This window comes from Bos mutus, chromosome 26 (genome assembly GCF_027580195.1).
Source record: "Bos mutus isolate GX-2022 chromosome 26, NWIPB_WYAK_1.1, whole genome shotgun sequence".
Classification (NCBI taxonomy): domain Eukaryota; kingdom Metazoa; phylum Chordata; class Mammalia; order Artiodactyla; family Bovidae; genus Bos; species Bos mutus.
Window position 1 is genome coordinate 50,450,032 of NC_091642.1, and position 144,179 is coordinate 50,594,210.

Sequence of the window (144,179 nt, forward strand, 5' to 3'; positions counted from 1 at the left end):
CCCTCCAACTCCCGCTCCGGAAAGATATAATAGGAGTAAAACCAGGCAGCCTTCGAACACCCTTTAAGAAATCCTATCTTCCTCACCAAATTGGTGCCTCTAAACAACTTATAACAAGTTATAAACAACTTATTCAAAAAATTTTGAAACCAACACTAATTTCAGACTGTAGAAGATAGGAAATAATCTTAATTTTTTTTAAGTGAGCACGTTTTTTAAAATAAACGAGCAGGATGTTTTTTATTTCTCTCTCTCTCCCACTGGACCCTTAGCGCAAGTTCCAAGATGCTCCATAGATGGAGAATTGTGTCGAAATCAGGAGAAAAAAAAAAGAGGGGGTGTGCACACCGGGAGCGAGGGGGAGATTCTGGGATGGGACACCACTGTTGGTTCCTGTGTTTGGCATTTCAAATGAAAACTGGACCTGGCCTTACAAGTACCAGACTAAGCAAGAAATTTGGGAGTGAAATCTTGGATATCCGTCTATGGCAAGTGTTATATCAGCACATACAATGTGCCCTCGTAAATCCACCTGGGAGAGACATAAAACCTGGCCCGGACTCTCTATTCCAAAGGTAGGTCCGCTGGGCTCCAGGACCAAACCCCTCAGGATTGCGCAAACTCAGTTGCTACCTCTCTTAGTCTCTTCCTCCTCCCTCCTCTTGTGGCTGTCAAATTCCGTACTCAACACTTTCTAAAGGTCCGGGACTAAGCTCCGCGCATGCTCAGTATCAGCCCGGGTGCTTAATACACACGTGCTGACGGACAGTCGCGGCGCCTGCGCGGTAGCTGCCTGGAGTCAGTGCCCTTAGGACGGACGCCTGTCGCACCTTGACTCCTGCTGTCCGCGCGAGCCGGTTTGTGCTCACTGTCCTGTGCACACCCTTGCAAGCATCGGCGCCATGAGTATGACTTCCAGCGTACGAGGTGAAGTGGGGCATGGGAGTGGGTGCCGCTGGCGGCCTGCGCACTGGTTGCAGCTTACTCAGCACCTCCTTGGACTGATACAGCTGCCGTGCGTTCCCGCCAGTCCTGTAACCTTGAAATACAGAAGGGCAAAAGCTCCGCGGGCCTGCAGGCTCCCCGGGCCGCATGGGGCAAGGGGGTGAGATCAGGCTACGATCGCGGGGCATGAGTGCCGTGGGAGCCATGCGTGCCGTGGGAGCCATGCAGGTATCTACCCAGGTCTAGACCTCGTTTCCCCTAGCTAGCTAAACCCTAAATCCTAATGATCCCACTACGCTGCTAGCTTTTCTTGTTCTCCCCTGAAACTCCTGTTAGGTCACAGGGCTTGGGGAAAAAGGAAAGGTGAAAACAAAAGCAAAAAAACAAACAAACCAAAAAACCCTTCCCCCTTCTCAAGGTTTAAATCACCGTGGAGCGAAAACGTGGATTTCCTGCAGCTCTCAAGCTATGCATGACTAATCACATCTTAGTTTTGCACATTTTTTTTAAAAGGAAGAAACCCAATCCGAGGTCTTCAGTTTTACCAGTTTGGGTTTTTTTTTTTTTTCAATTACGCCTCTGGCATCTGGCGCTCGGTGGCGGTAGTCCAGGAGAGAGGATTGAAAACAGTTCGTTGAGCCTTCACGTTTCTCAGCCTTGCTTCCCTAGTGCTGGTACCTAGCTTTCTGAAATGTTACTTCACAGAAGGTCCGATTAAAATTAAGGGACTTTCTAGAAGTCAATTAATATGGAGCTTCACTTTATAGCAACTCTTAGTGGTAGTATAATTGTCAGTATAATAATGTATACCCGCTGCGTGATAGAAGTGATCTTTGCCCAGATATAAAACACCACACCTCAAGGTTTGGTTCCCTGTAAAAGTAGTTAGGTAAAGAGATTGTCCAGAAGTTAATTTAAAATAGCCTTATTGATTCATGTAGTGCCAGGTTCTGTAACAGATCCCTGGTAACTTGTGCCCTAATTTTGTAATAGATTCTATAAATTGGAGAATTCACTTGTAGCCAAAAGTTACCTAACTGAATGAGAGTGATAACGCATGACATTTTAAAGTTACTAATGCAGTATATAAGAGCTGGTTATTTGCACAACTTATTTTCAAGTTTTGAAAGTTTTTATTTCACCTAAAAGCATAAGGATTGTTGTGAGGACCAAAGCCTTTGTAAATCACCTCTACTTTCACAAATACTGTGCCTTCTTTCACAAATACTGTGGTGTGGCAAGGGACAGATCCATTTAGATCTCAAATTCTCCTACTCTGTTTTTAAACCAAACCTGTTCATTGCTATAGATTGAAAATCAGCTTAAATTTTTTGATTTGGGGGAGGATGATCATGTCATTTCTCAGTTCAGATCAGATCAGATCAGTCGCTCAGTCGTGTCCGACTCTGCGACCCCATGAATCGCAGCACGCCAGGCCTCCCTGTCCATCACCAACTCCCGGAGTTCACTGAGACTCACATCCATCGAGTCAGTGATGCCATCCAGCCATCTCATCCTCTGTCGTCCCCTTCTCCTGCCCCCAATCCCTCCCAGCATCAGAGTCTTTTCCAATGAGTCAACTCTTTGCATGAGGTGGCCAAAGTACTGGAGTTTCAGCTTTAGCATTTCTCAGTTAAGTAAGTGAATTATATATATGCTTTATAGTTTGTGTATATATTATATTGTTATAAAGGGAATAGGATGGTATTTGGCACTGGACAGAGGAGCCTGGTGGGCTACAGTCCATGGGATCACAAAAGAGTCAGACATGACTTAGCAACTAAACCCACCATAACAACAAAGCACGAAATAAATAAATGTTAAATAAAAAATAAAAGGGTGTGTATATGCATGCAGAATTCTTGTTTATATTCAGGTAAAAAAATAATGGGTGGGAGACTTCCCTGAGGGTCTGGTGTTTAGGACTCGGGACAGATGGAGTAGCAAATCTCTTAGAAAAAAGCTTCATCTAAATTATTTCATCTGATTGATGATTGTCATTTACAGATTTATTGCTACTTCTGTTTCAGGTATTCCTTTGGAAAAGGTGTGTGGATTCATTACATATTCTAATGTATTGTCTATAGATATAAGATAAAGTCAAGCATGTATCTGCTGATACTTTTTAAGTTGACCTATCTTTATACTTAGAAGTGTCTCTTAATAGTAAGCTGCTGGGGTGGCTCAGATGGTAAAGAATCCGCCTGCAATGCAGGAGACCCGTGTTTGATCCCTGGGTCGGGAAGATCCCCTAGAGAAGAAAATGGAAACCCACTCCAATATTCTTGCCTGGAGAATTCCATGGACAGAAGAGCCTGGCAGACTACAGTCCGTGGGGTTGCGAAGAGTCAGACATGACTGAGCAAATGTCACTCACTCACTTCCAATGCAGGGGTCCTGGGATCCGTCCTTGGTCGGAGAACTAAGACCCTGTATGCCACTCGCCTCACCCAAAAATTAAATAAATAAATTACAATAAGAATAATAAAATACATTTTAAAAAATAATGGTTGGGCTAGAAATAAAATGAATGCAGATCAGGTCAGGACATGAATCTGATGGAGGCAATGAGGATGAGTAATTGGAATTGTAATCCAACAATCCCAGTCAGAGACATGGTTTTTGGTACCCACTTTTTTTCTTTACTGATGTATAATTGACATTCTTATACCAAACTTTTTATGTAATGTCTGTGAGTGTGTGTTTGTATGTGTCCATGTCCAATTCTTTGTGACCCCATGGACTATAGCTTGATAGACTTCTCTGTCCATGAAATTTTCCAGGCAAGAATACTGGGGTGGGTTGCCATTTCCTACTCCAGGAGATCTTCCTGACCCAGGGATTGAACCCGAAACTCTTGCATCTCCTGCATTAGCAGGCAGAGTCTTTATCACTGGTGCCACCTGAAAAGCCCCTTTTTATAGGACACCAAATATTTATTGCAGTTTTAGAAACTATAAGAAACATTAAGCAGCTTTCACTGCTACAGAGTCCCCGTTCTCAAATGACTCTTCTTCATACCCAATAGATGACTTCTAGGAAGTTTACTAAACTTCTTGCTCCTCTATATCTCTAAAACTCATTGAATCTGCTCTCATCTTTAATCCCTTTCCTTCTACTTTAAAATAGGTGTTAGGCTATCTGCCTGGTGCTTTGTTATGTAACCCAAACCCTGAGCACTACAATGGAGGTGGTGGTTTAGTTACCAAGTGGTGTTTGACTTTTTGGGACCCCATGGACTGTAGCCCTCCAGACTCCTCTGTCCATGGGATTTTCTAGGCAAGAATACTGGAGTGGTTGCCATTTCCTTCTCCAGGGAATCTTTCCAACCCTGGTCTCCTATGTTGCAGGGGGATTTTTTACCGACTGAACCATCAGGGAAGCCACCACCACTACAATGCACGTAACCAAAACTAATCCTCTGACTGTTATATTGTTGTCTCTTTTATTGAAACTAACTATAATTTTCCATTCCATTTAATCTCAACATATAAAAATACTGCTTGGGTTCAATAGATTTATCGAGTCATTTAAAGGATTTGTTTTTTATCTGAGAAGGAATGTGCAGATCATACTGCAAATAAAGGAGATAGCTCCTATAGGTTATAAGCAATATATAATGAAGCTCCTATAGGTTATAAGCAATAAATAATGAAGGGACTTGGGAGCTATCGATGAAACAAGATTGGCAGAGAATTGATATTTGTTGGAGCTGAGTGAGGGTAAGTGGGAGTTCATTACACTATTTTCTATGTTGATCTGAAGCATTCCATAATGAAGTTTTATTTTTAATCTCAGGAAGTATTTGAATTCCACACTTTGATACTGAAGGATAAGACGAGGCCAAAGAGAAGTCATTTTTATGAGAGCAATGTGATAGTAGGATGGACAGATGGAGTAGCAAATTCAAATTATAAATCTGTTATATCTTTTTATTAAACTAACATTGGACACTGCCTGTACACTGGTCCTGGAAAGAAAAACATTACCAGGCATATCCTACAGATCTGAGAGAGACCCAAGAAAGGCAGAGACTTAAGCACAGCTCCCCTCCCCCTCTCCTGAGGTGGAGGGTACATTCTGATTCCATGGCAGTTGACACTGGTTAGGAGAGAACAGTTTGGGGCCGAAAAGGGGCTAAAGGAAAAGAAGCAGGGTGAGATTTCTGTCTTGGGTTAAAGCAAATGATTCCCACAGTAAAGAAAAGTTAAGAAATGAGTTATAAATGAGGGTATGGGATTTGGGAACAAGTTGATGTTTTCTCTATCTGTAGTTAATACTAAGAAAACCAAAGATTATATACAAAGAATGTAAGCCAAGGGAAGAGTAAGAAAGAGAAGGATTATTTAAAAATGTATTTTTTGTATTTTCTATATTGGCATATGTGATAATTGTGTAGATAGAAAGCATGGTTAAGCAAAGGAAGGATTTGATCTAACTATAGCACTACTTACATTGAGAGAGGCACACAAAAAAGGGAAGTAAGGATAACTAGAAGAGGCAGAAATGAAGCTCAGGATATTTCTGGACCCCAATTTTGAAAGAATGTCTGAAAGGTGCCAACTGAAATATCTTTAGAAATTAGGTCTTGATAAAATCCCTTGTTTACCCTGAGATTGTGTCTGTTGTTCATAGATGTATACACTATCAAGAACTAAATGTTACTTGGGTTTTGCTTATTGCTTTTATCTGTTTACTGTCTTCGGTTTTCAATTCTTTGTCCATTGTAATTGTTGACTTTGGAATCCATCATTATTCTCATCTATCTCCGTATAGTTTCCTTTTCTCTCTTTTCCCTAGAGTTGCCAATGGCATCCATAGCTTTTTGCCAGAAAGACTGATTCAGGCTGCAGTAATGAAATGATAAAACAGCAACATTTTTCTTATTCTGGGAACTTTTACATCTGTCTCTAATGAGGTTAGAGAATTAGAATTTGGGAAGAGGAGGGAGGGATGGAAGTTGTTTTCTTAAGACCTTATCTAACTCTATGATTCTATCAAACTCATTGGAGCAAATGCAAAGCCATTTCCCTAGCACACATATGGTGCCGTGAAATTTATATACTGTCATAAGTGACCCTCCTTGGGTTAGGTTAACAGAGTACATGTTTTGAGACAAATTAATCCTAGCCAATTGTAGTTGTTTTTCAGTCTCAGACATTTATATATTATGTAGGTGCCATTAGAACAAGTATGTTAGCAATACTTCAAATTTCACCTCCAAAGTAAGTAGTAACTAAGATCAACAGCATTTAGGGAGTTATTTTATTTCAGTCTTTTGGCTGTTTCCCACTTTTAAGTTTGCCCTAAGGATTCAGCATTCAGAAGACATAATTGAATATATACCTTCGAAGCTCTATTTTAGCCCATTTTGTGATGGGTAATTAGCTATTCGGAGTGGCTTTCCCTTAGCTAAGACGTGGATTCCCATACCTCCTGACATTTTATTAAGGGAATTCCATGATTGAAAAAATGCATCAGAAAGGAAGATCTTGAATCAAACTAGAAATCAGAGCTAGTGTCAGCCCTGCTTGGAGTTGCCACAGAATGATACTATGAAGCAGGTAAAATTCAAGGCAGGGAACTCTCCGGCAATCCAGAGGTTAGGAGTCCATGCCTTTATTGCCATGGGCCTGGGTTCAATCCCTGGTCAGGGAATTAAGATCCCATAAGATGCACAGTGGAACCAAAAACAAAAAATATATATCCTTTATCACTGAGGGGAAAAAAAAAAACGTTTGTAATAAAGAAATTTTTTAGCAATTTTTGATTAATGAAATATAGCATTCAAGACAAATCTATACAAGGTGTGTAGCTGAAAATATCTTTCAATGAGGCCAAAGGTTTGAAGCTGTCAAATGACTTATTAACTTTTCGCAGTCATGCAGCACATGGGAAGGGCATAAAGTTAATGTTTGTTTTAGGGGATTATAGCAGGGAGGAATAGAAGGGTTACGTTGCCAGAAAAACAAACTAAATTTTTTCGCAGATAAAAATACTGTGGTTGAAAACAGGAGCCAAGGAACATGCTAATTAGAAACACTTGATAAAAACTAAATTATTAAACAAGCTAGAAGAGAAGACTAAGATAAAAGGAACTAAGTGGGAGAATGGTTATTTCCTTCCATTAGAAGTTTTGTAAGAATGAGCTCCAATTTTATATAAGATACAATTAGATTCAGTGATTACTCACATTAGTACAATAAGAAATTTGACTCAGTAGTGCAAGTAAGCCATACAGTTAATTATTCATTTTATGTTTTTATTTGGCTTTGGAATGTGTTTTTTGTACTTATCTCTCTAGGGCTTTATTTGATAGTCTGGGAACTTATTTCAAACACTGAGAAGATCTGACTCAGGAAATGCTGGGACGCAGTCCAGTGTGTTTATCCTGACCCCTGTTCAACTTTTTCCTGCAGTCCACTCCATGCTGGGACTAGACAACTCTCCTCTGAGGCTGAGGCTAACCAGACTATGCAGCACCCTCTTCTCTCCACAATTCTCTGGAACTGGGGTAGTTGTTAAGTGCTTGGATTTCCAAAGGATCCTTGAAAAGCTACTTTAAAAAAGAATAAATAGATGGCCTATTAGTCAAGCAAATAATTGGGCAGGAAAATGTCATTTTTTTTAAATTTTTTTTAACACTGAAAACATTTTGTATTGAGGTTTAGTCTATTAACAATATTGTGATAGTTTCAGGTGAATAGTGAAGGGACTCAGCCATACAAACAGTCATTAAATTTAAAATGAATTTGTAGAGAATTCAGATCATCCACTACTGGATCATGGAAATTTAGAATTTATTAAAGGAGAATCTAACTAATTATATTAATTATATTTTCTATGAAATTAGTATATTCTGGTTTTTATTTTAATGAGACACTTTGAAATTAAAAAACAAAAAAAATTTGCATGACTTGAAGACCAGAATACTGCTGGATATATTCCTTTGAATGTTTAATATTAAGGCTTGGTTTAATTTTGTCCTTTCTTGCTTTTTCTTTGGATAGCATTTCTCTTTGAAGTTATTCCTTTTTAAATGACTATAGGACCTATTTAAATGAACTCTGATGAGTCATTTTGTTAACATAAGCACCTCCTGATAGTAAGAGGGATAAGGGGTTCTTGTTTGTAATCTGAATTTTTATGGCCTTATTTGTAACCTGAATTTTGTTATGTATCAGTTTTTTTTGCTTTTTTTTTAAGCAATGTGCAGGCTCACAGGTTACTTTAAATCTGTTTATGAACACTTTTAAATGATTACTAAGCCTTGTTTTTCCTTCTCCAACCATGAAATAATTTTTAAGTTTCTCTCTTCTATCTTAATTTAGCTAACATCACTCAATAGAAAATATGCAATTGCCTCCATAAGGGCTGGGGAAAGTTTTAACAAGGGACCACTACACCAGTGTGTTTTGATCATTTTATTAACATTAAAAACCTTTGACTGTTGGGATACTTAATACTCAAAACTTGGATTTCCTGAATGTTCTTGTTAGATTATTAGTATGCATTTTGGTTTTGATAATTATTCCTGTTTTCCTTCCCTATTCTAGTTGAATGGATCGCAGCTGTTACCATTGCTGCTGGAACAGCTGCAATTGGTTATCTAGCTTACAAAAGATTTTATGTTAAAGATCATCGCAACAAATCTATGGTAAACCCTCACATCCAGAAAGATAACCCCAAGGTAGTACATGCTTTTGATATGGAGGATTTGGGAGATAAAGCTGTGTACTGCCGTTGTTGGAGGTCCAAAAAGGTAAGAGAAACAAGTCCTTTATGTCAATGTCATTTTTAATGTAACATTTCTTTTTAAACTATTCTGTCAAGCTGGCATCACCATGAATTGTTAAGATATCTGTTCTTTGGGCTTCCCTGGTGTCTCAATCGGTAAAGAATCCACCTGAAATGCAGGAGACCTGGAGTCCTTGGATCGGGATGATCCCTTGGAGAATGAAATGGCAACCCATTCCAGTATTTTTGCCTGGAAAGTCCCATGGACGGAGGAGTCTGGTGGGCTGCAGTCCATAGGGTCTCAAGAATCAGACACAACTTAGCAACTACACCACCAGCACCACCATCCCTTCTTCTTTTCTTTCTCTTTTTAATGGAATCTCTGTTTTCTCTATTTTCTGTGTACCCTTCAGGAATATATTTACTGAAATGTATAACCAACATGCAGTAAAGTTACATCACACCCTTGTTGAGTTAGGTGATTGTAACCATATTCTTTGCCAAAGAAGAAGGAAAAATTCCTTTGCTTATGTTTAGAATTTCCTCCCCAAGTGTGTCTTAGTGTCCACTATCCCAGGAAAAGGAGTATGCAGCCTAAATAAAAAGAGAAACAAAAAATTAAATAAACTAATAAATAAATACAAAGAGAAATAGGTCTTTTTTTTTTTCCTCTCTCTCTCCTCTTGGGATTTCAAGCTCCTGGATTCTAGGATAAGTTTTGGAAATATCTAGAGATTCATCTGAAACTATCACGACATTGTTTGTTAATTAGCTAGTAGCTCTGTTGGTAAAGAATCCTCCTGCAGCGTAGGAGACCTGGATTCAATTCCTGGGTCAGAAAGATCCCCTGGAGAAGGGATAGGCTACCCATTCCAGTATTCTTGAGCTTCTCTTGTGGCTCAGCTGGTAAAGAATCTGCCTACAATACAGGAGACCTGGGTTTAATCCTTAGGTTGGGAAGATCCCCTGGAGAAGGCTACGACCCACTCCAGTGTTCTGGCCTGGAGAATTCCATGGACTATACAGTCCATGGGATCGCAAAGAGTCAGACATGACTGAGTCTTTACTTTATACCTCAATAGAAAATAAGTTTTTTTTTAATAAATAAAAATTAAATGCTAGTTTAAAAAAAAAGAAAGAAATATCAAGAGAAACTATTAGAAAATTGCCCCTGAAGATTTCTTACCTAGTACATATGTACTGACCCTGTATCCTAAGCTTTCTTTAAGCTGCAACTCCTATATTTAAATATCTAACACAAGATTTTTTTGTATCTTTTTTTCTTTTGTGAGAATTGCATTTTATCAAGTTCCATTTGGAAGTATCTCTGGGATACCTGCAGCTTCTAGATAATGATGACAGCTAGTGATCTAAAGATGGTAAAATGTTCTTCTAAGGTCATCTTGAAAAGCTTCATACATTGAATGACTTCAGAATTTCTGGTATATTTAGAGAAATATGATGGCATACTGTGTGTACTGCCACTATTTAGCATTTAAATAAAATAGGTTTGATACTATGAGGCCTAAGAACATAGACAATAAAAACGATGTATCTACTTCTGAAACCATGTTGTATCTACTTCTGAAACCATGTTGTATCAGGGACCTCGTCCCACAGTGGAAAGCCATTATCACAAATTACATATTGCAGATAAGGAAAAAGTCACATACCAGGTACTGGAAAGCATATTCTACTTACCCCTTTCTCTGGCTGCAGTTGATGTTGTATAATCCAGTGGTGACACACCACTTAGATTATGTCATTCTGTTTGAAAACTGCTTGATGAACATAAGGAATATGAACCAAAAATTAATAGTCCCATTACAACAAATTGTTCCTTCACAAGAGCACTGTTCATTTGGAGTGTGGGATTGTTTATACGTACTCTTGAGGTTGCTAGAAAATAATCCTCAATAATATTCTATAGTCTAGATTTGTGTTTTTTTTTTTAATTAACACCTATAATAGGTTTCATTCTCTAGTTGCTCACCAAGATACAAAAAGTAATATCTTTAGAAATTAAGGAATTTCTAAGTCCAGAGTTGTATTGATTCTTTAGTCAGTGATCTAAAATAGTTCATTTAGCTTCTATTACTAGATACATACATGAGAACACTTGAAATAGTGAAACAGCAGGTGTCATAAATATGTACAGTTGGTGCACTATGAGTGCTTTAAATGAAAGAGCTTGTTACACTGTGGGCTCGAATTTTCTGGAAAGACATAGTGATATCCATAGGAATTCAATTGCCCCCTGGGAAGATGAATCAATGAAGACTCTAGTCTGATCCTCGTACCTGCTTCCTCAAAAGAATAAGTCTGAATCAAAAATCTTAAGTACCAAGGAAACAGTTCACCTCAAACTGGGAGTTGAACCTGTGTGCAGGGTCTCGAACCCAGCCAGAACCCTGCTTGGGACTGTAGCCCATGTGGTAGGGACTAGAGCCCAGTATTCCAATGATCTTATATGGAGGCTTAAGTTCTAGTGGAAGTCGACTTGTTTGCCGTCTTGGACCTGTTTGGTTCTAATCAGTTTGTGTCGTGTCCTTAGGCTACATCATTCTTTTAAAGATTGTGCCCTGCGCCTTTCCCTCCTGTTTCACCTTCGAAAGGAGTTTGCCTCCTGACATGGGGGAGCTCCCTGTCAGGGAGTTCAGACATAAAGTTATACTTAAACCAGAGTGCTCACTGTGGGGAATGAAGAAAAACGAACAGATATATGAAACATTTTGAAGGAAGGATTAGCCAGTGAAGGAAGGATTAGCTGTGAATGATTTGTGTGGAAGACTGAGGGAGGAAAACTGAAGCTCACTGAAGTGTCTTGCTTAAGATAGGATCGTAGGGTTAGACCAGATGGTGCGATCAATGGAAATAAGGAATTCAGAATGAATGGCTGATTTTTCAGGACACCAATGATAAGTGCAATTTCAAAGAGTGACATTGAGGTAACATTTGAATAGAAACATACAGCAGTCTGAAGTGTGGGACTAAAGTTGAGACATCAGGGTTGGAGATAGCAATCAGCAGAACTGTGAGCCAAGTGTAGGAATGCAGCAGATCCTTGGTACAGATAAAAATCAAGGAAGGGCTAAGTAAGAAATCTTTGGAGAATTTTCTGTGTCTTCTAAAAAGGAAAAAGAGTCAAAAAAAGGAGATGAAATGGACACCAGAGTTAAATGAAAACTAATAATATCATGGCTTCAGAATGAAAAAGGGAAAAGTTTCAAAGAAGATTTTGTTATGAACATCAGTGTGTGCAAAAGACAAGGAGGTGAATAGACTATTAAACTAAGACTATGGGGTTAAGCAATTAGGCAATTGACCTTTTGGCATCATTTGAACAGAATAATTAGAACAGGAGCTGTGTCCAAGTTGATTATAGTATGAATGTGTAAATATGACACTGCATGGAAAGAGAAACACGATGACTGCTTGAGTGAAGCTAAGTAAAGAGTGTTTGCTTTGGTTGGGTGTTTGGACTGCAAGGAGATCTAACCAGTTGATCCTAAAGGAAATCAACCCTAAAGATTCATTTGAAAGATGGATGCTGAAACTGAAGCTGCAATACTTTGGCCATGTTATACAAAGACACAACTCATTGAAATTAACCCTGATACTGGGAAAGACTGAAGGCAAAAGGAAAAAGGTGTGGCATAGGATGAGATGGTTAGATAGTATCACCAACTCAATGGACATGAACTTGAGCAAACTCCAGGAGGTGGTAAAGGACAGGAGCCTGGCATGCTGCAGTCCATGGGGTCACAAATAGTCGGACATGACTAAGCAACTGAACAACAGCAACAAAGGGTCAATAAAGCAAATATGGGCTTTTACAAACTAAGATCTCAAGTATTTCAGGAAAAATCACAAATGGACACAAGCTAATGGGTTAAATGTTTCCGTTTTCTCAATGTCTTTTTTCTTTTTAAGCTTGTCTTTTATGTCATTATTAATCCTTTTTGCATCTATGATTTGTCTGTTCTGAATTTTCACTGAAGCTTGGGCACTTTTTATTCTCCCATGAGTGGATTCAGAGATCACTTTGAATGCTTTTCAAATTAGTGGATGTGCTTGTTCTCCAGAAATTTTTGAGAACTCCGCACATTCCTAAGGTTCTTTAAGGTTGTCACACAGGTGTCAAGTCATATATTTACATGTCTATGCACAGAAGGCCTATAACTGATAACTTTGATTAGATGGCTATATTGAGTTTTTATTCAGTAGTTTTTCTTCATATAAATGAGTTTTTATAATATTAATAATATGACAAAATTTAAGCTCCTATCCAAAAAAAAAAAGTTTCATGTGATATAAACTAATTCAATTTTAATTCATTCTTTTTTTATCAAAGTATAGTTAATTTACAATATTGTTTAAGTTTCAGTGTATATGTTTGGCTGGGTCCCTTTGCTGTTCACCTGAAACTATCACAACATTGCTTGTTAATCAGCTATACCCCAATACAAAATAAAAAGTTAAAAAAAAATATTGTGTAAGTTTCAGGTGTACAGTGTAGTGATTCAGTTTTGGGGTTTTTTTTCTTTTTTTTTTTGCTGATTATATTCCATTATAGGTTATTACAAGATATTGGATATAATTCTCTGTGCTATATAGTAAATCCATGTTGCTTATCTATTTTTTATGTGTGGTAGTTTGTATCTGTTAATCCCATACTCTTAATTTGTCCATCTCCCCTCTAATTCATTCTTAAGGTACAGTCACTAGTAACCTGTTGTGTGTTTCTAACATTTTGAGCAGTTTTCTCAGACCTAATGAATCAGATCTCTTAGTCATGTTCAGAAATTACATGCTTTTAACATGCTTCATCCCTCCTCTCTTCCCACCCACACCCCGACCCCCTGGTGTGGCCTCTGCTCTTCAGAAACTGGCCTGTTTCATAGTATTTCACAAAAGGGCTATCCCTAAGTAAAGTGAGAGAAAAAGGAGCCAATACAAAGGAAATGATTTTAAAACAACTACAGGGAGAAATCCCATCTGAGACAGTGGTAAGAGACTGGAAGGAAACAAAAGTACAAGCAATGATTTGAGATTCGCCCTTAACAAGAAATAGTCTTTCGAAACAAGGTGAGGGAACCTTGATATCAAAGGAACAGTGTTCAGCAGTCTTACTAGATTCCCACCCACTGAAAGTGAAAGTGAAGTTGCTCAGTCATGTCCGACTCTTTGTGACCCCATGGACTGTAGCCTACAAGGCTCTTCCCTCCATGGGATTCTCCAGGCAAGAGCACTGGAGTGGGGTGCCATTTCCTTCTCCAGGGCATCTTCCCTGACCCAGGGATCGAACCCGGGTCTCCCGCATTCCAGGCAGACGCTTTAACCTCTGAGCCACTAGGGAGCCCCTTACGCACCTCAAGTAGGTTACATCATTTACTGAGTTATGTGGTGACCATTAGGTAGCCAGGAGAAAGTTTGAACAAGGACCGAAGGAGAAAGCAGACTAAGAAATAAGAGGAAAGATCAGCCACTTCATATCAGGAGCTCAACTGAAATTGAAATGTAACTGGAGAATCATTTTCTTTCCTTTACAACTTCAGAATTTGAGTTGGGGTTTTTTGTTAGTGGTGGGTTTGTTTTTGTTTTGAGGGCCTGGGGTGTGATTATGGAAAGTCTCCATCCCATTAATGGTTAGAGGTGTGTTGCACTGACTCCCTTTCCTCACAGACACAATAGTCTAAACATTGGTTACATTGCTTGCCCAATCCATATGAAGACAGTCTTGTAAAGTCTTAATTTTTTCTTATGTATTTTCCTATTATATCTACTATCTTATGCTTAACATTGCTCAAGTTAAGTATATAAGAATGGTATAAAATGTCATATTCTCTCTTGTAGTCTCAAAGATCTCATTGCTTTTATTTTCTTTCTCAACCAAAGCAAGTTCATTCCTCAGAACAATTTATGGTAATGAGCCAGATTGCCCCAGGCAGCCTCCTTGGAAATTATAATCCAAACTCTAATTAAAAATACAAAGTTTAGAGAAGGAAGATTCAATTTTTTTTTTTTTAATTTTTGCAACTAGAGTAGATAATTCAAGGAGTATTTATTTATCTCCATGTTGAATCTCCCTAAAAACAGAAACAGCTTAATTTGGGATGTGGGAATCAACCATTAAGAAGAAACACATTTTGTGTTTTCTTATGAACATCCTGCCAAGTTTGCTAACTTTCCAAGAGGAGAACAAGGATTTCTAGGATTTTTTCCCCTAAACATTTATTCCCATCTCTTCTCCACACCCTGTATTCTCTAGTTGTAAAGCTGTTTGGGATTTGTAATTTTCTAATTGGGTTAACAAATGATAGGATATTTTCTGGACATACAGAGAATGCAGCCAATTTAATTTCTCAAAGTTTTCTCCAGGATTTGTTAATGAACAAACAGTGACATCTTAGAACAAATTTAGAATCATCTGTGAGCTAAATGTTTTCTCCTTATCAATTTTCTGATTCTTTTAAGTATTAATACTACATGAACTGAATTAAATATACCTTTTTTTTTTTTTAATTTCAGCCCTTTGCTTGACATTTTTAACACATTTAAAATTTTAAATGAAAGAGGGCTAATAAAATTCATGTTTTCATTATATTATTATTTAATACAAAACTGCTGTACTTTCTAGATTATGCTCGAAAGTATATATCCACCACATGTTTTCTTTCTCTTGCACAGAAAGGTAAAAAATGAAACAAGACACTTTCTGAAAAACATAAATATTGTCAGATAATTTGCCACTTGAATTTTTGTGCCAATAATTACCATTCTTTAGTTTATACTGTATTTAGAAATATGAGTTAATTTTAATAAATATATTTCATTAATACATATAGCATATTATGAAATTTCTAATCCTTTCTTGAAATAACTCATTTTGGCTCTTTGTTGTTTGTTGGAAAAGAAAAAGTTGAATCTTTTCATCATCTTAAAATAAGAAATCTCTAATAGATAAATACAGAATCCCTAATCTTCACATGAAGTTTGGGAAATTATTCTAATATTAGGTAATATAGGAAGTACTATTAAAAGATGTATTGGCCTCTGAACAGAATGATTTTGAATCCTGAGTTTACATTTTAAAGGAATTCAAAGCTTTATATACTTTTTTAAAAAATGCATAAAAATTAATTAAGAAATAGCCATGATCTACTTATTCACTCCTTTTTTCTGGAGGAGAAACATAAGTGAAAGTCACTCAGTCATGTCTGACTCTGTGACCCCATGGACTATACAGTCCATGGAATTCTCCAGGCCAGAATACTGTAGTGAGTAGCTATTCCCTTCTCCAGGGGATCTTCCCAACTTAGGAATCAAACCCAGGTCTCTTGCATTGCAGGTGGATTCTTTACCAGCTGAGCCACAAGGGAAGCCCTTTGGAGGAGGGGTGGGAAGTATAATTGATTTACAATGTTGTCTTAGTTTACAGCAAAGTGAATCAGTTATACATATACGTATATCCACTCTAGTTTCTTTGCCTGTATAAATTAACCGAGTAGTTAACCTATTTTATATACAGTAGTGTGTATATTTCAATCCTTATTTATGAAAATGGAGGTTTTTTGTTTTTTTTTTTACAATGCAAACCTTTTTTCTCACTGTAAAATCACCTGTGTTTGTATATTAAATATATGTCACTTTGAAATGCTGTTCTTTGCTGTGGAATACATTTCCATTTGATTTTTGTATGGCCTGTTTTGTCATCCATGCAAGAAAACCCTGAAAGCTTGAGTTCATCTTTTTGCTGCAAGGACTTGTTTGTAATATGAATATACTGTGCCACATCTTATTGACAGAAACAATTTAAATTTCATATATATCACATTTGTATTGCTACCCCAGGATAGATTTTACATCTAGAAATTTACAATATGATACCTTGAGTTTTTTTCAAGGTAGTTTTTAACTAATTTACTGCCCCTCAGAATTATATACAGATAGTAAAATTAAAATTGAATTTCTTTAATATCAACTAAATATTATTTTAGTCTTAGACACATTTCATCAAGGTTAAAGATTATATACCATCATTGTCTGGTTTCAGGTACTGAAAATTATACTTCCTTGGTGGAGTAATAAGGTGATCTTACTCTTCAGACCAAGACTCCTAGCATTTTACTCTTCTAAATAGGCCCCTTCAGTGGAAGAATGTACCTTATACCAAACAGGGAAGCTAGATTCTAGAGTGAAGGTATGTTCCAGACAAAAAGAATAAAACAAAGATTCTAGGTATCATCATTTGACATGAAATAAAAGTAAAAGGTAAAATATAGAAGGAAAGAAAATAATTTACTGATAATTGTAAAATCCTGAGAAACACCTAAAAACATTGTTGAGTTCTTATTTTTATCATTTAACAATAAAAAGGATATACTTGCAAAAAACAGGTGATATACAGGCACACACACACAAATATATATTTATATATATGTGATATATATCAAGAATAGTCAGATATGAAAATATATACTTAATACCTGTAAAACATATAAAGCAGAAATGTTCATATCAGAAAAATGCATGAGACCTAAGGATGAAGAACAGAAGAGAAATAGGACTTGGCTGAAAAACTCTCAAGTTTATTTGGAAGAATAAATAGGTAAACGATAAATCGGAAATTTTAACAAAGAAGAAATGTGAAGGAAAACCAGCCCTACCTAATACTGAAGCAATTTTAAACACAGTCATTATCTCGAAGTAGGCTGATGACTGTGATAGTGTGGAACCTATAAATAAGCACTTTATATGTAGACTTAGTTTTGATAAAATTTTAAATAAAGATATAACAATTTGGGAGGCAACCACTTCTAATAATATGGAAGCAACAGGTTCTTAAGTGCTGTTATTAGAACAGCATTTTGCAAATTGCAGTCCACAGAACATGAAGATAATGGACATCAAAGAAGTGTTTGTAAATCCAGTCAGCCTGGGAAATTTGAGGTTAAAATTGTGTGTGTATCTGTGTGTGTTTTTATTGGAGAATAATTGCTTTACAGTATTGTGTTGGTTCTGCCGTACGTCAACATGAATCAGCCACAGGTATACATGTGTCCTTTCCCTCCTGAACCACCCCTCCCAACTCCCACCCCATGTGTGTGTGTTTTTAATAGTAGATCCTCTTTAAAATAATAATATATGTTGTTAACCAGGAGAACTGTATACGTTTTTTGTATATGAAATGAAACCAAATCAGAATATTTTGCAGGACTTCTTAGTTTGCAGAGCTCACTTTGGGAAACACTGTGTTAAATATTTAGTTTTGTCCCCTTTCCTCCCACTGGACACCAAAATGTCTGTTTTATCTAAAATGTGAGATCTTGAAAACAAATGGAAATTTATCACATCTCCAGGAGAAAGAAGTCTCCATGATGGATATTAACAAGGGAAATACTGGCTTATTTGTATGAAAGAGAAATTAAGGATATGAACAAATAAAATAAAAAGGGTTGGGGTGAAAAATTGCTATAAAGTTGATTAGCAAGGATAATGAACAGATTGATTTTGAACAAATTATAAACTTAGACTCTTTCCAGTAGATAGGTTAGGGATACAATTCACTAGAAAGGAAATATGACTAGTACATAAACATAAAGAAGGTTTTTCACATCCATAAGCAGATATCACAAATGGAAATGCAGTTAATGATCTGTGTTTTATCCACAAGTCAATTTCTTCCTCCTCCTTAGTGTGTACACTTTATATATGCTCATTCAGAAAACCATCTCTAAGGTAGCCAAGAAAAATCTACTGAGTTATTATGTTATATATGTGAATTAAGTGTCATGCTACTCTGCCAAACATAATACTGATTTTGCAGTTAGACATTTCACATTCTTTCTCTTCCTAGTTCCCACTATGTGATGGATCTCACACAAAACACAATGAAGAAACTGGAGACAACGTGGGACCTCTGATCATTAAGAAAAAAGACACTTAAATGGACAGTTTTGATGCTGCAAACCAACTTGTCATGATGTTTCCTGATTGCTTAATTAGAATGACTACCACTTCCGTCTAATTCACCTCCCCTGGGTTCTAGATGTGTGGTAAACTATAGCTTTCATATTCACGGCATTTGCCTTACATGTGGAACCATTGTGGTGCACATCTGTTGAAACAAGGAAAAACAAAAAACCAATCTCATGGCCTGTGGGTTATTTTGGTCTCTTAAGGATCTGTTTCTTTACATTTAAAACTGACATTAGAATATAGTTGTATGTCAAAGTTAACGAATTAAATTATTCTCAAAATCATGTATGTGCAGATTGTACTTGTAAGTTTCAAAGAAGAATTAATCACAATTTAATATTACTTAGCCTAGAAAGTAAAATGGGTGTGATTAAGCTACATTAATCTCCTAATGACAATCTAGGAAAAGCCTATTGTGACCTTGGTTTTTTTCTTGATCGTAGTACTGATACTAAGAAAATACAGTTTCTGTGTTTTCAATCAAAATGAACTTTGAATGTTAATTCAATTATAAATGGGCCAGGTCAATAATAAAGAGACAGTAACTTCTTTGTATTCATCTTCCTAGATATTTAATCAATCCATTAAGGAAACCAATAGTCGAAATTTAGATCAAAGTAGTAAGAGATTTTAAGTTGTCATGAAGGATGTCTTAAAATGTTATGTTCCAGAATTCTCATCAAGGAGTGGCAAGCACTTGAACTGGGGACACTGAAGGAATTGGAGCACATAATGCCAAGTCTCTTGAACACTAAATACACATCCTTGGCAGAAATAGTGATAATGAGGGTAGATCAAAGACATGGGAAGATTTTTATTTCCTCATTCTCAATCACCAGGCATACAGTTACAAAAGAAGCTATTTTGGAGAGAAAAATAAGAATTATATGCTCTTTTAAATTATATAATCTTAAAAGCAAAACTTTGAAGACAAGTTTTTGTTTATGTAATATTCTTCAAAGACAGACCAGTAACTTTGCGTTTCATTGCTGATTTAGAAAAGAATATGAAAACTGAAGATAATGACAGGAATAGTTTTTATATATATATATATATATATGAAGACGTAGTTGGAAATTGACAAAGTTAACAGTAGTAATCAGTCATGTAGAATCCGGAATTACCTTGGAAGTAACAGGAGTCAGTGAAACCAAACATCAGTGTTATTATATTAAATATGCTCATTGGTATTTTTTAACATATTACTTTGTATATTACAGTAGATAGAGTTGATCCCAAAATTGTGTGTACCAGTTTTTAAGTAGTGCACATGACTTAGTTGAACTTGTCTTCAAAACACATCTTCACAAAATCTAAAGTTACTGAAACTGAGTGGGACCCTGTGGGGCTTTCTCCCAGGCCTTTCTGTCCCCCATTTCTTGTAGGCAAGACTCCAGCCATTATGACCTTCCACGAGTTGCAAAGGGTAGATTTGAACAGTTGCAAATCAAGAGAACAGCAGCCAAGAAATCACCTGAGGCAAGATTAAAAGAAGCAAAAAAGCTCATCAAGATTCAGTTCAGTTCAGTCGCTCAGTCATCTCCGACTCTGCGATTGCATGGACTGCAGCATGCCAGGCCTCCCTGTCTGTCGCCAGCTCCCAGAGTTTACTCAAACTCATGTCCATCGAGTCGGTAATGCCATCTAACCATCTCATCCTCTGTCGTCCCTTCTCCTACTGCCTTCAATCTTTCCAGCATCAGGGTCTTTTCAAATGAGTCAGCTCTTCGCCAAAGTATTGGAATTTCAGCTTCAGCATCAGTCCTTCCAATGAATATGCAGGACTGATTTCCTTTAGGATGGACTTGTTGGATCTCCTTGCTGTCCAAGGGACTCTCAAGAGTCTTCTCAACACCACAGTTCAAAAGCATCAATTCTTTGGCACTCAGCTTTCTTTATAGTCCAACTCTCACATCCATATGTGACCACTGGAAAAACCATAGCCTTGACTAGATGGACCTTTGTTGGCAAAGTAATGTCTCTGCTTTTTAGTATGCTGTCTAGGTTGGTCATAACTTTTCTTTCAAGGAGTAAGCATCTTTTTATTTCACGGCTGCAGTCACCATCTCCAGTAACTTTGGAGCCCCCCAAAATAAAGTCTGCCTCTGTTTCCACTGTTTCCCCATCTATTTGCTATGAAGTGATGGGACCAGATGCCGTGATCTTAGTTTTCTGAATGCTTAGCTTTAAGCCAATTTTTTCACTCTCCTCTTTCACTTTCATCAGGAGACTCTTTAGTTCTTTACTTTCTATCATAAGGGTGGTGTCATCTTCATATCTGAGGTTATTGATATTTCTCCCAGCAGTCTTGATTCCAGCTTGTGCTTCCTCCAGCCCAGCGTTTCTCATGGTGTACTCTGCATATGAGTTAAATAAGTACAGTGACAATATACAGCCTTGACGTGCTCCTTTTCCTATTGGAAACCAGTCTGTTGTTCCATGTGCAGTTCTAACTGTTGCTTCCTGACCTGCATACAGATTTCTCAAGAGGAAGGTCAGGTGGTCTGGTATTCCCATCTCTTTCAGAATTTTCCACAGTTTATTGTGATCCACACAGTCAAAGGCTTTGGCATAGTCATCAAGATTAGGTTCCTTATTTTATCAGAGACCACCTTTGATCCACTGTTAGAGAAACCCTCATCAAGCTCTCTAGTTGAGACAGTGTTTCAAGGGTGAAGCCAGGTTTGTCTCCCTTTGCCTGGTAAAGCAATAAAAGCCATCCTTTCTACTACATCCAAAACCATCTCTGGGGTTTGATTGGCACCAGTGTACAGAGAGGCAGAGCCTTTGGTGATGGTACTACAAACTCTGATTCTACCTGAAAAATTCTTAGGTTGAATCTTTTCATGCCTCTTCCCCCCTTTTTACAATAAGTATGACTAGGTCAGCAATAGGATCATGCTTTTAAAGGTGAATTGCTTTAAAGAAAAATACGTCTATGAACTCCCAGATTTACTGATGAAAGGACATCCTTTAAACAGACTAAGGTGTATTTTTTTTTTTTTTTTTTTTGGCCATGTCATGTGGGATCTTAGTTCCCTGACAAAGGATTGAGCCCATGCCCCCTCCTGTGGAAGTTGTGAGTCCTAACCACTGGACCACCAGTGAATTCTTCTGTAGTCTTAATTTTGAATTTATAATGATAAATTATGAGTCATGCATTTTTATAGCTAGCAGAAGAAAAAAAACTAGTGCCAATTCTCAAATGGGTGAGTATGTTTATGGTAAAATTAGAAATGGTCACTTTATTGTGAAAGGCAGATCTACTGTAGCATTTAATTAGATAAGTGTAGTTCCAGGGTCATGTAAAATTCTATTGCATGCTTTTAACTAGAATTCCTTTAGGATTTTAAAACCTTTTCATGTTACTAAAGTAGTAAAGTAAGTGTTATGTACACTTACTGTTCTCACTTAAACACTTAAAACTTCTATTTTTTCCTTTGATTAGAGTTCAAGCAAGTGGGACTCCCCCATACCATCACTATCTTTTTTTCTTTATATCATTTATGTTTTATGGATTTCTGCAGTAAGAATCTGCCAGGTTGGGAAGTTTCTAATGTTATGAAGAAATTGTTTTGCAGCTATTTGGAGTGATACACACCTATTCATGCAGATATTTATTAAGCATTTATTATAGACTGTGTAATTGAGAACAAAACACTTTATAGAATTAAAAGCTCACAGTTTAGATTATATCATCTATGACATAGGTTATATTATGATAATTTATGATTTATTTTCCTTGACATTATAACAGGTGCAGTCAGTACACCAATTCTTTCTACCAAGTAGGTGCATTTATTTGATTTTATATTAGTTATCAAAGATTTTAAGATGAACATTGGTAGGACTTCCCTGGTGGTCCAATGGCTAAGACTCCACACTTCCAGTGCAGGGGGCCTGGGTTCAATCCCTGGCCAAGGAACTAGATCCCACATGCCTCACCTAAGAATTCACACACAGCAACTATTAGTAAAAGGTCCCACATGCCACAACTAAAGAACCTCCACGATGCAACTAAAACCTGGCTCAGCCAAATAAATACGTAACTTTTTAAATTTGTTAAGTGACCAAGTGAAGTCGCTCAGTCATGTCTGACTCTTTGCGACCCCATAGACTAGCCTACCGTGCTCCTCCATCCATGGGATTTTCCAGGCAAGAGTACTGGAGTGGATTGCCATTTCCTTCTCCAGAGGACCTTCTGACCCAGGGATCGAACCCAGGTCTTCTGCATTGTAGGCAGACGCTTTACCGTCTGAGCCACAAGGGAAGTCCTAACTAATTGGTTAAGGTTCCTCCTAATTAGCAACATGTTTAATGCTTGGGTGTCTCTCAGGGTATTTTACTCTACTGGCTGTCAGGAGCTGTGCTTTTCCTCCCCAGTTTTAACACCAACTGATGGCAGGCAAAGCTACCTCTTAGCCTTTTAATTAGAACAGTTGGATGAAATGGCATGTTAGGCATTTGTTCCCCAATTCTAGGCCACAACTAAAATTTCAGCATCTCTAAAGGGGCGAAAAAAAAGGTTGATAGACAATCAACTTGAACTCCATTTTTATTACATGATTAATCCCTACTTTTGTGGTATTGAAGTATTGTTTTATGAAATACTATTGTTAGTAGTATTAGTTGGTTTCAATATTCTTGGCAAAGTAAAATGTTGACAGCCTCATATTAGCTCCCACTTTAACTGCTTCATGAAATCTAAAAATCTGGGAACCACTAAACCAAGAGTTTTTCTAAAGTTCTGGGACTTAGTTATTATTTTATAAAGATGTTAAAACAATAGGTTCATTGATCTTGATATTTAGTTTGTATATTTGAAATTTTTCATATATAGCTTAAGACAATGAGTGAACCTTCATGCAAAGTTATTCATGTAATAAAAGTGGATTTTACTTCCACTCAACTTACTATCATGATCAAGTTTAAGAATAATGTCAATCCGGGCTTCCCTACTGGCTCAGTGGTAAAGAATCCACCTGCCCTGGTGGATTTCCTGACTTTTCTTTTTAAAACATTGTAAGCTATTATTCTTTTTAAAAAACAGACTTTATTTTTTAGAGCAGTTTCAGGTTCGCAGCAGAATTGATGAACCTCCACTGACCAGTCATCGTCACTGAAAGTCCATGGTTTCCATTAGGGTTCCCTCTTGGTGTTGAACATTCTGTCGGCTTGGACAAGTTTATGACGACATGTATCCACCATTATGGGATCGTACGAAATGGTTTCATTGTCTAAAAATCCACCTCCTCGTTTCCCTCCCTCCCCTCCCTCCGTCAGTCACTGATCTTTTTGACCTCTGCATAGTTTTGACCTCTCCAAAATGCCATGGTTGGGCTCATACAGTGTGTGAGCCTTTGCAGACTGGCTTCTTTTACTTAGTAACATGTGTTTAAGTTTCCTCTATGCATCTTCTCACGACACGACGGCTCATTTCTTTTTAGTGCTGAATAATATCACATTATCTGGATGCACCACAGTTTACTTAGCCATTCATTTACTTAGCCTGAAGGACATCTGGGTTGCTTCCAAGTTTTGTCAACTATGAATAAAGATGCTGTAAACTTCAAAAAAAAAAAAAAAAAAAGAATCCACCTGCCAATGCAGGAGACATGGGCTTGATCCCTGGTGCAGGAAGATCCTACATGCCTCAGAGCAACTAAGCCCAGGAGCCACAACTACTGAACCTGTGCTCTAGAGCCCAGGAGCTGGGACTATTGAGACCATAAACCAAAACTACTGAAGCCAGCATGCTCTAGAGCCCATGCTCCACAACAAGAGAAGCTACCACAATGAGAAGCCCCTGCTCACCACAACTAGAGGAAAGTGCACACAGCAATGGATACCCAACACAGCCAAAAAATAAAAAAGAATGACATCAATTCATCCTAATCCCGTCACAACCTATGACTTTAAAGGGTTAAACAAAATAACACTGAGATTTGCATAGGATGACTGTTAACTGCACATCTGCATTTTCTGAGAAAAGTATTTTTTATGGACTTAACAGTATTTCATAAACAAAAGAATTGCATGTTGAGCTGAAGTTACCAGTAATCATGCTCAAGGGGAAAGACTAGAAATCAAATTTTAATCAGTAAATGGGTAAATATTATTCAGATTATAAATTAAGGGTATTGGTATGATGTTTGTCCTAAGGTCTCTGAACAACATTAAAGGCAGTTCAACCTCAGACATGGAACTGAACAGTGCCAGGCTGAGAATGTTGTCAGCTAGGCCGTGTAGAAACTGGATGTTCTTCACTTGCAGTAATGCCTGTGTCTTTGAGGATAGTCTATATCTTTCTTGTTCTTCCAACTTGTCCCTTACAGATGAACAGAAGTCAATTTCTGTCAAGATTTGGTTCTTCAAGTGCTATTTCAAAAGTTTTTTTCATTTGTAAGCATGTAGAGTTTTATAGATTCTCAGCTTTATTTTCAATTTTAAATAACTTTGAACATTGCTCACTGCCTCTACATGCTCATTACTATAGGATAAATTGGTTTTCTGCTGGTAATACTGCCTGTCAACATTTTCATTATTGGGTTAGGCAGCAGCTCATCTCACTCCATGTATAAGGTAGACATGAAAGATGATGTCTCTTATGTCTGTATCAACCATTAAACTTAGCTAACTAAATATGTTAAATTTATTTTGAAATCTCCAAACTATGAAAAGCGGAGTTTCACTTATGTATTCCATCTCTGCACAGCACTCTTTTACCATAAACTTTCTTGATACTGACTTCCTCTCCTCATTCTAGACAATAAGATATTATATGTTCCCTTTAATATCATTATGATTTTATACTTTTAGAATTTGTCAGCCTTTATCTTTCCAACTTGCAGCCTGCCTGGAAGTCATCACAGGAACCTTTATCTCTTCTCCTCTGCAACTCTTCGGGCGAAGAGCATTTTGATCATCATAAAGCAATCTCATCCCTTTCTCATTTAATACTATTTCTCAGGACCCACTAGGAAGCTGCTTCTAGCACAAAAGATAAAACAACATTGACTTTTGTTGTTTACTGTTCTGGTTACTGTTGGTTAACGTTTATATCCTGATCCTGAAAACCACCTGCTGTAGACTCTCTTGTAATGGGAATATTATACCATGAATTATATGTCTTAATTTAACAGTGCCATCCAGCATATGCACTTGAGGTGAGTCCCTGATCCTGAAGAACCTTTCAGTTCAGTTGCTCAGTCGTGTCCAACTCTTTGTGGCCCCATGGACTGCAGCACGCCAGGCTTCCCTTGTCCATCACCAACTCCCAGAGTTTACTCAGACTCATGTCCATCGATTCGGTAATGCCATCCAACCATCTCATACTCTGTCGTCCCCTTCTCCTCCTGCCTTCAATCTTTCCTAGCATCACAGTCTTTTCCAATGAGTCAGTTCTTTATATCAGGTGGCCAAAGTATTGGAGTTTCAGTTTTAGCACCAGTCCTTCCAATGAATATTCAGGACTGATTTCCTTTAGGGTTGACTGTTTGGATCTCCTTGCAGTCCAAGGGACTCTCAAGAGTCTTCTCCAACACCACAGTTTAAAAGCATCAATTCTTTGGCGCTCAGCTTTCTGTATGGTCCAAGTACCACATCCATACATGGCTGCTGGAAAAACCATACCTTTGACTAGATGGACCTTTGTCAGCGAAGTAATGTCTCTGCTTTTTAATATGCTGTCTAGGTTAGTCATAGCTTTTCTTCCAAGGAGCAAGTGTCTTTTAACTTCATGGCTGCAGTCACCATCTGTAGTGATTTTGGAGCCCAAGAAAATAAAGTCTGTCACTGTTTCCATTGTTTCCCCATCTATTTGCCATGAAATCATGAGGCCAGATGCCTTGATCTTAGCTTCCTGAATGTTGAGTTTTTTTTGTTTGTTTTTTTTTTTAGACTCATTTTTTTTATTAATTTTTTGGAGGCTAATTACTTTACAATATTGTATTGGTTTTGCCATACACTGACATGAATCTGCCACGGTGTACATGTGTTCCCCATCCTGAACCCCTCTCCCACCTCTCTCCCCATCCCATCCCTCTGGGTCATCCCAGTGCAGCAACCCTGAGCACCCTGTATCATGCATCGAACCTGGACTGGTGATCCATTTCACATATGATAATATACATATTTCAATGCCATTCTCCCAATGAATGTTGAGTTTTAAGCCAACTTTTTCACTCTCCTCTTTCACTTTCATCAAGAGACTCTTTAGTTCTTCTTCACTTTCTGCCATAAGGATGGTATCATCTGCATATCTGAGGTTATTGATATTTCTCCCAGCAATCTTGATTCCAGCTTGTACTTCATCCAGCCAAGCATTTTGCATGATGTACTCTGCAAGTTAAATAAGCAGGATGACAATATACAGCTTTGATGTACTCCTTTCCCTATTTCGAACCAGTCTGTTGTTCTATGTCCAGTTCTAACTATTGCTTCCTGACCTGCGTACAGATTTCTCAGGAGGCAGATCAGGTGGTCTGATACTCCCATCTCTTTCAGAATTTTCCACAGTTTGTTGTGATCCACACAGTCAAAGGCTTTGGCGTAGTCAATAAAACAGAAGAAGTTTTTCTGGAACTCTCTTTTTCTATGATCCAGTGGATGTTGGCAATTTGGTTCCTCTGCCTTTTCTAAATCCAGGTTGAACATCTGGAAGTTCACAGTTCATGTACTGTTTAAGCCTGGCTTGGAGAATTTTGATCATTACTTTACTAGTGTGTGAGATGAGTGCAATTGTGCGGTAGTTTGAGCATTCTTTGGCATTGCCTTTCTTTGGGATTGGAATGAAAACTGACCTTTTCCAGTCCTGTGGCCACTGCTGAGTTTTCCAAATTTGCTGGCATATTGAGTGCAGCACTTTCACAGCATCATCTTTTGGGACTTGAAATAGTTCAACTGGAATTCCATCACCTCCACTAACTTTGTTTGTAGTAATGCTTCTTAAGGACCACTTGACTTTGGACTCCAGGATGTCTGGCTCTAGGTGAGTGATCACACCATCATGGTTATCTGGGTCATGAAGATCTTTTTTGTACATTTCTTCTGTGTATTCTTGCCCCCTCTTCTTAATTTCTTCTGCTTCTGTTAGGTCCATACCACTTCTGTCCTTTATTGTGCCCATCTTTGCATGAAGTGTTCCCTTAGTATCTCTAATTTTCTTGAAGAGATCTCTAGTCTTTCCCATTCTGTTATTTTCCTCTATTTCTTTGCATTGATTGCTGAGGAAGGTTTTCTTATCTCTCCTTGCTATTCTTTGGAACTCTGCATTCAAATGGGTATATCTTTCATTTTCTCCTTTGCATTTAGTTTCTCTTCTCAGCTGTTTGTAAGAACCTTAATATCCCTAGAATTCTAGTGACGTACAAGTTCAGTTTACAGTTCTGTGATTCTCTTGTGCTTTTGGTGTCTGATTTGCCAAGACATTGGTAATGCTGCATGACTCACTTTTTATTTTTCAGCCCTGGGAAAGAAAATGTTTCAAATATTAATCATTACATAAATCTGTCCAGTACCCCCAAACAACTGGGGTACTGGAGTGTACTGAAATTACTACCTAACAAAGTAATTTTGAAGAAGGTTAAGTGGGTATTTATACCAAAATCATCCTAGTTGCTCACTGCCCATCCATGAGCATGCTAGAGGGTCCCTAACAAAGCAAAAAGATAGTGAAGTGAAAGGACTTCCCATGTGGCGCTAGTGGTAAAGAACCCACCTGCCATTGCAGGTAGATGTAAGAGACATGGGTTGGATCCCTGGGTCAGGAAGATCCCCTGGAGAAGGGCACAGCAACCCAGTCCAGTATTCGTGCCTGAAGAATCCCTTGGACAGAGGAGCCTGGTGGGCTACAGTCCATAGGGTCACAAAGAGTCAGACACAACTGAAGTGACTAAGAGTTAGGGACTCTGTGTTTTCCACTGTGTGAATTTGATCAGATCCCTTAACCTAGTTGAGCCCCTGTAAAACAGCAATAATAGGGCTATCTCACAGAGCTGTCATGAAGATGAAATGAATGTGAAGCACTTCACACTGTGCTCAGCCTCAGGTAGGTGTACTCAATTATTATTGTCCTTTATTGAATTTTAGCTGTTTAACAGTGTATCAAAATGCTGTAGGAATCACTACTAATGCATCTGCCATGACCATTTCAATTCAAAGAAACCTTTTCTTAATCAAAAACTATTGTTTGGTTAGAATTATAGTCAACCAACCATATTTAGATTTGAGCGTAAGGAGGCTTGGATTGTTACACGCTTTATTTGATCAGTATCCTGAACAAGAAGCTGGAAAATAACTGAAGCAATAAACACACCACACAAATGTAATGAGATTGGAAATTTAAGCTGAGAGAAGTAATCCAAACATTGCTACATTATTCTCCTTCCCCTTTTGTTCTTTGGTGGTTTAGTTGCTTAGTCGTACTGGACTCTTGCAACTCCATGGACTGTAGCCCACCAGGCTCCTCTTACTAATGGGATTTCCCAGGCAAAGATATTGGAGTGGGTTGCCATTTCCTTCTCCAGGGGATCTTCCTGACCCAAGGATAGAAACCTTGTCTCCTACATTGGCAGGCGGATTCTTTACTGACTGAGCCAACAGGGAAGTCTTTTGTCCTCCATGGACTGTAGCCTACCGGACTCCTCCCTCCATGGGATTCTACAGGCAAGAGTACTGGAGTGGGTTGCCATTTCGTTCTCCAGGGGATCTTCCCGACGCATGGGGTCGAACCCGGGTCTCCCGCATTCCAGGCAGACGCTTTAACCTCTCAGCCACCAGGGAAGCCCCTTTTGTCCTTTAGCCTTTTCTATCACGGATAAAGCAATGGCAAACCCACTCCAGTACTCTTGCCTGGAAAATCCCATGGATGGAGGAGCCTGGTGGGCTGCAGTCCATGGGGTCGCTAAGAGTCGGACACGACTAAACGACTTCACTTTCACTTTCATGCATTGGAGAAGGAAATGGCAACCCACTCCAGTGTTCTTGCCTGGAGAATCCCAGGGACGGGGGAGCCTGGTGGGCTGCCGTCTGTGGGGTCACACAGAGTCGGACACAATTGAAGCGACTTAGCAGCATTATGGAGAAAGCAATGGTAACGCCCTCCAGTACTCTTGCCTGGAAAATCCCATGGACGGAGGAGCCTGGTAGGCTGCAGTCCATGGGGTCGCTAAGAGTCAGACACGACTGAGCGACTTCACTTTCACTTTCATGCATTGGAGAAGGAAATGGCAATCCACTCCAGTGTTCTTGCCTGGAGAATCCCATGGACGGGGGAGCCTGATGGGCTGCCGTCTGTGGGGTCGCACAGAGTAGGACAAGACTGAAGCAACTTAGCAGCAGCAGCAGCAGCTTTTCTATTAATGTCTATTCCAAAGAATGAAAAATCCAAGTGAGAAATGCAAAGTTCTGAAGACTTCCATGTACTTTTTACCATGACCACCAGGGGGAGGCCTAGCCACACATTTCTATGGCAAGGTACTAGGTAGAGTGGAGCTTTCTCATTTTGAAAGTTTCTTATTAACATTTAATCCAGATTAGAACAACTACGAAGAACTAAAGAGCCTCTTGATGAAAGTGAAAGAGGAGAGTGAGAAAGTTGGCTTAAAACTCAACATTCAGAAAACTAAGATCACGGCATCTGGTCCCATCACTTCATGGCAAATAGATGGGGAGACAGTAGAAATAGTGACAGACTTCATTTTGGGGGGCTTCAAACATCACTGCAAATGGTGACTGAAGCCATGAAATTAAAAGACGCTTGCTCCTTGGAAGAAAAGTTATGACCAACCTAGAAAGAAAGCAAAAGTGAAGTCGCTCAGTCATGTCCAACTCTTTACCTCATGGACTGTAGCCTACCAGGCTTTTCTGTCCATGGGATTTTCCAGGCAACAATATGGGAGCGGGTTGCAATTTCCTTCTCCAGGAGATCTTCCCAACCCAGGGACTGAACCTGTGTCTCCCACATTGTAGGTAGACGCTTTACATCTGAGGCACCAGGGAAGTCTGACCAACCTAGACAGCTTATTAAAAACAGAGACGTTACTTTGCCAACAAAGGTCCATCTAGTCAAAGCTATGCTTTTTTCAGTAGTCATGCATGGATGTGAGAGTTGGACTATGAAGAAAGCTGACCACTGAAGAATTGATGCTTCTGAACTGTGGTGTTGGAGAAAACTCTTGAGAGTCCCTTAGACAGCAAGGAGATCCAACCAGTCCATCCTAAAGGAAATCAGTCCTGAATATTCATTGGAAGGACTGATGCTGAGGCTGAAACTCCAACACTTTGTATTGAAACTCCAATACTTTGGCCATCTGAGGTGAAGAACTGACTCACTGGAAAAGACCCTGATGCTGGGAAAGATTAAAGGAGGGAGGAGAAGGGGACAACAGAGAATGAGATGGTTGGATGGCATCACTGACTCAATGAACATGAGTTGGAGTAAACTTTAGGAGTTGGTGATGGACAGGGAAGCCTGGCATTCTGCAGGGGTCGCAAAGAGTCGGACATGACTGAGCGACTGAACTGAACTGAACTGAGAGCTTCAGTACTGTTGACTAATGGGGAGTACCACTGGATTTCAAAGAAGCGATTTCATCCAGTTCAGTTTTTATTAGTGTCCTAAGAAGAGAATGTAAACCCTAAGGGCAGAATCAAACTCCAAATAATAAGCAGATCAAAGCAAGTGGATTTGAGATTGTTCTTTATCAGTAAGCACAGAAAAAAATGCACACTTGCAGGGGAAGAGCTTCATAAAACTCCATGTGTAATATAAAATAATATTTCTAATCTCCTATTGCCTTCAAACACATCTTAAATGATAGGAAACTTTTAAAATACTTCCTAAGTGAAATACAATTCTCTAGGCTTAATCTTCTAATTTCCAAAGAGAAATAAGATAATTTTTCCATCTTAGTCGCTCAGTAGTGCCTGACTCTTTTTGACCCTGTGGACTGTATGTAGCTTGCCAGGTTCCTCTGTCCATGGAATTCTCCAGGCAAGAATACTGGAGTGGGTAGCCATTACCTTCTCCAGGGGATCTTCCTGACCCAGGGATCAAACCTGGGTGTCCTGCATTGCAGGAAGATTCTTTACTATCTGAACCACCAGGAAAGCCCTTTTCTTCTTGGTAAGAAGTATTCAATATACTCATAATTCTCTGGGAAGGTGAAATGAAGAGTCAGTTCTTTCTCTCTGTATATTTATATATGTGGTAAATACTTATACATATTTTTTCCTTGTCTTCTCTGTCTCGTAAATATTTATATTTTGCAGTATAAGCTCCAAGTCAAAACTTCACTTTACAAATACAAATCAAAATAAAAAGTATACAATTGCAAAAGAAATAATCCTGCCTTTGCAGAAGATGTACCAGCAGAACCTCTGTCCATAGCTCTTCAGGCACTCTATCAGATCTAATACCTTGAATCTCTTTGTCACTTCTACTGTATAATTGTAATGATTTGATTTAGGTCATGCCTGAATGGTCTAGTATGGAAAATGGTCTAGTATGGAAAATTCGAAATCCCAAAGAAAGGCAATGCCAAAGAATGTTCAAACTATCTCACAATTGCACTCATCTCACACGCTAATGAAGTAATCCTCAAAATTCTCCAAGCCAGGCTTCAACAGTAAGTGAACTGTGAACTTCCAGATGTTCAAGCTGGTTTTAGAAAAGGCAGAGTAACCAGAGATCAAATTGCCAACATCCATTGGATCATCAAAAAAGCAAGAGAGTTCCAGAAAAACTTCTGCTTTATTGACTATGCCAAAGCCTTTGACTGTGTGGATCACAACAAACTGTGGAAAATTCTGAAAGAGATGAGAATACCAGACCATCTAGCCTACCTCCTGAGAAATCTGTATACAGGTCAAGAAACAACAGTTAGAACTGCACATGGAACAATAGACTGGTTCCAATTAGGGAAAGGAGTACATCAAAGCTGTATATTGTCATCCTGCTTATATAACTTACATGCAGAGTACATCATGCAACATGCTGGGCTGGATGAAGTACAATCTGGAATCACGATTGCTGGGAGAAATATGAATAACCTCAGATATGCAGATGATACCACGCTTATGGCAGAAAGCGAAGAAGAACTAAAGACTCTATTGATGAAAGTGAAAGAGGAGCATGAAAAAGTTGGCTTAAAGCTCAACATTCAGAAAATGAAGATCATGGCATCTGGTCCCATCACTTCGTGGAAAATGGATGGGGAAACAATGGAGACAGTGACAGACTTTATTTTCTTGGGCTCCAAAATCACTACAGATGGTGACTGCAGCCATGAAGTTAAAAAACACTTGCTCCTTGGAAGAAAAGCTATGACTAACCTAGACAGCATATTAAAAAGCAGAGACATTACTTTGCCAACAAAGGTTCATCTAGTCAAAGGTATGGTTTTTCCAGTAGCCATGTATGGATGGGAGAGTTGGACCATAAAGAAAGCAGAGCACCAAAGAATTGATGCTTTTAAACTGTGGTATTGGAGAAGACTCTTGAGAGTCCCTTGGCCTGCAAGGAGATCCAACCCGTCAACCCTAAAGGAAATCAGTCCTGAATAGTCATTGGAAGGACTGATGCTGAAGCTCCAATACTTTGACCACCTGAGGCAAAGAACTGACTTATAGGAAGAGACCCTGATGCTGGGAAAAATTGATGCCAGGAGGAAAAGGGGACAACAGAGGATGAGATCGTTGGATGGCATCACCGACTCGATGGACATGAGTCTGAGCAAGTCCTGGAAGTTGGTGAAGGATAGGGAAGCCTGGTGTGCTGCAAGAGTCAGACACGACTGAGTGACTGAACTGAACCGAACCAGCAGAAAGTCCAGAGAAATTCAGAAAGGATAAAGGAGCCCTTGAGGTTTCAATAGTTGGAAAAGACTTCACAGAAGAGCCAAAAACAAACTTAAAATACATTTAGTAAGGGATAAAAGATGGGTTTCCCTGGTGGCTCCATGGTAAGGATCCACCTGCCAATGTAGGAGACAAGGGTTTGATCCTTGGTTTAGGAAGATCTATGGAGAAGGAAATGGCAACTCTCTCCACTATTCTTGCCTGGTACATCCTATGGATGGAGGAGACTGGGGGGTTACCATCCATGGGGTCACAAAAGAGGTGGACATGACTTAGTGACTGAACAACAACACAGGACTAGAAGACCTGTCATAGTACTCTGTTCAACTGCACTAGCCCACGCACACACAAGAACAAATAGCTCCACTGCCTCAAAAATGTTTGAACAAGGTTAAAGTAATAGAAGAAGAGCTCAATGTGAAATGGAATTTTATTACAATCTTCCTCCTATGCAAATATTATCAAATTTTCTTTATCCCCACTAGTCACTTGGGCAATCATTTTAATCCAAATGATTTAATAAGAAATCATATTCTGGGGCTTCCCTGGTGGTCCACTAACTAAGAATCCACCTGCCAATGCAGGGGACATGGGTTCTAACCCTCTAAGAAGATTCCACATGCCGAGGGGCAGCTAAGCCCATGCATCACAACTACTGAGCCCCTGCTCTGAAGACTGTGAGCCACAACTACTGAAGCCCAAGCACCCTAGAGCCCCACACTCCACAGCAAGATAAGCCACTGAAAACAGAAGCCTGAACACTGCAACTAGAGACAGCCTGATTGCAGCAACAAAGACCCAGCACAGACAAAATACATAATAAAAAATAAATAAATTATATTCTTTAAAAAGTCACATCTTCATTTGTGCTACTCCATTTGCATATACGCCCTCTTTCACTTTTTTTGTGTATGTCGCTTCTGTTCAACGTCCACAAATGCTATTTCCTCTGAGAAGTTAATGACAATTTCCCATTCCTTTTGCACTTCCAAGACACTAATACGGAGATGGTCATTCGAGGAACAAATATGAAATATCTTAACAGATGTTTTGGAGACAAAGATGTACTAAAAAGCAGCCCTTGACCTCAAAACAATTCCAGCCTAGTTTGAGAATTAATAATAATAACTATAATGGCTCAGATGGTAAAGAATCTGCCTGCAATACGGGAGACCCCAGTTCAAACCCTGGATTGGGAAGATCCCCTGGAGAAGGAAATGGCAATCCACTCCAGTATTTTTGCCTGAAGAATTTCATGGACAGAGAAGCCTGGTAGGCTACAGTCCATAGGGTCGCAGAGTCAGACACGACTGAGCGACTAACACTTTCACTTTCACATGAACAAAATAATTACAGCTAAAATAAAAGTATGTGCAAAGTACCGTGGTTTGATCAATTCAAATTCCATTATTAGGGACACGACCGAGCAACTGAACAACAACAACAATAAAAGGGGTTACAGAGAGGTTGAGATCATTTTTCAAAAAAACTGGCATTTGAACTGCTACATGAAGGATAAATGAGATGTTCCCAGTCAGAAAATAACAAGAAATTATAGAATTCAGGGAAAAAACACCATTGAGAAAAAAAGTGAATAGTCATCAAGTTGTGCAGAGTGCTAGTTGTCGTATGAAGTTACAGATTCAACACAGTTGTTTGTGACCAAGGCTGACTATCCTCCAGCACCATCATTAATCATTCCCAATGCATGCTCTAGGAATCAGCAATCCCAGTCTAATTTAGATCTCATACCACTCTGCTTTCTCTTCTTGGAATGCCTCCCCACAATTTTTTTTTTAATAAGAATCAATCAAATCAGAGAGTTAATGCCTCCTCTGGGAACCATCCCTACTCTCTCTCTTAGGATTAGGTGTCCCTTCTTTGCAGCCCACAGAACTCTGCTTATTTTCTGAATCCTAATTATACTTATAAGCTTTTCAATTAAGCTATGGAATATTTTCCCTGCTACCTAACATTTGTTGAACAAAAAAATGAATGAATGGACCCCTGTTAAGTACCAGAAACTCTGGGAGGGGAGGGGAAGGAGAGAGGGATGCAATTAGGACATAATCCTTGCTCTTAAGGCATTTACAGTTCAGATAAGGAGTTTATAGTCACAGGTGGTGTTATCAGTGGCTGAGGATGAAAGGAGAAGAGGGAGAGGGAGAGGGATATTTTCTTTTGTGTGTTCCCAGCACCTACTGAACACAAAGAACTGGTGGACGCACGGCCCAAAGTGCCATAGGCAAGTGTTTGCCCCTTTAAGCTAATATCAAAAAAAATCAGAAGATTTCATAGAATAAGGTATATTTTTGGCTTTATTTGAATAATTTAGTGATATGTAACTACATTCTCAGACCTGAGGAATAGCTTCCTTTCTTAGATATGACATTCACATTTACCAGTTTTTATATTACGTAAACTTATTTCAGTTAAAGAATATGTCACCTCAAAGAAAAGCATAAGGTAAATAACTGTACAGGCAGTATCTGGATACATCCTAAAAAGTGAACATGGTACTCAAATGATGATTCAAGGATGAAATGGTTAGATAGCATGACTAACTCAATAAACATGAGCTTGAGCAAACCCTGGGAGATAGTGATGGACAGGGAAGTCTGGAGTGCTATAGTCCACAAGGTCGCGGAGTCAGACAGACTTAGTGACTGAACAACAGGCTATAGAGAGCAATGCAGGGGCCTCCAGATTCTCTGTCACTGCTACCACACCCCCATCCTCACGTGTAATTTCCAACTATTTTGGTCAAATTGTACATATGAGTCGGGCGTAACTGTCTGTAAGAACTTCATTGTATGTTGGATAGTTTATGAAGTGTCATCTTTGTGATTGTTTTCCAGAATTGAATCTCATGATATTAATATCATAAACCCTACTTCCTTTTGGGCTTCTTTGATAGCTCAGTTGGTAAAGAATCTGCCTGCAATGCAGGAGACCCCAGTTCGATTCCTGGGTCAGGAAGATCCACTCGAGAAGGGAGAGGCTACCCACTCTAAGACTCTTGGGCTTCCCTTGTGGCTCAACTGGTAAAGAATCCACCTACAATGTGGGAGACCTGGGTTCAGTCCCTGGGTTGGGAAAATCCCCTGGAGAAGGGAAAGGGAAATGTTACCCATTCTAGTATTCTGGCCTGGAGAATTCTATGGACTGTACAGTCCACGGCGTCACAAAGAGTCAAACTCGACTGAGCGACTTTCACTTTCACTTCCTTTTATTTGTATTTTCCTAGGATATTTTTGATCTTTTCTTTACAAAGTTTCTGAATAATTTTAACTTAGTACTTTCTCTATGTACAGAATATACATAGAGAAGTGCATAAAGTTCTTTGTTTTATAATTCTTTTATTTAATAGGTGTTTTATGTCTTTTATTTAAATAGGTAGTTCTTAACATATTTCCACCTATGGATACAATAGTTAGATGAGTCTCAGTTCCATAGTTTTTGTAAGGATTTCTTTCCTATTTTTAGTTTTTTTTTTTTACAATAGGTTTTCACTATATACTCTATGCTTGTTCTATATTGGTACATGTTTTTCATCTGACAGTTTGGGGAAGTTCATATTTTTATTTTAGTTGTTACCTTTATTATAAAATAGACTTTCTCCTCTTTTTCTTTAGGTAGAGTCTTACTACTATCTATTAAAAAATTATGACATGAGCACATTTGCGCTTCTTTCTCCCTTTCTTTCCTCTTTGCTGCCTACTGAAATATGCATCTGAGGGAAGTAAGTTATGGGTGGCAGATCAGCAGTTTTTAAGACCTGGAGTAAATTATGCTAAGTATTTTTTGTTTATGTGTTTCAAGAATAGCAAGGAGGCCCCTAGGGCTGCAGCTGAGTGAAGGAAGGAGTGGGAGGTGATGAGGTTAGAGCTTTGTATTTGTCTTTACTCTGAGTAAGATCAAATGCTACTGGAGGTTTTTGAGCAGGAGGCTAACATCTGACTTACATACAACACAGGCTTCTGTATGGAGATAACTTTAGGGACACCAAGCACAGAATTGTGGACACCATTCCAGAGTCTGCTCCAATAACTCAGTTGAGAGAAATGATGGCAGCTTCATCTGGGATAGAATAGTAGTACATTGGTCAGATGCAGGATATAGTTTGAAACTAGAATAGATTGGATTTTACTGATTGAATGTAGCCTGTAAGAAAAAGAGAAAGGATTACTGCAAGGCTTTTGACCTGAGCATTTACAGAGCATTCTCCAGATTGCTGTAGGAGGAAAGCAAAACCTATTATTAAACCCCAAATTAGCAACCTCAGATAGTTAAACCTATTATTAAGCTACAATAATAATTGAAATGGTGTGATAATGGAGCATGAATTTACACCCCCCCCCCAAAAAAAAAAATCTATGAAAAGAATAGAAGCCTCCTAGAAAGGACATTAAGTCAATTAAAGACTTAAAGGAAAAGTGGTATTTCTAATCATCATCAAAAGAATAAACAATTCACAGGACTGTGCTGAAACAACTAAATAGCCAGCTGGGAAGAAAGAATTGTGTGGGATACCTGCTGCTACCTGAGATCTTAAAATAACTGCTAATCCTCTCTCAAAATTAAAGACGATGAGAGATTATAAAGTTCTGGAAGAAAAGACAGAACTGTTGTTGTGTGTGTGTTTGTGTGTGTGTGCTCAGTCATATCTGACCCTTTGAGACCCCATTGATGGAAGCCCGCTTGGCTCCTCTATCCATGGAATTTTTCAGACAAGAATACTGGAGCAGGTGGCTATATCTTCCTCAAGGGGATCGTCCCAACCCAAGGATCAAACCTGCATCTCTGTGTCTCCTGCGTTAGCAGGTGGATTCTTTACCGTTGTGTCATCTGGGAAGCCCCTATATGTGTATCTGTATGGCTGCACTGTGCGACTTGCAGGATTTTAGTTCCCCCACTGGCTCTCAGCAATAAGAGGGCAGAGCCCTAAGCACTGGATGGCCAGGGAATTCCAATGACAGTATTTCTTAACTCCTGAAGTGGGAAAGAACTTTATAACACAAACACAGAAGCTATCATTTTTTACTTCATTTTTAAAAACAAAAAAATTTTTTGCATGACAAATACCCCATAAATAAAATTAAAAAACAAACAAGAAACTGGGAGTGGGGGGGTGGGTAATATTGGAACAGACATATATTACATTATTTGTCAACTTTTTGTATTAAAAAAATTGTTTTTTAATCTCATAGTAAAAATGTTGATAAGAAAATAGAATTCTACAGAGATTCAGGAATTGGAATAACTGTGAACATGGGGGAAGGGGTATGGCACTAAAAACAAGAGAGTATATTCAACATCTGACTAGGAAGCTGTATACACCCCTCATCAAATTTCCTGTGAGGCTCGTATGGGCAGGTCTGTCCCTTCCATGCCTCCATTCTCTGAAAGATAACTTTATTCTGAGAAAAGGTTGTCATGAGTAGACACTGGATTCCAGGCCCTAAACTTAGCAGGAGACTGGGTTGAAAACAGAAGAGTTAAATTGATATCTGTTATTAAATGTGAAAACCTGCAGCTCCTTTTTCTGACGAGTTGCTTATAACTCCTTTACACTTCTCCTTCCACTCTTATTCAGTTTGGGATGCTGTAACATGAATAATCATAAACTGGGTGGCTTACATAGCAATCATTTATTTTCCGCAGTTCTGGAGGCTAAGATCAAGATCAAGGTGCTCAGAAGATCTGGTGACCAACTGGTGAGAACCCACTTCCTGGTTTACAGATGAACATGTCCTTGTTGTATCTACACATGGTAGAGAGCCGAGAGAGGACTAACCCTCTCGTTCTTCTTACAAGGACACTAATACCATTATAGGATCTCCATATCCATGAATGAATTACCTTCCAAAGGACTTACCTCCAAATACATTAGGGTTTCAACATATAAACTTAAAGGTGGGGTGGACACAAACATCTGGTTCATAGCGTCACCCCAACTCAGAATAGTTGAGAGAAAACACTGACAACTGTAATTTAAATAGATAACCTTAAAGTAATCCTCATGGGTCAGCAAACCCTGTTGATACATTCAGAGGCTTCTGAATACATTTAGTGCCTTCTTTTAAATATGAACCAATAGCCAGTGATCACCAGGCCAAACCAATAACAGATAAGTCATTTTGGAGTTAGTAGATGCATGATAAATTCTAGGACAAGTAAATATGATACAGGATGAGAAAAATATATGTGTGTGGCTCTGCTGTGAATAATATTTATCTGATTATAATGATTAAATCATTAACCAATATGGCTAATATTTTAACATCCATATACATATGTATTGTATATCTAACATTATATAACCAATATTATACATAGCTATGTGTTCAGAAATGTGATAAAATTATAAAAGCATACACCAAGATCACCAAAACTTCAAAAGAGGAGCTACCTCTCCAGAAAGAACTAGGGGAATGAAATGTCTTTATCTGTAATATTAAACATCACAGAATATAAAGATTCATTATATCTGAGTAGTAGGAATTGACTGGGGTCTTTTATATAACTGGCATTTCTGTATGCTTAAAATATGTTGTAATTTAAAGAGAGAAGCAGACAAGCTTTTAATCTAGTACCAAAGCCTTAGTCATCACTGGGAAGTTGGGATTTTAAGTAACACATCATGTTTCTACTCACTTTTTTCATTGAGCCAAGTCTCTACTCTCCCCATGGGCTTATGCCCAGAGTTTTCTGGCAGAGAGGAGAGGAGGAGAGAGAGAGGGAGTGAAGTTCTGTAAATAAAAACTGAAAATAGTTTCTTTAAAATTCTAGGAGACACGGTGGTATAGGGCATGGGTGGGCAAGTTTTTTTCCTCACATTTCTTTTATGACTCGTGATATGTACTAAGGCTGTGAAAACAGACATGAACCTTGGTAATGCAACTCAAGGCCAAGAAGGAGACAAACATCCTTTCAGCCTATTGGAGCTATGTTGACAGGAGGCTAATTTTAACAGTGTGAAAGGCTGGCTTTTTTTTTAGGTACTCCATCCAGAAAGTGCCTCTTCCTTGTTGCTTGTCCTACCTTTGTGTGCTCAGTCTCTTCAGTCATGTCTGACTCTTTGCAACCCCATGCACTATAGTCTGCCGGGCTCTGCTGTCCATGGAATTCTCTGGGCAAGAATACTGGAGTGGGTTGCCATGCCCTCCTCTAGGAGATCTTCCTGACCCAGGGATCGAACCCACGTCTTTTATGTCTCCTGCATTGGCAGGCAGGTTCTTTACTACTAGCACCACCTGTCCTACCTTTAGAATCTGAAAATCCCTGGCCCCATCTTATAACCCAAGCAATAAGAACAATTTAAACCCCAGGAATGAGGGAGTAGCAAAGGGATTTAAAAGAACCAAAGCAAGAAAGAGAAGGAAGAAGGTAGAGTATGCCAAGGGAGAGAGGGTTTTGGACAATAAGGAGAGATTAGTCTTGCAGAGTGTTCCTAGAGGTGGGAGCTGAGACCATATCTGAGCACTCTGGACAAGACAGGCAGGGATACATCAGGCTCTCTGGGGGCCGCACACAGAACACTGAGGGCTGGAGGGAACACAATGTCACTAAAGGGCTGTAAGATCCTGGATGTGGATGGTTCCTTTTGGGACGTCTGGAGAAAGTAGAGGAAGCAGGGCTCATTGCATGTGACAAGTCCCCATTGGATGCAGCTCTCCTCTGGGCATTAAAGGTAACAGCAGGATAGCACCAAGTCCAGTGACAATACTGGAATCAGGACATGCAACTTATACATAGTGATGTGTGTGTTAGTCACTCAGTTGTGTCCGACATTTTGCAACCAACCCTATGAACTGTAGCCCACCAGGTTCCTCTGTCCATGGAATTCTTTAGGCCAGAATACTGGATTGGGGAGCCATTCCTTTCTCCAGGGGATCTTCCTGGCCCAGGAATTGAACCCAAGTCTCCTGCATTGCAGGAGACTATCTGAGCCACCAGGGAAGCCCATACGTATTGACAGAGGGTTTCAAATGGAGGACTTTGGGGAACCTTTGGTAGGTGGTAGAGGAATTCTATTCCGTGGAGTTGGATGAGTTCTATGCTGTGTCTGTGCACCAAAGAAACACTCCTTTTTATTTTTTTTAATTTGATACTTTAAAAAAATATATTTAGTTGGCTAAGCTGGGTCTTAGTTGCAGGATGTGGGATCTTTTAGTTGCTACAGGTGAGATCTAGATCCCTGACCAGGAATGGAATCTGAGCTTCCTGCAATTGGAAGCATGATATGTTAGTCCCTGACCACCAGGGAAATCCCTTTCTTTCTTATATATGGTATATCTTTGCTTCTGGAGTTTGTAACTTTGGGAAGATCCTTGTGAAATGTTTATATGGGATAAGCAAACTATGGATGAAGATTTATCATAGAGTAAACTTCCTTTAAAACCTGTGTGGTGATGGTATTGTTGTTTGGAAGGAAAAGTAATGATACTTCAGTACTTCATTCCAGGGCACTGAAAACTAGAAAAGAAAATGGAATAGGGGCATTTGGCCCAATGGCTGAGCTATTAGCCTCACTGATTTCAGGGAAATATAGTTAAGAACCTGAGGGGCTCCTGGGCAGGGACCCTGGCAGGGCTGATGCTCAGGCCAGGAAGCACCAGGATGGGCATTCAAGATGTGAAATTATTGAAGTTCCTCTGAACCAGATGGCAAATGGCTACTGCCCAGAGATGACCCCTAAATGCTGCCCCAGCTTTCATGTATCTTCTCCCAGACTCCTCTTCTACCTACTTCCCTGTAACCCAACAATGAAAGAGCCTCCACAGTCCTGTTCCAACTGTTATAGTCCAAAGGGATGAGTGACCAGAAGAAAGTTTCTACTATCTCTACTTTAGCTTTTGCATCCTTTCTCAAACACTGTTATAGCCTCTCCTATAGGATAAACTTCTCTGTTCCTTTCCCTTTTCTTTTTTTTTTTTTTAAGATTGTAATCCAAAACATTTTATTTTGTTTGTTTTTTAATTTTTGTTTTGTTTTATTTTTTTAATTTTATTTTATTTTTAAACTTTACAATATTGTATTAGTTTTTCCAAATATCGAAATGGATCCGCCACAGGTATACATGTGTTCCCCATCCTGAACCCTCCCCGCTCCTCCCTCCCCATACCATCCCTCTGGGTCATCCCAGTGCACCTTTCCCTTTTCTACTTCCCATATAGTAGTAGCTAGCACTTAATGTTTCTCCGTACACTTACTGCCACCGAGCCTGTCTTCTCAAGATAATGTTGATGAGACTAAGACCCTGGTGAGATTAAGACTTCTTTTTGAGAAATGCCCAGCATATGAGCTTCATCTTGTTTCCTGAAGGCCTTGGATTATTTTCTGTAGCCCTTGAGAGTGATTGAGTTAAAAAAGGAGGGTGGAGTTTCTAAAAAAAAGTTGTTCTCCTCCCAGTCCTTTTCCTTCCTGTCCTCTCATTTCTGCCTTATTTTCCTCCTTTTATTCCTCAGTTTCTCTCCACTAGGCAGAAGCTATAAATGCAGAGACTGCCAAGCCCTATGGTAGAGACCAGGACATTCTGAACACCTGGTTTTTAAAGTGTCCTTTCATCTCCTGTGTCTGTTGGGAGTAGGAATACTGTCACTTCTCTTCTGTCTTCTCTTCTCTTTTTAAACAATATAAGGAATGGTTTCTTTTTTCCTAATTTATTTGACTACTTTCCTCTATAAAATATTTTCTCATTTCTAGGATAGGTGAATTTTGTAAAATGCATTTTGCCCAAAATAGACACTAGGAATACTCTTTAAGTGAATGGTGTGTGTTCCATCAGAGCCTGCTAAAATGGAGTTGTCTCTGTTTAAATCATTATAAAGGTAAAATAAAAGCAAAATTGACATCTCCCATTATTTCAATAGATTAAATGAAATATGCAAAGTCTTTCTCATCACCAGATGAATAAGTACATTTTCTTAGAAGAACTAATCAGGACTTAAAATTTAATATCTAATGGTATTTTTCCCAGATGATATAAGAGTGAAGGACTCCTGTACAATCAGGACCTGTTTTATATTGGACACTAGTTAACGCTTGGAGAAGGCAATGGCACCCCACTCCAGTACTCTTGCCTGGAAAATCCCATGGATGGAGGAATCTGGTGGGCTGCAGTCCATGGGGTCGCTAAGAGTCGGACACAACTGAGCGACTTCACTTTCACTTTTCACTTTCATGCATTGGAGAAGGAAATAGCAACCCACTCCAGTGTTCTTGCCTGGAGAATCCCATGGACAGGGGAGCCTGGTGAGCTGCCGTCTATGGGGTCGCACAGAGTCGGACACGACTGAAGCGACTTAGCAGCAGCAGCAGCAGTTAATGCTACTTGGTGTTGCTAGGGAGAAGTGTTAGCTACTAGTGCTTCTGCTGCTCAACTGAATGCATAATATTTAGAGATGCCCATAGAAGAAGCAGCTTGACTACAGGGAAATTCCTAAAATTTACATCTTCCACCCTGGTTCAATAATTTTATGCCCATTTTACTTTAAGTGAAGCACAGAGAGGTTGAATAATTTGCCTCAGTTCATATGTGTTATGTGGATGGATCAGGATTCAAACCCAAATCTTTCTGTCTCCACAAACCCAATGGCACAGTTCCACTTTTCACTCACTCCTAGATAAAGATGAATGCTAAAGTTATTACATGCTGTATTTAAAGAAGAGAGAGGAGTTCCCCCAGATGGATAAGAATCTGCTTGCCAATGCAGAGGACACAAGTTTGATCCCTGGTCCAGAAAGAAAGACTCTACATACTGCTGAGCAACTAAACCAACGTGCTGCAACTACTGAAATCCATGCACCTAGAGCCTGTGCTCTGCAACAAGAGAAGCCACTGTATGAGAAGCTTGTGAACTACAGCAAAGAGTAGCCCCCACTCATCGCAACTAGAGAAAGCCCACACACAGTAACGAAGACCCAGTGTAACCAAATAAATAAACAGGAGAGAGAACACTCAGACTGACTGGCAGAAAAGTCAGCTTAGTTCATCTCTTTGAAAGAAAGAAAGAGTGAAGAAAGGAGATGCTTTAAAACAAAGGAAGATAATGAAGAAGAAACGGAACAGGAAGAGAAAATGCATCGAGGTATCACTTATCTATAGCAATACTGTCACGCAGCACATAACAGTATTATCAGAAATTTAGCAGCTTAAAACAACACACATTTATTATCTCACAGCTTTTGTGGGTCATGACTCCTTATTTCAGGGCCCCACGAGGCCAAGATCAAAGTGTTGGCCAGTCTTTCATTTCATCTCAGGGTCTGACTGGGCAAGGACCTGTTTTAAACTCAGGTGATTGTTAGCAGAGATCAGTTCTGTGTGGCCAGTTGTTTTGAGATCATCAGTTTCTTACTATCAGCAGATGCCATCTTCAGTTTTGGCTGGTTGCTGGCCAAAGGCCACCCTTAGTTCTTTACCATGTAAGCCTCCCCAACACAGCCTTTGTATCATCAATGCTATTGAGATGGGCATTATTCCTTGTATAGTAAAATTTCAGAAGTGACAGACTGTCACCTTTGCAATGTTCTGTTGGTTAGAAGGAAAATACAGGCCCCACCCACAATAAAATGGAAGGGATTACACAATTGCATCAATACCAGAAGGCAAGCATCAGTGCAGGCCATCTTTAAAGTCTGTCCACCACAAGGAGCAAGGAATTGCAGGTCTCCAAGCTCTAATTTGCCTTTCTATAACCCCAAAAGAAATCTCTGAAACCAACATCTCCTAAAATCACTTCCCCATTCCTTCACCTGCCAAATGAAACCTTCAAAACCTAGATCAAATATTTATTTAATGATGAAGTAAGTGTTTTTTCATGGTACCCCATCCATCTGTTCTATTATTCCCTCCTTTGTTGTTCCATAGTATTTTCTTCAAACCTCTAGTAGAAATAGCACTTAATAATTATTATTATCTGTTTATGGTCTTACATACTTCCAGATTCAAGGATACGAACCTGTTTTAGTCATTGAAATAATAACAGGATGTAAGCAAATGCCTGCTACATTATAGAGCAGCAATAGGTGTTCCCTGATAAATTGTCATATTAAATATCTCAATATAAATTATAAGTCCTACAGAAATTACATAGACAGTAAGTACTATAAGCATTCAAAGGAGAGATAAGTTAAATGTATTTCATGACTATAGATATTACAAGGTGAATAGTACAAGGAAATCAAGTTTAGACTTATTGTAAAGAGAAATGTTAATGATGAAACTATCCCCAGAGCTGTCTGTTCCCAAACTTACTAGAGTTTCTTGTCATTAGAGAGCACTGGTCTGGAAATTCCCATACTTGTTGAATGATGGGACCAAGTGACCCTTTAACATTCTTTCCAAACTTCCAGTCTATGACTTTATAAATTTACTGAACTTCTAGTTCCCACTAGCATCTTATCTGTATTTTCTTCTTGAGGTTGATATATGAGGGGATCTTTTCTGGAGGACTTGGTGAAGGAATTGGAAGTAGAAAGAGCTCAGAGTTTTTCAGCAAAGCAAATCCTGTCTGCATTCAGATAAATGATTGACCCTACATTACATATCCTGTCTGTCGCAGTGGGTAAGGAGTTCAGGGATAAGATCCCATTTACAAAGGAGGTAACCATCTGCCTGGGTTTACACCAACCATTTGGTACAGAGAAGGAAAGAGGCAAGAAGAGGAAGATGAAGCCACCAGATGCTTTGGCTTGTGTCTCAGTGGAAGGAAAACAGTGGTTTTGAGTCTAGGTTGGTACTGAAGCAGCTTTAAACAGAAAAAAACTCAAGAGATAATGGAAGGAAAGAGATTATAATAAACCTATTTTCAACAAACCCTTTCCCCTTACCTTTTCCTATATAATCTCTTTCCTCTCTGCCTCTCAAAAGGCCCAATCCATCTTCACCACTGGTTCCCTTTCTAACGCTTCTCCCTCCTCTCCACTACCAAGCACCCAGACTTTTTCTTAGCTGAGCACCTTGATGGTATCCATTTTCTCAGTGTACTTACTCAAGCCTGACCTCTGTTGCCAGAGTTTCCTGCCTGTCTGAAGACTGGGACAGCCAAGCCCCCTACCTTGCCTGTCCTAGACTTCTCAAGGCTGTGAGAGGGGCCTTAGAAAAAAACATGAAAGGGCTCTTCTTTCAAGATTTCTCTGTACTTTACACCTGTGTGAAAGTGGGTGTTTTGGTGAAGGATTTTTTTTTCTTCTCTTAGTACTTACAATATGTTCCCATTTCTCCCCCTCAGTCTTTTTTTTTTTCTCTTTGCTCATTATTTTAAGTTATGCTTTGCATGTAGCACAGGCTCCAGAAATATGGACTGAAATGAATTGACTGCACTTTCATGGTAGGCTGCTTTAGTGGACCCAGAAGACAGTACAAACATTAATGGATCAATCTTTCTCACCCCCACCTCCACTCCCCTGCCCCGCCCCGCCACCTCCGCCCGCCCCGGCTGACTGTTCTTAGTTTCTGCAAGAGCTTTCCTCTAGATGTGGAGAGGGGGAGCTACTGTTTGTTTTGGTGCTCGGGCTTCTAACTATGGTGGCTTCTCTTGTTTCCCAATACAGGCTTTAGGGTGCGTGGACTTCAGTATTTGTGGCTCCCGTGCTCTAGAGTGCAGGCTCAACAGCTATGGCACACAGGTTTAGTTGCTCTGCGGCATGTGGAATGTACCTGAACCAGGGATCGAACCCATGTCTCCTGCATTGGCAGGTGGATTCTTCATCACTGAGCCACCAGGAAAGCCTGGATCAATCTTTTGTTTCTGTAAGAAAATAATTTGGTTCTAGGTAAGTTAAAAACTATTAATGCCAACCTCTATGAAGGAAATTTTTTCACCATTTTTAAAAATAAAAAATTCAGGACTTCCCTGCTGTCCAGTGGTTAAGAATTCACCTTCCACTGCAGGAGACACAGGTTCAACCCCTGGTTGGGAAACTAAGATTCTACATGTCAAGGGGCCACTAAGCCCACGTGCCACAAGGCAAGATCCCATGTGCTGCAGCTAAGACTGGACATAGCCAAAAATAAATGAATAAATATTAAAGAAAATTAAGGCAGACCTTTATGTGCTGATACTAAATTTTTAAAAAGGTGCAAAAGAATATGCATGTGCTTTATCCATAGCTATCTTTTCTGTGAAAATGTATATTTTGTATGTGTATATTTATGCAGATTCCTCTTTCTTTTATAGTTCTGTATATAAATATTCCCTCCAGGCCCTGCTCCATCTTCTCCCCATGAAACCTTCTCAATTGCGAGAGCTCCTAGTGATGGTTCCTTTTTTTTTTTAATGGCTCCATTTTTTGACTCAGTAAAGTTGTTGGTCAGGCACTTGGCATGTACTATTTATATTATTTTATCTTTTTAGTCTTCAATTATGGGTTCTGATTCCCAGTTAGTCTGTAAACACCAACAACACAAGTCCTCTCATCCAAGTAGACCTGGATTCAAATCCACTGGTTAGAAAGCACGTTACTATGTAACCTTGTTTACTTTGCTGCTGCTGCTGCTGCTAAGTCACTTCAGTTGTGTCCGACTCTGTGCGACCCCATAGACGGCAGCCCACCAGGCTCCCCCGTCCCTGGGATTCTCCAGGCAAGAACATTGGAGTGGGTTGCCACTTCCTTCTCCAATGCATGAAAGTGAAAAGTGGAAGTGAAGTCGCTCAGTCGTGTCCTACCCTCAGCGACTCCATGGACTGCAGCCTTCCAGGCTCCTCCATCCATGGGATTTTCCAGGCAAGAGTACTGGAGTGGGGTGCCATTGCCTTCTCGGGTTTACTTTGCTAAACCTCTCTAAACCTCATCTGTAAATTGAAAACAGTAAGACCTACCCCACTGAGTTGGGATGATTGATTTAAGCACAGGAGAAACTGTCTTAGCATCTCACACATGTAAGTACCAGATGTCCTCTCAGGAAGTGATTAATGTTATCTCCCACCACTCCCATCCCCCCCACCCAACCCCACAGGGCAGTGAAAATACAGAGTCCAAACCACTGGACTGCCAGGAATTTCCCAGCTTAGTTTATCTTTATTTATGATAACATAGGTTTGAAAAAAAAAAAAGAAACCAAATGTAAAAGTAATTTTCAAAGATGATCAATGTAGTGATCAAATAGCTTGCTTACCTGACAGAGCAGATTATTTTATTGTTGTTGCTTTTAAACACGTTCTATTCTACAAGAAAAAATTAGCTTCAGCAATATTGTGTTGTGTATGTGTGCTCAGTCCCTCAGTCATGTCAGACTCTTTGTGGCCCCATGGACAGTAACCTGCCAGGCTCCTCTGCCCATGAAATTTTTCAGGCAAGACTACTGAAGTGGGTTGCAATGTTCTATTCCAGGGGATCTTACCAACCCAGGGATCGAACCCGCCTGAGTTTCTTACATCTCCTGCTTTGGCAAGTGGATTCTTTACAACTAGTGTTACTCAGGAAACCCCAGTAAGATTGTAAAAGGGAATAAGTAATAATAGTGGCCAGAAAAGAAATAGAGATGGAGAAATTTTTGTTTTATTTAGCTTTATATATATAAAAGCATGCTGGTAAAAACTAACATTAAAATATTTCAGTAAAATAAAGGAAAAATAAGCATTGTTTTAAAATTACATTCATGTATTTCTTGAAAGAAAAGAAAAATATGTACATATTTGTCTGTGACGGAAATAATTAACATTACATTTTCAGTTTTGGGGGTGTTGACTTAGAGAAATTTGTCAGTGACTTCATCAAAGCAGACCTTATTCACATCTTCACATTCAATAGATTTGTCGATCTATCTTTAGAGAAAACAACATGTTTTTTTTTGTTTTTTTTTTTAACTCATAAGAGCACTTTTTATTTGAGGCAAAGAAAAGCCTAGCTGAAAGGATTACAGTTCCAAGCAATCAAAACCCCACTGTTAGAGGCACTATTCTGATTTTGTGAATTCAATTTAGAAAAGAGTATTTGGGTTGCATGTTCCCCAGATCCCCAGACTAGAAGGGCAAAGGAAAACTGAAGAGACTTCTACTAATCTACTGATTCTGCTCTTTGGACCCGACACCAAGCTGGCCGAGCCCTCACGGGTTTGTCTAGAAGTCGCTGACCGACCACTGAGGGACACGGGCCAAATTACGCTACACACAAGAAAAGTGGGGTGGGAGACGGCAGGTCACCTGGGCAAGGGCAGGCACCCACAGCTTCAAAACGCCTTCAGAACTCCTCGTGAAAGGGGTAATCCCTGTGGGAGGCACAGCTCACCAAGGCACAGGCCCTCCAGTCCCTGTTGTAGCTGAGCAAGGTGTTCATATCCTCCTTGTCCAGTTCAAAGTCAAAGACCTGGAAGTTCTCAGCAATGCGTTCAGGCGTCACTGACTTGGGGATCACGATCAGGTTCCTCTGTATGGGGAATCGGATCAGCACCTGGGCTGTGGTTTTATAGTGCTTGTCTGCAATCACTTTGATCCTGGGGTCCTCCAGTATGGAAGGGTCCTCGGGCTTGGCCCAGGGCCTGTCGGGAGAGCCGAGGGGACTATAGGCAGTCACCACAATGCCTTTGGAGTTGCAGTACTGGATTAACTTCTGAGTGAGGTATGGGTGGCACTCGATCTGGTTAACCGCCGGCTTGTATTTTAAGCCAGGTTTGTTTAAGATCTTCTCCACTTGGAGATGGTTGAAGTTGGAGACTCCAATAGCTTTCACCAGCCCTTCATCCACCAGCTCTTCCATGGCCGTCCAGGTATCCACGAAATCTTTCTCACTGGGAATCACGTTGCCATCCTCATCCAATGGGAAGAAGTCTTTCCCAGGCTTGAAGCCCATGGGCCAGTGGATGAGGTAGAGGTCCAGGTAGTCCAGCTTCAGGTCGCTGAGCGTCTTCTGGCAGGCACCTTTCACCAGGTCCTTGTCGTGATACGTGCACCACAGCTTGCTGACGATGAAGAGGTTCTCACGCTTCACCACCTTCTCCTGCAGCTTTGCCTGGAGGGCCAAACCCACCTCGTTCTCGTTCTGGTACACGTGGGCACAGTCAATGTGACGGTACCCAAAGTCAATCGCCACCTTCACAGCCTCCGTCACTTTGCCTGGAGGGGACTTCCAGGTGCCCAGCCCCAAGATGGGCATCTTGGCGCCGGTGTAGAGCACGATGTAGTTGGCCATGACTGCTTGAGCTCTGCTGACCAGGATCAGAGAACCGTGTTCAGAGCAAACAACATGTTTTAATAATTTTAACTTGGACAAGTTTCTTTCACACAAAAAAACAGACATACAAAGAGTTAGGGAAAGGCTTAAACATAAGGATAAATTTGGCAGAGTTATAAAAATAGGATTTAACAAGAAATTCCAGAAATTGCAATATGCTTCATGTCTTTGTCTTCACAAATGATTGTAGAGGCTTTCAAATGTCCCCACAATCAAACATTTTCTATTAAAATGTTTTCTCTATCAGAGATTACTTTCTCGATAATTTAGGAAACACGTCCAACGTTTTATATCTCATAACAAAATCTGAAAAAAATGAATGAATAATAGTAAATATTGGCATTTATTTTTATTCATTGCTTTAAAATGGGTCTTCAGGGCTTGGGATTCAAACATTGACTTTTGATTTCTCTTAGCAATGTAAGACCAGAATCTTTCATTGTTCCTTTTGGCATTCTTTGAGCTTTTCTTCTTCTTCTTCTTCTTCTTAATGTAAATGTACCATTTCCTTACATTTGGTTGTTGTATAGCTTACTCCTCAATTTCTATTCATAGCTCTTCAGGGAGCAATTTCAAGGCGTGGTATTTCGTCAGATATTCAAGTCTGGCTCTCACTGTTTGCAAGTATTTTCATATCTGATTAACCTTATCTAAAATTTTCACACCAGAAAAAAGACAACAACAAAAAAAACTTACATCTATTGTTGCTTATTTTGAATCTGCAGTTAAAATGTTAAGAATATATAAATTACATGGGTTGGAGGCAAAAACTGCCCAGAGACCTAACAATTCTTGATTGTTATGAACTTATTTTCAAATGAATGGATGTAGCTAAATTCTACTGGGTCAGAAGTCAACAGTATATTTGGAATTCTCCAGATTAACCTCTATGTACTATGCACAGCTATTAAGGATTAGTAATAAAGATATGCTAATTTGAAGCTTACATATTTATTACTAAAACCCAACAGGTGATGAAAATGTTTCAAACTCAGACTGTGGTGATGGCTGAACAACTCTGTGAATATACTAAAAATTATTTAATTGTATAAACAGGTGAATTTTACAGTAGGTGGATTATATCACAGTAAAGACACTTTTAAAAACTCAAAAGGAGCTGCAGCAATAGTCTAGAATTTACATCAATGAGAGATTTTTGTGGGTAGGAGAATTTTATCACTGGCAGTTTTATATTATTCTTAAATTCTCTACAATGAGCCTCATATAGTCTGTACCCAGGGTGAACAGCTCACTTGGCATGCCACTGGGTCAGTTCATGTGTTCATAATTCTATGTAATGTAATTGTCATTAAATTTTACTCCTTTATACTCTAAACTCAGGGCAGCTGTATTATGGCTGCCCAAATGCTAAACCACACAGTAATCCAGGGGATTGTGGAATCTAGTATTAAATGACATTCAGGATGACTTTGCAGTTTCCCTGCCTCTGATAATGAATTTTCTGTCTTGTGGTTCTTGTGTCTCTCTCTCCCACACTCTCTCTCTTTCCCTCTCCTTTCCCCAGCATTCGGTGTTAGAAATATCTGAAAACTATTCCAAGAGGCTTAATGTTCTTAAACCTGTCAGTTTTCTGAGACATTTTAACACCAGCAGAATAAGGTGATTTTCTTTTTTAAGGTATGAAGGCTACAGTAGCTATGTAACTACAACACCTGCTGCTAAGTCGCCTCAGTCGTCTCCAACTCTGTGCGACCCCATAGATGGCAGCCCACCAGGCCCCCCTGTCCCTGGGATTCTCCAGGCAAGAACACTGGAGTAGGTTGCCATTTCCCTCTCCAATGCATGAAAGTGAAAAGTGAAAGTGAAGTCGCTCAGTTGTGTCTGACTCTTAGAGACCCCATGGACTGCAGCCTACCAGGCTCCTCCATCCATGGGATTTTCCAGGCAAGAGTACTGGAGTGGGTTGCCATTGCCTTCTCCGACTACAACACCTACATCCTCACTAATTCCACCTCCTTTTTCCTGCAAAGGCAAAAGAAACTTCAATCCAGATGCCAAACATTTATTTTATTTGGGGGTGGGTGGGATGTTAATGTTCAGAGGTGACTCAGTTTTTTCCCATCCCCTACTAGAGTGGTGGGCAGAGGAGATAAGAAATTAACCAAATAGCAGTCACTTACGTAAGTGCACCTTTATGGGATGTTTTTGTCAAAAGCCAGACATTTTCCCATTTCTATATGATTGCCATGTCCCTATGGTTTTTCAGTAGTCATGTATGGATGTGATAGTTGGACCATAAAGACAGCTGAGCACTGAAGAATTGATGCTTTTGAACTGTGGTATTGGAGAAGACTATTAAGAGTCCCTTGGACTGCAAGGAGATCCAACCAGTCGATCCTAAAGGAAATCAGTCCTGAATATTCATTGGAAGGATTGATGTTGAAGCTGAAACTCCAATACTTTGGCCACCTGAGGTGAAGAACTGACTCATTTGAAAAGACTCTGATGCTGGGAAAGATTGAAGGCAGGAGGAGAAGGGGACGACAGAGGATGGGATGGTTGAATGGCATCACCGACTCAATGGACATAAGTTTGAGTAAACTCTGGGAGATGGTGATGGACAGGGAGGCTTGGCGTGCTGCGGTACATGGGGTCACAAAGAGTCTGACACAACTGAGCGACTGAACTGAATTAAAATTATTAAAACAGCACAGTTGTCTCCTAGCAAACAGAGGGCCTCTGCCCAAAGTCTTGCACATTTTCTCCTGGACAAATATGTTTTCTCTTCACTGTTTGCTAGGCAGATGACTTCAAGTTTTACAAGGTAGACTGTTCCCTCATTTTCAGTCTCTTCTCATCTCTTGCATTTCCTGATCATCTAATGATAGAGCATGTCTCTTTTCTTTAGGACAGCAATGGATGGAGTTCTCTCACAAATAAAAGCCAGAGACAGTGTGCAAAAGGGATTGGCTCCAAGTTGAGTCACCCATCTGCTGTCTCTCTAATAGAAGGGTTGGCAGAAAGAATGCCACATCCCACACTGAGAGATCAACTGTTCTCAAGAGACGGGGGTTATTTGTTGAGAGAGCATATATTATACATTTAGAAAAAGTGTATTCTAGTGGGGTGGAAGGGACTAAAGTGCCATGGCTAACAACATGGAATATTTGCTCTGTTACTTACAGGTTATATGACCTCACAAAATAACTTTTTCTCTTTAAATCTTAGTTTCTATATATGTAAAAAGGGCCTAAAAGTTAAATTTGGACTTAATTTAAATGTGGACTTTTTTTGGATTTAAATATTTACAATTGGGATGTCGTTTAGGATTTCTGACAATCTATTTTACTTTATATTTTCTTTTCTTTTATTATTTTTTGTTCCCTATACCCTGGGAAACCACTATTCTACTTTCTCTATGAATTTAATACCTCATATAAGTGGAATCACATAGTATTTGTCTTCTAGTGACTGGCTTATTTCACTTAGCATAATGTCCTCAAGATTTATTCCTTCTCTTTTCAGGTTGAAGGCATGAATTTTTAAAGGCTAAGGAGCATTTATCATCCTGAGGGTTAAGCAAAGTCTCTTGTGCAGTCTTAAGTGCAAGGGAGGGAAGGGGAAAGAGAAGGAAAAGAGGAAGGAAGATAGTAGAAGGATATTCTGGAGGAGAGTTTCTGAAAAGGAGAAAGAAGTACAGGAAGGAATTAGGAATACACACTTTATCCCGTTTTGCCCAAGGTAAGCAAACTTCCCAAACTCCCCTGGGAAGTCAGAAGTAATCCCCTTTCTGCCTTTCAGAAGGCAGAAATATATATTTATATATAGAAAGGTCTTCCAGGCCAGACTGATTTTTGGAGTCCTTGCACTTTTAAATTGATTATGCAGTTGGGTTTGCATTTACTGCACATAATTAGATCCTGTTAGACTTTGCAGAAAAGCACATCCTGCCATGATTCAGGGCACCTGGAAATGAGTTTGTTTGTTAAAGGGCTATATCATGTAGACTTGTTTAACAACTATTTAAAATTTTGTTATTTATTCATTTAGTTAATTTTGGCTGTGCTGGGTCTTCATTGCCACGTGCCAGCTTTCTCTAGTTGTGGTGAGCGGGGGGAACTCTCCAGTTGCCGCACATGGGCTTCTCATTGCAGCGGCTTCTCTTGTTGCATAACTCCAGCAATGGGTGGAGTTCTCTCACAAATAAAAGTCTCGGGCTTTTTCTCCTGGACAAATATGTTTTCTCTTCACTGTTTGCCAAGCGGCTGACTTCTTTTTACTTTTAAGTTTTACAATAGTTGCAGCTCTAGGCACACGGGCTTCAATAGTTGCAGCCACCTGGACTCAGTAGTTGTGGCATGTGGGCTTGGTTGCCCCGGGGCATGTGAAATCTTCCTGGACCAGGGATCAAACTGGTGTCCCCTGCAATGGCAGATGGATTCTGAACCACTGGATCACCAGGGAAGTCCATTTTAAATAGTTTTTATAGCATTAACATGCTTAATATTGTTTAAACTGGGGAGAAAAGTTACTAACATCCCTTTCTCAGTAAATTGTCATTAATTGTCCTGGATTACTTGGAGAATTTACAGTGGAGCAGTCATATATTGCCTCTAAAGAATAATCTTTACCACTACATGGTAATATAAAGTGGAAAAGGAACTGTTGTAAAATAGAACGAAAATTCTCAGAGCAATGAAATGTAGGGGTGAAGATGAAAGGCTGCATCCATAATATTTATATCATAGCCTAATATAACAAGTTGTATCAAAGAATGAAAAAACTAAGTTAATGAAAATACTTGTGGAGAGGCAAGAGATGTCCTGGCATAGAGAGAGAATTGGTAAATGGAATTGCAATAAATAAGAGAGAGATCTGAGAAGGAAGAATTCTTCAAAAGAGTAGAGCACATCTAATCAGAATAAAATTCTCTGTACATATAGCTTTCCGTTCTAGGACTATCACTGCCTTAATCTGTTTTACATTAAAAATTTGAACTGAGTTAATTCATGACATTTTCTTACAGAGATTTTTTCCCCTCATTTTAGAGAAGAAAACATGAGGGGAGACTGCTGTATGGTCATTGTTACTTCTTTAAAAAAATTTACACAAATGAATTCATGTACTATTTATATAATTTATCAAAACACTTTTTTAATGAGGGCCACATCAGTGAGTCCCTAACCCATTTTTCAAGTACAAAGAAGCTAATCTTCTAACCAAGTCTAAAATAGAATCCAAACACAATAGCAGTTAACATTTTTCTGAAAAGTGCCATGATCCCCTCACTGTGATAAGCGCATCACAGGCATTACCTTGTTTTATTATATGAGGTGGTGCTATTAAACCCATGTTTATATGAGGAAACTTACCCACGTCCACTAAGATAGTTTAGAAAAACAAGAAAAACAAGTGCTCCAGTTCCTTTTGAGGTTGAGAGAAGCCAGGCCTAGAGCCTCATCTACCCATCTGCCCTCACCCCTGTTTTGTCCTGCCTTCCACAATCCTAGTCCTAGCGTCTGGGACTTCAGTGAAACACTGCTCTGCCTCAGAGAGAACAGTCTGGAGCCTGCTTGCTGGACACTGTGCTAAAGAATAAGGTGACTCAGCTGCTCTGTTTAAGAAGAGTTCTAGCTACCCAGATGTGCTTAACTTTATGTGTCCACTTGACTGAACTAATGGATGTCAAGGCAGCTGGGTGAATGTGAGACAGTGACCACTAGACTGAGTAAAGAAGAGCCACCCTCACATGTATACACTGTGTGTGTGTGTGTATGCTCACTCAGTCGTGTCTGACTCTTTACGACCCCATAGACTATAGCCCGCCAGGCTCCTCTGTCCATGGGATTTTCCAGACAGAATACTGGAGTGGGTTGCTATTTCTTTCTCTGGAGGATCTTCCTGACCCAGGGGATCAACCCATATCTCTTGCATCTCCTGCATTAGCAGGAAGGTTCTTTACCACTGCGCCACTTGGGAAGACCTGTATATATACACTACTATGTATAAAATAGATAACTAATGAGAACTGGGGCGGGGGGCTTCCCCGATAGCTCAGTTGGTAAAGAAGCCACCTGCAAAGCGGGAGATCATGGTTCGATTCCTGGGTCTGGAACATCCCCTGGAAAAAGGATAGGCTACCCACTCCAGTATTCTTGGGCTTCCCTTGTGGCTCAGCTGGTAAAGAATCCACAGGCAATGTGGGAGACCTGGGTTCAATCCCTGGGTTGGGAAGATCCCCTAGAGAAGGATACAGCTATCCACTCCAATATTCTGGCCTGGAGAATTCCATGGACTGTATAGTCCATGGGGTCACAAAGAGTCAATCAGACACAACTGAGCAAGTTCCACTTTCACTTTTCACTTAATGAGAACTGATTGTATAGACAGAGAACTCTACCCAGTGCTCTGTGGTGACCTAAGTGGAAAGCAAATCCAAAAAAGAGGGGATATATGTATATGTAAAGCTGATTCATTTTGCTGTACAGAAGAAACTAACACAGCATTATAAAGCAATTATAATCCAATAAAATAAAAATATAGAAGATCCACCCTCACCAATGTGGGCAGGTGTCATCTAATCCTTTGAGGGCCGAATAGATCAAAAAGGCTGAGAAAGGGCAAATTCTCTCTCTCTCTTCTTGAATTCAGACATCCATTTTCTCCTGCCTTTGGACATAGGAGGACACAAGAGTCCCTGATGTGGGACCTTTAGACTCCAGAGTTTACACCAACACCCCTCTCTTTTCTTCCTCTGTCTCAGGCCTTTGGCCTAAGTTTGAAAATTATATTATAGGTTTCTTTGATTTTTAGACTTTCAGGCTTGGACACCACTGGATTTCCTGGTTCTGTAACTTGCAGACAGCATATCATGGCATTTCTCAGCCCCCATAATCATGTAAGACAATCCCCATGAAAAATCTCCTCTTACCTATCAATGTACCATACACCTTATTGGTTCTGTTTCTCCTGAGAGTCCTGCCTAATACACAGGGCTGATTAAAACTTTATTAAAATAGATTATGACTGGAACCACAGAACACTTTCCTTTTCAGACCTCATCAAACAGAAAACAAAAAATAAACATTCTTGTGCTTGCTGTTCATCATTCAGTTGGTTTTAATTAACTATTTAAAAAATATGTTAAAAAATGGACAAAAACAGTTTTGAAGGACAAAAGGCCCTAGAAGGGTACACGTAACAGAAAATACCCGTAAAGGAAATACCTTCCTGTCACTCCTGAAAAGTTTATAGTTGATTCCACAACTTTTGAGGCTGTCTGCACCGTGCCCTTCTTAATCCATGGTTCTGGCCTAGTTTCAAGCAGACGCTCAGTCAACACTGGGTCCTGACCCTATGGAAATTTACTTGCGCACAGGGAAGTTCGTGCTTCAAGCCCAAGCCCCAACTGCGGAATGGTCCCCTTGAATCTTCTGGCCTTTAGCTAGAGAGAGTTAGTGAGGGAGGGTGTAAGGATAGAATCTGTGAGCCAACAAGCCAGACAGATATTATGGAAATACTTTTGAAGGTATTCAAGAAAGAATGCTTGAATTATATGTGTGCCAAACACCTGTTCTGAGCCATCCCAACTCTCCTGAGTTTCGGCTCCTGATGATTCTGGTTTTCAGTTATGGGACAATAGACTCACAAGGGAAAAAGGCCCTGCTGTGTCTGAAGACCATACCATGGGTCGACTGTCCTAGGACAAATGAGAGATCTCATCAGCCCAAAAGAGCACACAGAGGTCAAAAGAAAGGGGAGCACTCGAGTGGGGAGGTCTTTCACAAAGGCTTTTATTTATTCAATTATTTTTGGCTGCACTGGATCTTCATTGCTGCATGGGCTTTTCTCTGCAGAGAGCTGAGGCTACTCTTCATTGCAGTGCTTCAGCTTCTCATCCTGGTGGCTTCTCCTGTTGCAGAGCACAGGCTCTAGGTGCTCCAGATTCAGTAGTTGTGGTGCGTGGGCTCAGTAGTTTTGGTGTACAGGCTTCATTGCTCCACAGCATGTGGGATCTTCCCACACCAGGGACTGAACCCATGTCCCCTGCATTGGCAGATGGATTCTTAACCATTAGTCCGCCAGAAAAGCCCTGCAAAGACTTTTGACAGCACAGCCACAAAGAGGCACAAAGAAGAAACCAAAGAGAGCTCTTATATTTGCAAAGACGAATGTGTTTTCATGGAGAACAGGTGGAAGAGAAGCAAAATTGGCAATCAGTGACTGTTCCCAGAAGTACCTAGGAAACAAGTAACTTCTGTTCCAAAGAGGCAGAGCTGGTGGTGATATTCCTAGCACGGCAGTCACTCCGCTTGCCTAACTTATTCATGGTTAAGTTCAGGAACTATTGACTCTGGACTCTTGACACATGCCCTGTTTCATCACGCCACACTCATCAGGAGTGCCTGAATCTTTTCATCAAACCCTTCCTTTTCACTCTACTCTGAAAATTTCTGGTTAGAACAATGTGTTAGTTTCTCTAGGGTCTTCATTAAACTGCCCAGATTGTTGCTTTGATCCTATCAAAGAGTCAGCACTCTCCTCTTGGTCTCAAGAAGCTCTTCATTCATCTCTTTTACTCAATGAGCAAACCTCTCCAGAGACTTCTCCAAATGGTTTAATTCCTTATTTCAGTTTCTTCCCCAGGATCATGCTTTTTCCTGATAAACAGCATCTGGCAACCATTCCATATTCCAAGTGCTAAGAATGACTGTTTCATATCCTGAAATATGAGTTTCTGAAAGTAAGCACAATCCCTCTCATAAAGTCTGTATCATTTGAGTTGGGTCATGAAGGATGTGTTTGTCAGGTGCATGGTGGGAGGTCATTCTATGCAAAGAGAATACATTGTGCATAGACACAGGACCATGTGTGAGCTAAAAGATGAAAAGGAGGCATCTAGGGACAAATCGGGATGGGTATTTTTCAGTACACTGAGGCATTGAACTTCCAATAGAAATTTTTAAGCGGTGGAGTGATATGAATAGTATGTCTTTTAGTAGTATGTATGGTAACCTGGGGAGAAGGCAATGGCACCCCACTCCAGTACTCTTGCCTGGAAAATCCCATGGATTGAGGAGCCTGGTGGGCTGCAGTCCATGGGGTCGCTAAGAGTCGGACACGACTGAGCAGCTTCACTTTCACTTTTCACTGTCATGCACTGGAGAAGGAAATGGCAACCCACTCCAGTGTTCTTTCCTGGAGAATCCCAGGGACGGGGGAGCCTGTTGGTCTGCCGTCTATGGGGTCGCACAGAGTCGGACACAACTGAAGTGACTTAGCAGCAGCAGCATGGTAACCTGGAAACCAACTCTTTGGAAAAGACCCTGATGCTGGGAAAGAGTGAAGGCAAAAGGTTAAGGGGGCAGCAGAGGATGAGATGGTTAGATAGCATCACCGACTCAATGGTAATGAATTTGAGCAAATTCTGGGAGACAGTGAAGGACAGGGAAGTTTGGCATGCTGAAGTTCATGGGGTTGCAATGGGTCAGACATGACTTAGCAACTGAACACACATACACACACACACAATAGCCTTGAAAAGGGAGAAATTAATGCCAATGTCTTAGACTCTCAGTGTCTTTTGAATGAAACTGCCCTGATTGTCATCTCTGACTGTGTGTTTTTATCTATAAAGTGGTGATAGACTGACTTATCAGGACTGTCCATTTAACAACACTGGAGGGTTTTTTCCTGGGCTTTCTGGTAATGAGCACTTAATTGGAATTAGTGCTTCCCGTAGTGCGAGTGGCTGGGGATGGCCTCACTTGCTGCATTATATCCAGATTCTATCAGCTTGAGAATGTAACTCTCCAACGCAGCTGGTGCCCAAACCCAGACTGTTTCTCCCCTATTTACAAGGACATTCTCACACTTGCCCTATGAAAAGGAAGAGCAATGTTTTGTAGGGTCCCACTTTCAGGAGCCCAAAGATGGTGCATCAAGCTAGCCCCAGTACAGCTCTCTGCAGGATCATATGACCTTGCTGGCGTGTTTCAGAAACCTGTTTGCCCCAAAGTACTTTAAATTTCCCACAGCTGATTGGACCATGGTTGGCAAACTAATCCAAGAGTGGTCAATCTATACTTTGCTCATTAGCTGAAAATGTATAGCCTGAAGTAAAAAGATGAATTGTGTCAATGGGATTCTTCCCTTTAGGGAGATAAATAGGGAGTACCAAAAGGCTTGGCCATTTAGCAGCAGAAACAGTTGCTTGAAGAGTGTCAGAAAGTGGAGTAAGGGTGGTGGGAGCTCATACCCTGTACAAGAGAAGTTAAGGGGGAGCTGGAAAAAGGAGGGTGGGCCAGCATGCAGAGAGAACCAAGATCTCAGGAAAAGAAAAATAAGAGAGTAGTCAGACTCCAGACTGGTTTTAGTTTTTATGTTTATTTTGGATGTAGGGGGTGGTGAGAAGGGAGAATGAAAGGCTTCTAAATTAAGTTTCAGATTCTATTAATATTTCTATCATTCTTTCACTATCTTATTTCCCTGAACATTTTCTTTTAAGTTACCTGAGTGGATTTTTGTTCCTTGCTCTTTGTAAGCATTTAGAATGGTACGGTGGCTATTGTTTAGGTTTTCCTGGAAAGCTTTCTTCCAACCCTCGCCTTGTAACACATTCTGATTCCTGGCCACAGGGAATAAATGTGGACATGTCCAGGAGGTTTTTGGACATGAAATGCTGAAACTGGGGTAAGAGTTTGGCTGGAAAGAGAGATCTTAAAATCATTATCATATACATAAAAACAAGGAAATAATTTTTATAGAGCACTTTCAACATATTAGGTAGTGTGTTTAGCACATTATATTAATATCAGTTAATTCTTACAATAATATATGGAGATTATTTTTTCTTTGGACTCGCAGAAACTGAGGCTTAAAGAATTTAAGTGCTACAAGGTCACACAGTGGATAGGGATCAGAGCTTGGATTCTATCCCAGGAGAGGGGTCAGTCCACAAAGCCCATGCTTCTCCAGCTATGCTAGGTGGCCTTCCAGTTCACGGGAGGATACAAGGTCTATCGTCTAGGAAGATATTAATGGCGAGAGGTCTGAGATTGGAACTCCAGGGCACTCTAACTCTTGAGAAGAGGATTTGGTAACAGAAAAGGGGAAGATGAAAAAAAAAAAAAATTACAAGATGAGCTAGCTGTAGCACACATTAGAATCCGGTACATGTTTTTCGAGCTAATTTGTTATTCTCATTTTACAGATTGGGAACTCCAGTTTCAGTTACTTGATCAAAATCCATCTGCAGAGACTAACCCAGACCTGGCACCTCTGAGCCCAGACAGTGGGTGAAGGTCTCCGACCTGGGCAGTGGCCGAGTAGGATGCAGGAACTACATTTCCCAGTATGCTCGGCGGGAGGGGGCGGGGCCGGGCGGCCGCAGGTTCCTTCCCAGAAGCAAAAGCGGAAACAAAAGAGTCTCGCCGGCGTCCCCGCCCGAACACTCGCACACTAGTGCTCGGGCGCACTCGGAGCAGGCGCCCGCGCCCAGAGCTAGCTAGACAGCAGCGAACCGGGGACCCATCCGGCTGAGCCAGCCGAGCAGCCGGCGATCCGAGCCCGCACTACCCCACGCCCCCGAGCCCTGCAGCCGTGCCCCGCCGGCCGGTGTCCCCGCTGCCCTCCCTGACCGATGGCGCTGAAGCGGATTCAGAAAGTGAGTGCCGGGGCCGGGCCTGGGGCAGCGGGGCGGGCTTCGGCTCGCTGCCCACGCTGACCCCAGTGGTGGTCCCAAGAGACGCGCTGGGAGGGAGCGTGCAGGGAGGATGGGCTAGGGCGGGGACCAGGGGCCAGAGATGCCGGCGGGGCCAGCGGGCACCCGACAGGTGAGGTGGGAGCAGCGACAGGTCCCGGGTGCTGGAGGTGCTTGGAGGCAGGGGGCCCGATGTGCGCTCATGCCGAAGCTGCGCCCGGGGATCCCTGTCAAGAGAGCCTTTTCTGTCTCCAGACCTTCCCAGAATATGTGCCGCTCGGCTACTGTTGGATTTTGCCTCACACCCGGCTAGCTTTGGCCCTTGTCATGCTGCTTTCTTCATGCTGTTTCTGAAGCCTGTCCTCTTTTATGATCTTGCCTTCCCGTGCTCCCGGGAGGGCATGGAAGGTGTGGTGGGCCTGCAACCTTTCTCTGCGGAGCTGTTGGGTTTGTTCTTTCTCTCCTCTGCGGTTGGCTCTTGCTCAGATGCCCGAATGGGCTGGGAAAGACCATTTGGGGCCGAGAAACCAGGAGAAGCCTCCTGCCCTTTCTATTTTGGTGCCTCTGCTGCTGCCACTTGAGGTCACATAGCTGTAGTGAAAACATAGTTGCTGATACACAACAAGATGACCTCCTGGCTGTGATTCATGGTGAGTCAAGCCAAGCAAGTTTTTTTTTTTCCTCGCCATGATAAACTTATATGTAAAGTTTGAGACACAACAGAAACTGTCACAAATTTAATAGTTACATGCTTTGACACATGGGTATAGAATGAGGAAGAAATGTGTGTATACATTAAACAAATATGTGTCCGTCCCAACTCAGTGTAAAGAATTGTTTTCTCTTAAATGTTTTTTGCTACCGTCTCTAATGTGAACATGTTACAGACCTGAGGTTGGGGCGTTTTCTTTCTGTTCACTTTGTTTCTTGTTGGGTTATTTGGTCTGTTCATTTTCACAAGTTTTAGGCTTTACTGTTATGGTTCACGTGGAGAACACTGAGAATTTGTTTTTTTTTAATGGGAAGTGCGTTCAGCAAGTTGAGCCAGCAATGGACAGCATATTTTGTAAAGGATTTCAGAAGAAATACTACCAAAAAATTTTTTTATCAACTTTTTCAGGCACGAATCAATAGGGCAGTGATAGGCAAGTATACATTGTATTCTCAGTCACCATTGATGTCATCTTCTGGTACAGAGGACAGCAACTTTCTGACCCAGCCAATTTGGTGGTGGTGAAGGGGAGGGGTCAAATGATAGATCTGAGAAATCTGTTATTTTTTGTGCCTGTTAAGGTTACTCTCACTGTAAAGCACATAGCTAAAATCAGCATGTATTGATTAATATGTTTTCTGATTTGAAGATAATGCAGTTACACACTTTTTTTCATATACATGATTCTAATTTTGAAACCCCACTCAGCATCTTTGCCATGCCTTGTGTACTTTTAAATGATGATGTAATGTTGGCTCACATTTGAGGTAAACACACATTTTCCAAGCAAGTCTTAAAATTCCATTTCCTTCTTCCATAGTTGTGAGAGTTTTTTGCAAGACTGCATGTACAGTAGCTTCAAATAGTGTAAAATTTGTCGACAGTAAGTGGACATTCAAAGAAAATGGACACTGTTAAGTGTCCTGGGCAGTTTATCAATCTCCTTGCTGAGCCAATGTATTTGGCTTATAAAAATATGGCACATACCCAAATTATATTTTTAGTCACTATTATTATTAGTTTATAACAGAGTTGTCTGGTTAAAAAAAACAAAACGGGGATGACATAGCATCCCATTTCTCTGTGTGTCAATCTTTGGCTTCCCTTCTCTGTTACCAAAAAAAAGTGACTTGTACAGATCTCTTTCCCATTAATCACTTGTTCAGACCACTCTCAACTTTAGGAAGTATTTTGTTTGATTCTCCACATTTTCTCTTTCTTTACTACCTTCTTGATGAGAAGTGAATTCCAGGGGAGGTGTGCTGTTTGCCATATAAACAGTTAAGTTACAGAGCCCTCTTTGATATCATCAATATATAAATTCTTTTTGAATCTTCCGTGCTTCAACAAAAGAATCCATGTTATTAACTTTTGGCCTTTCTTTTAAAATGTATTAAAGTAACACTGTCAGGTAAGGTCATTGGGTTGCAATTTTCCTGGGCCTACAGTGGCAGGCTTTGGAACTGTGCAGAACCTTAAAGAACTTTCAGGAGTGAAAGGCAGGGGAACAGCTTCTAGGGTAGTACATCAGAATCAACCATGGGACATTTCAGACCATCCCCACTGTTGTAGTCCATAAGGTTGCAAAGAGTTGGACACGACTGAGCCACTGAACTGAATGAACCACTGCTGTAAATGGAGAGATGCTGGTGAGTCCCTCAGATGGGCTGCCGTGGAAAAAAGGTCGTGAACCACTGACTGACATTCTAGTGTACTCACTGTTGTTCAGAGAAGGAGCTTGAGGTCTGGAGTGGAGTGCTTTGTCCAAGTTAATCTCTTAAGAAGTGATTTGGCGTGTTTTAAAAAGGTCATGACTTCACGGTTTTTCACTTCATAGGAAAAGATGAAAGATGGTTGAATTAAATGTATTTGTATGAATATACAAAGCATGTGGATATGAGTGCTTAAAATATATTTCTATGCTAAGAGTATGCTAAGTAATTTAATACTCTAATTTAGACATCCAGTGCCAGTTTTGCATTTCAGCTCATAAATTCACACACTCTTTCCCTATTTTTAGATACAGTGGAAGATGTTGTCACAGTCACTTAAATCACCAAAGGGAAAAAATTCGAAGAAAGTCTGAGGAAGGATACCCTCAAACATGTCTGAAAAAGGAGTATAGTTTTTCAGGTGGACATTTATTATTTTCCGGAATTAATTCTGAAGTGTTTCTTCTTCTTTATTCTTTTCTTTTTTTTTTTGAAGTTTTTCTTCTATCAGTGGGGCTTCCCTGGAGGCCCAGATGGTAAAGCATCTGCTTGCTAAAGCGTCTGCTTGCAATGCGAGAGACCAGAGTTCGATCCCTGGATTGGGAAGATCCCCTGGAGAAGGAAATGGCCACCCACTCCAGTACTCTTGCCTGGAAAATCCCATGGACAGAGGAGCCTGGCAGGCTACATTCCATGGGGTCGCAAAGAGTTGGACATGGACACTCTCTCTCTCTTCTATCAATACCAACTTTTGTAAACATATTTTGGAAATCATTTTTTAAATTGCAAATATCATAGTCCTAAATGTCTTGAAAACCAGAAAAAAAAAGGAAATTCTAACACAGTTATCATCTTAGTATTTTCCTTCTAGATTTGAGTTTTGCTTTGCAAATATAGCAACACAGATGACTGTTCCTCATTGTATATATACTTATGTCAACAAAATGGAATATTTATATTTTTAATTTAATTTCAGTTTAAATTAAAATGTATATATATAATATAGATTAAAATACAACTTTATAAGTGTTTTGAGCTGTTGAATTTTTTGATTTGTACAATTTCAGATTACACTGATTTTTGTCAGTCTAGAAAACCTTCTGATACTTCAAAATTGCAACAACAACAACAAGCCCCAACAACAACAAAACCCCAGCCTTTTGTGGATGAAACATCAAATGGGAGAAGAAGCTATGGTTTCTATTCCTGGCTCTGTGACTTACTAGCTTGTTTCCCTATCCATACAGTTATGCTGCTGATAAGTAAAATTGGCATGTATGACATATAATGGTTACTGTCTGCTAAACGCTGGATTAAGTACTTGACATATATTAGTTGATTTAATCATTAGTGGACCCACGAGGTAGAAATGATTATTATCCCCATTTTACAGATGATGAAACTAAGGCACAAAGATGTTGAGTAATGTACTCAGAATCACATTCTGTAATTGTAAGTGGCAGCGCTAGGAGTCCAAACCAGACAGTTGGCTCCAGAATCCATGCTCTTAACTATTTCGGTATATCCAGATGGACTCACATCTTCTATCTGTTGTACTTAAATTGAAGGACATAGAGTCAAATGAATTTATGGACATGTTTTGCAAACTGAAACATTCTATACAAATGTAAAGTGGTGTTATAATTAATACCTTGGAATATTTAATCATCTTCATAGATACATCACTCAGTGTGTTGACTGTGCATTGTAAATTTCAGCTTTAAAGTGATGTGCACTAGATCAGTTAACATGGTAAAAGAATAATATAACTTTGTTTATCTTTGTTCCATAACTTAAAATTTTTTCCCCTGTGAAAGAATTTAGGAAAAAATGGTTGTAATTCATAAATGTTCTGTCAAAAGAAAATTTCATTGTGAAGTTTTTTTTGAGAAAATGTTTTATGAATTAATCTAGCTGTTAGTTCCTATAATGGCTTTGAAAAGTAGTCAACAGTTCAGATATGTTAGAAAGATTTTCAGATTATAAGATTAAGACTCCAGGTTTCTTCCATTAAAAAGGATATGACTTAAAAAGTTTTAAAAAGAAGGAACACAGTATTTGTGCTTCTTGGTAGATAAATGGTTTGCCTTGAGATGAAAGGAAGAAAATATGCTTTTTCTAAAAAGACACTGTATGAATTTTTCTGCCTTTAAATCTTTGTAATTAAGTTCAGTCTTTCTTTTGCCTCCAGGATCATGTATTTTTTCTTCCTTTATCACAACAAAGGTGTAAAAAGATTAGATAACCTATCCTACTTTAAAAGTTCTGAGGTTCCTTCTCCGTGGAAATAAATAGCATAGATCTAAATATGGCAGTTTATGCCTATTTTAGGAAGCCAGGCACATACAAAAACTAAACCTAGCAGGATGTGGGATTGCCTCCAGCAAAGCAAAGTAGCATCCTTATTCATTTTATTTCCCCGAAATACATGTAGAAAACATATTTAATGAACACCACTAATCAGAATGATCAGTTAGTAATACTTTCCATCAAACTGAGCTAATGGTTGTCTATAATGAATTGGCTCCCCCTTCCCCTTTTTGAACACTGGATAAATTGAGAGTATGTTTAATTAAAAGTAAGTATTTAAATACTTATCCTGTCTCCTCTTAACCCTGTATGCTGGCTTAAAAAATACTGGAATAGGGCTTCCCTGGTGGCCCAGTGATTAAGAATCTGTCTTGCAGTACAAGGGACATGGGTTCAATCCCTAGTCCAGGAAGATCCCACATGCCTTGGAGCAACTAAGTCCATTTGCCACAACTACTGATGCCCATGCACCTAGAGCCAGTGCCTGCAACGGAAGAAACCACCATGATGAGAAGCCCATGCACCACAATGAAGAGTAGCCCCTACTCACTGCCACCAGAGAAAGCCCACTCACAGCAACAAAGACGCACCACAGCCAAAATAAATCTTAAAAAACACAAAAAAACTAGAATATTTAATATAATCCAGATTTGCAGGTTTGGGTATTGGAGGGAGCCTCAGGGCACCTCAGAATAATTGAAGGCAAGACAGTTTCTATTTTTGTTGGTCTAGATGGCCTCTGAGAAGCTGAGGGTTTTCCCCCCCAAATTTTACTTGGTTCTGGGCAGAATCTGAAGGTTCAGTTACTTACATTAGACAGTAGTAATAGATAGGCTCTTATGTTCCAGGAGCTGTCCTCAGTATGGGGAGGAAACCACCATGACACACTTTATCTACCACTGTGGGTCGAATCACCACCATGCTCTGCAGCTTCCTGTCTTGCCTTTTCCTGGATGTTGTCCCCACTCTTCTCTATTCATATTATCCTGTTTGCGTGGCTCTTCTCCTTCACTGACAGCTTATTAGATTCCTACTCTCTTTTCAGATTTAGGAAAGCCTTTCTATCTGGGGTGAGGTGGGGGTTGATTCCTTCACCTTTATTAGCAGTAAAATTAACCCAACGGTTTTCCCTCCAGGTTGCCACCCTCATTTTGTGAGCAGTTTGGATTGCTCTAGGGCATCACCGACTCAATGGACATGAGTTTGAGTAAGCTCCGGGAGCTGGTGATGGACAGGGAAGCCTGGAGTGCTGCAGTCCATGGGGTCACAAAGAGTCGGACACGACTGAGCGACTGAACTGAACTGAGAGGGAACCCAGCTGAGGTGGTGACCTGGGCCTGTTGTTCTTCTCTAAACCCGTAAAACTCTTGAGGGTGTTTTTTTGCTTCCCCCAAGTTTTAATGTGTTATATTTTCATTTAGTTAAAAATACTTTATAATTTACCTTTTGATTTCCTTTTTGGTCCTTGAGTTATTTAAAAAACATGATTTATTTTCCAAATAATTGGGATGTTACAGAGCTTTCTGTTACTTACTTCTAACTTAATTCCATTGTGATCATAATATATGTTATTTGATGCCTTTAAAATTTTTGACCTGTTTTATGGTCTTTATTTTTTACTTACACAATAATAACATCCTTCTGGCATTCAACATAGATTTTGGAATGAATAGTGTTTAGTGATTTCTAGTCTTAATTTTGCCCATCTCTGGTTGGCATCTTTTGTTTAATTGCTCAGTTGTGTCTGACTCTGTGACCCTATGGACTGTGGCCCACTAGGCTCCTCTGTCCATGGGATTCTCCAGGCAAGAATACTGGAGTGGGGTGTTGCTATTTCCTTCCAGGAAACCTTCCTGATGACCCAGGGATTGAACCCCAGTCTCCTGCATTGCAGACGGGCTCTTTACCGTCTGAGCTACCAGGGATTTCTAGTCTTCATTTTGCCAGTGTCTGGTTGGCTTCTAGGCTATGGTCTAAGGAATGAATGCACCTTGCTGATATTTTAATGTTTTCTTGCACTTTTATGAGCTTTCAGAACAGGGGTGACAAAATCAGTTTAGTGGATCACAAACAGCAGCTTTAAAAATAGAATAGAAAATATTAGTGCTTTGGATATAGTAATGGTGTTTCTTGAGACCTTAGTTTTAGTTATGTATGTGTGTTCCTGTGCATGTGTGTTATATGTACTAGGTTGTGGTGTATAATCCTTTTTTTTTATTAGTAATTGCTGTAATTAAAGTTTCAAAATCACTGTCCCATAGCATAAGATCTTTAGGTAAGATCACTATTGTCGGAAATACATGCCATATATTTATGCATCCATGCATGGTCAGTCGCTCAGTCTTTGTGACCCCATGGACTTTAGCCCACCAGGCTCCTCTGTCCATGGCATTACCCAGGTGAGAATAATGGCATAGATTGCTATTATTCCCTTCTCCAGGGGATCTTCTTGACCCAGGGATCGAACCTGGATCTCCTGTCTCCTGCATTGGCAGGCTGATTCTTTACCACTGAGCCACCTGGGAAGCCTACCATATATTCATACATATACCTATATGTGTACATATATATAGAGAGAAAGCCAATGAACCCATATACATACATACAAGCACACATACAGACATACACGTACACAACACGTAAAATGTTCTAGTCTTGGAACATTTCTGTTTGATACAAACTGTCAGTGCTCATTATTTTCTACTACAAGTAGCAGCATTTTATAGTCACTGAGGTACAGCTGCAGTATTCAAGAATAGTACTGGGTGATACTAAGAGAGATTTCTTATCTTATTATGAAAATGCTTATTAAGTGCCTACTATGTGCCAGTTATTAGGGATGAAACTGTAAAAATGTAAATATTGGTAGATAGGTTTATGTTTTAAGTAGGCTTTGAGAAATAGGCTGCTGCCTTTTTTTCTTTTTCCCTGAAGCATATCTTTCTTGGTTACTATGAAATAAATGATAACTTTTGATAATGTAGCATTTAAAATGCTCTGTGTTGCATGTTCCATCATGTGTCAAAATTCTATTATGTATGTAATTTCCTATCATGTTTTTCTTGCTTTTCAGAGTGTCTGAACACAGACGCTCTCAAAGCTTGTAAAGTAATGTTCATTTCTATCTGTTTATAAGGGAGAAGCCTCCTGGGAAAAGATAATAAGAATTCCTTTTCATTCCTTCATTCGTCACACTTTGGTTTCTCTTGAGCATGACTGAAATGTGCAAATGGCCTTAATTCAGTACTGGAGCATTGTTGGCTTTAGTGTCAATTGAAAATAATGTGCTCTAGTTATTACAGCCTTGAGATGAGTATTGTTTTGCAGTAGGAAGAGTGCTTAAAGTGGAAGTCAGATGGTCTGAGCCTTTGTCCTGGCTTTCGCTTTGTGACCTTGGCCAAGAAACTCATAGTCCTTATTTTCTTTATCTAGAAATTTAGTGGGTTGAACTAGGTAACTACAGTGGCCTTTTCTGACTTGTAATTTTCATCACATTTAACTAATGTTATGTGCTGTTTTCCTTTTGTCCTGCAAACAGCAAAAATGGTCATAAAAATAAATACAGAGCAGTGGTACTGTTTTGCTGCTACATGAAACTTGAATTAAAATTGTATTTTAAATTGTCAGAATTGAAATAAATGTGGGGATCTTCAGTTCAGTTCAGTTCAGTCTCTCAGTCGTGTCCAACTCTTTGCAACCCCATGAATCACAGCACGCCAGGCCTCCGTGTCCATCACCAACTCCTGGAGTTCATTCAAACTTATGTCTATCAAGTTGGTGATACCTTCCAGCCATCTCATCCTCTGTCTTCCCCTTCTCCTCCTGCCCTCAATCCCTCCCAGCTTCAGGGTCTTTTCCAGTGAGTCAACTCTTCACATGAGGTGGCCAAAGTATTGGAGTTTCAGCTTCAGCATCAGTCCCTCCAATGAACACTGAGGACTCATCTCCTTTAGGATGGACTGGCTGGATCTCCTTGCAGTCCAAGGGACTCTCAAGAGTTTTCTTCAACACCACAGTTCAAAAGCATCAATTCTTCATCACTCAGCTTTCTTCACAGTCCAACTCTCACATCCGTACATGACCACTGGAAAAACCATAGCCTTGACTAGACGGACCTTTGTTGGCAAAGTAATGTCTCTGCTTTTTAATATCCTGTCTAGGTTGGTCATAACTTTCCTTCCAAGGAGTAAGCGTCTTTTAATTTCATGGCTGCAGTCACCATCTGCCATGATTTTGGAGCCCCAGAAAATAAAGTCTGACACTGTTTCCACTGTTTCCCCATCTATTTCCCATGAAATGATGGGACCAGATGTCATGATCGTAGTTTTCTGAATGTTTAGCTTTGTGTATAATACAAAATTAATGAGTCTCTAAATATATATTACCTTTTGATTAAAGAGCATTTATTTGAGATGCAAATAAGATTTACTTCTCTTTTTATACTTGTAACATAATGTGATTTTCTCATTCCATTTAGCACCCATCTGTTTCACAGGTATCTTTTGTACTTTAAAGATAATTTTAGGACTTCCCTGGTGGTACAGTGGATAAGAATCCTACCAATGCAGGGGACATGGATTCAATCCCTGGTCTGGAAAGATTTCACATGCCACAGAGCAGCTAAGCCTGTGTGCCACAACTACTGAGCCCACAAGCTGCAACCACTGAAGCCCCTGTACCTAGAGCCTGTGCTCCACAGCAAGAGAAGCCACTGCAATGAGAAACCCAGCATGCACTGCAAGTAGAGAATGGTCCTTGCTCACTGCAACTGGAGAAAGCCTGTGAACAGCAACAAAGACCCAGTACAACCAAAAAAAAAAAAAAGATTATCCATACATTTAGACAACTGCCTTACACAACTGCTTTACATATAGTAGATATTTTAGATTCAAATTAATGCATTTATGGAGCACCTTATGTATATAAGGCATATGCAAAATATGATAAGAAGATGTATGGGAAAGCAAGGTATGAGCAGTATTATCTAAAAACTTTTAAACTAATAAAGATATGAGATGTATCACAACAACTCGGATACTAAGGAAAATACACCATACTTGAGCATAAAGGGAGTCAAAAGTGGGAGAGGCCAAATTTATTTGGGGGAAATCAGGAAAAAGTCTATGGAGAGGATAGAATTAGATATAGGTTTGGAAGATTGGGTAGCATTTTTTTTCCTATTATAAAAGAAATCCATGTTTATTGTAGAAAATTCAAACTGCAGACTAAAAAAGAGTAGAATGGGATTTCCCTGGCGGTCCACTGGCTAAGAATCCATGTTCCCCATACACGGGGCCCAGGTTCATTCCCTGGTCAGGGAACTAGATCCCACATGCCACAACTAAGACTGAGAAGAGCCAGATAAATAAGTAAATATTAAAAAAAAGTGAAATGATGGTGTTGGTTAACAAAGACATGGAAACCAGGTTCATAGAGGAAGCTACAGAAATGCAAGCACTAGAAAGTACATGACTTATTTGGAAAGGAATAGATAATCCTGTTTTGGGGGGTCAGAAAATAGTACGACCTTAACACTGTGGAGGGCCTTGAATACCTGTACTGACAAGTGTTAGCCTCTCAATTGTGTCTGATTCTGCAACCCCATGGGCTGTAGCCCTCTAGGCTTCTCTGCCCATGGGATTCTCCAGGCAAGAATACTGGAATGGATGCCATTCCCTTCTCCAAGGGATCTTCCCAACCCAGGGATCGAACCCAGGTCTCCTGCATTGCAGGTGGATTCTTTACTGTCTGAGCCACCATGCTGACAAATGTGTTCTTAATGCAGAAGTTGGTGGATACCATTGAAGGTTTTTAAGTAAGAAAGTAACATTCTTAATCCTATTGCTAGATATACATTCTTGCCCTCATAGAACACAGATTCTTTACCGTTTATAGATTTGTCACAAAAAGGGATGTATAGAGTGCCATGTGAATATAGCAGGGACCCTTTGGAGGGTTCAGGGAAAGCCCCCTTAAGGAAATGATATTTAGGATGTGACAAAGTGATTGTGTGTGGGGGGGGAAGGGGGGTGGGTCGTGATTAAGAGTCTTCTGTCTAAAAAGAAGTCATGTTTGAAACTAGAGACAAGACAGCATGTTGGGGAAGTGAAAGTCATTATGACTGATACAGAGAATGATTGGGGGAAAGTGGTTGCACATGTGGGGCTAGAGAGGGGACAGATCCTCAAAGTCATTTTAAGGATTTATAAATCTTCTATTAAGGCTAATGAAAAACATTGAAAAGGTTTGACAGGGTACTTTAAGATACTTTGACCACAGAGTGTTGGTAGAGAAATAGGTTAGTTAAGACTTTATTGCACTGGTTCAAGTGAGGTCCAGGAGGGTCTGAGCTAGCCTGATGGCAGAGGACATTTGGAAAGAGGGATATATGAGAAGAGTTGTAGGATGATTGTACCACCCGGCCTTTTTGAGTTGGTCTGACCCACCACACCTCCCTGTGCTTGGCCCTTCTAGTCACATCTCAGGCTCTGGGCCTTAGAGTCTCTACAGACTCTTTGGTCTACTGCCCAGTCTGATCCCAGATTCTTTAATAGTGTCTCCCTGGTTCAGATCTTTGGCTTGTTATTCTGAAATGTCTCTCTGACTTTTCTCAGAGTCTTCTGCCCTTTGGACCTCAGTTTTTCTACATGATGGGCCTCCTCCTGGGACATTTCATTGGGAGGATTTGGACTAAAGGGGAATCTGAACAACCTGGTACTGGTTAGTGTAGAGGGGGATGGGGTGTGCAGGAAGGAAGGAATCATGGTGATCCCAAGGTTTAGAGTTCAAGTTACTGGAATAAGTGCATTTTTACCATAATCTTCATAAGGTGGACTCAAACACAGTTTTTACTGGGATACCTTGAATTTGTCAAGATATATTTTTATTTATGTAAGTCCTATGGTGGAAATATTATGTATGGTGGTGGTTTAGTCACTAAATTGTGTCCAATTCTTGGGACCCCATGGACTGTAGCCTGCCAGGTTCCTTTGTCCATGGGATTTCCCAGTTGAGAATGCTGGAGTGGGTTGCCATTCCCTTCTCCAGGAGATCTTCCTGAGAAAATATTATGTATGAAGTGAAAGTCGCTCAGTCGTGTCCCACTTTTGCGACCCTGTGGACTGGAGCCTGCAAGGCTCCGCTGTCTGTGGAATTCTTCAGACTAGAATACTGGAGTGGGTAGCCGTTCCCTTCTTCAGGGGATCAGGGATCTAATCCAGGTCTCCCACATTGCAGGCGGATTCTTTACCAGCTGAGCCACCAGGGAAGCCCAAGAATACTGGAGTGGGTAGCCTATCCCTACTCCAGTGGATCTTCCTGACCCAGGAATTGAACTGAGGTGTTCTCATTGCAGGCAGATTCTTTACCAGCTGAGCTACCAGGGAAATATGTATAAAGGAAGATTATTGAGTCTTTTCTTTAAAAGGAAGTCATGTTTTAAACTAGAGGCAAAATAACATTTTGGGAAATTGAAAGTCATCATATTGTGGTACTGTAGAGAGCACTGGGGGAAAGTGGTTACAGATCTGACTGAGACACTGGCTAGATAATGTTCCTAAATGACCTCCAACATTTATTCTAAATTGTGCTCTTTATAGTTCAGACTCAATAAATAATACTTTGATGCAGCAAAGTCAATAGTGTCATTTCTTTCTTCATCATCTTTTTGTGTGGGATTTGGCTGTGATATCATCATTTTTAATAGACAGTCTTTGCCAGAGATACCTGATCCAAAGAGACAGTGAAGCAGCCAGGACCTTTTTATTGAAATTAATTTGGTTCCTCTAACTTAATTAATTGGATGTCGTCAGCATTTTGAAGTCTTCCAGAAGGAATCTTCATGGTCTAAAATACTTTTTTTTCTTTTCTTTTAAATTCAAGGGCTTGGAGAGGTTCTGTATTCAGAGACATTTCTGAGAATTGTTTGACATCTCCTTATTGAAATAGCTCTAGTCAACTGGATAAGGAGATCAGAGTCTGAACTGAAAGCCCATGAATTGTTTATTTACAGACAAACCAAATATAGCTCATATATCCCTTTAGAGACAACATCAAAAATGCAATCCAGTAAGAATTGCTGTCTTGTTTTAGGAGTTTTGAGATAAAGATGGTTGTGTCACATTAATTAATTGCCTGTTGAGCCAGGATTTTTAAAATAACACTTTCATATGCTTTGGGTTCAGTAATTTAGATTTTGGACTGTTAATCAGTTCCTGTGCATGGGCTGCTAATGTCTTTTACGCATACCCATTGGGGTATATATTTTATCTATTATGGAGATTGAGACCTTCTGAATGTTGAGACTAGAGAACAACAAAGCATTTTCAGTATGGTCAGCACAATTTGTTGGAGAATATTTACTGCATCCTGTCATATTAAGGATGATGGTAAATAAGGAAACTCTGACTTGTCAGCTTTCCTTCTCCACTGTTCAGATTGGGCTCTTACCCTTCTGAGAGCTGAGAGATTAATGAGGCTTCTCTTCTCTTACATTCCCTTCTTTGTTTCCTTTTGTTTGTTTACTCTCTTTGAATTAGGCTGCTTCATCTACTTTTAGATTTTAAGTCCCTTCGAGGCAGGGACTGTGTCTAGGTTGGTTTTATGGAGAACACTCAGCATATTGTAGGGATATTATAAACATGCCATCTGTGCCAATTTAAAATTCAGTTTCAGGCCTCTCAGTACTTTTCTTTGTGTCTGGTTGGATGTACAAATCTAAACTAAAGTAGAGGTGCTTAGCCGTGTAAGGCTGTATAAATTCATTAAGTACATGTTTTTGTGGACTCATAGTGCTTTTATAGTGCTAGTCATAATTCAGGAACAGTATCTTGTAATCTGCCTTTCATTGCTGTATCTTGTATTTTTTTTCGAAATTTGAATACCCTAATTAATTTTTTTTTTAATTTGAGTGTCAGATTGGAATAGAAAACTGCTTCATTGACTTGGACTATTTTGGGGTATACATTCACCACTTTGATATTTATTGCATAGTCTCTGTTTAATTATAACATTAGTTTGTTTTAGGAGAAGGCAATGGCACCCCACTCCAGTACTCTTGCCTGGAAAATCCCATGGACGGAGGAGCCTGGTGGGCTGCAGTCCATGGGGTCGCTAAGAGTCGGACACGACTGAGCGACTTCCCTTTCACTTTTCACTTTCATGCATTGGAGAAGGAAATGGCAACCCACTCCAGTGTTCTTGCCTGGAGAATCCCAGGGACAGGGGAGCCTGGTGGGCTTCCGTCTATGGGGTCGCACAGAGTCAGACACGACTGAAGCAACTTAGCAGTAGCAGCAGCAGTTTGTTTTAAGCTTACTTTGTCTCAAAGAAGACAAAAGATGAAACTATGTATTTCAGTTTTCAATTTAAAAAGCCACCAGAAATGAAATGAAAGATACACACACAAAACATATGTATACACAGTGTGTTAACTATAACGAGTTCTTTTCATATATAGACTTACAGCTATATATATAGTCTCATTATTTAGTGACCATCTTTTACATTATGTGATTTCTCTCTGTGTAACTAGCAGTAGAATTCTGGATCATGGTATATTCCTGTGTTCACCTTTAATGGTCACTGTCAAACTTTTTTACTAGCGGCATGTGAGAGTTCCAGTTGCTTCACATCTTTGCTATCATTTGTACTTTTCTTATAGTTTCACCATCCTTTGAGGGTTATAGTGACATAATATTTTGGTTTTAATTTGCATTTCCTCGATGACAAATGAAGCTGGTGCATGTCGGCCAGTTGGATACTCTCTTTTGTAACGTGCTTATTTGTCTGTCTTTGAAAAATTGATCTGTAGGAATATATTTTTTTAAACATATTCTGGATTCAAGCCTTTTGTCAGATATATGTATTACAAGTATCTTTTATTTCATGGTTTACCTTTTCACACTTTTAATGTGTCTTTTCTGTGAACAAATAGATGTTTATTTTAATCAAGTTCATGTTTTTCTCTTTTTTCCTTATAGTTAATGCTCTGTGTGTCTTATTTAAGAAATCTCTGTCTCCCCCAAGGCCATGAATACATTCTATGTTTTCTTTTTAAAGTACTACTACTTTACCTTCCATATTTAAATCTATGACCTATTTAGAATTGGTTGGCTTTTTTTGGTAAGTTTGAAATGGAGGAGATCAAGTCTTTTTTTTTTCCCCTACATTTTTTCCTCAAGTTGACCTGGCAGCGTTTATCAGAAAAAAAACTTTCCTTTTCCCTCCACTAAAATGTCACTGTCTTCAGTGACATTCTTTTAATTTTTGAATTCCAAGCTTGCTATTTTCTTTCCATTTTCAGTACATTGTTGAAGTAAAGTAAATGCTAGTAGTACCACTCAGATGTCAAACACTATCCCTTTTGCTTCTACATCAAAAGTGTTATTTGTTTATTCAAAATAGATCATATCCTAAGTTGGGTTTAAAAGATATGCTTTCCATTTTTTAAACATGCAGCTTTCTGTAGTGAAGTTTTGTAGAGCCCCGGGGAACACCAATCACATTGAAATCTATGTGAATGGTGCCACTTAGAGTTGGTGCACATGGCCTATGGGACAAAATGCAGCAGCCCTGAGTGCTGTGTTTAGTAACTGGCAAATTAAAAAAGAAAAACTATTACCTTTTTCTGTGCGCCAGCAATCCACATTTTTAACAAATAAGCATTATTTGTGTTCAAGTATTGTGATGTGCCACAATTTTAAAGAAGTGGAATGAAAAAAGAAAACAAAACTCTGAGGTGATTCGTGTGGCTGTTCAGAATTTACTAGCTCTTATAACTTTTTTAATGTTTCACATTTGAGTTTATTTTTTATCTAGAAAATAGTTTGTGTCAGACAAGATATTTTATACCAGTTCCTTTCTAGATCACACTTTGTGTCCTAGGAGAAACTTTCCAGGACTCCCTTGAGTGATCTAAACTTTAATGGACACATTCCGGAGGTGACCCTTGAGGCCTGTAGCTACTTTTATATATATTTTCCTGGAGACATGTAAGGTTCCAGAGGACCTCTTTTATATATCTTTTAAGCTATATCTAATGAAGTTACTTTTCTCCACAAATAAGTTCTCCTCAAATTTCATGCCCCGGTTTTAATCATCAGCAAATGTGCCTGACCAGTGACTTGTGAGGATTTTTTTTATTAACATCATAATCTTATACCATTAAAAGAAATCTTGAAAACATTGGGAGTGGAGTTGGGATGAGAATGTAAAATCAAAATCATGACCCCTATTAGGAAGGATATGGAAGTGCTTCATTCCTGCTAGGCTCAGAACTTCATTCCTTGGTACAAGTAAGAAAAAAAACCTCTGTTGGTGCCACAGACTGTAGCTCTGCTGTGGGTATCTCTGCCACCAAGGATCGCTGGTGACTGGCAGACAGCTTAACTTTGAGACTAGATCAGCTCAGCACAAAACCCTAACTCATCTTGGAAAGGCAGCCCAAAGCTATGTTCTCAAAGTAGGTCAGCAGCATCTTAAATAAATAATAAGGATGGAATATTTAAACTTTTGAGGTCTTCCAAATCAGAAGAACCACAACAAAAAATGTCTAACAAAAATTTTGTGTGGCTTTAGACATTTCACTAGGATATGATATATTCTGTAAATTGAAAATAGTTGTCATGGCAGCATATGTTTTTGATACCTTAATGATGAATATTCTTTAGAGATGCATTTCTAGATGTTGTTATATGTTATTTAAAAGGCTGCCCCTGCCTTTTTAAGTGACCTGCACTGTTCTCTAACACCTGTTTTTAAGATTTTTTTTTTTTTATTATAGGCAATCTACATAAGGGAGCATTGATTCTGATTCTGTTGTCAAATCTAGTTAGTTGCATTTTGGAAAAAATAGAAATTTGAGAGATTTATGCTCTTCTGATCACACTGTTTCTTCAACTGTATTAACTCAAACAATATCAAGCACATTATGTGAAAGGCATTGTGCTAAGTATAGTGGAGGAGATCATGAATAAATGCAAAAAAATTTCTAGTTTTAAAATAATATTCTGGTAGAAGAGGAGAGGAAAGGAGAAAATTAGTATTTCTTGAGGTTCTATTATACATGCTAGGCATTAAACTACTTCAGTTACATGTTTTCATTTAATTCTCAATGTGGCAACCCACTCCAGTGTTCTTGCCTGGAGAATCCCAGGGACGGGGAGCCTGGTGGGCTGCCGTCTATGGAGTCGCACAGAGTCGGACACGACTGAAGCGACTTAGCAGCAGCAGCAGCATAGTACTTCCAGTGATGTCCTCATATGAGGCCTTTGAGCAAGGGGTTAAGGGAGTTGCCCAAGGTCACATAGCTAGTAAGGGTCAGTAGTAAGGCCAGATCTGTCTCCAAACCTCTTGTTTTTAAAGTGCCCATTGAGAAGACAGCACTGTTACTGTTAAGAAGAAGGGGTAAAATTTGGGCATAGGGAGATAGACGGAAGGTTGTTTTAGGGGAGGGAAAATTTTGAAGGCCAGAAAACTTAGCCATGTTCAGCGAACATTCAGGTACTCAGGCCAGACCTGACTACATGGTTCTCAAATTTTTGGTCTCAGGAGCCCCTTATATTAAAAGCATTGAGTGCCTCAATGAGCTTTTGTTTGTATAGGCTGTATCTATTAGTATTTACCACATGAGAAATTAAAACAGAAATATAAAAATATTTAGCAATTTAAAAATATCAATAAACTCATACAGTTAGAACTGGACATGGAACAACAGACTGGTTCCTAATAGGAAAAGGAGTACGCCAAGACTGTACACTGTCACCCTGCTTATTTAACTTATATGCAGGGTACATCATGAGAAACGCTGGGCTGGAGGAAGCACAAGCTGGAATCAAGATTGCCAGGGGAAATATCAATAACCTCAGATATACAGATGACATCACCCTTATGGCAGAAAGTGAAGAAGAACTAAAGAGCCTCTTGATGAAAGTGAAAGAGGAGAGTGAAAAAGTTGGCTTAAAGCTCAACATTCAGAAAACTAAGATCATGGCATCCGATCCCATCACTTCATGGCAAATAGATGGGGAAACAGTGGCTGACTTTATTTTTGGGGGCTCCAAAATCACGGCAGATGGTGATTGCAGCCATGAAATTAAAAGATGCTTACTCCTTGGAAGGAAAGTTATGACCAACCTAGACAGCATATTAAAAAGCAGAGACATTACTTTGCCAACAAAGGTCCATCTAGTCAAGGCTATGCTTTTTCCAGTGGTCATGTATGGATGTGAGAATTGGACCATAAAGAAAGCTGAGCGCCGAAGAATTGATGCTTTTGAACTGTGGTGTTGGAGAAGACTCTTGAGAGTCCCTTGGATGGCAAGGAGATCCAACCAGTCCATCCTAAGGAAATCAGTCCTGGGTGTCCACTGGAAGGACTGATGTTGAAGTTGAAACTCCAATACTTTGGCCACCTGATGTGAAGAGCTGACTCAATTGAAAAGACCCTGATGCTGGGAAAGATTGAAGGCAGGAGGAGAAGGGGACAACAGAAGATGAGATGGTCAGATGGCATCACCAACTCAATGAACATGAGTTTGGGTAAACTCCGGGAGTTGGTGATGGACAGGGAGGCCTGGTGTGCTACAGGTCATGGGGTCACGAAGAGTCAGACATGACTGAGTGACTGAACTGAACTGAACAATATGTATTAACATAAATAACATTTTTATTAAAAACAACTATATATTCCAAAACAGCAACAACAAAAATAAAGTGCCACTGTTTTATACATGTTCAGACCTCATTGTAGTCAGGCTTATAAATGATAGTTGAATTCTCACATCTCATGCATTCAGTCTGTCACAGTATTACTTATCTTTAATCTGGAAAATTCTACTGTATACCCATGAGATAATTGAGAGTGAAAAATACAAATATTTTAGTCTTATTATGAAATTACTTTTGACTTCACAGATCTCCCCAACGTGTTTTAGAAAGCCCAAGGGAATTCTTTGGAGAATTATTGGACATGTTTGTGAATGGGAGCCCTATTGAAAGAGTAGGGTTAGGACTAGAAAATGAAAAGACCTTCATTGGTTGAATTTGGTTTTTAATAAGTAATAGGGAGCCACTGACATTTTCTAAACAGAAAAATGAAATAAATCAAACTGTGCTTTTAGAAGATTGTTATGCAAGTAATTGGTAGAGTATTGGGAAGCAATTATAGTTGAATTGTAATAGGTTTTTGAGGTAATAGTTTACTGGGGACTTCCTAGGTGGCTCAGTGGTAAAGAATCTGTCTGGCAAGCAGGGTTCAATCCTTGGGTCAGAAAGATCCCCTGGAGAAGGAAATGGCAACCTACTTCAGTATTCTTGCCTGGGAAATCCCACAGACAGAGAAGGCTGGCAGGCTATAGTCCATAGGGTCACAAAAGAGTCAGCCACAACTTAGTGATTACACAACAACAACAAATAGGTATTGGGGTAGAATATATTATTTTGTTTGTCTGACGAGGTGAACAAGAAAAAGGGGAGTCAAAATGAGCCTGGTGACTAGGAGACTAATAATTCCATTAATAAATAAAGGGAACACATAAAAAGAAGGAAGCTTGGGAAGGAAAATTGTGAATTAAATTTTAGAATATGTAAAAAATATTTTTCATTATTTTTTATTCTGAAATAATTTAATCATATAGAAAATTTGCCAAATTAGTACAGAAAGTTCTCATAAATCCTTCACTTAATTTCCCCTATTACTTACAATTTATATAACCATAGATATAGCTCATTTGGTAAAGAATCTGCCTGCAATGCAGGAGGCCCCAGTTTGATCCCTGGGTTGGGAAGATCCCCTGGAGAAGGGAAAGGCTACCCACTCGAGTATTCTGGCTTGGAGAATTCCATGGACAGTATAGTTCATGGGGTCGCAAAGAGTTGGACACGACTGAGCGATTTTCACTTCAATTATAGTACAGTTATCAAAATAAGGAAAGGAACATTGATACAATATTGTAAACTAAGCCACTGACCTAATTCAGAGTTTACCATTCAGTTTTTCACTATTGTTTTCCTGTCCAAGGATCCAGTCTGGGATCCTTTCCTGTCCAAGGATCCAATCTGGGATCCCAGATTTAGTGGTTGTATCCCCTTTGTGTGTGTGTGTTTGTGTGTGTGCGCGCGCGCTTCAATCTGTGACAGTTCCTCAGCCTTTCCTTGTCTTGTAAAAATTTTTAATTAAAAATAAATGACAGAAGGACTTCCCTTGTGGCACAGTGAATAAGAATCATGCAGGGGACACAGGTTTGGTCCCTGATCCAGGAAGAGGGCATCTAAACCCATGCACCACAACTACTGAGCCCGCATGTTGCAACTACTGAATGCTGTGCGCCTAGAGCCTGTGCTCCATGACAAGAAAAACCAGTGCAGTGAGAAGCCCACGCATCTCAACAGAGTAGCCCTGCCTCACCACAATTAGAGAAAGCTGGTGCACAGCACCGAAGACCCAGGGCAACCAAAAATAAATAAGTTAAAGTGATCTTAAAAAGAAGATGCTTATATGTAGTGGGGGAGAAAAGTGTCATTTAATCTCTCTTAAAATGCACAAGAAGCTGAGAAAAACAGCATTTTTTTCCTCTAAAAAGTTGAAAAATTAGGGAGGGTGGGAGGAGGCTCAAGAGGGAGGGGATGTATATGTAAAATTTTATATATATATATAAAATTATGACTGATTCATGTTGTATGGCAGAAACCAACACAACATTGTAAAGCAGTTGTCTTTAAAATTAAAAAAAATTGAAAAATTATTGTGAAAATTTAGAACAATGTAAAAAGAATAAAAGGTGACAACCCACCCCTAGAGATAACTACTATTAAGAGCTTGGTGTGTATTCTTCTAGTTTATTTTCTATGCATGTATAGTATTATGGGATCTTTTGGGCATACTTCTGCCACATATATTTTTCACTCAAAAACTGTTTTATTTTCACACAACATTGTTTGATGTCAACATACATCATACATATCTCATTCTTTTTTTCTTGGCTCTGTAGTATGTGGGATCTTAGTTCCCTGGCCAGGATTTGAACCTATACCCTTTTCAGTGAAAGCACAGAGCCTTAACCACTGGACCACCAGGGAAGTCCTCTCATTCTTTTTTTTTTTTTTAAACATTTATTTATTTGGCTGCATCAGGTCTTAGTTGCGGTGCTCAAGTCATTTGGGATCTTTCCTTGAGGCATGTGGGCTTAGTTGCTCCACACATGGGATCTCAGTTCCCCAACGAGGGATTGAACTCATGTTCCCTGCATGGCAAGGCGTATTCTTCACCACTGGACCCCCAGGGAAATAAATCTCAACTTATACTCCCTCCAACAGCAAGTGACATGCTTTCCTGCCAAAGTCATAATGGAGGTATTCTAATAGGGTGATAGTGGTTTGATTTGGGTAATAACCTTATGGGTGTCTCACAGTTTATACATTGCTTTATCTTATTTTTCCCTACAAAGCATTATTTTGCTTTGTTTTGCTTTTGTATACACACACACACAATAATTAAAATGAATGATTCTGAATGCTTTGTCTTTGAGATCTTTTGCTTTTGATCAGCATGGAATACATTGGGTCTTATGGGGATCTTATGGACTTGAGCAGCTTGTGTAATTCACAAGACGGTAGCTCAGTATTAATTCTTAAAGAGTGGAGAGAAGAGCAAAGGAAGAGATTACTGACCCTGGCATTGCTTTTTAAAATAAGAATCATTAAATTATTTTTAATACTCCATATGTGGCTGTGATGCTTGAAGTAGATACATAAGAATTCCAGTTATGGTAGAGAAAGCATAAATCAGGTAACAGGGCAGTTTCTGGAAACCTTTGAGTAAATTAAATCAAAAGGGAGAAGTATAAGTAGTCTTTGATTTTTTGTGTTTAAAAGTACACTGGCTTCTGAACAGACTTAGAGCAAAAAGGTACAGTTTTGATATGTCAAGTTATAGTATTTTGTTTTATATTTTTACCTCCCTAGGATATCTCAGAATTTTTCCTTTTCCAAATATGAGGTCTGTCTTTTTGCAGGCAGGGGAGGGTATATATTGTGTTTTTTGTGGGTCACTCTGTCTGTGCATATATACCATAGATTCAGTCACTTATTTCCAAACAGTGTAACAGGACATATTTCCAGATACATATTTTTTTAATATAAATTTATTTCAATTGGAGGTTAATTACAATATTGTATTGGCTTTGCCATATATCAGCATGAATCTGCCATGGGTGTACGTGTTCCCCATCCTGAACCCCCTTCCCACCTGCCTCCCTGTACCATCCCTCTGGGTCATCCCAGTGCACCAGCCCCAAGCATCCTGTATCCTGCATCAAACCTGGACTGGTGATTTGTTTCATACATGATGTTATACATGTTTCAATGCCATTCTCACAAATCATCCCACCCTCTCCCTCTCCCACAGAGTCCAACAGACTGTTCTATACATCTGTATCTCTTTTGCTGTTTCGCATACAGGGTTATCGTTACCATCTTTCTAAATTCCATATATATGCATTAGTATACTGTATTGGTGTTTTTCCTTCTGGCTTACTTCACTCTGTATAATAGGCTCCAGTTTCATCCACCTCATTAGAACTGATTCAAATGTATTCTTTTAAATGGCTGAGTAATACTCCATTGTGTATATGTACCACAGCTTTCTTATCCATTCATCTGCTGATGGACATCTAGGTTGCTTCCATGTCCTGGCTATTATAAACAGTACTGCGATGAACACTGGGGTACACGTGTCTCTTTCAATTCTGGTTTCCTCGGTGTGTATGCCCAGCAGTGGGATTGCTGGGTCATAAGGCAGTTCTATTTTCAGTGTTCTAAGCAATCTCCACACTGTTCTCCATAGTGGCTGTACTAGTTTGCATTTCCACCAACAGTATGAGGGTTCCTTTTCTCCACACCCTCTCCAGCATTTATTGCTTATAGACTTTTGGATAGCAGCCATTCTGACTGGCATGAAATGGTACCTCATTGTGGTTTTGATTTGCATTTCTCTGATAATGAGTGATGTTGAACATCTTTTCATGTGTTTGTTAGCTACCAGATACATATTTTGATAAAGGGATAGAACATTAGAAATTTCAGTTCAGTTCAGTTCAGTCGCTCAGTCATGTCCGACTCTTTGCAACCCCATGAATTGTAGCATGCCAGGCCTCCCTGTCCATCACCAACTCCCGGAGCCTACCCAAACTTATGTCCGTTGAGTCAGTGATGCCATCCAACCATCTCATACTCTGTCATCCCCTTCTCCTCCTCCTGTCCTCAATCTTTCCCAGCATCAGGGTCTTTTCAAATGAGTCACGTCTTCGCATCAGGTGGCCAAAGTATTGGAGTTTCAGCTTCAATATCAGTCCTTCCAATGAACACCCAGGACTGATCTCCTTTAGGATGGACTGGTTGGATCTCCTTGAAGTTTAAGGGACTCTCAAGACCCTCCTAAAAATTCTAGAATGTGTAAATCTCACCAAAGCACTTGTGTCATTTTTAGTAGTAACTAATGATTGATGTGACTATTAAGAATGTTTGATGTACAATCAGCTGCCTCTTTTCTATAATAAGTGAGCTTTCCTATAATGTCAGCTTTAAATAGACAACTTAAGAACCTGGCTTTTGCAGGAGTTCTCTTATTAGATTTTATCTTTCTCATCCTTAGCTCTAACTTCCAGCAGGAGGTAGAATCAGGGCACAAAAATTTAAGAACGTGATAACGAGTATTTTTCTATACTATTTTGAAGGGATTTGAAAGAACAGTCTGACATTTGAAATTTGAATGCTATTCAAGGCTATTCCAAGTAAAATATGGTTTGGGTTTTTTTGTTAGTAAAGTTAATTTTGTATGATTTACTCACATATGCATTACTCTGTAAAATATATACATGCAAATCATTAAAAGTTTTTTAAATCTCAATTAGAGACTTTTTTCCTTTTTAAAATTATTTTTAAATTAAAGTATAGTTGATTTACAGTGTTAATTACTGCTATGCAGCAAAGTGTTTCAGTTATACATGTATATATACATGTACACTCACACACATTCTTATGTATATTTTCTTTTCCATTATGGTTTATCATAGGAATATTGAATATAGTTCTCTGTGGTATATAGTAGGGCCTTGTTGTTTATCCATTCTATATTTAAAAGCTTACATCTGCTAACCCCAGCCTCCCATTCCACCCCTCCTCCAGCTATGTGTGTGATTCTGTTTCAGTTTCATAAGACACTGTCGTTTTTCACTTAATTAGTTTTCTAGTTAAAATAAGGGCCAAGAAGTTCCATTTATTCATTTACACTAATGTTTAGAAAACACAACGTGATGAATCTTTTTAAAAGCAATCTCCTGTAAGTCCAAGTTAGAAAATCGTTAAATAAAGCGGTCATTCTAACATGAGGCTGTGGGGAATTCCCTGGCGGTCCAGTGGTAAGGACTCTGTGCTTCCGCTTTTGGGGCCCCAAGTTGGATCCCTGGTTGGGGAACTGATTCCTCAAGCCACTTGGAGAGGGAAAAAGAGATTTTGCCCAAGATCATGTGGCAAATAAGTGATGGTACTTGGACTTAAACTTCAAAGCCTTGCTTTTTTAACACTATCACTGACATCTTGCACTTTATCGTTGAACTATACTGGGACCAAAGAAGTTGCTAACTCTGTTAGTTAATTCTTGTTAGGAAGAGAAGCACAGCACAAGCTGTGGGGAAGAAACAACAGAAACAAAAAGGAAAGTACCGAGTTACACTGGAAGGGACTAGAAAACTTGGAAGGAGACCTGAGTTTGCACTTGGCTTGGTTACTTAGCTCATGTATCAGATTCTTAGGAAAGAAAGAAATTCTTAGGAAATCTAATCATGTATTAGATTCTTTTCCCTACCACATCCTCTTTCTTGTTTGTCTCTGTTAGAGCACTAAACTCATTGCAATGATGCTAAGATGCCCATCTTTTTCATTTTAACATTTCTAAAATCTGGATGTGCCTTGTAATTGATGTGTCTTAAAATTAATCAGCAACATTTCTGCTTAATTATTGGTACATAAGGATGTGATTTACCATTGACAGCATCTTAGATTTGATGAATGCAATATTTGTTTACGTGTGTTCCCATGAAATTGTTCACATCATCCCCACAGTTTTCAAATACAGAGTATATACAATGATTTTCTAATTTCTAGTATCATCCTCTTTTAAGCTCTAGCCTTGTATGTTGAATAAATTTTTCTTTGATATCACTGGGATCACAGATTTGGTATATCTACTTTCCAGATCAACATCATCTAGTATATTCCCACATCTCAGTAACTGGTATCTACACCTGTAGAAGGCCTACTGCCAGGGTCTGAATCCCAGTTCCACACTATACTAGTTCTGTGAGCACGTAGTGAACCATGTCACTTTTATTCTTTGTTTGTAAAATGGGAAGCATAATAACACCTACCTGACAGGATTATTAAGATGATAAAACATTGAGTAAATATTAGCTGCTGCTTGTTTTCATCATGTATATTTGTGACTTTTCTCCTTCCTCTATACACGTAATTCATCATCAATCCTTTCATAAGTAGTGTTTTCACAATATCCCAAATTCATCCTCTTTTATCTCCCTCTTCTCTAGTCCAAGCCCCTATTATTGCCTGTAGCAATTAATTTTGTAGCTTCCCCTTTTTCCCGTCTCTGATCCATTCAGTACATAGTCAGAGCCATCTTTTAAATCAGATTATGCCACTTCTTAAAACCCCTCCCAACGCAGTTGGTATAAAGCCCCCAATCCTTAATATGATGTATATTGTTCTCAGTTTTCTGCCTGGCCTCTGCCTGCTCTTTCAACCTCATCTTATGCTGCTGTGCCTGACAGTATCAGTTCTCCCAAAACTAACTTCTACTCATCCCTTTAGATTCAAGCTGAAATGTCACTTTCTCAAAGACATTCCCTAACTGATTGCCTAACTAAATTAGGTTCTTCAGTCCTAATTTACAGTCTTTTATATTGAATTTATGCCTTTCAAAGTTGGTGGGGGTCATTTCCTTCCCAACTGAAGGTAAATTACTTCCCCACAGTCATAGCGTTAGTTATGGTAGGACTGGAATGCCAGCCTAGGACTGACCAACTACAACTGTGCCATTTCCATGATCTTTTGCTTCCTTGAAAGCAGAAAAGAGCATATGAATCAATGTGCTAGGCTTTAAGATATGGCCCAGCTGCTCTCCTTTCTTTCCATTTAACCTTCATGTTGTTCCTTAAATATCCATCTGTCCGTGAGCCTTCACTCTCCCAAATTAGATTATAAACTGGTTGAAGTAGGATCTGTGTGTTTTTTTTTTTTAAATCTATATTATACACCTAGTACCTATATAAGTATTTATACTTATATAGGTATATACTTATATAGTACCTATATAAGTACTAGGTGTATAATATTGATTTGAGGGAAAAAAAAATTCTAAGTTACACTGCATATAATAGATACTCAAAAATATTTTGTATTAGGGATGCTAAAGAAAAACAGTATTTTAATTCATTTAATTTTTTAAAATTTGGAGCTGTCTCATGAAGGAATTTAATATCTTATTCCATATTCTTCTATCCATCAGTGACGTAGTACATTTTATGTGTCCATATTTTGAATAGAACTGCCTAAAATGATATTTAAATGAATTGTTTGTGTCTTCATGGGTTATTGCACTTGTTTCACTGGAAAAGAATTAATCTGAACTATTTTTGCTTTGCTTCAGGAGTTAAGTGATCTACAACGTGACCCACCTGCTCACTGTTCGGCTGGACCTGTGGGAGATGACTGTAAGCTTTACTCTCTTGCTAGGATTTTGGTACCATTAGTAGTACAGGTTTGAACTCTTATTAATGACTCCAAAACTCCTTTGTTTGTTTCAGTGTTCCACTGGCAAGCAACTATTATGGGGCCTGTAAGTATGATTCATATATGTGAAATTAATCCCTTCAACCATCCTTCATTCTTACCATTTCATCTTTGATCAGATGTTTGTGGCTAGGGTTGAATTTTCTTGTACTCTGAGTCACTCAGAAAGCAAAATATGAGTAAAGGATTTATGATGATTTTCTAGTGCTCTGGTGGCAAATACTTGCTTGGAACACATTTACAGTGCTTTACCAAATCCCTGATCATTATGCATAGTTTGCAACCAGGCTTTGTGTTTGCTTTATCTTTCTTTAAATACAGAAAGTTGTTTGGAACTAAGTGTAGTTACTCTCAACGTTTTAGTAGGTTAGATATAAGTCTAATTAACCCAATAATGGAATTCCTACAAGTAACAAGCAGTAAGTTTCACTGCAGTGTTTCATCACTGTGTGAGAGATCAGATACAATTTTGCAGTGGCTCTGTTGGCATCTCATGAGCTTGCCTCTTGTTGTCCTGAATTCAAAATCACCTGCTGTTCTGTAACTGGCTTCTCATTATACTCATTGCCTTTGTTAAGCTTATTTCTTTCTACACCTGAGAAGCAGTTGTGACTTTTCTTTTTGTGGGCAAAAATCTGATTGTATGAGAATGGGCACTGACACCTCAGGTCTGCTTCTAGACAAGAGTATGTTAGTAACATGTTTCCATGAGCATCATTCTGTCCTCCCTCCTTTGAAAGAGCTTTATCCAGGAAGCCATAGAGTTTTTAATCATAATTGCCTTATGCTAAGCTTTTAAAACATACACCAGTTACTGAATTTTCAGAGCAAGGGTCCTGGGCCAAATGTTTAAAATCACTAAATTGTTACATTAAGTTCTTTTTTTAAAGGGTGAAGTGCATCATATTTATTTAACTACTTTGATAGGAATCTTTTTGCATTGCTTACCAAGAACTTTCAAAACATCACCTCTCACCCTTACGAATTATAGCCCTCCACAAATATTTCGCAGGTGAATCACATGTAGCAATTTATGTTACTCATACCCCCCTTTATTTTAGTAATGTAAATATGCCACTGTATAGTATAATTGAGTAAGAAGATCATATCTGTTGATTGTAATTAACTTATATTTTCTACATTCCTTATAATTTTTGCTAAACCAGAATTAAACAATGTATATAGTAAGAATAATTATACAGTATGGTCCTCTAATATCTATGTAGAAACTTAAGTAGGAAGTAATGATAGCCTTCTGTTCTTACAACATGTTGACAGAGTATAACATGATACATTTAATTAAAATAAATGAATTAAAATAGAATTTAAAGGTATTTTTGCTACTTTTTTCCCCTTTCCTCCTTTTTTAAATCATCCTTTTTTTTTTTCTTGCTTGTAACATAAGTATTTCCTAATTGCTATAAAGGCATATGGTGAAATTTAAATTCCTCTTATAAAATTGATTCCTAATTTGATAATTCTATGAAACTGAATTTCTCTAGTTTCATTAGTGGCTTTTTCGCATTTTCCACATTATTTTGTAAACTGTTACTAAGTGAAGATTTGAGGTTTAAATTATGTAATAGTGTCACTTAGCCTTTTCTTTTCATAAATCGTTCATTTCAATTTATCTCTATTCTTGCCCCTTTAAGGGAAGGAGCATGAAAACCTAGGTTTTATAATTAAGAAGAAATATACTAGCCTCAACCCTTTTCTTTGATATTGATTACTGCTGCGAATCATCATTCTTTTCTCACAAAGTCTTGTGTGTATACTTATCTTTAACAACCGGTACTCACAAACAGGTTTATTTGGTCAAGTCATACCACTCTACTGTGTGTGTCCTATTTTTGTTTTGTTTTAAACTATGATTTTGGCATGATTGCTGGAAAATCCTCCTTCATGCCTACAAAGAGAAACCTGTTTTCAAGGTAAATGATTTGAACTTAAGACAAAAGAATGGCATTTTTTTTTTCAAACCATTATATTTGGAGGGAATCATCTTGGATTACTAATAAATACAGCAGTCAGACACTGATGTAATTATTTTGTAATTTCAGCCTGATAGCGCATATCAAGGTGGAGTCTTCTTTCTCACTGTACATTTTCCGACAGACTATCCTTTTAAACCACCAAAGGTATTTTTATTTTTATCATTGATGTCACCCCTATGTCAGGGAATTTACTTTCTATCCAGAGATATTTTCATGATGTCAAAAGACTGTGGGTGGGTTGGCGTGTCCAAACTTTTACATAAAGCCACTGAATCTAAAATATGTTTCCTCATCAAATATTTTACTATGTCTGTAAACAAAAAGCAGTATCTATTAGGTTAGAAATTAGCTTCCCTAACCTATCTTACCTTCCTCATTACATATGTGTAGTTTGGAAGTGTTTATGGTCAAGAATTAGATTTTTCCATTCCGGGGATTTTCTTTCCAAGGCTGATCCTTCTTTCTCAATTTTTAAGTATTCAACCAACATTTATTGAGCACCTACCATATTCTGTTGCACCGGGGAATACAAAATATAATAAATAAGATACAGTCCTTTTATTATATTTAGTATAGGAAAGATTAAGGGCTTTGGTAGCTAGCTAAGCTGGTAAAGAATCTGCCTGCAATACAAGAGACCCCGGTTTGCTTCCTGGGCTGGGAAGTTCCCCTGGAGAATGGATAGGCTACCCACTCCAGTATTCTTGGGCTTCCCTGGTGGCTCTGTGGTAAAGAATCCACCTGCAATGTAGGAGACCTGGGTTTGATCCCTGGGTTGGGAAGATCCCCTAGAGGAGGGCATGGGAACCCACTCAAGTATTTTTGCCTAGAGAATCCCCAGAGACAAAGAAGCCTGAAGAGCTGCAGTTCATAGGGTCACAAAGAATTGGACACAACTGAGCAACTAAGCACAAAAATAGGAAAGGTTAAAACACATTATTATTAAATTTAGCTTAGCTCTAAAAAGGAAACCAACAAATGATGGGGTGTCAGTGAGGGAGCGAATCATTAACAAATTCTATCACTCATGAGATAATTACCTTAGATTTTTAAAAACATCTGATTATATATGAAATGATACAACAATTCTTGTGAAAGATTGGAATTCTTGGTAGCTTTCTTAGCACAGGTAATAAGCTGGGACCCCTTAACTTTCCTCCAGAATAGGGTCAGCATTCTATTTCTAGACTCAGGTGTCAATTGATCATTAAATTAAGGAAAGGGTCGCTTTGAGGGGTGATGAAAGCCATGGTTAATTATCTCAGGTGCTACTCAACTAGTCATACCAGCTATTACAGACTTATTTATTACAATTTCTAAAATACTTCTCAATTGCTTGGTGTTAGGAAGAACAGGAAACTGAATTTATTTGCTTTCATATTATCAGTAGCTAAAGCTACATTCGGATAAAGTAGATGCTCATCTAGTTTGTGTTGAATACATTTCTCCTCTAAGGTCATATGAAATTGAGGACATTTTACCTTAGAGCAAATTGGTTCTGTTTGCTTTCATAGTTCATGGATTATCAACAATTTTTTTTGTTTTATGTTTAGATTGCTTTCACAACAAAAATTTACCATCCAAACATAAACAGTAATGGAAGTATTTGTCTTGATATCCTGAGGTCACAATGGTCACCAGCTCTGACTGTGTCAAAAGGTAATTTCATTTATCAGATTTAAAACAGTTAATAACAGTGAGACAGAAAAAATACAGCAAAAAGGTCTTAGGGACCAAAGTTTGAAACAAAAAACCAATCGACTGTTTTCTTCTGCTTTGCTTTTGCTTTCCTTTCATAGCTTTTGTATTACTTATGCTTAGGGGTGTTGATGGGCTGATCTAAATGATGAAATGAGAGAAATTTAAAACGGTAGAACTAGAAATTTGGGGATAAGCCTGTTGACATTTCATTCCTTTAGTTTGGGCTTTATCTTTAAAAACAGACAGGGACACAGAAAGAGATGCACACACAGAAGTAAAAATAAGATTTTAGGACCAGTTGTCCTGTTCACTAAATGGAATTATTTATTGACATAATAAAGCTTTACCTCTCTTTTACTTCATCTAAGAAGTAATGGCAAACTAGGCAGATAAAATAAATGATTTAAAAAGACAGGAATTTGCTTGCAGTCCAATGGGTAGGACTCTAGACTTTCACTGCCAAGGGCCCCAGGTTCAATCTCTGATCTGGGAACAAGTCTCATGGTATGGCCAAAACAAAAAAAAAAAGAAAGACATATTTACACTTTAGAATAATGCAGTACGTAGAGCATGTTAGTCTAAACTTTAGGCAATCAATAGCATCATTGTAAGGACTGATAAATACTCCATACAGATTCTCAACTTTCACAGTTATATAGCATTATTCTTTGAGATGTGTATATAGGGCATCTGAAGCTGTTTGTTTCATTCACTAATGCTGTTTGCTTTGCCACCCTCTTGTCTTGTCTCTAACAGAAGAGAGCCTGAGTTACTATTTTGATATAGAAACATCTGCCCCTCAAAGTAACTTGGTAGTTTTCCCTTTTTATAAAATTTAAGGAAACTATTTCTCTTGAAGAATTTAGAGGAAGAATTGATGATCATTAAAAAAAATTTAAATAAATGCTACCTGATTACATAACTTGTGTAAAAATTGATAAGCTTTATAGGAAGCAGTGTCTACAGCCATGATTATTTCAAGTATTAGACAAGTAACAGCCCTTCAGATGAGTTAGTTATTTGTGAATGGCATTTTTTCTGACCCAAAATGTCCCTATAAAATGTTTGTGTAGATGCTAGTGTTTTTAAAAAAATCTTTCACATAACTGTTACATACTAGATATAGGAAAGATAACTGTCATAAAGTTATTCAGATTAATAAACTTTCCTGGAATAGTATCACAAAATGAAATTCAGTTAGCTTATGCAGGAGGAGAAGGGGATGACAGAGGATCAGATGGTTGGATGGCATCACCGACTCAATGGACGTGAGTTTGAGCAAGCTCCAGGAGTTGGTAAAGGACAGAGAAGCCTGGTGTGCTGCAGTCCATGGAGTGGCAAAGGGTTGGACACAACTGTGCGACTGAACTGACTGAACTATGCAGCTAAATAATTACAAGAGAAAGTGCAGACTGTCAGGTGTTAAATACTTGCCTTCTGATATTGGTAGCTTTTTATAAAAAACAATTCATTTTGTCGACTTCTAGAAACTTAAAAAAAAATTGTTGGAGTATATTTGCTTTACAATATTGTGTTAGTTTCTGCTGTACAGCAAAGTGAATCAACTTTACATATATATGTATCCCCTATTTTTTGGATTGCCTTCTCATTTAGGTCACCGTAGAGCATTGAGTAGAATTCCCTGTGCTGTACAGTCGATTCTCATTAGTTAGCTTAGGAGCTGTCCTTTAAGAACAGTTTCACGTAACCTTAGTTTCCTCATATGTCAAATAAGAAATTATAATAGTATTACTACATATGGTCACTATGCAACTAGCACATAGTAAAGCACTCAGTTCAGTTCAGTCGCTCAGTCATGTCTGACTCTTTGCGACCCCATGGACTGCAGCATGCCAGGCCTCCCTGTCCATCACCAACTCCCGGAGTTTACCCAAACTCATGTCCATTGAGTTGGTGATGCCGTCCAACCCTCTCATCCTCTGTCGTCCCCTTCTCCTCCTGCCTTCAGTCTTTCCCAGCATTAGTGTCTTTTCCAGTGAGTCAGCTCTTTGCATCAGGTGGCCAAAGTATTGGAGTTTCAGCTTCAACATCAGTCCTTCCAGTGAACACTCAGGACTGATCTCCTTTAGGATGGACTGGTTGGATCTCCCTGCAGTCCAAGGGACTCTCAAGAGTCTTCTCCAACACCACAATTCAAAAGCATCAATTCTGCGCTCAGCTTTCTTTATAGTCCAACTGCCATAGATGACTACTGGAAAAACCATAACCTTGACTAGACGGACCTTTGTTGACAAAATAATGTCTCTGCTTTTTAACATGCTGTCTAGGTTGGTCATAACTTTTCTTCCAAGGAGTAAGCGTCTTTTAATTTCATAGCTGCAGTGACCAACTGCAGTGATTTTGGAGCCCCCCAAAATAGTCAGCCACTGTTTCCCATCTGTTTGCCATGAAGTGATGGGACCAGATGCCATGATCTTCGTTTTCTGAATGTTGAGCTTTAAGCCAAGTTTTTCATTCTCCTCTTTCACTTGCATCAAGAGGCTTTTTAGTTCCTCTTCACTTTCTGCCATATGGGTGGTGTCATCTGCATATCTGAGGTTATTGATATTTCTCCCATAATCTTGATTCCAGCTTGTGTTTCATCCAGCCCAGCGTTTCTCATGATGTTCTCTGCATATAAGTTAAATAAGCAGGGTGACAATATACAGCCTTGATGTACTCCTTTTCCTATTTGGAACCAGTCTGTTGTTCCATGTCCAATTCTAACTGTTGCTTCCTGCCCTGCATATAGATTTCTCAAGAGGCAGGTCAAGTGGTCTGGTATTCCCATCTCTTTCAGAATTTTCCAGTTTATTGTGATCCACACAATCAAAAGCTTTGGCATAGTCCATAAAGAGAAATAGATGTTTTTCTGGAACTCTCTTGCTTTTTTGATGATCCAGTGGATGTTGGCAATTTATCTGTGGTTCTTCTGCCTTTTCAAAATCCAGCTTGAACATCTGGAATTCACGGTTCACATATTACTGAAGCCCGGCTTGGAGAATTTTGAGCATTACTTTACTAGCGTGTGAGATGAGTGCAATTGTGTGGTAGTTTAAGCATTCTTTGGCATTGCCTTTCTTTGGGATTGGAATGAAAACTTACCTTTTCCAATCCTGTGGCCTCAAATGAACGTTAACTATATTTACCTTTTCCCTTAAAACATTTGTTTTGTATGCATAATAGTGAAATCAGGGTACAGGGCTCTTGGTAGCAGGAGGGAGGAGATGAGGAACCTCCTTCTTGCTTAGTTTATAAAGTAGCATGTATTTTCTTTATATGTGTTCATTTTTCACTTTTTAATATTTTAAATGTTTTATTTCACTTTTTATCATGAGTTAAGTTTGGAAACTTTCTGGAGACATGAGCCCAGATAATTTACCCTGTTTGTTTAATATACAGACTTAAATTTTCTTTGGGTAGACGGAAGATAAAAGAGGAATGAAATGTTAGTTTTTCTTAGCCCTTATCGCCCCCTTTCCAGGTCATTTAAGGATCACCTCTGCCTTATAAATTCACCTTTGGATGTGTAACAGTAGAAAAAGATAAATGAACATAGTAGAGGAAGGTGAAGATGGAAGATTGTTCCAAAGACTCCATGTATCCCCTTGGAAGTGGTGGCATGGAAGCAGACAATGAGGAACCAGAGTCCTTGATCCCTTCTTTTTCAGATACTTAGTTTTTTTGTTGGTTTGTTTTTGCTTTTTAAAATATAGCTATTTGCATTAGTATTTGGATTCAACATGGCAAGAAACAACTACTATATTTTTTCAATTTTAATTTACATTGTAAAATATACAAGTTATGTAATGATAGCTGTGCATATTATTTTTAAATGCATTTGATACAAATACTGTACATGTAATAAAAAATTTCATTGAAAATAATTTACAAATCTTCCCTCTTTAGCTCTAAGCTCAAATAAAAAGTGCATGAGCTCAGTCTCCCAAAATAGTTTGAACTATTAACTATAATTTGATTGTTTTACCTTGAATTGATTAGAACACAGATTTTTTGCATTAAAATAGAATAAAAAGTGGACAGTTTTCTTGTTAAAGTAAAAAAGTATCTCTAAGAAACATCTGAGGTTAGGATGCTATACTAATATTTTCCAACTGTGTATTTGGAGTCTGTATGTTTTAATCTCAAATGTAATTTAATGTGTTCATTTTGCTTTTTTTCTTTGTAAGTTTATTGTGTATTCATTAAAATTATTTTTACATATGTACTTTTGTATAAAGTAGAAAACTCATTACCTAATATGGTGTTCTCTTTTAAATCTAGTTTTATTGTCCATATGTTCTCTGCTTTGTGACCCTAATCCAGATGATCCCTTAGTACCAGATATTGCTCAAATCTATAAATCAGACAAAGAAAAGTAAGTGTTTGCTTACATTGGTTTCTATGCATTTCTATGTAGTCTGCCAAAACATAAGTATTATCAGTGTATTTAAGTACATTTAGTTACGCTTAGTATTTTTGTTGTTTATCTTTCCAAAGGAGTAAATCTTTCTTTTTAAACTGTTACTCTTTTTACAAAAAATCTCACCCCTTCCCACTTATTGTTTCATCCTTTACTGTTTAATAGTACTTATTTTGCCTTTGCATAATATGCATGTTTTTTGATAGTAACTGTCAAGCTATATATAATTCTAAGTAGTAAATCTAAAACTTAAGAAGTTGGTAATTGGAAACTACTGAATATCATATTCCTTACTTTCTCCAGGAAGAGAAGTTATCCCTAACTACCCCTAAACTGACCTACATCTTGCTGGTACCATTGATTCATACGCATTTTACAGATAATGGCCATTCAGGGTTGGCTTTTATGGATTTGTATTAGAAATTGACTTCTTTATTTTGTTATTTATAACTTAGGTACATTTTCATATAGGTTGTAAAGAGATCTATTAGTTTAAGAAATCCCTTATGTTTTCTGTTTTATTTATGTATGAACCAAAGTCACATTGACCCAATAATTGGTATATGTATGATTATTGTGATTAAATGTAAAAAGTTAGACAGTTTTACATAGACAGATCTTCTAAAACATTTAATTTGTATGTTTTTACTGTATCCCTTTTGTATATCTACAGATACAACAGACACGCAAGAGAATGGACTCAGAAATATGCAATGTAAAATCAAAAAAAATTTCATATATACCAGAGTACTGTAAAATCTAGGTTTTTTTCAACATTAGCAGTAAATTGAGCACTGTTTACTGTTTCATTGTACCATGAAATCCTGATTTTTACCCATTTTAAATGTATTTCTGAAGCAAGACAAAACAAACTTCCAAAAATATTCTTGAGACTGTGATGAGAGCATTTATCATTTTGTATGCATTGAGAAAGACATTTATTATGGTTTTTAAGATACGTGGACATCTGCGTTTTCAGCTTACAAGATCTACAATGCATCTGAAAAGCAACCAAATTATTTTTTGCTGAAACTAGATGTTTTTACATGAAAAATACTGTATGTGTTATCTAAGATGTTGTCAGTTTTATAAATCTGTATTCAGATTTCATTCTTTGTTAGCTCACTTTATAATTTGTATTTTTTTACTGTATAGACTAAATATATTCTATTTACATGTATGTCAACTTGTTACTTTTTTCCTGTGAACAGTATTGAAAAAACCCAACATCTGATAATGAAATGAATTAACTGTCTCCCTTGTCTTGGGGTATTCTGTAGATTGATTGCAGATTTCTTAAACCTGAAATGATCTTTACACTGTAATTCTCAGTATACTGATTATGGTAAAACGTTTTGATTTTGTTATACTTGACTTAACTTTATTACAATGTGAATTAATTGCACTGCTAAGTAGAAAGCTGTATAACTTTTATTTGTTGCTATTCACATCTGAATTTTTTTCTGTATAGGCAATATTATATTGACACCTTTTACAGATCTTAATGTAGCTTTTTCCATTTAAATAAAATGCTTTTTCTACTATTTGTCTTGATTACTTTGAAAGATAAAAATTTGCCTTATCTACAAGTAAGGATCAATACTCTATATAAAATTTTGCATGAAAATTAATTCCAAATTGTAAGGATGAAGTCTGTTGTACTTGGTATTGAGTGCGTGCTTAGTCTCTCAGTTGTGTCCAACTTAAGCACCATTAATTATATAAATTTTGCTTTAGATTTGTATCTGTCTACTAAATTGTCAATCTAAAGGATGATATACATTAGTTCTTTATTATAGAATAGAATTTAGAATATGTCGGAGTTTGTCTTGGATCACATATAAAATGAATTATTTTCTAGAGTACTGAGATGAATATAAGGCAGTGTCACCCACATTGAAGAAAAAGTCTTTATAGACTTAAAGAGTAATTAGGTTAATTCATTAAAATACCCCTCTAGATGTAACTAGCATTGTATTTCTTAACATTTTAAAATCTAGAATTTCAAAAACAGAATTTTAGTGCTATCACAGTTTGAAAGAGGACATCCATGTTTTAACCATAGAAATTATAAAGAAAATTCTAAAATGACACCTTTCCTCTGTTTTATACTTTGTCAGTTTAAAGTGACTTAAATGAGCAGATTATCTTTGCAGATTAAAAAAAAACAAACAAACTAGAAAATCCTGATGATCTAACTTAGAAAAAAGATACATCTCTAATTATTAGCATGTTTACCAAACTTGAGTGTCATTTTTAAGAAGAATTGTAGGTCTTCTGATTATTGCAGTAGCTGTATAAGTATCCAAAAAATCTGTAATGGGTATAGTCATTGGCAAAGATTTTAAATCACTGAAGTATTTTGCCATGGTTCATTATTATTAAGCACAAAATAACCCAGTGTTAGAAAATGTGTTTTACAAATGAATGTAAAATAAATAAATGAATTGTGAAATGGATGTTTAAGAAAATATACGTTTAAAAAGTAACTATATTAAGTGATGTCTTAAAACAGCCTTATCATGAAAAACACTACTTTACTATGTTATTATAAGCTACACTGGCCCAGAATTTGAACCCTCAACATCATTAGATTTAAGTATTTAGTATATTTTGATAATAAAGGGTTTTGTTCCATGAATATCTTTCACTTTTTAAAAACCTTTTATTTGTGTGACATTTATTTTTGGAAGTGTCTTTTTTTCTGTATTAAAGTTTTGAAGCTTGCCTAACTCTTGTTTGCCTTTGCTTACATATGAAATTTACAGCCACTCTCTTGAGTGAGCACAGATTCTCATCATTAATTAAAAGTCAGAAGCAGCATAATGATCAGTCAGATCACTATTTTGGGTTTATTGATGTGTTTAATTCTAAAAAAGAGTACATTAGTACCTAACTAAATCTGAAGACAAGGACCTTCTTCCATAGATTAGCCATTAATTTAAGGACCTCTTGGGAATGAGGAAAATGGGTAGTCTTTTGAATCCCACCTTTTAAGGTCCTCAGTGCTTTGAGACAGTTAGAAACCGTATTGAAATTGGATTCTGGACACTGACAACTGCCATATACAATAAATCCATGATTTATTTATCAGGCTATGCAGGATAACCTAACCCTTATCCCCCGACTATCTCAAAAGCATATGATTCCTGAACAAGCTTTACACATGCCTGTGTGAACCATATATGATTATTCATTTTTGCTACCCCTCCATGAATTCTGTTAGGGGAATTTTTAAAGTTACTTAGTCAATTTCAAAAGAATCAAAATGGGTTAGGTGAGAAACAAACTGCACAAGCGTAACTTGTGCTGAGTTAGTATTCAAAAGAGTAACTTTTTAAAAAATGATAAAAACATGACCATATGTAGTTTTTCATTTCCTTTATTGTTTTATCACAATGACCTGCTTTGTACATGATTCAGTCATTGATGTTTTACAGAATCCTGCTCTGTCACAGTTGTGTATTTTTAATGTGGGAAGATTAGGGAAATTTATTTTCTCCTTGGATTAAGAGAGATTCTTGGTGAAGCTATTGAAGTGACTATTAATATAATAAAATAATGACAAATCCAGATTTTAAAAGTTTATTTCCATCACTCTATCAACTGTTAACTATGACTTCCAAAATTTTTCTTAAAGCAGAAGTTTAATTGCAGTTTAATGGCCCTAAAATGTGATGCCGATTATTTGTGACAGTTCTCATTTTTTTATAGTACTTCTCTGACTGCTCTGACAGTTGTGTTGTACAGACAAGATAGCAGGTAGAGATTCATTTGATTTCACTAATAGAAATTCCTATGTGTAGATTGCTGCTGCTGCTGCTTAGTCTCTCAGTCATGTGTGACTCTGCGACCTTATGGACTGTAGCCCATGAGGCTCCTCTGTCCATGGGTTCTCTAGGTAAGAATACTGGAGTGCATTGCTGTTCCCTTCTCTAGGGGATCTTCCTGACCCAGGGATAGAACACAGCTCTCCTGCATTGCAGGCAGATTCCTTACCATCTGAGCCACTAAGGAAGCCCATAACTAGTCATTTCTAAAAATTTTTTTTTGTACTGAGATCTGCAAACTCCTAAACTTCATATTGATACACTTTGACCAGGAATTTTTTCATTAATAGTAATAATTTTGTAGTAGTAATAATTTTGTAGTAGAAATTAGTAGAAAATTTGTGGACAGCTGACATTTTTGGTTCTAGAAATAATTTGTGATGCAATAGTGTCTGGGTGATAACCTAAAATAGTGTTCTATCACTTATTTGTATCATGTTACATTTAAATTTCTGCTCTCATTATCTAAGAATGTGGTTTTATATTAATAGGAAGAGGGAATATTCACCTAAAAGTTCTAGCAGTTGAAGGCATTTTCATATAATAGGATATTTATTTAAAAACTTACTTTCAGCACTCTCTTAGGTTCTGTGGTTGCAGAGGGAGGGGCATGCCTTTCTCCCCCCGGGAGGAAGTTGTTTTTATTATGCTGTCATGTGTCCAAGTTCTGAGCTATGCTTTCCTCATATCTTTTGCTTGCTTTTGTTGAAATCTTTTTAGTGCAAAATAACACTATGAGTAGTGTGTACAGTATTTTATTGTAAACTCTTAATATACATTTTGGGGAACAGTTGTGATGCTATTTGTGTAAGCACTTCCAATACACTCGTCTTGGTCCCATGACCATCCACACATTCAATGTGCCAATAGAAGAATTCACAAGATGAAGCATATGCTCATACTCACAGCTAAGATTTGTTGATTTGTTTCAGCAACACAGAAGAGGTATGCAGCTGCATCTGTAAGGAGAAAAGACAGATCAGAGTCTAGAGGAAACCGTGAAGCTCCCTCTGAAGGGGCCACACAGAGTGGAGTCTTCCTCCAGCATGAATGCAGGAACATGGGCACAGTGTTCAGGGGCTCTACTGGGGGCTAAACCATGTAGGCATACGTGGCCCACCAAAATTCTAGGCTCCCAGAAGGTAAGCAGGTGTTCACTGAAATGATGCCAGCACAGCAGATACAACCTCACAGTGCATAGGAAGAGTTTCAAAAGCTAGATGCCAGCTGAGGGCCAACCTGGTGCACCATTTGTTGACAAGACTGTTCTTTCTTCTTGAAAGGTCAAGTTTGTTAATTGTGCTGATGATATTTGTTCTCACAGCCATTATGGGTGATGTGTGCAAATTTACCCCCTCTTTTAAAAAAATATTTATTTGACTGCATCACATTTTGGTTTCTTCTCTCTAGTTGTGGAGTGAAGGCTTAGTTGTCCCATGCAAGGTGGAATCTTAGTTCATCTACCAGGGACCAGGGATTGAACCCATGTCCCCTGAGTTAGAAGGCAGATTCTTAGCCAGGGAAGTCCCAAGTTTCCCCTTTGATTGTGAAATTGTCTATTTTTTAGTTTATATTTGCTGTAAAGATTTTGAAGTCATATTGTTGGAAACACACACACACACTACACTCATAGGTGAAGTCATGATATTTTACTGGCAGAATGATCCCTTTCTCATTAAGAAATGTCTTTATCTCTAATAATGCTTTTAGCTTAAAGTCTACTTTAATATTAATACAGCTTTCTTTTTGGTTAGTATTGTAGTGTATCTCTATGTTATTTAATTTTGGGCCTTTCTGTGTTTTTTTAAAAAAACGTGTGTCTCCTGTACTAATTATAGTTTTGTTTTCTCTGATTTGGTTTTTAATCCAACATGACAACTTTATTTATTTATTTATTTTATTTATTCATGCATGTGGGATCTAGTTCCCTGACCAGGGATCGAACCTGGGTCCCCTGCATTGGGAGCTGAGAGTCTTAACCACTGGACCAGCAGGGAAGTCCCCAACATGACAATTTTAGTATTTTAATTGAAATATTTAGTCCTTTGCATTTGATATAGTTTGGTTTCTACCTACTATGTTACTGATTTTTTAAAATAAATTAATATTTTGGCCGTGCTGTTCAGTTTGTGGGATCTTAGCTTCCCCACCAGGGATTGAACCCAGGCCACATCAGTGAAAGCACCCAGCCACTGGATGGCCAGGGAATTCCCATGTTCCTGATATATTTAAAATCATGTTTTATTTTTTCCTCCTTTCTTGTCCTCTTTTGTTTCAGTTTTTATAATACTCCCATTTTCCCCTCTAATAACTTATTAGACATCGTTTTATTTTTTTGTAATTACCATGAATTAAAAGATCCATCTTTGTCTTATCTCAGTTTAATGTAAATTATTACTTATACAATTTTCCCATAATGTAAGAGCTATTTGGGCCCTGTTAACTCCTTTCCCACATTTTGCATTATCATTATGAAGTTTGATTCTACGTATATGTTAAATTCCACAAGACAGTCTTCTTGTGTGTGTTATTGCCAGTATACTGATCTCCATATATACTTTTCCAGTGGTCCTCATTGCTTCTTGAATTTTCATGTTTCTATCTGAGATCATTTGCCTTCTGACTAAAGAACTTCATTTAGTATTGCTTTTAGTGCAAGTCTTCTGGTGACAAATACTCTTTTTCTTTCTTTTTTTTGTTTTGCTATAATTTATATAGGATATTTTCTTTGGAAGCAGGATTTAGCTTGCTATTTTCTTTCAGCACTTTAAAGATATCATTCCATTGTCTTCGGATCCCACAAGTCTGTTGAGAAATCTGCTATTAGGTTTATTGTTGCTGCTTTAAAAAGTATCTAATTTCTCTGACTGCTTTTAAGATTATATATATATATATTTTTTTTACTTAAGAGGTTTATTGTGATGTTACAACATATAATTTTCTTTGTCTTATTCTGCTTGAGGTTCATAGAGCTTCTTGATCTATAGGTTGATACATTTTCATGAGTTTTGCAAAATCTTGGCCTTTATTTCATCAAATATTGCCTCTGTCCCATTCTATTTTTCCCCTTTAGGACTCCAGTATAAAATGTACTAGATCTGTTTCCTAACCTTTTCCCTATATTTTCTCTTTTTTTCCTTTGAGTTTCTGTTTCAAAATTTTGTATTCATCTTTTCTTTTCCAGTTCACTAATCCTGTCTCCTGCATATCAATCTGCTCTTAAAACTATCTCCTCAATTTCAGATATTGTAGTTAACTGCAGATTGTCTTTCTCAGTTCTAGAACTATCATTTGATTTTTTAACATATTTCAGTTTTCTATTTTGTTCCAAAATTGTTTATTTTGTCCATGTTTCTGTTTTTGAAGTCCTTAATTACCATTATTTTAAGTCTTTGTTAACTTCAAGGAAATGAATCACCTGTGTGAATGTGCTTTCATGCTTTTATTGAAACCATATACTGTGTATAGAAACTGTAGAGTCTAGACACTGTTCTCTTCAACAAGAGATGGCTCACCCTCTCCTCTGCCAGACAAATAGTATGCAAAGATGATCACTGTAAGGCAATCAGGGTCTGTGCTTAGTTGAAGCTGGTTGCAGTTTTATGAGATTCAGTCTATGTCTAGTTTACCCTTGTGCATAGTGCACAACCCTCTAGGATTCTCTTGCTTTCCTTAGACCAGAGAAATTACAAGAAATTTCATTCTGCTTTTCAATGGTATTTTTGATTCAAAGGTTTAGCCTCTTGCTTCTAAGATTTACAGAATATGGCAAATATCTTGATGGAGGACTAACCATATGTTTGAAGTCTTTCAAATCTACCATTTTGTCACTTCTGCTCAGTACAGTCATCAAAAGTACTACTAGCTTTTCTGTTATGAACAGCCACTCTCAGAGATCAAGCCTGAATTCTCAGCCTTATACCACATCCAGATTAAGTGCCCCAGGTTAAAAGGGAGGCTGTAGATCATTAGTGTTAGATCTCCACATTAGTCTTTTAACTCCTAGTACATTCTTTGGGGACTGGAATGCAAAAGTAGGAAGTCAAGAAACACCTGGGGTAACAGGCAAATTTGGCCTTGGAATACAGAATGAAACAGGGCAAAGGCTAATAGAGTTTTGCCAAGAGAACACACTGGTCATAGCAAACACCCTCTTCCAACAACACAAGAGAAGACTCTACATGGACATCACCAGATGGTCAACACTGAAATCAGACTGATTATATTCTTGCAGCCAAAGATGGAGAAGCTCTATACAGTCAGTAAAAACAAGACCGGAAGCTGACTGTGGCTCAGATCATGAACTCCTTATTGCCAAATTCAGACTTAAATTGAAGAAAGTAGGGACCACCACTAGGCCATTCAGGTATGACCTAAATCATATCCCTTATTATTATACAGTGGAAGTGAGAAATAGATTTAAGGAACTAGATCTGATAGAGTACCTGATGAACTATGGACGGAGGTTCGTGACATTGTACAGGAGACAAGAGATCAAGACCAGCCTCATGGGAAAGAAATGCAAAAAAGCAAAATGGCTGTCTCGGGAGGCCTTAAATATCTGTGAAAAGAAGAGAGGCAAAAGGCAAAGGAGAAAAGGAAAGACATAAGCATGCAGAATTCCAAAGAATAGCAAGAAGAGATAAGAAAGCCTTCCTCAGTGATCAATTCAAAGAAATAGAGAAAAACAACAGAATGGGAAATACTAGAGATCTCTTCAAGAAAATTAGAGATATCAAGGGAATATTTCATGCAAAGATGGGCTCGATAAAGGACAGAAATGGTATGGACCTAACAGAAGCAGAAGATATTAAGAAGAGATGGTAAGAATACACAGAAGAACTGTACAAAATGATCTTCATGACCAAGATAATCATGATGGTGTGATCACTCACCTAGAGCCAGACATCCTGGAATGTGAAGTCAAGTGGGCCTTAGAAAGCATCACTACGAACAAAGCTAGTGGAGGTGATGGAATTCCAGTGGAGCTATTTCAAATCCTGAAAGATGATGCTGTGAAAGTGCTGCATTCAATATGCCAGCACATTTGGAAAACTCAGCAGTGGCCACAGGACTGAAAAAGGTCAGTTTTCATTTCAATCCCAAAGAAAGGCAATGCCAAAGAATGCTCAAACTACCGCACAATTGCACTCATCTCACATGCTAGTAAAGTAATGCTCAAAATTCTCCAAGCCGGGCTTCAGCAATATCTGAACCGTGAACTTCCAGATGTTCAAGCTGATTTTAGAAAAGGCAGAGGAACCAGAGATCAAATTGCCAACTTCTGCTGGATCACTGAAAAAGCAAGAGGGTTCCAGGAAAACATATATTTCTGCTTTATTGACTATGCCAAAGCCTTTCACTGTGTGGATCACAATAAACTGTGGAAAATTCTGAAAGAGATGGGAATACCAGAGCACCTGACCTGCCTCTTGAGAAATTTGTATGCAGATCAGGAAGCAACAGTTAGAACTGGACATGGAACAACAGACTGGTTCCAAATAGGAAAAGGAGTACGTCAAGGCTGTATATTGTCACCCTGCTTATTTAACTTCTATGCAGAGTACATCATGAGAAACACTGGGCTGGAAGAAGCACAAGCTGGAATGAAGATTGCTGGGAGAAATATCAGTAACCTCAGATATGCAGATGACACCACCCTTATGGCAGAAAGTGAAGAGGAACTAAAAAGCCTCTTGATGAAAGTGAAAGTGGAGAATGAAAAAGTTGGCTAAAGCTCAACATTCAGAAAACGAAGATCATGGCATCTGGTCCCATCATTTCATGGGAAATATATGGGGAAACAGCGGAAACAGTGTCAGACTTTATTTTTTTTGGGCTCCAAAATCACTGTAGATGGTGATTGCAGCCATGATATTAAAAGACGTTTATTTTTTGGAAGGAAAGTTATGACCAACCTAGATAGAATATTCAAAAGAAGAGAGGTTACTTGGCCAACAAAGGTCCATCTAGTCAAGGCTATGGTTTTTCCAGTGGCCATGTATGGATGTGAGAGTTGGACTGTGAAGAAAGCTGAGTGATGAAGAATTGATGCTTTTGAACTGTGGTGTTGGAGAAGACTCTTGAGAGTCCCTTGGACTGCAAGGAGATCCAACCAGTCCATTCTGAAGGAGATCAGTCCTGGGTGTTCTTTGGAAGGACTGATGCTAAAGCTGAAACTCCAATACTTTGGCGACCTCATGTGAAGAGTTGACTCATTGGAAAAGACTCTGATGCTGGGAGGGATTGGGGGCAGAAGGAGAAGGGGATGACAGAGGATGAGATGGCTGGATGGCATCACCGACTCGATGGACATGAGTTTGAGTGAACTCCGAGAGTTGATGATGGTCAGGGAGGCTTGGCGTGATGCAATTCATGGGGTCGCAGAGAGTTGGACACGACTGAGCGACTGAACTGAACATTCATTGAGGCCCCTGTCCTCTGGCAAGTGTTTGTCTTCTCAATGCTATGAAACTGCAAAAATTTATTCTTTGTTTTCAAAAGTTTATTTCTTTAGCCTCTCGACCAACATAGCTCAAGATTCTGAGAAAACAAGTTGCCTGTTGAGGTCCTTTAATTTTCTAGCTTTGTCACTCTAGCACTGTGCAACCACAGAAAGCTCTGTTAGCTTCTCTTCCCCAGCAGCGGCCTGCTGCCTGTGCTAAGGCCAAACTCTCAGCTGTAGCCTGTACTCCAGGAGAAGAATGACCACCCAAATTCAGAGATTACTTTTGATATATTTCATCTCATTCAGGTTTTCAGTAAGACCACCTATCTGGAGACCACTACCCTATTTCTGCACTCTTTAAATGCACTACTGGCACAACCTCCTATCTTTCCCCCATCCTCAGATTAACCATCCTGAGAAAATCAAAACTATTCCATCTACTAATAACTGGAATTTAATCTTGTGGGTTATCATTTTGAAAAATATTGAGAGACTTCCCTGGCAGTTCAATGGTAAGACTCTGTGCTTTCACTGTGGGTTGAGTGGAGAAGCTAAGATCCTGCATGCTGCATAGTGCAGCCAAAAAAAAAAAAAAAAATAAGTTTATTAATAGTTCTCCACAGCCTCAGAGGTTTTGGAGAGGAGTCTGGGAAAGAGAGAATGGAGATTCTAATGGGTTAGCCTGTGAATCCTACACTTCTGCTTTGAAGCTCATTTTTATCAGATTTATATGTGTCCTATGGCTCACACATTCATTTCCAATTTCAACCAGCAGAATTAAATTTCTGAGCCCTTAAACCTGGACTGTCATGATCTGATGTGGCTTGCATCTCCAGACTCATTTTCCACTCCCTGCCTCCCACCAAACTTCCTGCATTTCCCATTGGCCACCAACCTCTTCTACTTCCAGTAGAGTGGTGCTTCTCAGTCTCACACTTTGGTCAATCTGTTCATGGTGCCTAAAATGCCATCTTCAATCCTTTAACTACCTCACCAAGTGCTGATAGCTTCCCTTTTGTTTTCCCAAAGGTGGTGCTAAAGCTATGGTTTTCTTTCTGGCTTGCAGATTCTGGCTGGCTTTCTGTGTGTGCTCAGTCGTGTCTGACTCTTTGTGACCCCACACCTTGTAACCCACTATGCTCCCCTGTGTATGGAATTTTCCAGGCAAGAATCCTGGAGTGGGTTATTATTTCTTTACTCCAGGGGGTCTTCCTGACCCAGGGATCGAAACTGTGTCTCCTGCATCACCTGCATTGGCGGGAGGATTCTTTACTGCTATGCAACCATTAAGTAGAATGAGGGATATCTACATGCACTAACATGGGTGTGTTTGAATCTGCCCTTCGGAATTCAGGGAAGGTCATGAAGGCTGGACTCTTGCCTAAAGAAATAGAAATCAAAATGATGCCTCTGTGCCTGGGGGCCCCGTTCAATTTCATCACTACTGTTGTCAGAAATGCACACAGGGAGCTGGACACAGGGTGGGAGCATGTGTGTATATTAGCTTGTGCCAAGAACTGGGGGAGCTTGTGGACCAGTTATGGGGATCATGAGTGATGCATCCCCAGCAGCTTATAGTTTCTTGATGGAGTCCACAGCACAGTATGAACTGTGTTCTTTCAACCTTCTCCAAGAATTCTATCTGGTGTCCTCCCAGACTCTTCCCACTCCCCAGTCCTGAAGTTTGTCATTAAGTTCATGGATGGGCTGAAAAGGAAATGAGCTCCTTTCTGTGTTCCACACAGCTGGGGAGGCCAGGTGGTCACTCACACACTCTCACTTTCCCTTGTTGGAGATATCACAGGCTCAGAAGATAGCTCCTGGCCCTAAGCTGTGCTGTGTTGGGGGAGGGTTGATGTGGTAAAATCATGTTTGTTTGTTTGTTTTTAACCCCTTCTGATATGTCCAAACTTGTAATTCTTTTGCTTCAATATTGTCCTGGAAGTTCTCTGCTAGAAACCTTGAGTTCCACAATGGATCTTTCATCCATATGTGATTGACTAAGACAGTGTTTTGCAGGAGTTTCTGAGCTGAGGACATGAAGGGCTGGAGCCAGTTCATGGGCCACTGCAGGGTCCAACGCCAGGACGAAGATCATGGTTTGTATGTCTATTACCCAGTGCACATTTGGCAAGATTCCTCCCAGATCCCTCATCATAGACCCTTATAGTTCCCACAAAGGCACTTTTGTCTGTGGAGAGATGCCAATTTTTTCTTAGGAGTAGGGCACAAGCAAGGGTCAACTTACACAACTATAGTCCTGACATCACTCTATCCCCAGTGTGTATCTTTATCAGTACCCTCACTATGCTGTATTATCAGTGTCATTAACCATGAGATCTTTAATGTTTCTCATTTTTGATTCCTTGGGACCTACCACAGTATCTGGCACACAAGAGCTCAAACATTTATTGAGTAAACAAATGAGTGAACTGGGTCTCAGAAGATACTTATGATTTTAAGTGGCATATTTTAGTGGGCTGGAAGAAGCACAAGCTGGAATCAAGATTGCTGGGAGAAATATCAATAACCTCAGATATGCAGATGACACCACCCTTAGGGCTTCCCAGGTGGCTCAGATGGTAAAGTGTCTGCCTGCAATGCGGGAGACCTGGGTTCGATCCCTGGGTCGGGAAGATTCCCTGGAGAAGGAAATGACAATCCACTCCAGTACTCTTGCCTGGAAAATTCCATGGACGGAGGAGCCTGGTAGGCTACAGTCTATAGGACTGCAAAGAGTTGGACACAACTGAGCAACTTCACTTTCACTTTATGGCAGAGTGAAGAGCAGCTAAAAAGCCTCTTAATGAAAGTGAAAGAGGAGAGTGAAAAAGTTGGCTAAAGCTCAACATTCAGAAAATGAAGATCATGGCATCTGGTCCCATCACTTCATGGGAAATAGATGGGGAAACAGTGGAAATAGTGTCAGACTTTATTTTGGGGGGCTCAAAAATCACCACAGATGGTGACTGCAGCCATGAAATTAAAAAACACTTACTCCTTGGAAGGAAAATTATCACCAAGCTAGATAGCATATTGAAAAGCACAGATATTACTTGGCCAACAAAGGTCCATCTAGTCAAGGCTATGGTTTTTCCAGTGGTCATGTATGGATGTGAGAGTTGGACTGTGAAGAAAGCTGAGTGATGAAGAACTCATGCTTTTGAACTGCGGTGTTGGAGAAGACTCTTGAGAGTCCCTTGGACTGCAAGGAGATCCAACCAGTCCATCCTGAAGGAGATCGGTCCTGGATGTTCATTGGAAGGACTGATGCTAAAGCTGAAACTCCAATACTTTGGCCACCTCATGCAAAGAGTTGACTCATTGGAAAAGACTCTGATGCTGGGAGGGATTGGGGGCAAGAGGAGAAGGGGATGACAGAGGATGAGATGGCTGGATGGCATCACCGACTCGATGGACATGAGTTTGAGTGAACTCCGGGAGTTGGTGATGGACAGGGAGGCCTGGTGTGCTGTGATTCATGGGGTTGCAAAGAGTCAGACACGACTGAGTGACTGAACTGACTTTAGTGGGGAAGACATTCATTCAAATAAGAGAAACCAAACAGAGATAAAACAGTAAAAACAAGTAAAAATGGGCTTGGTAAATCTGTGTGCAATTAATGAGAGAAAACCTTAGGTGGAGAAGGCAGATTACCTCGATGTGAAACCTTGATTTGATGGCCTGTAAGAGATCAGTGGGGCTTCCCCCATAAAGAACCCACCTGTCAATGCAGGAGATGGACACAGGAGACCTGGGTTCGATCCCTGGGTTGGGAAGATCCCCTGGAGGGGAAGGTATGGCAACCCACTCCAGTATTCTTGCCTGGAAAATCCCATGGACAATGAAATCTGGTGGGGTAGAGTCTGTGGGGTCACAAAGAGTCAGACATGCCTGACGTACTTAGCACACATGCACAAGAAATCAGTGTAAGTTTTTAATCAGCAAAATGATGTAATAAAAGTGTTTGTTTAGGGCTACTTACTTAGCAGAGTACAGAACTGGAATTAGATCAGTTTGTCATACTAGAATCCTCAGAATCATTCTTGGCTTCCACCTATTAATGAAAGCCTGCTGATTGTACTTAGAAATGCCTTTGGAGTGTGAGCCATGGCAGAATCTTGGCTCAGGATCTTAACCTCTTTCCTAGGTTATGGCAATAGCCTCCTAATTCATCCCCTTTTTTACAGTCTCATTTTCATCACTTTCCATATGCCTGCTACTGCTACTGCTGCTAAGTCACTTCAGTCGTGTCCAACTCTGTGTGACCCCATAGATGGCAGCCCATGAGGCTCCCTTGTCCCTGGGATTCTCCAGGCAAGAACACTGGAGTGGGTTGCCATTTCCTTCTCCAATGCATGAAAGTGAAAAGTGAATGTGAAGGCACTCAGTTGTATCCGACTCTTAGCTACCCCATGGACTGCAGCCTACCAGGCTCCTCCGTCCATGGGATTTTCCAGGCAAAGTACTGGTGTGGGTTGCCATTGGAAGAGATATTTCTAAAAATGAGTTTAAGCTGCCTAAAAAGCTATTTGTCCATCTTTTACTAACAAATTCCTTAGCGTATCACACATAGCCTTTCACAAACTAATGCCGCCCAATCTCTTAGGTTGTCTCAGACCACTCCTTTTCACATATATTTTATCTTTCTGAGGACACCATATCGTTGTGCATCTGTGACTTGCACATACTGTTTCCCTTTTCTGGAAAGCACTTCTACCCTTCCTTGCTTGAAAAAAATAGTTCAAATGTCACCTACTCTATGAAGCCATTCCCTACTCTCCCAGGAGATTTAAACAGATAGATCATGCTTTAATCACCTTTGTATTTTTAGAACTCACTGCAATATTTAGCATAGCAGTGGCTTCTACTAGAAACAGAGTTTTAAAAATGTTTAATGATAAATATTATTGTTGTATTCTGGAAAAAATGCAAAACAATACAGGTGTATAAGGTAAAAAGTGAGTAAAATAAAAACCATCAACTCACACCTGCAATACTGAGGTATCAATTCAGTTCAGTTCAGTCGCTCAGTTGTGTCCAACTCTTTGCGACCCCATGAATCACAGCACATCAGGCCTCCTTGTCTATCACCAACTCCTGGAGTTCACTCAAACTCATGTCCATCGAGTCGGTGATGCCATCCAGCCATCTCACCTTCTGTCGTTCCCTTCTCCTGCCCCCAATCCTTCCAAGCATCAGGGTCTTTTCCAATGAGTCAACTCTTTGCATGAGGTGGCCAAAGTATTGGAGTTTCAGCTTTAGCATCAGTCCTTCCAATGAACACCCAGGACCGATCTCCTTTAGGATGGACTGGTTGGATCTCCTTGCAGTCCAAGGGACTCTCAAGAGTTTTCTCCAACACCGCAGTTCAAAAGTATGAGTTCTTCATCACTCAGCTTTCTTCACAGTCCAACTCTCACATCCATACATGACCACTGGAAAAACCATAGCCTTGACTAGATGGACCTTTGTTGGCCAAGTAATATCTGTGCTTTTCAATATGCTATCTAGCTTGGTGATAATTTTCCTTCCAAGGAGTAAGTGTTTTTTAATTTCATGGCTGCAGTCACCATCTGTGGTGATTTTTGAGCCCCCCAAAATAAAGTCTGACACTGTTTCCACTGTTTCCCCATCTATTTCCCATGAAGTGATGGGACCAGATGCCATGATCTTCATTTTCTGAATGTTGAGCTTTAAGCCAACTTTTTCACTCTCCTCTTTCACTTTCATCAAGAGGCTTTTTAGTTCCTCTTCACTTTCTGCCATAAGGGTGGTGTCATCTGCATATCTGAGGTTATTGATATTTCTCCCGGCAATCTTCATTCCAGCTTGTGCTTCTTCCAGCCCAGCGTTTCTCATGATATACTCTGCATAGAAGTTAAATAAGCAGGGTGACAATATACAGCCTTGACGTACTCCTTTTCCTATTTGGAACCAGTCTGTTGTTCCATGTCCTGTTCTAACTGTTGCTTCCTGCATATAGGTTTCTCAAGAGGCAGGTCAGGTGGTCTGGTATTCCCATTTCTTTCAGAATTTTCCACGGTTTATTGTGATCCATTCAGTCAAAGACTTTGGCACATAATCACCATTAAATCAGATCTTGTGTGTAATATTTTACACACTTGTGTGTGTATAGTTTTTAAAAATTCAAGCCTGTTTTTGAATGAATGAATGAGTGAGTAAAGGAACTTCAGATGTTATTTATAACAATCCACTAATTCGTTGAAGTCAAGAAAGAATTTTTAAGAGGTTAGAAAAGAAACAATAGACTGTGCAGGAGTACTGAAAGAAACAAAAACCAAAAAACAGGGAATTCCCTGGTGGTCCAGTGGTTAGACTCCACACTTCCACTGCAGGGGACATGGGTTCCATCCCCTGTCTAGCCAAAAAACCAAAAACAAAATAATAAAAAACTACTGCAACTTCATGACTGAGTTGCCTGTGTTACGCTTAACATAGAATCAAATATAATTTCAAAGCTGCAAATTGTGGATACATAGGTGGAAAGTTTTAACAAGATGCAACAAGGAAGATAATCCTTTTTATATATCTCTCTGAACTCCAGTTTTCATACTTGTACAACACAAGTAATCCCAAATTGTAGGGTTTATGAAAGGATTAGGGATAAAATATATTAACATGTTTGCCATGCAGTCGAGCAATAAATTAGAATTATTATCATTTGTATTGATAGAGTGTTTTACAATAATGTGAGGGCAGACAATGTAGGTTATCTTGTTTACTAACAACATTATTCCCTCAAAATAATCATGCTGAATTTCTTCTACTCTTTAAGTCGGCTTTTAGCAATATCCAACGATATGAATTTTGGTTCAAAATTGGGAAAAGAGTATGTCAAAGATGTATAATTGTCACCCTTCTTATTTAACTTATATGCAGAATGCATCATGTGAAATACTAGGCTGGTTGAAGCACAAGCTGGAATCAAGATTGCTGGCAGTAATGCTAATAGCCTTAGATATGGAGATGATACCACCCTCATGGCAGAAAGTGAAGAGAAACTAAAGAGCCTCTTGATGAAGGTGAGAGAGAAGAGTGAAAAAGCTGGCTTAAAACTCAACACTCAGAAAAATAAGATCATGGCATCCCATACCATCACTTCCTGGCAAATAAATGGGGAAACAGTGGAAACAGTGAGAGATTTTATTTTCTTCGACTCCAAAATCACTGCAGATGGTAACTGCAACCATGAAATTAGAAGACACTTACTTCTTGGAAAAAAAGCTATGACAAACCTAGACAGCATATTAAAAAGCAGAGACATTACTGACAAAGGTCCATCTAGTCAAAGCTATGGTTTTTCCAGGGGTCATGTATGGATGTGAGAGTTGAACCATAAAGAAGCCTCAACACCAAATAATTGATGCTTTTGAACTATGGTGTTGGAGAAGACTCTCGAGAGTCCCTTGGATTGTTAGGAGATCCAACCAATCCATCCTAAATATTCATTGGAAGGACTGATGCTGAAGCTGAAGTTCCAATACTTTGGCCACCTGATACAAAGAGCTGGATCATTAGAAAAGACTTTGATGCTGAAAAAGATTGAAGGCAGGAGGAGAAGGGGACAACATAGAATGAGATGGTTGGATGACATCTCCAGCTCAATGGACATGAGTTTGAGCTAGGTCCAGGAGATGATGAAGGATGGGGAAACCTGGCATACTGTATTCTATGAGGTCGAAAAGAGTCGAACATGACTGAGTGACTGAACAGCAGCAACATTCACAAATTAACCTCAACAATATTATCCAGAGACAGAAACACATACTGAGACTTACATATATACCCAGAAAGACAGAGATCTCATAGTTTCTGCTTTATATTTAAAATGTCTCTTGCCACCCCCCCCCCCGACTTTTTTCCCCCTTGGCTTGAAGTTGTACTATTAATAATTAACCTAAGGCTGAAGTCTCAGAAAAGTAGTCTGTGTATCTCATGGACATGATAACTTCAAGTTTTCTCTAGGCATTAAAAAAAAATAAACTAGTTGTTTTTAATCTCATGTGCAAAAAAAAGCCAGTTTTGCAAATTGAAAAGAAATTTTGTCTTAGCCAATTTTTTTCCAGAGTCTAAAGAATACTGTGTCCACACTGTCTTTTTTCTTTCTGTGGTCATGGTCTCTAGCTAAAATTTAAACCAGAGAGAGCTCCAATTGATTCTGATAAAATCTTGTCCCAGAGGGGTTGCCTCTCTAGCTAGGTGAGGTCTTAGTCCCATCAGAAGAATCTGAACAGTAAGGGAAATTGTAGGAGTGTGGGAAGCTTGGTTCTTTCCTCTCCCCCATTCCCTCCTCACCAAGAGACAGGAGAAATTAGAAGGGAATTCTTGGGGGAAGTGTCTGCCTCGAGGTTTCTCTCAGGAGGAGTTACTATGATGTTAGCTCCTTCTCCAAATATCTTCCTCCAGCCTGAGCTGTCACAATGGTAAAAGCTCCTACAATAATCCAGCCTTTTTCTACCTTTATAAAGTGACTAGAAGTCAACAAACTTCATACTGGCGGTTTGATCTGAATTCTTTTGGAAATCCTTGGATATAGGTTTCACAGCATCCAATGTTTTATAAGTTTTCCTCAGATTAGTTGTTATTATTCAGTCACTAGGGTGTGTCCAACTCCTTTTCAACCCCTTGACTGTAGCCCGCCATGGGATTTCCCAGGGAATTCCCTGATGTTATTACAGTTTCTTGGAGAGCAAAAAATGACAAAAGAGCTCTGCCATCCCAGCAGGGAAATACCATGAAGACCAAGGACACATACATGAAGTTAAGCTGGCTGACCGTGACCGAAAACTCTATGGATAAACAACATGTATGTGTTGTCAAACACAAGAAAAATATAGGAGGAATTGATCAAGAGATTATTTTTCCTTCAATAAAAGAAGTTGTCACCTCACTTGTCCCTACTACTGAGCCTCCTACTACTGAGCCTCCAAATGATTGTTTGACTGATGAAAGCATTACAGATACTGGTTCTAAAAAAGCTTGTCTGAAAGATGGAAGTGATACTAATTCTACAAAGGCATGTCTGGAAGGTGAAAGCCGTACCCTGCAGCAGCAGCTCATGAACACCTCTGTAGCCTATTACACCTACCTCTTACTCCTCCTCCTGAGCACAGTCTACTTTGTTGTCATCATTTCCTGTGTGTTTAGGAGAACAAGCGTCTGCTGTGACAGGAAGATCTCGTAATGGGGGGGCTACCGAGAGATCAACTTTCCTTCATCCTCTACAGTCCCAGAAAGTCTCTGCTTGCTTTTTGGTTTGGGTTATCTCAGTTCAGATGTGTATTTATCTATGATGTCATAATTGTCCCACCCTCAAGTCCTTTCAACTCCTGAGCCACACAGTGGGCAGCTCCCTGTCTCCTCCCTCAGCACCTCCACCCAGACCATGACCCTGACCCTCCCTGTCACACACCCTGGAGAAGTCAGCTTTGCTGCTCGAATTCTATACTTAGATTTTCGTAACATGAACAATAAATACAAAAGAATCACAAGCAAAAAAAAAAAAAAAAGGGAATTCTTTAGAATGTTAGGAGTGTTTTTCTGAATGCTTAGGCTTTTGATTATAAGAGACAGTCCTGGACATAAGGGAACCTCAATCCATTTTCCCATCTTTTGGCAATAAGATTGAGACTCATTTTCAGGCCCCCCCCCACACTTTTTTTTCATGTGAGGTGAAAGTCGTTCAGTTGTGTCTGACTCTTTGTAACCCCGTGGACTGTAGGCTGTCAGGCTCCTCTGTCTATGGAATTCTCCAAGCCATGGAGTGGGTAGCTGTTACCTTCTCTAGGAGATCTTCCCAACCCAGGGATTAAACCCAGGTCTTCTGCATTTTAGGTGGATTCTTTACGGTCTGAGCCACCAGAGAAATAAAGACCAGGCACTGCTACAGTAAGACTTAATTCCCCCCCTCCCTTCTTAGCCCTTACAAGGGTTTTCTTCTAGCTTAGAAAGGGATCCTCCCATGTTGAATAGCCTACAACCAAGAACTGAGTGCTCCTAGAAATGCAATCCAGTGTTCCAGATACATTTGGGAGGCACCAGAAGGGGATTCAGAGCATTCCCTGAATTCCCTTGAATCTTTTTGTCTGATGGAGTTTTGAGCATCCTCTACTTCCCCATCGAATAATAGCCAGACATCTCTGGGCCCAATCTGGCATGGCTGGAGAAGGGCTTTTATTCTCCAGTGCATTGCCAGAGCTTTCCTTGAGAGAGGTCTGTTGCAGCATCATGGTCTGCACTACAGTGGCCAACTCAATAGGCTATTCATTTCAGTGTATGGGTTGCCAAGGCCTGGAATGAAGGGGGAACTCATGGAGAAACTGGAATTGGCCACAGTGGGAAATGTCACAGGAATCAGGATTTAAGGGCTGAGAGTATTCCCATAGAGGATTTTTGGTCACAGAGCAAGATAGGAGAATATACAGCAGAAGAACCCCAAGTCTATTACCCGATGTTTGGCGTCTAAGATAAAATTGAAGAGGATAAAAGTGTTAGGTGAAAAAGAAACCTTACTTTCTGGGTAGAGTAGGTAAGAAAATTGCAGGAGAAAAAGTAAAGGATGGTGCATGTGCAGGCGAGCCTCTCAGGGGAAAAGATGCTGGAAGGCAGAGGAGCCTGGAAGACATAATTTTTATACCCCAGGAAATAAGTGTATCATGTAGCAGGGTGCAATTTATTGGCTAGCAGTGGCAGGTGCCGAGCTCTGATTTCCCAGTGCACTACTCGCAAAGTTGATGAAGATATAGCCCTTGGGCATGGGGGATGCTGCGAGTTGTAGTTTAGGCAAAGTGAGAGAAAGAAGGAGAGAGAAAAGAGAAAAACTCCTGGGCTCCTTCACTGAGGTGATTAGGACTAAGCCTTGATGGTCTTGGAAAGAGGGAGAGTGACAGCAACCAAGTTCTCATGGGGGAGAGACAGACAGCAAAAGTCAGAAGTCTCCAGCCAGCAGATTGGGTGAAACCCGCAGTTTACCTTAAATCTCAGTTTGGGAACCATCTGATCTCAGCGAGACAGGAATGAGCAGTTGAAGTGAGATCTTAATTCTTTGCCCAGGAATTGAACCTGGGTAACCTGGGTAGCCTGGGTGAAAACCAGTGATCCTAGCCACCAAAGGAGAAAGGGCTAGAGGCTGTTTTGCCCTGGATCTTTTCCCCAATGAAAAATGCAATATCAAGGAGGCAGAAACTGTAAATGCAGGTACAAAGTTTATTATTAGAGACATAGCACAACAGCAAGTGGGAGAGCACATAGAGAAATGGTTTGTTTAGCTGAGACAGAAGCAAGGCAGAGATGCACACCCAGAGAGAAAGGGTGTGGGTGTCCCCTTAGTGAAGAAGAACTCCGTAAAGAAGCAGTTAAGTCATTTGTATAGGTCAGTTCTTCCAGGTTTTTGTCTTCCTTCAGGCCAATTATCTAGTTTCTTTTCCCACACCTTACCTACCCTTGGGCCCTCCCCTGGGGTGCACATGCACCCCTCAGCCAAAGTTTCTGGGAGGTGCAAGACTTATTATGGTCTGGCATTATCCCTTGACTTTTAACCCACAAGGATCCTCTCCAAGCATGTGTAGTGTCTCCCTTGTCCCAAAAGAGAGGGGAGGGAGATCCCTTAATACTTTACTCTTTGTAAAAGATTTTGCCTCTCTTTGTCCTTGCCATAATTATTTCCTTGAGATGTTTGTATAAGAGACAAAGACTGGCTATTTATCCTGTTTCTGTTGTTAACTCCATTCAAAGGGCAAACAGGGGGCTGATTGTAAATGCCTCAACTGGAGCCCAACTAACCCTTATCTCAGGAAATGCAAACAAGAGGCTAGTTGTAAATGTCTAACCTGGAGTCCATCTATCTCCTACTTCAGTGGGACCTGGTTTCTAGGGCAGGAGGACAGAGCTGGGGACAAAGGAAACTCTTCAGAGAGGAACATGTGGGTACATCTTTCTTCTCCTGACTTGGGCAGGGGGACAGGAACACTCACACCCTTCCTTCCCCCTGTTCCCATCCTGCCCTCCCCCAGCTGCCTAGACAGCACATGGAGGATTCTGGCCATCACAAGCTGCATCACCATTGTGCAGGCTCCACAAACCATGCCTGTCCTCTTCTTGACCCCCTCTCAGTCTGGAATCAGGAATGAGGAGGCAGGATGATTCTGCACACACTTCTAAGCAATATTTTGAACATTTCCAGGAAATGTTCACTTTTCCAGGAAAGTGAGCATGCGGGCTAAAATGAAAAAGGGCAGTGCTGATTAGAATGAAAGTATCATGTGTGGAATCTATGAGGAGCATTGCCTTCTCTAAACCCCTCATTCAACCAATGAGCAAAATCTAGAGAAGGGAAACAAAGCATCCAGGCTCAGGTTTGCACTCCATCATGGGCATGTTGATGAGTCCAGCATGAGGTCTCCTACTGATGGCAGCAGCATCCACTATGAGAAACTTGGTCTCTAGAGCCCCCCAATACCTCTGGGTTAACATACCCATGAGAAATACCAACTTAATGTTGTTCTTCTCCAGTAAGTCAGGGCACATAGTCAGGGCAGTGTCCAGGCAGGTCAGAAACAAGGTCAGAGGCCTGTTCTTCTTTCTTTGTCTCTGAAGCCTGCTGCTGCTGCTGCTGCTGCTAAGTCGCTTCAGTGGTGTCTACTCTGTGCGACCCCATAGACGGCAGCCCATCAGGCTCCCCCGTCCCTGGGATTCTCCAGGCAAGAACACTGGAGTTCTACCCTTGGACGAACTGGTGCTCCCAAAGATGCTCCTTGGGAGGGCTCAGCCAGGTGGCCATACCTCCTCTCTCTCCCCACAGGCTTCCAGCTCAGCAGGCCCCTTCTGCAGCTGATTGTCCTGAGGTATGCAGACCAGGAACTCCAACTGGGCTTCAGTGGCTTCCTAAAGTGCCTGGTCCGGCTGGAGAATGCAAGCCGTAAGTGTCCAGAAGGGCTGTGTGTTCTTGGGCTCCAGGGGTAGCCCAGTTCCTCATCTCCTTCCAAGAGCACGTAAGAAGCAACCTGCTGGGAACTCCAGCAAAGGCAGGCTGAGCCACCCCCCACTCCACCCACATCCTTGTGACTTGTATGGTTAGCCAAAGGGTGGGAGTGCATGTATCTTCTCTTCAGTGTGTTTTTGACAGTCATTCTCCATTCATTCAGTGTCTTTGTGGGAGGGTAACTGAGTGAGGAGGGGGTTCCCACGTTATAATTGAGAGAAGGCCAAATCTCATTACAGCACACAGAATTGAAAGAATTTCTCTTCCTCTCTCCCTCTGCTCTCTCCCCCCACCCCTCCACTGTTCTGTGTTTTGTAAGCCCTAGACACTGACCCAGTTGTCTCAGAGAAGATCTGTTACCCCAGGAAGAGAAAGAGATTATGTGTAGGTGGTCCTTAGCATTTGCATTTTATATCCACCTACCCCTCACTGGGTGGTTATGCAGTTGAACTGAATAAAGCCCTTCCAGGGCCTGTAACTCAATATCAGGGTGGCTGCTGTGGGGGTGCCATCTGTGCAAATGCCCCCCAGATGCCCACATTTGGGTAAATGCTCTGGGGTCACCATTTTGAATCTTAACAATATTTTTTAACAAGGGGTTCAACATTTCCATTTTGCACCGTGACCCACAGATTATGGAGCCAGTCCTATTTGGCACTTTCTAAAGTGTGTTTGCTGGATGACTTCTAAGCACTGGCTAAACAGTTGCAAGGTCTATGCCCCTTGGTTCCACAGTGGAGATCCCCCTCTGTTTCTTTAGGGACTCTTAGAACACAAGGAGTTACTGTTTTAAAGCATGTCTCTTCCAGGCTCTCCAAGAGAGCCCTACTGAGTGGAGAAGCAAGGTACACATGTTGACTGATGCTGCAAATGGTCTGAGACAGGCGGGCAGGCTCTGAAAAGCCTGATCTGCCATGCCGTGGCTGGGCTTTCTCTGGGTGTGACTGGGAGCCAGTGAGAGGTGCATTTTAGAAAGAGCTTCCTGAAAGACCATCTCTTATTAGACTTACAGGTGGTCAGAGCTGATCTGACATAATAAGATTTGGTAGCTTCTCTTCTCTCAGCTGCCATTTTCCTTCTGAATTCCTTCAGGCCCAACCCTTTTCCTGCAGGAGGTTCCAAGCTTATTCTCATAATGAAGGAATATTAACAAAAAGGCACTCGAAACTGGACATCATCCTCCTGGATCCTTGTGTTAGATTCACCGTCTAGAGAACTTCAAAAGTACCAAAACTAGGGCTTTACCCCAGATGAATTTTAACTTTTTATCCTAGAAATTTTTGCTCATACACCTAAGTATAAAGAATAATAACCAGTCTCCATGTGCCTTTCACCAGTACCTCTCAAATCCTGCCCCATGGAAATACTGGGAGAACTTCCAAAAATATTAATGACCAGTATACACAGACGAATTAAATTAAAATCTAAAGGGTAGCAACATAGTATCATTTTTATTAAAATTTCCCAGTGGTTCCAGCACCTTCTACCCAGCTTCAACAATAATCTCGCTAATCTTTTCCATATGATCCCCTAAGGCATGCTTTTCCCCCTGAGTTTGGTCCTTTCATCTGTAAACATTCCTATCAGAAAGACTTCTTTTTAACATAATTGCCATGCCACCTGCACGCTCACAAAATTCTCAGTGAGTCCTCAAAATCATCTAAGATCTGGTCCACAATGAGATTCCCTAGATCATCTTAGGATCCACTCACTGCATGTGGTTGCTGGGTTCTCTTTTGTTCTATGAAAGCTCCTTCCCCTTCTTGCTTTTTTTTTTTTTTAAACCTCCCAGGGTGACTCTCAGGTAAAGCCAGTGTTGATTGGTTCCACCACTTGGATGAAGATGGGGAGACTGGCCCAGGAGAAGAGAGTAACTGTCTCAGGTTATTCATTGCAGCAAATGAGCTCTCTTTTTAACCCCAGCTCTGCCTACATGTGGGGCCACCCAGAGCTTACCTTCCCAAAAAGAAGGACTCTTAGAGACTGAGCAGTTTTTAAGACTACCATGCAAACATTATGTATCTGCACTGTTTTATTCCAAAGAGAAGGTCCATGGATCACAAGGGTAGCCCCAACAGTTAAGATAGGGGAGCTATTTTAGATCCAGGAGCTGGCTGGCTGACCCTCATACAGTAGATGAAGAGACCTGCTACTGATGCTAAGGGCACTGGCTTCTGCCATCACAGGGATTCCAGAGGCTCCCCTAGTTGAGAGAAACCTCAGTCCAGTGGCTGCCCTAGAAGAGGCTCATTTCCCACCAGAAGAGTGAGCAGCTTCCCTGCAGGCCTCTCCATAATGGGGAAATAACTAGACCTGTTGAAGGAACTTCTCCACAATCATGTCTATCTCACATCTCTCCCACCAGGAATGTTCCAGGCTCTCAGTATGAAGAACAAGGAGTTTATTCATCTCAACATAGATGAGGTATGACTGAGCCAGACTTCCCACTCAGAAACCCCTCCAGGGCTAGGTAGAGGCCATACTTCACAAATGCTTGCTGAACACATGATCGCGTATGAGGGTACACATCTAGCCTCGGGGTAATAATAATAATAATATTGCTAATGGGCTCAGAGGTTAAAGCATCTGCCTGCAATGCGGGAGATCTGAATTCGATCCCTGGGTGGGGAAGATCCCCTGGAGAAAGAAATGGCAATCCACTCCAGTATTATTGCTTGGAGAATCCCATGGATGGAGGAGCCTGCTGGGCTACAGTCCACGGGGTCATAAAGAGTCAGACACAACTGAGCGACTTCACTTCATTCATTTAGTAGTTGATATAGTTTGACTGTATGGGTCACAATAAACTGTGGAAAATTCTGAAAGAGATGGGAATACCAGACCACCTGATCTGCCTCTTGAGAAATTTGTATGCAGGTCAGGAAGCAACAGTTAGAACTGGACATGGAACAACAGACTGGTTCCAAATAGGAAAAGGAGTTCATCAAGGCTGCATATTGTCACCCTGTTTATTTAACTTATATGCAGAGTACATAATGAGAAACGCTGGACTGGAAGAAGCACAAACTGGAATCAAGATTGCTGGGAGAAATATCAATAACCTGAGATATGCAGATGACACCACCCTTATGGCAGAAAGTGAAGAGGAACTAAAAAGCCTCTTGATGAAAGTGAAAGTGGAGAGTGAAAAAGTTGGCTTAAAGCTCAACATTCAGAAAACGAAGATCATGGCATCTGGTCCCATCACTTCATGGGAAATAGATGGGGAAACAGTGGAAACAGTGTCAGACTTTATTTTCTGGGGCCCCAAAATCACTGCAGATGGTGATTTCAGCCATGAAATTAAAAGACGCTTACTCCTTGGAAGGAAAGTTATGACCAACCTAGCTAGCATTGAAAAGCAGAGACATTACTTTGCCAACAAAGGTTCGTCTAGTCAAGGCTATGGTTTTTCCTGTGGTCATGTATGGATGTGAGAGTTGGACTGTGAAGAAAGCTGAGTGCCGAAGAATTTATGCTTTTGAACTGTGGTGTTGAAGAAGACTCTTGAGCATCCGTTGGACTGCAAGGAGATCCAACCAGTCCATTCTAAGGGAGATCAGCCCTGGGATTTCTTTGGAAGGAATGATGCTAAAGCTGAAACTCCAGTACTTTGGCCACCTCATGAGAAGAGTTGACTCATTGAAAGAGACTGCTGGGAGGGATTGGGGGCAGAAGGAGAACGGGACGACAGAGGATGAGATAGCTGGATGGCATCACCGACTCGATGGACATGAGTTTGAGTGAACTCTGGGAGTTGGTGATGGACAGGGAGGCCTGGCGTGCTGTGATTCATGGGGTCACAAAGAGTCAGACAAAACTGAGTGACTGAACTGAACTGAACTGAACTGATAGTCATATAATAGCTCTTTGAGGTAAAGACTAATAGCCATCCCCATTTTGTGGGGCTTCCCTGGTGGCTCAGACAGTAAAGAATCTGCCTAGCAAATGCAGGAGACACAGGTTTGATTCATAGGTCAAGAAGATCCCCTGGAGAAGGAAATGGCAGCCTACTCCAATATTCTTGCCTGAGAAGTTCCCATGGACAGAGGAGCCTGGCAGGCTACAGTCCATGGGGTCTTAAAAGAGACAACACAATTAGTGACTAAACAACAACAAATCCCTATTTTGCAGAGGTGAAAACTGAAGCATAGAGAGATTTAATCCCCAGAAGAGTGAGTGAACAAACCCTGCCCTTTTGTCCTTGTCCAGGCTCTTCAGCCTCCTGCCTTCTGCCTTCCAATGTCCACTACTTGCTCATGTCATCCTGGGGTCTTGTGATTCTTGGTGCATGTGTGTTTGTGTGTGTGTGTGTGTGTGTTTATGCATATGCACATATACCTCACAGACCCTGAAGAATACACAACTTTCACCAGTGCAGGGGCTGATGATAGCAAAAGTGATGGAGGGGAGAGAATGGGTCAGTTTTGAAGGCTTGGATGAGGGGGTCCCAGGAGTGGATAATGCAACTCCTCACCTCCCTGCCACCACCCAGAGTGTGAGCCAGGGACCAGCTGCATGGCCATCATCTAGAGAAGTTTGTTGGAAATGCAGAGTACCACATAATAATTGCAGTCAACAGTACCGTGTTATAAACTTCAAAGTTGCTAAAAGATTAGATCTTAATTGTCCTGAACTCAAAAAAGAAATGATGTGATGTGATAGAGGTGTTAGCTGATGTCAGAGTGGTGATCATCTTTCACTATATCAATGGATCAAATCAATGCATTTACATCTATGCTTATACAATGTCATATGTCAATTATATCTAAAAATAAATCAATAAAAACAAAAAAGAAATGCAGAGTACCCAGATCCACTGGGTCAGCTCTCATTTTATCAGGATACACAGAAATTCCTAAACCCACTGAAGTCTGAGAACACTGTTTAGACATCCTTCTGCCCAAAGATGGTGGCAGGGGAACTACAAGACACTTTCCTTCAATGGGATCATAATTTTTATTTCCCTTTTTTCCTTTTCTCTCCCTGTGCATCCTGTCAAGCTCTGCTTTCCTCTGGACCTAAGGGCAGAAAAGTCAAGCAAACAGCCTGTGTCTCCTTGCCCATCTCTGAGCTCTTTCTTCTCCCCACACTGAACACATTGGCTCACTTCCAAATTCAGTCATAACTTTGGATGTAGGTACCATTTTATTGACTATTCTTAGATAAAGAGGTTGATACTGGCCTGATACCATTAGGTGGGAGATGAAACTGTCAGTCTCTGTGTCTCAATTCCACCATCTGCAGAAAGAGATATAGGCCTTCATCTCAATCCAGAAGTTTGGTTTATAATAATATCATGAAACTTAGTAATTTATTATGCTGACTCATCACTAGTTTCCCAAGATTCCTGTATTTTATAATTTCACTGAGAAATAGAAACTGGACATTTTTCTTTTCTAGTACCCTCTTTCACCTTTAACATGTATAGCACAGTCAGTAAATATAACTCCTCTGATTGATAACGTATAAAACACCCCAAGGATGTCAAGGAAAGATGTACATACTCAAAACAGTCCATTATGAAAAAAAGACAGACCAATATACCCACCGTTACTTCTCATTTGCATCAAGGTTTTGCCTCCAATAAATACGAAGAGAGTGTGAGAACTGCCATGTATCCATAGTGCAAAGAGAGAGTGAGCAGATTTGGAATTTGGTAGCTCTTAGTTTCGGAGAAGGGGATGGCACCCCACTCCAGAACTCTTGCCTGGATAATCTCATGGGCAGAGGAGCCTGGTAGGCTGCAGTCCATGGGGGTGTGAAGAGCTGGAAACGACTGAGTGACTTCCCTTTCACTTTTCACTTTCATGCATTGTAGAAGGAAATGGCAACCCACTCCAGTGTTCTTGCCTGGAGAATCCCAGGGACGGGGGAGCCTGGTGGGTTGCTGTCTATGGGGTCGGACAGAGTCGGACATGACTGAAGCGACTTAGCAGCAGCTGCAGCTGCAGCTCTTAGTTTAGCCAGTCGAAGGCCCCAGAGTACCAGAAGCATGGATGGAAGCATTTCTTCAGGTTCTAGGTCACTTCTAGCCCAAGTGTCACAGGTATGATGGCTGGAATGAACTCTATATTCCTATTTCTTCCTCTTCAACAGGCCAAGTCATTTTGTTGTAAGCTCTTGCCCTTGCCCCATACTTACCACTCTCCAAGACAACAGGAAAGATCTTCCAGTCTTCCCCCTCTCCTCCTTTTAAATCTTCCATTTTCAATTCTGGCAGCAAGTTAGAATCATCTGAGATTTTACAACCTCAATGGCCTGATTACATCCCAGACCAATTAAATTCAAATCTCTGGGGGTGGGACCCCAAGCATTGATATTTTGCCAGGAGCTAGCATGGGAGATCCCACCCATGACAAAGGTCATGTGGAGAGGACCTGACAGGCAAAGGCGAATCAGGACCCGAGGGACCCCCTGGACCTGCTTGAGCACCTACCCCAAAACCAGAGTCTGTCTATCTTACTATTTTATGACTTTCACCAACTCCTCTGACATTAACAGGGCGGGCTATCCGTGACCACCTTTCTCTAAAAAAATAAACTTAAAGCTCTAGTTAATAAGTCTCCTGGGCATAATAGGTGTGTTCCAATTCAAATCCCTCAGATAGCTTTCTAACTTGCCTGACAGGCTTATCTGGACTCTTACAGCTATGCATGTGATTGTTTATAGCCTCCCAACCACGAGGGGCACGGGAAGCTTAAGATATTCTAACAATGCAGAGCTTCTCAGGGAGTTAAAAATTATTAGAATAGAACTGGTAGAGGATTTCATTGTTGAGCTAATGCTTGCTGCCAAGTTTCCATATCCCTTACCCATTGTGTCCTTGTGAGTATATTAATTAATATAGTTAGTATATAGGAAAAATAAGTAGTAGCCTTGATGTTAACAACTTTAGACCCTCGAGGTAATAAATTCTTTCCTTGTTACACCCCACTGCACCTTTGCCCTATAGAAATGCAACTTTATCTAGTGTCTAGTGCTTTTGGGGAGTGGCGCCAAACTTTAGAAAGATCACCTTTGGAGAAAATAAGTTTTCTGGTTAACTAACCTTTATAAGAAGAAAAATGTTAGCAGGCCTCCTGGCCAGAAGATGATGTAATTCACCTAAAGCCTTTGTATATGTTAAGTTTGCAGAAAGAAAGCCTGGTCTTGATAAGGGTCAAGGACTGCTGACCTTGCATGACTCTGCACCCCCCTATTATCCTCTATGTACAACTGAGGGTATAAAAGCTCCTTTAAAAAATAAAGTTACGGGCCTTGCTCATCAGGCTTGGTCTCCCCGTGTCATTCTTTTTCCCTTTTCTCTCTTTTTCTCTCTCTGTTCTTCTTTCAGGATGACTACTTGGAGCACGGGGGCTCTTTGAGTCCACTTATCAGCCTGGGCTTCTAAGACTCAATCGGGAAGGCGCCTAGCGTCTTCAGGGGAAGGGCGCCCTGCGTCTTCACCCCACCGAGAGGGCACCGGTGGCCTCCGTGGACAAAGCAAGTCCCATGTCATGGACTTTATTGGCTTTCTGTGTAAACCAAGGTAGATCAAGCTTCTTTCTCTCTCCTTTTACTTTCCTTATCACCGACGCTGTCCTCCTGAGGGAATCCCTGGATCCTACTGGGACTGGACCCTGGCAGTATTTTAAAGATACTTCTGGTGAGTTGAGTATGCAACCAGGTTGAGAGCTACTGCTCTAAATGCCTCTTCTCCACCCCCGCCCCCAAAACAACTCTAGTCTTTCTGTTCCAGATCTGGCCTTATCTGAAGTTACTCAGCTAAGAGTAACTTCTAATTTCCTTCACCCAACCATTTCCCATAACCAAGACCTTGTCATGTGCCACACCCAGGAAGTAGGGCAGAGAGGAGAGGAAAAAATCCACCTACATAATAATTTTCCCCTAAGTCACCATGTCATGATGATAAAGCTGGTGGGAAGGAGGCAAATAGCCTCAGGAGAGAGGCCAAGAAAGAGGAAGTCCATCCACTTCTCCACCAGCTCACTTGAAAAATGCCCAGATGCTGAGTCTGCTTCACTTCCCTGCAGTCCCTCTCTGACAGAGGACACCTCTGTCCTAAACGTCCTCATCAAAAAAGGAAAATGCTTATTTTATACTGCCCTGCTCAAGGTGCCTCAAGGTGTCTCTTTGACAGGGAGAGAGCACATTTCTCTCTCTCTCTCTCTCACCATCCATACTTGACTTGAGTGTGCTCAGAAAGAGCTCAGGACCTCTGGGAAACATAAAAAGCTAAGAATTAGTTTTTAAAAAATGTTTCCTGTTGAGGCAAAAGTCCATGTTTGTAGCAAAATAATCAGAAGTCAGAGTTCCTGTGGAACAAACAAACTGGGGCTGATAAGGGAGTGGAAGGATGATGCTCTCTTTCTCTTTTTATTCCCAGTTCATCACATTGACAATGAACATTTGAGGCTATCCTGGCAGAAGTGCACTTTGTCCAGCTGAATCTTGCTTTGGGCCATAAACTTCAAAACGTCTTCAGGTGTACAGCCATCATGCCCAGAACTCTCTCCCCTTCCATTGTCCACTTTGATACTGCCACTCTACCACCCCCAATCCCCTGCCACCCTCTTGATCTTGGGCGAATGAAATGGACTTAGGATTCATTGATTTTGTGCTCTTTCTTTGTAAGATCACTTACCTGAGATGGTTGATGCTAGCACCTGTGCCTTACAAACAGGTTTAGGCATCACAAACAATTCCCCACCCCCAACTTTTCCTATCACATCTCATTACTAATTTTTCAAAGTGCAACTCAGTGCACAAATTCTGGCTTCCATGCAATTTCCATCATTGTACTCAAATGTCTTCTGTGTGACAATGCTTTTGTAAATGTATATGTGGCTTCAGATGGCAAGGAAAAGGTATGAGGTCATAATTAAGCATTTTCTACATCATAGACATGTTTCCTTGTTGGGAAAACATCAAGGAATTCTGGATGCTTAGTGATAAGAATAGAACAACATGAAGATTTCTAACCCCTCCAAGAGCTGATTACTAAGACAGCCTTTACCCAGACATTTTTTTGTGTCAAGAGCTTTTGGATCAAAAAAGCCAAATGTAATGCTATTTCTCAGGAAGTCCAGGTTCAGGTCAGATTTTATCTCATTCATCTCCCCCATTGTTAGGGAAATTAAATAAATAGTCTTGTTTAGACTTCAGAGACCAAGCAGAGCAGGCCTCTGACCTCGCTTTTAACCTGCCTGCTGTGAGCGCAAGACTTGCAGCACCTTAGAAAAGATGGGGGAGGAATCTTAAGATTGTTGAGCCCCCGAAGGGGGCCTGGCCAACCAAGTCCCAGGTTTAGCAACATTCCAAGTTTTGCAAGATAAACAAATAGCATTAACATGAAACCAGGCTTGCCATTTGGTCATAGATTGATATGACATCAGCTTGTCCTGGGATTATAAGCAGAAACTCCAAACTGCAATCTTTTAAGTCTCACCCATGAAGTGAGTGCACTGCCTGGGAACCTTTCCTAACTGGGACTCCAGATATTCTGTAACATGGGACTTTCCAATGCTGATTAAGTCTGGATGTTGGTCAAAACCCAATTTGGTGATGTATTCTCTGCTCTTTCTATTTCTCTTTTCTTTTAATGTTAATATACTGAAAGTAAGCTAATTCTCTAATAACTATTGGTATTATTTACTTATGTATAATGAGTGGCCTATTTGTTAACAAACCCTTTGAACCTGAGATGAAAGTGAAAACTTTCGGCGAAACACCCGTGATGAGGGAGAATAGAGTGAAGCCTTGTTCTAGCTCCCCTAACACTGAAACAGAAAAACCCTCTAAATTGGAATAATAGAAAGACCATGATAAGATACTTGCTCAATAAATGCTAGGTCTCATTTTCTTATTAATACACTTGTGGCAGATGAGGTATAATGGAGGAGTGTGTAGAGCGGAAACAAGGGAGAATGGTAGAGATGATGACCCCATTAGAACATAGCTTCATCAGAACTCTGTCCCTGGTTAAAGATGCAAAAGCAAGATGGTCTCTTCCCTCATTTTCAGCCCTTCCCTGAGTCACTAAGCAATGGATGGTTGATAAGAGTGTTATGTAATAAACGTATTTTCTAGTTTTCATACTTGAGATTTGTCATCTTGAAGCTTTGCTAACCCTGGAAGTTTCACCCCACCCAAGGATACTTAATTCTTAGGGAGAGTAAATAAGGCACACATGAGAGTGTGCCTTTCATATGCAAACCAACCATTGGAGAGCCTCTACTCCCACTATGTTCTTTATCAGGCCCTAGGCCACTATCCATCTGCCCTCATTGCCCCACTGCCAGATATAACAGGGACAGACTTTATGCCCTAGACCCTGTTGAATTTATTTAAGCTAGCCAATTCTCAGCCTGCTTACACTGCCTCACTTATTCCTTCACATAGAAACCACAACAAAAACTCTGGCCAATAATTTTCTTCACTCTGCCTCATGACTTGTCTTTGTGCTTCTCCATGGCTTATCACCATGCAGATGATCCTAACCATCTTCTTAGGATCTGTGAGTGTAACAAGTTATCTTATCAATGGCTCTGTATTCTGATCTGTTGGCCTCATACTATCTCACCCTCTGTCTCCCCCTTCTCCTCATACTCTCATTCTTTCCCAAGATAGGGTATTTTTCAATGAGTTGGCTGTTTGCATCAGATCACCAAAGTTTTGGATCTTCAGCATCAGTCCTTCAAATGAATATTCAAGACTAATTTCCTTTAGGATTGACTGGTTTGATTTCCTTGCTGTCCATGGGATTCTCAAGAGTCTTCTACAGCACCACAATTCAAAAGCATCAATTCTTTGGTGCTCTGCCTTCTTTATAGCCCAACTCTCACATCCATACATGACTACTGGAAAAACCATAGCTTTGACTTGTCAGCAAAGCGGTATCTCTGCTTTTTAATACACTGTCTAGTTTTGTCATAGCTTTTCTTCTTAAAAGAGCAAGCATCTTTTAATTTCATGGCTGCAGTCACTGTCTGCAGTGATTTTGGAGCCCAAGAAAATAAAATCTGTTACTTCTTCCATTTTTTCCTCATCTATTTGCCATGAAGTGATGGGACTGGATGCCATGATCTTAGTTTTATGAATGTTGAGTTTCAAGCCAGCTTTTTAATTTTTCTCTCTCACCCTCATCAAAAGGCTCTTTAGTTCCTCTTCCCTTTCTGCCATTAGGGTGGTGTCATCTGCATATCTGAGGTTATTGATATTTCTCCCACAATCATGATTCCAGCCTGTGCTTCACCCAGCCTAGCATTTTGCATGATGTACTCTTCATTTAAGTTAAATAAGCAGGGTGACAATATACAGACTTAATGTAATCCTTTCCCAATATTAAACTAGTCCATTGTTCCATGTCCAGTTCTAACTTGCTTCTTGACCTGGAAAAGGTTTCTCAGGAGGTAAGTAAGGTTGTGACAGGTGCGCTAAAGCGCAGGTGGCTGCGACGGGCACGCCAAAGCGCGGCCGAGAGGAGCCACCCTACGTCTGAGGTCAGGGGCAGAAGCTGGGAGGACCCCATGCCCTAAGGGTGGCGGCCAAGAGGAGTTACCCCACGTCTGAGGTCAGGGGCAGCAGCTGATAGTACCAGACTGTGATGCAGGAACGGCCAAGAGGAGCTACCCCACGTCCGAGGTCAGGGGTGGTGACGAGAAGAGTTACCCCATGTCTGAGGCCAGGGGCAGTGGCTGGGAGGAGATACCCAATGCCCCAAGCCTGTGGACGGGGGCGGTGGATGGGAGGAGCTACCCCACGCCCCCACGCCCGAGGTCAAGGGCGGCGGCCAGGAGGAGCAACCCCACGTCCAAGGAGCCATGATTGCGCGGGCGCAGGAGGGCCTAGAGGAACTATCCCACGTTTAAGGTCAGGAAGGGCGGCGGTGAGGAGATACCCCTCGTCCAAGGTAAGGAGAAATGGCTGGGGCAGCCGTGAAGAGACACCCCACGCCCAAGGTAAGAAAAACCCAAGTAAGATGGTAGGTATTGCAAGAGGGCATCAGAGGGCAAACACACTGAAACCTTACTCACAGAAAACTAGTCAATCTAATCACACTAGGACCACAGCCTTGTCTAACTCCATGAAACTAAGCCATGCCTGTGGGGCAACCCAAGACGGGCAGGTCATGGTGTAGAGATCTGACAGAATGTGGTCCACTGGAGAAGGGAATGGCAAACCACTTCAGTATTCTTGCCTTGAGAACCCCATGAACAGTATGAAAGGGCAAAATGGTAGGATACTGAAAGAGAAACTCCACAGGTCAGTAGGTGCCCAATATGCTACTGGAGATCAGTGGAGAAATAACTCCAGAAAGAATGAAGGGATGGAGCCAAAGCAAAAAGAATACCCAGCTGTGGATGTGACTGGTAATAGAAGCAAGGTCCGATGCTGTAAAGAGCAATATTGTATAGCAACCTGGAATGTCAGGTCCATGAATCAAGGCAAATTGGAAGTGGTCAAACAAGAGATGGCAAGAGTGAATGTCGACATTCTAGGAATCAGCGAATTAAAATGGACTGGAATGGGTGAATTTAACTCAGATGACCATTATACCTACGACTGCAGGCAGGAATCCCTCAGAAGAAATGGAGTGGCCATCATGGTCAACAAAAGATTCTGAAATGCAGTACTTGGATGCAATCTCAAAAACGACAGAATGGTCTCTGTTCGTTTCCAAGGCAAACTATTCAATATCACAGTAATCCAAGTCTATGCCCCAACCAGTAATGCTGAAGAAGCTGAAGTTGAATGGTTCTATGAAGACCTACAAGACCTTTTAGAATTAACACCCAAAAGAGATGTCCTTTTCATTATAGGGAACTGGAATGCAAAAGTAGGAAGTAAAGAAACACCTGGAGAAACAGGCAATTTTGGCCTTGGAATACAGAATGAAGCAGGGGAAAGACTAATAGAGTTTTGCCAAGAAAATGGACTGGTCATAACAAACACCCTCTTCCAACAACACAAGAGAAGACTCTATACATGGACATCACCAGATGGTCAACACTGAAATCAGACTGATTATATTCTTTGCAGCCAAAGATGGAGAAACTCTATACAGTCAGCAAAAACAAGACCAGGAGCTGACTGTGGCTCAGACCATGAACTCCTTATTGCCAAATTCCGACTTAAATTGAAGAAAGTAGGGAAAGCCACTAGACCATTCATGTGTGACCTAAATCAAATCCCTTATGATGAGAAATAGATTTAAGGGCCTAGATCTGATAGATAGAGTGCCTGATGAACTATGGAATGAGGTTTGTGACATTGTACAGGAGACAGGGATCAAGATCATCCCCATGGAAAAGAAATGCAAAAAAGAAAAATGGATGTCTGGGGAGGCCTTATAAATAGCTGTGTAAAGAAGACAAGCAAAAAGCAAAGGAGAAAAGGAAAGATATAAACATCTGAAGGCAGAGTTCCAAAGAATAGCAAGAAGAGATAAGAAAGCCTTCTTCAGTGATCAATGCAAATAAATAGAGGAAAACAACAGAATGGGAAAGACTAGGGATCTCTTCAAGAAAATCAGAGATACCAAAGGAACATTTCATGCAAAGATGGGCTCGATAAAGGACAGAAATGGTATGGACCTAACAGGAGCAGAAGACATTAAGAAGAGATGGCAAGAATACACAGAAGAACTGTACAAAAAAGATCTTCACGACACAGATAATCATGATGGTGTGATCACTCACCTAGAGCCAGACATCCTGGAATGTGAAGTCAGGTGGGCCTTAGAAAGCATCACTATGAACAAAGCTAGTGGAGGTGATGGAATTCCAGTGGAACTATTTCAAATCCTGAAAGATGATGCTGTGAAAGTGCTGCACTCAATATGCCAGCAAATTTGGAAAACTCAGCAGTGGCCACAGGACTGGAAAAAGTCAGTTTTCCTTCCAATCCCAAAGAAAGGCAATGCCAAAGAATGCTCAAACTACCGCACAATTGCACTCATCTCACACACTAGTAAAGTAATGCTCAAAATTCTCCAAGCCAGGCTTCAGCAATATGTGAACTGTGAACTTCCAGATGTTCAAGCTGGTTTTAGAAAAGGCAGAGGAAACAGAGATCAAATTGCCAACAATGCTGGATCATGGAAAAAGCAAGAGAGTTCCAGGAAAGCATCTATTTCTGCTTTATTGACTATGCCAAAGCCTTTCACTGTGTGGATCACAATAAACTGTGGAAAATTCTGAAAGAGATGGGAATACCAGACCACCTGATCTGCCTCTTGAGAAATTTGTATGCATGTCAGGAAGCAACAGTTAGAACTGGACATGGAACAACAGACTGGTTCCAAATAGGAAAAAGAGTTCGTCAAGGTTGTATATTGTCACCCTGTTTACTTAACTTATATGCAGAGTACTTCATTAGAAATGCTGGACTGGTAGAAACACAAGCTGAAATGAAGATTGCCGGGAAAAATATCAATAACCTCAGATAAGCAGATGACACCACCCTTATGGCAGAAAGTGAAGAGGAACTAAAAAGCCTCTTGATGAAAATGAAAGAGGAGAGTGAAAAAGTTGGCTTAAAGCTCGACTTTCAGAAAATGAAGATTATGGCATCCGGTCCCATCACTTCATGGGAAATAGATGGGGAAACAGTGGAAACAGTGTCAGACTTTATTTTTCTGGGCTCCAAAATCACTACAGATGGTGACTGCAGCCATGAAATTAAAAGACGCTTACTCCTTGGAAGGAAAGTTATGACCAAGCTAGATAGCATATTCAAAATCAGAGACATTACTTTGCCAACAAAGGTTCATCTAGTCAAGGCTATGGTTTTTCTAGTGGTCATGTATGGATGTGAGAGTTGGACTGTGAAGAAGGCTGAGCACCAAAGGATTGATGCTTTTGAACTGTGGTGTTGGAGAAGACTCTTGAGAGTCCCTTGGACTGCAAGGAGATCCAACCAGTCCATTCTGAAGGAGATCAGCCCTGGGATTTCTTTGGAAGGAATGATGCGAAAGCTGAAACTCCAGTACTTTGGCCACCTCATGCGAAGAGTTGACCCATTGGAAAAGACTCTGATGATGGGAGGGATTGGGGGCAGGAGGAGAAGGGGACGACAGAGGATGAGATTGCTGGATGGCATCACTGACTCAGTGTACGTGAATCTTAGTGAACTCTGGGAGTTGGTGATGGACAGGGAGACCTGCCGTGCTGCGACTCATGGGGTCTCAGAGTTGGACACGACTGAGCGACTGATCTGATCTGATCTGAAGTAAGGTTGTCTAGTACTCCTATCTCTTTAAGAATTTTCCACAGTTTGTTGTGATCCACACAGTCAAAGGCATTAGCATAGTCAATGAAGCAAAAATAGATGTTTTTCTGGAATTCTCTTGCTTCTTCTGTGATCCAATGGGTGTTGGCAATTTGCTCTCTGAATCCTCTGCCTTTCATAAGATTATATAAAGTAATAATTTCAACACTATATTGTTGGGTTGCTGCTGCTGCTAAGTCACTTCAGTCGTGTCCGACTCTGTGGGACCCCATAGACGGCAGCCCACCAGGCTCCACCGTCCCTGGGATTCTCCAGGCAAGAACAGTGGGGTGGGTTGCCATTTCCTTCTCCAATGCAGGAAAGTGAAAAATGAAAGTGAAGTCACTCAGTCGTGTCCTACCCTCAGCGACTCCATGGACTGCAGCCTACCAGGCTCCTCTGTCCATGGGATTTTCCAGACAAGAATACTGGAGTGAGGTGCCATTGCCTTCTGCGATTGTTGGGTTAGAAACATATAAACATATAATGAATACCTATAGGACCTTCCAGAGCTAACACCACACAAAAAAAGCAAAAGTCCTTTTCTTCATAGGAGATTGGAGTGCAAAAGCTGGAAATCAAGAGATACTTGGGGGAAAAAAGAGGTACCTGGAGTAACAGGCAAGTTTGGCCTTGGAGTGTAAAATGAAGCAGAGCAAAGGCTAATAGAGTTTTGCCAAGAGAACACACTGGTCATAGCAAACACCCTCTTCTAACAACATAAGAGATGACTCTACACATGAACATCACCAGATGGTCAGTACTGAAATCAAATTGACTATATTCTTTGCAACTGAAGATGGAGAAGCTCCAGTCAGTCAGCAAAAATAAGACCAGGAGTTGACTGTGTTCAGATCATCAGCTGTTTATTACAAAATTCAGACTTCAGTTGAGAAAATAGAGAAAACCACTAGGTCATTCAGGTATGACCTAAATCAAGTCCTTTATGAGTATATAGTGGAAGTAACAAATAGATTCAAGGGATTAGATCTGATAGGCCCAGTGCATGAAGAACTATGGATGGAGGTTTGTAACGTGGTACAGGAGCTGTGGTCAAAATTATCCCAAAGAAAAAGAAATGCAAGAAGGCAAAATGGTTTTCTGAGGAGGCCTTGCAAATAACTGAGATAGGAAGAGAAACAAGAGGCAAAGGAGAAAGGGAAAGATATACCCAACTGTGTGCAGAGTTCCGTAGAACAAGGAGAGATTAAAAAAAAACCCTTCTAAGTGAACAGTGTAAAGAAATGAAGGGAAAAAAAAATACGATGGAAAAGACTAGAGATCTCTTAAAAAATTAGAAATAAAAAGGGAACATTTCATGCAAGGATGGGCAGAATAAAGGACAGAAAATGGATGAACCTAACAGAAGCAGAAAAGATTAAGAAGAGTTGGAAAGAATACACAGAAGAATTGTACAAAAAAAAAAAAAAAAAAAAAGATCTTGGAGTGTGAAGTCAAGTGAGCTTTAGAAAGCATTGCTATAAATAAAGCTAGTGGAAGTGATGGAATTCCAGCTGAACTATTTCAAGTCCTAAAAGAGTTCAGTACTTAAGTGCTGCACTCAATATGTCAGCAAATTTGGAAAACTCAGTAGTGGCCACAGGACTGGAAAAGGTCAGTTTTCATCCTGATCCCAAAGAAGGGCAATACCAGAGAATGTTCAAACTACTGCACAATTGTGCTCATTTCACATGCTAGCAAGGTAATGCTCAAAATCCTTCAAGTTAGGCTCCAACAGCTTATGAACTGAGAACTTCCAGATGTACTGTACAAGCTGGATTTAGAAAGGGCAAAAGAATCAGAGATCAAATTGCCAACATTCATTGGATTATAGAAAAACCAAGAGAAGTCTAGAAAGACATCTGCTTCATTGACTAAGCTAAAGCCCTTGACTGTGTGGATCACAACAAACTGTGGAAAATACTTAAAGATATGGGAATACCAGATCACCTTACTGCCTCCTGAGAAACTTGTATGCAGGTCAAGAAGCAAGTTAGAACAGGACATGGAACAATGAATTGGTTTAATATTGGGAAAGGATTACATTAAGGCTGTATATTGTCACCCTGCTTATTTAACTTATATGCAGAGTACCTCATGCAACATGCTGGGCTGGATGAATCACAAGCTGGAATCATGATTGTGGAAGGAATATCAATAACCTCAGGTATGCAGATGACACGACCCTAATGGCAGAAAGTGACGAACTAAAGAAACTTTTGATAAAGGTGAAAGAGGAGAATGACCTAAAACTTAAATGGCTTTAAACTCAACATTCAAAAACCTAAGATCATGGCATCTGGTCCCATCACTTCAATGCAAATAGATGGGGTAACTGAGACTCATTTCTTAGGCAGGTTGATAAGAAGCCTAGTTGATAAGAATTCCAGATCCCAAGGAGAGAGGGGCCTGGAATTCTCAAGGAGGAAGAAAGGACAAACTTTTTTTTTCCCCCTGATACATTCCTTAGGATTATGTATCCTGCCTAAGGACAGTCTCTGGATTAAATCTTCTGGCTAATCCTGTTATCTTAAAATGTAAATTATGGGAGTAGGTCTGGTCTTTACTAGCCACTAGCTTCCCTAGTGGCTCAGAGGATAAAGCATCTGGCTGCAATGTAGGTAGACCTGGGTTCGAACCCTGTGTCAGGAAGATCCTCTGGAGAAGGAAATGGCAACCCATTCCAGTACCTTTGCTGGGAAAATCCCATGGACGGAGGAGCCCGGTAGGCTACAGTCCATGGGGTCACAAAGAGTCTGACACTGAGCGACTTCACTTTCCCTTTCTGGTCTTTACAGGGATTATATAACAATAATGTATCCTGCCTGAAGACAGCCTCTGAATTAAACCTTCTGGCTAATTCTGTTATCTTAAAATGTAAATTATGGGAGTAGGTTTGGTAAGGTCTTTACAACCTCCAGACATTCTTTGGATTCATTGGAGAGTATATTGCTCCATTGCTAACACTAGCAAGTGGGTACTCTCTCTACCCACTTCTGATGTCTATGTCAGAAGCTTTCTCTATCTCCTTTATACTTTACTAGAACTTTATTACATAAAAGCTCTGAGTGATCAAGCCTCGTCTCTGGCCCTGGATTGAATTCTTCTCCTCTGGAGGCCAAGAATCCCGGCGTCTTTGTGTGATTCAAACAATCTTTGATAACCATGACAGATTTTATTTTCTTGGGCTCCAAAATCACTACAGACAGTAACTGAAACCACAAAATTAAAAGACACTTGCTCCCTGGAAGAAAAGTTATGACCAACCTAGACCACGACCTTATTCTGCCAACAAAGATCCATATAGTCAAAGCTATGGTTTTTCTAGTAGTCACGTACAGATGTGAGAATTGGGCCATAAAGAATGCAGAGCACCACTAATGCTCAAAAGCAAAGAATTGATGCTTTTGAACTGTGGTGCTGGAGAAGACTCTTGAGAGTCACTTGGACAGCAAGGAAATCAAATCAGACAAGCCTAAAGGAAATCAACCCTAAATATTCATTGGAAGGATTGATGCTGAAGCTGACGCTCCTAAACTCTGACCACCTGATGTGAAGAACTGACTCATTGGAAAAGACCCTGATGCTGAGAAAGATTGAGGGCATGTGGAGAAGGGGGCGATAGAGAATGAGATGGTTTGATGGTATTGCTGACTCAATGGATATGAGTTTGAGCAAACTGTGGGAGATAGTGAAGGACAGGGAAGCATGGGGTCCCAAAGAGTCAGACATGGCTGAGCGACTGAATAACAACCATGATATTGATATAAAAAAGCTAGTGGGGGAGAAATGAAAAGATATTAAAACAATATTGCTATATTTTATGATAATTGTCAGTATTAACCCAAAGTAAATGGTATAATCGGAAAAGGCAATGGCAACCCACTCCAGTACTCTTGCCTGGAAAATCCCATGGACAGAGGAGCCTGGTAGGCTGCAGTCCATGGGGTCGTGAAGGGTCAGACATGACTGAGTGACTTCACTTTCACTTTTCACTTTCATGCATTGGAGAAGGAAATGGCAACCCACTCCAGTGTTCTTGCCTGGAGAATCCCAGGGATGCTGGTGCCTGGTGGGCTGCCATCTGTGGGGTCGCACAGAGTCAGATACGACTGAAGTGACTTAGCAACAGCAGCAGCAAATGGTATAATAGTGTGCATATTGTAATTTGTAGAGGCACCAATAAGAAAATAACTCAAAACTACAATAAAGCAACATAAGAATCAAAATGATACCTGAAAATATTGTTTGGTACAAAAGCAGTGAAGAGGGAACAATTTTTTTTTTTTTTTTTGATAGATAAGAAGTGAATTTATTTAGAGCCAAACACACTCCACAAAGTGTGGGTGATCTCAGAAGGCGAGAGGTCAGGGAACAGATTTTAAAAGTGAGACATAGAAAAAAATCGGCAGACCTAAGTCCAACCATGTCAATAATTATATTAAATATAAATAGACTGAACACTATAATCAAAGAGCAATTATTGTTAGACTGTGTAAAAAAGCAAGATTCAATGGATACTGTTTATAAGAGACACATTTCACACACACACACACAACCCACAAATAGGTTGGATGTAACTGATGTAAAGGATAAAATGATGGAAATGGTAGCAACATGAGAGTCAGATGGGACATTTTACTATCAGACAAAATAAACATTAAGAAACAATATTACTACAGACGAGGAGGGGCATGTCATGATGACAAAGGGTAAAAACATTTGAAAGACATAACAATTTAAAATGTAAAAATACCTACTGGCAAAGTCTTAAATTTTATGAAGCAAAAATAGATAGAATTGAAAAAAGAGATAAACAATTAGAAAATTATAGCTTGAGATTAAATACCCCACTTTCGGTAATTGATAGAATAATTAAACAGAAAAACCAGCAAAGATGTTCAAGAAGACTTGAACAGTACTCTCAATCAATTTGACATGTATATAACACTCTACTTTAAAATAACAAATATACAATTTTTCAAAAGCTTATAGAACATTCTCCAGTATATACCTTGTTTGAGGCCATAAAACTAATTTTGATATGTTTACAAGGGTTTAGATCACTTAAAACCACAAAAAATAGAAGTTGGGAATGAAGAAATTTGGAAAATACTCAATTTTTAGACGGAGAAGGCAATGGCACCCCACTCCACTACTCTTGCCTGGAAAATCCCATGGACAGAGGAGCCTGGTGGGCTGCCGTTCGTGGGGTCACTGGGAGTCGGACACGACTGAGCGACTTCACTTTCACTTTTCACTTTCATGCATTGGGGAAGGAAATGGCAACCCACTCCAGTGTTCTTGCCTGGAGAATCCCAGGGACAGGGGAGCCTGATGGGCTGCCGTCTATGGGGTCACACAGAGTCGGACACGACTGAAGCGACTTAGCAGCAGCAGCAGCAGCATTGCAGCAATTTTTAGAAATTAAACAACACGTTTTTAAATAACTTGAATCAAAGAAAAATCACAAAACTAGAAATATTTTGAGGTGAGTTTAACAAGAATGCAACATTTCAAAATTAATGGGATGGAACTAAAGTAGGATTTAGAAGAGTAAAAAGTTCTCAAATAATTTAAGCGTCTCTCTTAACAAACAAGTGAGAGAGAAAGAGAGGCAAATTAAACCCAAAGAAAAAAAATAAGAGAGGTCAGAGAAGAAATCAATGAACTAAAAACTGAAGAATAGATAAAATCAAGAAAATAAAATTTGGTTCTTAGAAAAGATCAATAACATTTACATAATTTTAGTTAAACTGAAAAAAAAAATACAGAAGATACAAATTTACAACATCAGGAACGTAAAAGAGACATGACTGCCAACCTTACATAAAATAATTATAGTGAGTATCATGAAGGACTTTATGTCACCAAATTAGACAGCTTGAATGAAATTAAAAATTCCTTAAAAAAAAGAAATTGTAAAAACTGACTTCAGTGGAAATGGAAAGTCCTGAATAGATTTGTAACAAGTAAAGAAATTCAGTCCATAGTTCATCAGGCACTCTATCTATCAGATCTAGGCCCTTAAATCTATTTCTCACTTCCACTGTATAATCATAAGGGACTTGATTTAGGTCGTACCTGAATGGTCTAGTGGTTTTCCCTACTTTCTTCAATTTAAGTCTGAATTTGGCAATAAGGAGCTTATGATCTGAGCCACAGTCAGCTCCCGGTCTTGTTTTGCTGACTGTATAGAGCTTCTCCATATTTGGCTGCAAATAATATGATCAATCTGATTTCAGTGTTGACCATCTCGTGACAGGGATCAAGACAATCCCCATGGGAAAGAAATGCAAAAAAGCAAAATGGCTGTCCGGGGAGGCCTCACAAATAACTGTGAAAAGAAGAGAAGTGAAAAGCAAAGGAGAAAAGGAAAGATATAAACATCTGAATGCAGAGTTCCAAAGAATAGCAAGAAGAGATAAGAAAGCCTTCCTCAGCAATCAATGCAAAGAAATAGAGGAAAACAACAGAATGGGAAAGACTAGAGATCTCTTCAAGAAAATTAGAGATACCAAGGAAACATTTCATGCAAAGATGGGCTCAATAAAGGACAGAAATGGTATGGACCTAACAGAAGCAGAAGATATTAAGAAGAGGTGGCAATAATACACAGAAGAACTGTATAAAAAAGATCTTCACATTCCAGATAATCACGGTGGTGTGATCACTCACCTAGAGCCAGACATCCTGGAATGTGAAGGCCAGTGGGCTTTAGAAAGCATCACTACGAACAAAGCTAGTGGAGGTGATGGAATTCCAGTGGAGCTATTTCAAATCCTGAAAGATGATGCTGTGAAAGTGCTTCATTCAATATGCCAGCAAATTTGGAAAACTCAGCAGTGGCCACAGGACTGGAAAATGTCAGTTTTCCTTCCAATCCCAAAGAAAGGCAATGCCAAAGAATGCTCAAACTACCGCACAATTGCACTCATCTCACACGCTAGTAAAGTAATGCTCAAAATTCTCCATGCCAGGCTTCAGCAATATGTGAACTGTGAACTTCCAGATGTTCAAGCTGGTTTTAGAAAAGGCAGCGGAACCAGAGATCAAATTGCCAACATCCGCTGGATCATGGAAAAAGCAAGAGAGTTACAGAAAAAATCTGCTTCTGCTTCATTGACTATGCCAAAGCCTTTGACTGTGTGGATCACAGTAAACTGTGGGAAATTCTGAAAGAGATGGGAATACCAGACCACCTGACCTGCCTCTTGAGAAACCTATATGCAGGTCAGGAAGCAACAGTTAGAACTGGACATGGAACAACAGACTGGTTCCAAATAGGAAAAGGAGTACGTCAAGGCTGTATATTGTCACCCTGCTTATTTAACTTATTTGGAGAGTACATCATAAGAAACGGTGGGCTGGAAGAAGCACAAGGTGGAATCAAGTTTGTCGGGAGAAATATCAATAACCTGAGATATGCAGATGACATCACCTTTATGGCAGAAAGTGAAGAGGAACTAAAAAGCCTCTTGATGAAAGTGAAAGAGGAGAGTGAAAAAGTTGGCTTAAAGCTCAACATTCAGAAAAATAAGATCATGCCTTCTGGTCCCATCACTTCATGGGAAATAGATGGGGAAACAGTGGAAACAGTGTCAGACTTTATTTTTTGGGGCTCCAAAATCACTACAGATGGTGACTGCAGCCATGAAATTAAAAGACGCTTACTCCTTGGAAGGAAAGTTATGACCAACCTAGATAGCATATTGAAAAGCAGAGACATTACTTTGCCAACAAAGGTCCATCTAGTTAAGGCTATGGTTTTCCCAGTGGTCATATATGGATGTGAGAGTTGGACTGTGAAGAAAGCTCAGTGCCGATGAATTGATGCTTTTGAACTGTGGTGTTGGAGAAGACTCTTGAGAGTCCCTTGGACTGCAAGGAGATAAAACCAGTCCATTCTGAAGGAGATCAGCCCTGGGATTTCTTTGGAAGGAATGATGCAAAAGCTGAAACTCCAGTACTTTGGCCACCTTATGCCAAGAGTTGACTCATTGGAAAAGACTCTGATGCTGGGAGGGATTGGGGGCAGGAGAAGAAGGGGACGACAGAGGATGAGATGACTGGATGGCATCAGTGACTCGATGGATGTGAGTCTGAATGAACTCCGGGAGTTGGTGATGGACAGGGAGGCCTGGCATGCTGCGATTCATGGGGTCCCAAAAGAGTTGGACACAACTAAGATACTGAACTGAACTGAACTTAACTGATAGCCCATAGACCTGAGGGTTGGGTTTCCTCACGTAAAAAGTATCAGGCAGGGATGCAACCTCACTCATCAGCAGATAATTGGATTAAAGCTTTATTGAGCAAGGCCCTATACCCCAGAGAAAGTTCCAGTTTTCCCCACCACCAGTCCCTCCCATCAGAAGGCTTACACAAGCCTCTTATCTTTCTCCATCAGAGGTAAGAGAGAAGAAACAAACAATGACAGTCCTACAGCAACTATAACAAAAACCACATTACAGAAAGTTAATCAGCATGAAAAAGCAGAAAGCTATGTCCCAGATGAAGGGACAAGATAAAACCCCAGAAAAACAACTA

General features: G+C 39.9%; 3 protein-coding genes across 5 annotated transcripts; 2 read left to right on the top strand and 1 right to left on the bottom strand.

Annotated features, from left to right (window-relative positions):
• Window positions 1-769: 769 nt before the first annotated feature.
• CISD1 (CDGSH iron sulfur domain 1) lies at window positions 770-18,947 on the top strand. Its single transcript, XM_005895850.2, has 3 exons — window positions 770-927; window positions 8,502-8,707; window positions 18,542-18,947. The coding sequence occupies exons 1-3, from the start codon at window positions 903-905 to the stop codon at window positions 18,629-18,631; spliced, it is 321 nt and encodes a 106-aa protein (XP_005895912.1). The 5' UTR covers window positions 770-902; the 3' UTR covers window positions 18,632-18,947.
• Window positions 18,948-49,336: 30,389 nt separating this feature from the next.
• Window positions 49,337-50,691, bottom strand: LOC102286471 (aldo-keto reductase family 1 member B1). The gene has a single exon (XM_005895849.3). It carries the CDS (start codon window positions 50,656-50,658, stop codon window positions 49,711-49,713), a length of 948 nt encoding a protein of 315 aa, XP_005895911.1. The 5' UTR covers window positions 50,659-50,691; the 3' UTR covers window positions 49,337-49,710.
• Window positions 50,692-62,079: 11,388 nt separating this feature from the next.
• UBE2D1 (ubiquitin conjugating enzyme E2 D1) lies at window positions 62,080-99,807 on the top strand. 3 transcript variants are annotated; one of them, XM_070363808.1, is made up of 7 exons: window positions 62,083-62,326; window positions 88,815-88,878; window positions 88,972-89,003; window positions 91,018-91,095; window positions 92,505-92,610; window positions 96,937-97,030; window positions 97,379-97,742. In XM_070363808.1, exons 1-7 carry the CDS (start codon window positions 62,303-62,305, stop codon window positions 97,395-97,397), a joined length of 417 nt encoding a protein of 138 aa, XP_070219909.1. In that variant the 5' UTR covers window positions 62,083-62,302; the 3' UTR covers window positions 97,398-97,742. The 3 variants fall into 3 exon arrangements, with proteins under 3 accessions (XP_070219910.1, XP_070219909.1, XP_005895910.1); XM_005895848.2 differs by lacking the exon at window positions 97,379-97,742 and adding an exon at window positions 97,749-99,807 and having other exon boundaries at window positions 62,084-62,326; XM_070363809.1 differs by lacking the exons at window positions 91,018-91,095; window positions 97,379-97,742 and adding an exon at window positions 97,749-99,807 and having other exon boundaries at window positions 62,080-62,326.
• The last annotated feature ends 44,372 nt before the right edge of the window (window positions 99,808-144,179 follow it).

Coding starts and splice junctions, on each gene's coding strand:
- UBE2D1 (XM_005895848.2), top strand. CDS start 62,303: ATGGCGCTGAAGCGGATTCAGAAA. Junction 92,611..96,936: donor AGCTCTGACTGTGTCAAAAG/GTAATTTCATTT, acceptor TTTTAAATCTAG/TTTTATTGTCCATATGTTCT. Junction 97,031..97,748: donor TATAAATCAGACAAAGAAAA/GTAAGTGTTTGC, acceptor GTATATCTACAG/ATACAACAGACACGCAAGAG.
- LOC102286471 (XM_005895849.3), bottom strand. CDS start 50,658: ATGGCCAACTACATCGTGCTCTACACCGGCGCCAAGATGCCCATCTTG.
- CISD1 (XM_005895850.2), top strand. CDS start 903: ATGAGTATGACTTCCAGCGTACGAG. Junction 928..8,501: donor TATGACTTCCAGCGTACGAG/GTGAAGTGGGGC, acceptor TCCCTATTCTAG/TTGAATGGATCGCAGCTGTT. Junction 8,708..18,541: donor GTTGTTGGAGGTCCAAAAAG/GTAAGAGAAACA, acceptor TTCTCTTCCTAG/TTCCCACTATGTGATGGATC.